The sequence below is a fragment of the Brassica rapa genome, chromosome A01 (genome assembly GCF_000309985.2).
Source record: "Brassica rapa cultivar Chiifu-401-42 chromosome A01, CAAS_Brap_v3.01, whole genome shotgun sequence".
Classification (NCBI taxonomy): Eukaryota; Viridiplantae; Streptophyta; class Magnoliopsida; order Brassicales; family Brassicaceae; genus Brassica; species Brassica rapa.
Genome location: NC_024795.2, coordinates 3,120,407 through 3,250,859, shown reverse-complemented (window position 1 = coordinate 3,250,859; position 130,453 = coordinate 3,120,407). Strand labels below are relative to the sequence as shown.

The 130,453-nt window shown below is 37.6% G+C and overlaps 27 protein-coding genes, 3 long non-coding RNA genes, 1 other non-coding gene and 2 pseudogenes across 44 annotated transcripts in view; 18 read left to right on the top strand and 15 right to left on the bottom strand.

Moving 5' to 3' along the window:
- Positions 1-8,940, bottom strand: part of LOC103852197 (transcription factor bHLH69) — a 14,505-nt gene extending 5,565 nt beyond the window's left edge. Inside the window, exons 1-5 of the mRNA XM_009129118.3 lie at positions 7,307-8,940; positions 7,119-7,184; positions 6,705-6,770; positions 6,370-6,426; positions 1-5,836 (exon numbers count right to left, since the gene is read on the bottom strand). The exon at positions 1-5,836 is cut by the window's left edge and continues 5,565 nt beyond it. Of these exons, the coding sequence (XP_009127366.1) occupies positions 5,516-5,836; positions 6,370-6,426; positions 6,705-6,770; positions 7,119-7,184; positions 7,307-7,780 (984 nt within the window). The 5' untranslated portion in view covers positions 7,781-8,940 and the 3' untranslated portion in view covers positions 1-5,515. The remainder of the gene's footprint in view (positions 5,837-6,369; positions 6,427-6,704; positions 6,771-7,118; positions 7,185-7,306) is intronic.
- A 224-nt stretch (positions 8,941-9,164) lies between these two features.
- Positions 9,165-11,464, top strand: LOC103852187. Its single transcript, XM_009129107.3, has 9 exons — positions 9,165-9,616; positions 9,982-10,065; positions 10,188-10,222; positions 10,303-10,405; positions 10,495-10,580; positions 10,723-10,834; positions 10,941-11,053; positions 11,132-11,180; positions 11,263-11,464. Exons 1-9 carry the CDS (start codon positions 9,419-9,421, stop codon positions 11,338-11,340), a joined length of 858 nt encoding a protein of 285 aa, XP_009127355.1. The 5' UTR covers positions 9,165-9,418; the 3' UTR covers positions 11,341-11,464.
- A 1,109-nt stretch (positions 11,465-12,573) lies between these two features.
- Positions 12,574-15,364, top strand: LOC103852179 (lysosomal Pro-X carboxypeptidase). The gene is made up of 9 exons (XM_009129096.3): positions 12,574-13,505; positions 13,584-13,749; positions 13,834-13,967; positions 14,044-14,156; positions 14,242-14,521; positions 14,611-14,766; positions 14,841-14,920; positions 15,001-15,050; positions 15,130-15,364. The coding sequence occupies exons 1-9, from the start codon at positions 13,113-13,115 to the stop codon at positions 15,270-15,272; spliced, it is 1,515 nt and encodes a 504-aa protein (XP_009127344.1). The 5' UTR covers positions 12,574-13,112; the 3' UTR covers positions 15,273-15,364.
- A 206-nt stretch (positions 15,365-15,570) lies between these two features.
- LOC103852146 lies at positions 15,571-16,985 on the top strand. The gene is made up of 3 exons (XM_009129055.3): positions 15,571-15,937; positions 16,091-16,114; positions 16,478-16,985. Exons 1-3 carry the CDS (start codon positions 15,742-15,744, stop codon positions 16,777-16,779), a joined length of 522 nt encoding a protein of 173 aa, XP_009127303.1. The 5' UTR covers positions 15,571-15,741; the 3' UTR covers positions 16,780-16,985.
- Positions 16,986-17,670: 685 nt separating this feature from the next.
- On the top strand, positions 17,671-20,052 carry LOC103852153 (calmodulin-binding protein 60 F). 2 transcript variants are annotated; one of them, XM_009129067.3, is made up of 7 exons: positions 17,671-17,774; positions 17,944-18,019; positions 18,094-18,152; positions 18,235-18,710; positions 18,784-18,944; positions 19,024-19,230; positions 19,310-20,052. In XM_009129067.3, the coding sequence occupies exons 1-7, from the start codon at positions 17,671-17,673 to the stop codon at positions 19,862-19,864; spliced, it is 1,638 nt and encodes a 545-aa protein (XP_009127315.2). In that variant the 3' UTR covers positions 19,865-20,052. The 2 variants fall into 2 exon arrangements, with proteins under 2 accessions (XP_009127315.2, XP_009127322.2); XM_009129074.3 differs by lacking the exon at positions 17,671-17,774 and having other exon boundaries at positions 17,938-18,019; positions 18,219-18,710; positions 19,310-19,864.
- Positions 20,053-20,059: 7 nt separating this feature from the next.
- On the bottom strand, positions 20,060-21,610 carry LOC103852170 (alpha/beta hydrolase domain-containing protein 17B). The gene is made up of 5 exons (XM_009129083.3): positions 21,309-21,610; positions 21,185-21,221; positions 20,841-21,077; positions 20,702-20,749; positions 20,060-20,614 (listed from the first exon to the last, which is right to left on the bottom strand). Exons 1-5 carry the CDS (start codon positions 21,608-21,610, stop codon positions 20,354-20,356), a joined length of 885 nt encoding a protein of 294 aa, XP_009127331.1. The 3' UTR covers positions 20,060-20,353.
- A 2,223-nt stretch (positions 21,611-23,833) lies between these two features.
- On the bottom strand, positions 23,834-26,238 carry LOC103852137 (chloroplast envelope membrane protein). The gene is made up of 7 exons (XM_009129044.3): positions 25,348-26,238; positions 25,179-25,264; positions 24,928-25,101; positions 24,699-24,813; positions 24,524-24,621; positions 24,300-24,435; positions 23,834-24,204 (listed from the first exon to the last, which is right to left on the bottom strand). The coding sequence occupies exons 1-7, from the start codon at positions 25,978-25,980 to the stop codon at positions 24,136-24,138; spliced, it is 1,311 nt and encodes a 436-aa protein (XP_009127292.1). The 5' UTR covers positions 25,981-26,238; the 3' UTR covers positions 23,834-24,135.
- A 137-nt stretch (positions 26,239-26,375) lies between these two features.
- Positions 26,376-27,613, top strand: LOC103852129 (octanoyltransferase LIP2p, chloroplastic). The gene is made up of 4 exons (XM_009129031.3): positions 26,376-26,491; positions 26,584-26,848; positions 26,922-27,072; positions 27,156-27,613. The coding sequence occupies exons 1-4, from the start codon at positions 26,376-26,378 to the stop codon at positions 27,443-27,445; spliced, it is 822 nt and encodes a 273-aa protein (XP_009127279.1). The 3' UTR covers positions 27,446-27,613.
- Positions 27,614-27,847: 234 nt separating this feature from the next.
- LOC103852120 (ethylene-responsive transcription factor ERF015) lies at positions 27,848-29,471 on the top strand. Its single transcript, XM_033279956.1, has one exon. The coding sequence runs from the start codon at positions 28,717-28,719 to the stop codon at positions 29,257-29,259; it is 543 nt and encodes a 180-aa protein (XP_033135847.1). The 5' UTR covers positions 27,848-28,716; the 3' UTR covers positions 29,260-29,471.
- Positions 29,472-29,533: 62 nt separating this feature from the next.
- LOC103852110 (wall-associated receptor kinase-like 18) lies at positions 29,534-32,881 on the bottom strand. Its single transcript, XM_009129007.3, has 3 exons — positions 31,306-32,881; positions 31,096-31,206; positions 29,534-30,952 (listed from the first exon to the last, which is right to left on the bottom strand). The coding sequence occupies exons 1-3, from the start codon at positions 32,318-32,320 to the stop codon at positions 29,715-29,717; spliced, it is 2,364 nt and encodes a 787-aa protein (XP_009127255.1). The 5' UTR covers positions 32,321-32,881; the 3' UTR covers positions 29,534-29,714.
- Positions 32,882-32,899: 18 nt separating this feature from the next.
- On the top strand, positions 32,900-36,368 carry LOC103852101 (annotated as a pseudogene).
- Positions 33,110-33,182, top strand: TRNAR-UCU. Its single transcript has one exon. It is a non-coding gene; the product is annotated as a tRNA-Arg (tRNA).
- Positions 36,369-51,504: 15,136 nt separating the features above from the next.
- On the bottom strand, positions 51,505-52,912 carry LOC103852081. Of its 2 annotated transcripts, none has more exons than XM_009128975.3 (4): positions 52,672-52,912; positions 52,489-52,592; positions 52,116-52,330; positions 51,505-52,014 (listed from the first exon to the last, which is right to left on the bottom strand). In XM_009128975.3, exons 2-4 carry the CDS (start codon positions 52,576-52,578, stop codon positions 51,732-51,734), a joined length of 588 nt encoding a protein of 195 aa, XP_009127223.1. In that variant the 5' UTR covers positions 52,579-52,592; positions 52,672-52,912; the 3' UTR covers positions 51,505-51,731. The 2 variants fall into 2 exon arrangements, with proteins under 2 accessions (XP_009127223.1, XP_033135838.1); XM_033279947.1 differs by having other exon boundaries at positions 52,489-52,584; positions 52,672-52,853.
- Positions 52,913-55,525: 2,613 nt separating this feature from the next.
- Positions 55,526-58,171, bottom strand: LOC108869461. Its single transcript, XR_001955869.2, has 2 exons — positions 55,981-58,171; positions 55,526-55,723 (listed from the first exon to the last, which is right to left on the bottom strand). It is a non-coding gene; the product is annotated as an uncharacterized LOC108869461 (long non-coding RNA).
- Positions 58,172-58,472: 301 nt separating this feature from the next.
- LOC103852070 (glucan endo-1,3-beta-glucosidase 5) lies at positions 58,473-60,871 on the top strand. Its single transcript, XM_009128964.3, has 2 exons — positions 58,473-59,114; positions 59,649-60,871. Exons 1-2 carry the CDS (start codon positions 58,771-58,773, stop codon positions 60,754-60,756), a joined length of 1,452 nt encoding a protein of 483 aa, XP_009127212.1. The 5' UTR covers positions 58,473-58,770; the 3' UTR covers positions 60,757-60,871.
- A 717-nt stretch (positions 60,872-61,588) lies between these two features.
- Positions 61,589-63,979, bottom strand: LOC103852053 (serine/threonine-protein kinase STY13). Of its 3 annotated transcripts, XM_033279679.1 has the most exons (4): positions 63,690-63,979; positions 63,422-63,460; positions 62,312-63,265; positions 61,589-62,234 (listed from the first exon to the last, which is right to left on the bottom strand). In XM_033279679.1, the coding sequence occupies exons 3-4, from the start codon at positions 63,211-63,213 to the stop codon at positions 61,895-61,897; spliced, it is 1,242 nt and encodes a 413-aa protein (XP_033135570.1). In that variant the 5' UTR covers positions 63,214-63,265; positions 63,422-63,460; positions 63,690-63,979; the 3' UTR covers positions 61,589-61,894. The 3 variants fall into 3 exon arrangements, with proteins under 3 accessions (XP_033135570.1, XP_009127202.1, XP_009127195.1); XM_009128954.3 differs by lacking the exon at positions 63,422-63,460 and having other exon boundaries at positions 63,679-63,976; XM_009128947.3 differs by lacking the exon at positions 63,422-63,460 and having other exon boundaries at positions 63,690-63,957.
- A 240-nt stretch (positions 63,980-64,219) lies between these two features.
- On the top strand, positions 64,220-66,918 carry LOC103852042 (aspartate--tRNA ligase 2, cytoplasmic). Its single transcript, XM_009128937.2, has 9 exons — positions 64,220-64,833; positions 64,904-65,002; positions 65,084-65,191; positions 65,363-65,653; positions 65,737-65,847; positions 65,941-65,994; positions 66,086-66,281; positions 66,405-66,519; positions 66,607-66,918. Exons 1-9 carry the CDS (start codon positions 64,285-64,287, stop codon positions 66,731-66,733), a joined length of 1,650 nt encoding a protein of 549 aa, XP_009127185.1. The 5' UTR covers positions 64,220-64,284; the 3' UTR covers positions 66,734-66,918.
- A 225-nt stretch (positions 66,919-67,143) lies between these two features.
- Positions 67,144-69,827, bottom strand: LOC103852032 (calcium homeostasis endoplasmic reticulum protein). 2 transcript variants are annotated; one of them, XR_004451137.1, is made up of 5 exons: positions 69,698-69,827; positions 68,532-69,493; positions 68,135-68,406; positions 67,213-68,015; positions 67,144-67,176 (listed from the first exon to the last, which is right to left on the bottom strand). XR_004451137.1 is itself a non-coding variant. In XM_009128926.3 (4 exons), the coding sequence occupies exons 2-4, from the start codon at positions 69,491-69,493 to the stop codon at positions 67,351-67,353; spliced, it is 1,899 nt and encodes a 632-aa protein (XP_009127174.1). In that variant the 5' UTR covers positions 69,698-69,827; the 3' UTR covers positions 67,202-67,350. The 2 variants fall into 2 exon arrangements, 1 of the variants encoding a protein (XP_009127174.1); XM_009128926.3 differs by lacking the exon at positions 67,144-67,176 and having other exon boundaries at positions 67,202-68,015.
- Positions 69,828-69,901: 74 nt separating this feature from the next.
- On the top strand, positions 69,902-76,795 carry LOC103851997 (DNA topoisomerase 1). 6 transcript variants are annotated; one of them, XM_009128886.3, is made up of 23 exons: positions 69,902-70,127; positions 70,389-70,991; positions 71,059-71,349; positions 71,423-71,769; positions 71,885-72,524; positions 72,600-72,686; positions 72,799-72,845; positions 72,921-73,030; positions 73,148-73,248; positions 73,380-73,472; positions 73,663-73,749; positions 73,825-73,908; positions 74,401-74,469; positions 74,581-74,640; positions 74,733-74,804; positions 74,913-75,020; positions 75,093-75,169; positions 75,376-75,459; positions 75,599-75,710; positions 75,831-75,920; positions 76,059-76,124; positions 76,207-76,302; positions 76,480-76,795. In XM_009128886.3, the coding sequence occupies exons 1-23, from the start codon at positions 70,047-70,049 to the stop codon at positions 76,627-76,629; spliced, it is 3,555 nt and encodes a 1,184-aa protein (XP_009127134.1). In that variant the 5' UTR covers positions 69,902-70,046; the 3' UTR covers positions 76,630-76,795. The 6 variants fall into 6 exon arrangements, with proteins under 6 accessions (XP_009127134.1, XP_009127126.1, XP_009127141.1 ...); XM_009128878.3 differs by having other exon boundaries at positions 71,420-71,769; XM_009128893.3 differs by having other exon boundaries at positions 71,062-71,349; positions 71,420-71,769; positions 76,480-76,789.
- On the bottom strand, positions 76,766-78,894 carry LOC103852020 (probable nucleoredoxin 3). The gene is made up of 4 exons (XM_009128913.3): positions 78,751-78,894; positions 78,213-78,371; positions 77,644-78,123; positions 76,766-77,440 (listed from the first exon to the last, which is right to left on the bottom strand). The coding sequence occupies exons 2-4, from the start codon at positions 78,315-78,317 to the stop codon at positions 76,853-76,855; spliced, it is 1,173 nt and encodes a 390-aa protein (XP_009127161.1). The 5' UTR covers positions 78,318-78,371; positions 78,751-78,894; the 3' UTR covers positions 76,766-76,852.
- A 217-nt stretch (positions 78,895-79,111) lies between these two features.
- On the bottom strand, positions 79,112-82,533 carry LOC103854932 (probable LRR receptor-like serine/threonine-protein kinase At4g31250). The gene is made up of 3 exons (XM_009131900.3): positions 81,763-82,533; positions 80,523-81,200; positions 79,112-79,981 (listed from the first exon to the last, which is right to left on the bottom strand). The coding sequence occupies exons 1-3, from the start codon at positions 82,442-82,444 to the stop codon at positions 79,305-79,307; spliced, it is 2,037 nt and encodes a 678-aa protein (XP_009130148.1). The 5' UTR covers positions 82,445-82,533; the 3' UTR covers positions 79,112-79,304.
- A 239-nt stretch (positions 82,534-82,772) lies between these two features.
- On the bottom strand, positions 82,773-87,490 carry LOC103854921 (annotated as a pseudogene).
- Positions 87,491-87,764: 274 nt separating this feature from the next.
- On the top strand, positions 87,765-90,119 carry LOC103851987 (gamma-glutamylcyclotransferase 2-2). Of its 2 annotated transcripts, none has more exons than XM_009128868.3 (9): positions 87,765-88,027; positions 88,554-88,678; positions 88,766-88,842; positions 88,943-88,999; positions 89,085-89,141; positions 89,238-89,278; positions 89,386-89,457; positions 89,548-89,627; positions 89,710-90,114. In XM_009128868.3, the coding sequence occupies exons 2-9, from the start codon at positions 88,570-88,572 to the stop codon at positions 89,898-89,900; spliced, it is 684 nt and encodes a 227-aa protein (XP_009127116.1). In that variant the 5' UTR covers positions 87,765-88,027; positions 88,554-88,569; the 3' UTR covers positions 89,901-90,114. The 2 variants fall into 2 exon arrangements, with proteins under 2 accessions (XP_009127116.1, XP_033135806.1); XM_033279915.1 differs by lacking the exon at positions 87,765-88,027 and adding an exon at positions 88,065-88,075 and having other exon boundaries at positions 89,710-90,119.
- A 1,745-nt stretch (positions 90,120-91,864) lies between these two features.
- Positions 91,865-94,281, top strand: LOC103851976 (proteasome subunit beta type-6). Its single transcript, XM_009128856.3, has 8 exons — positions 91,865-92,124; positions 92,261-92,337; positions 92,712-92,767; positions 92,874-92,946; positions 93,421-93,532; positions 93,671-93,744; positions 93,837-93,911; positions 93,999-94,281. Exons 1-8 carry the CDS (start codon positions 92,022-92,024, stop codon positions 94,128-94,130), a joined length of 702 nt encoding a protein of 233 aa, XP_009127104.1. The 5' UTR covers positions 91,865-92,021; the 3' UTR covers positions 94,131-94,281.
- Positions 94,282-95,049: 768 nt separating this feature from the next.
- On the bottom strand, positions 95,050-98,036 carry LOC103851967 (auxin-responsive protein SAUR72). The gene has a single exon (XM_033279949.1). The coding sequence runs from the start codon at positions 97,040-97,042 to the stop codon at positions 96,476-96,478; it is 567 nt and encodes a 188-aa protein (XP_033135840.1). The 5' UTR covers positions 97,043-98,036; the 3' UTR covers positions 95,050-96,475.
- A 302-nt stretch (positions 98,037-98,338) lies between these two features.
- LOC103851956 lies at positions 98,339-104,740 on the top strand. The gene is made up of 3 exons (XM_009128838.3): positions 98,339-103,411; positions 103,489-104,060; positions 104,150-104,740. Exons 1-2 carry the CDS (start codon positions 103,244-103,246, stop codon positions 104,041-104,043), a joined length of 723 nt encoding a protein of 240 aa, XP_009127086.1. The 5' UTR covers positions 98,339-103,243; the 3' UTR covers positions 104,044-104,060; positions 104,150-104,740.
- Positions 104,741-106,003: 1,263 nt separating this feature from the next.
- Positions 106,004-109,913, top strand: LOC103851944. Its single transcript, XM_009128828.1, has 15 exons — positions 106,004-106,387; positions 106,601-106,728; positions 106,836-106,901; positions 107,004-107,117; positions 107,588-107,656; positions 107,734-107,790; positions 107,893-107,946; positions 108,023-108,085; positions 108,158-108,220; positions 108,349-108,504; positions 108,599-108,754; positions 108,844-108,924; positions 109,001-109,062; positions 109,150-109,268; positions 109,612-109,913. Exons 1-14 carry the CDS (start codon positions 106,225-106,227, stop codon positions 109,232-109,234), a joined length of 1,317 nt encoding a protein of 438 aa, XP_009127076.1. The 5' UTR covers positions 106,004-106,224; the 3' UTR covers positions 109,235-109,268; positions 109,612-109,913.
- On the bottom strand, positions 109,679-112,009 carry LOC117128107. The gene is made up of 2 exons (XM_033279788.1): positions 111,351-112,009; positions 109,679-111,203 (listed from the first exon to the last, which is right to left on the bottom strand). The coding sequence occupies exons 1-2, from the start codon at positions 111,454-111,456 to the stop codon at positions 110,308-110,310; spliced, it is 1,002 nt and encodes a 333-aa protein (XP_033135679.1). The 5' UTR covers positions 111,457-112,009; the 3' UTR covers positions 109,679-110,307.
- A 259-nt stretch (positions 112,010-112,268) lies between these two features.
- LOC103851936 (glycosyltransferase BC10) lies at positions 112,269-115,134 on the top strand. 2 transcript variants are annotated; one of them, XM_009128817.3, is made up of 11 exons: positions 112,269-112,501; positions 112,857-113,244; positions 113,312-113,410; positions 113,483-113,583; positions 113,698-113,769; positions 113,853-113,943; positions 114,063-114,143; positions 114,291-114,350; positions 114,438-114,560; positions 114,635-114,673; positions 114,767-115,134. In XM_009128817.3, the coding sequence occupies exons 2-11, from the start codon at positions 112,912-112,914 to the stop codon at positions 114,896-114,898; spliced, it is 1,131 nt and encodes a 376-aa protein (XP_009127065.1). In that variant the 5' UTR covers positions 112,269-112,501; positions 112,857-112,911; the 3' UTR covers positions 114,899-115,134. The 2 variants fall into 2 exon arrangements, with proteins under 2 accessions (XP_009127065.1, XP_033135622.1); XM_033279731.1 differs by having other exon boundaries at positions 112,366-112,637.
- Positions 115,135-115,263: 129 nt separating this feature from the next.
- LOC103851913 (selenoprotein H) lies at positions 115,264-122,742 on the top strand. 2 transcript variants are annotated; one of them, XM_033279961.1, is made up of 4 exons: positions 115,264-115,847; positions 116,072-116,168; positions 122,034-122,093; positions 122,382-122,742. In XM_033279961.1, exons 1-4 carry the CDS (start codon positions 115,555-115,557, stop codon positions 122,460-122,462), a joined length of 531 nt encoding a protein of 176 aa, XP_033135852.1. In that variant the 5' UTR covers positions 115,264-115,554; the 3' UTR covers positions 122,463-122,742. The 2 variants fall into 2 exon arrangements, with proteins under 2 accessions (XP_033135852.1, XP_009127051.2); XM_009128803.3 differs by lacking the exons at positions 122,034-122,093; positions 122,382-122,742 and adding exons at positions 116,300-116,359; positions 116,619-116,978.
- Positions 119,457-120,561, top strand: LOC103851928 (flowering-promoting factor 1-like protein 1). Its single transcript, XM_009128811.2, has one exon. The coding sequence runs from the start codon at positions 119,926-119,928 to the stop codon at positions 120,298-120,300; it is 375 nt and encodes a 124-aa protein (XP_009127059.1). The 5' UTR covers positions 119,457-119,925; the 3' UTR covers positions 120,301-120,561.
- LOC117128195 lies at positions 122,381-125,860 on the bottom strand. The gene is made up of 2 exons (XR_004451418.1): positions 124,655-125,860; positions 122,381-124,507 (listed from the first exon to the last, which is right to left on the bottom strand). It is a non-coding gene; the product is annotated as an uncharacterized LOC117128195 (long non-coding RNA).
- Positions 125,861-129,087: 3,227 nt separating this feature from the next.
- LOC117128203 lies at positions 129,088-130,194 on the bottom strand. The gene is made up of 2 exons (XR_004451424.1): positions 129,728-130,194; positions 129,088-129,629 (listed from the first exon to the last, which is right to left on the bottom strand). It is a non-coding gene; the product is annotated as an uncharacterized LOC117128203 (long non-coding RNA).
- Between the last annotated feature and the right edge of the window lie 259 nt (positions 130,195-130,453).

Here is a 130,453-nt window from a genome sequence, read left to right as displayed (position 1 = left end):
TTTTTTTATTGTTCTGTCATACCTCATACGTAGGGCTTAGTTCCCCGGGAACTCTACTTCTTGAAAGGTTCTCGACAGTCCGCACATGATTGAGATTGCTTTCTGACTTAATGGTTGTTGTAATAAGGAAGCTAAACGATTTTTAGGTTGAATAGCGTTCTGATGAATCGAACAATTAATTAGTTTAACATAATGTGCAAAACATTAGCTTGAACAGTTTCAGTTTTAGAAAGTGTTAACGCTTTCTCATAATGGCCAACACGAATAAAATGAATGTTAAACTCTTAACCAAATATTCACCGAAACAACTTTTAATACTCCCTATGTTATTAAATGTAGTATGTTTCAAAAAAAAAAATTGATGTTACAATATATAAGATGTTTTCAATTTTGTAGGTAACTTTTATTTTATTAAAAATTATGTAACCAATCATATTTAATAATTTATTTTATAATTGGTTGAATACAATTATTTTATAGTTTTAGTGATATTTTTTAAATAAAAAAATAATTTTCTTAATATGTATGTTTTTTTCTAAACATGTTGAGGAAAGAGAGAGAGAGAGTAACAAATTAGGTCTCTTCAATATACAAAGGGTGGCTTATAGAATGAAAGGCTGAATTCATCAAATTAATAGAAACGGGTAAAGTTAGGTCTGACAGAAGAATTCATTGGACAAAATAATCTCACACATGACTTTTTCGCCGGCTGTGTTCCTCACGCGCCACCTTTGGAAAGGCCGGTTTAAATGAAGACCAATCTGTTTAGAGATTTGACCCACCAGGTGGCTCTATTACCCAATCACTTTAGAACACGTGTCTGAAACCCTCTAAAACTCTTTACCAAAGATTGTACCCGAAACAAAACAAAAAAAAAAAAAGTAAAAGAAAAACCACAATCTCCGCTGTCTTGGAACCCTCTCTATCTCTCCTTTCGTCTTCTCTCTTTATATACCGACTGTGTAGCCATTACAGGCAAACATCAATACTCATCTCTGAAAATCAAAATACGATGGGATTCAGGGCTCTTTTGTGTAAATCATAGGGTTTAAAGAGATCTGTGAGAATAGGGAGGGAGAATTAAGAGGGTTTGAGTCCACTTGCACATAAAATCCAAGTGGGTTTATTGAATTAAGTTGTAAAAAGACAGAGAAGGAGGTGATTGTAGAAATGCAACAGAGAAAAACTGACAGAAGAGAGTGAGCACATGCAGGCACTGTTATGTCTCCATAACTTTGCGTGTGCGTGCTCACGGCTCTTTCTGTCAGTTGCCTGACTTCTCGCTTTCTCTCTCTCTCTTTCTTCTCTCTCTGAAATTTGTTGAACCTCCTATCATCTACATACCACTTACCTTCTTATCATCTCTTTTGTTGTGCACTTGGCTAGTGATGTGGATAAGACTGATGCCCTTTCATCATCAATTTATCATTTCGTTATGTGTAGATATAATATGTTTTTCCTATTTCTTTTTGTTTTGGTGTTGAAATGGGTGCTTGCTTACGCTTAAGAATGTTTGTTTTCAAGCAATTTGGTGGAGGAAAGCTCAGAATTTTATATTTTTGGGTTTATCATAGAGATTAAATTTTAAGTGTGCTATATATTACTAGTATGTTTGTTTTCTTTTAGTGGATCTAGGAAATGCGCGAGTTTTGATGATAATGAACCCCCCACCAGTACACATTCTTCTCAAATATTTATTAACTGTTTATTGATTGTCTCTTTTTCTTTAATATTTGGGTTGCAGTCTGTGTTTGTGTTTCCTTTTTGGTTTGTTAAAGTTTCTGCATGTTGAAAGTTTCTAATGATGCAACTGTTTTCTCCTTATATTTATTTCTTTTCAGTTTTTAGAAGCCAGATGTGGCTTTCAGGTTTCACCAAAAGCCACAAATGATGGATATTTAGTGATCTCTTTTCAGTTCTATTTCATGTGTACACACTAGTTCTGTGCCGTTTCAATAGGAATGGGAAATTTTCTAATGAGTAAGTTGGTAATGAAGCACTGAATGTAGCTGTTTGTTCTTAAAAAGTCGTTTCTCTATAATTTCCTTTTTGGTGTTAGGTTTGTACGGATTAATGCTTTTATTAATTAGTGTATTGAAGTCCATCTTGGTATATGATCCAGCAGTAGGTGAAGGAGATTCGCTTAAATTGACTACTCTGCAAGTGCAAGTTGTGATCCAAAATAAAAAGGTTGAACCCTATACCTAAAGCTTCTCTATTATATATCCTTTGTTCTTGAAATTCTTGCTTCTAAATTTGCTAGGAATTCGATTTCTTTGCTTGGTTTTCGGTTTCTTACAAGCCAAAGTGTTGTTTTTATTGAAATTGCTATCTTATGTGGTACAAAGGGAAGTTATATGTTATTCTATACTGAAAATTATTTATCTTCTGCTGCTAAAGGATGGTCAAACTGTTATTTTTTACTTAAATTATTAATCTTATGAAAGTTTCTGAACGTTACTACATTTAATCTTATGTTTATTCTTCTTGATTTCATCTTTTTTTGTGTTGCCATAGCTTATTTTATCTTTTAATGGTATTTTTTAAATCAAAATCAAGTTATCAAGCGCTTAGATATTGGATGCCTAGTTTTGCAGTGATTTTGTGTAGATTGCTTTGATTACTAAGCAAAGGCATGAGATGGTGTTTTTCTTCTTCTCCAAAATATTGGCTTTAGAGGGCATTTTGCTAATTTTGTGTCAACCACTAAAGTAAAAAAGGAATCGGTTTGGTTGGGTTTGATGAAACAAATTGTTAAATTGGTGTACCGATACTGGTTTCTAATGTGCTTCACCTTGAAATCGATAGTTGATTTTTAGATAATTGTGGAGATGACAATGTTACAGCTATGTTTTTATCTTCTGAAATGATTGATCTTATGTTGCTTGATTGACTATGTCTCATCAAATGTTAATGCCCGCTGGTTTGATCTTTAGCTTTGTTGTGCAAGATTGTTCTGTATCGGAAAAGGTTTTTGTATTTGTATGCATAGTTTTGCAATTATTTCGCCTAGTTACAAAATGCACTACAGTAATGGGTTTTAAGAAGCAGTGGTGTGTTTTGTTTCCATGAATATGTAGCCGGGTTTACTGTAATCATATTCACAATTCTTATCAAAATACCTTGTGTTGTATGTGATGAAATCTAATTGTAAATCTGCTTAATAGCCTATTCTAGTGTCTTAAGTGCTTCTCCTTGAGATCAGAAAATAAAGTTGAAAACTGATAACGAGGGAGAGGAATAGCTTTTCCCTGTACATCAAGTGTTATCTCCAGCTTCTTTTTCTGAGCCTTGATAGTCATGCATATATAATATGATCTATATATGGCAGACGTTAGAAATTTCATGTACTTGTGTTGGTTTAGGCTATCGTGTTGACTGTGTTGTTTTTGCTGATCTTCATTGGCTTATTTTCAGATATGTTCCTGAAGTAATTCAATCAATGAGTTCAAATAGTCCTTAAACGTCAGATTCTTTGAATGGGATAGAGAGAAGATTCTGTTCGTAAACCATCTGAATGATTCTATATATATCTTGCTTTGATTTAGAGTATCATGTTTTCATAGTGAGGGACTGAAATGTAGAGGCGAAACTAATCAACCATGTCTCTGGTATGATGTGTGATTCACCATCTGATGTGTAAGGCTACGTTGTTTTCCTTTTGTTGCATCACCAATAAAGCTATAGATTCTGATTATTGTTTGTTGCATATCTGCATATGATATAAATATAGAGAACAATTCTGAGGTATTAGTAGATTTCTTCTCTGCATTTTTCTGTTGAGAACTTGGTTCATGTCGAAAAGTGTGTGATGCTCTTTAAATTAATATCTCCTGTTTTGCTTCAGAAGCATATCAACAAATTGGAAAGAATACGGATAAGATGCTAGAGAATGGAATTGAACTCTGCTAACAACTGACTAATGAACTCAGTTAAATGATCTTATATGGTGAGCTGCAGGACTTAAATAGCCCGTAAGAGATTTTAGCAACTAGTTTTATGTATTGCTACCTTGTTTTATTTGGATTTACCATCGGAGTGGACTCATACAGGATTGAGGAAATGTAGATTATTCGTCTTATCATAGTTTCTTCGTGGTATTTTTGTTTTTTTGCCCTAGGTCCATAAAGCTAAACCATTTCATTTGTTTGCTCTAATTCATTCCTTGAGATAACGAATTCAAAAGGGTAGCTAAATTGTTATCATAAATATGTTCTTGTGTGAGCTACGTTTTGCTTGCATACTAATGATGCTAGATTTGTGGTCTTTTACTTAGAACAAGATATACAATGAATTCTATCAATAAGAATGCTTCATCAGCGGTCCAGTTTTCAGAAACAGCAGAAGTTTCAAACCTGCTCATACTCACAGCAACAGGTGCGAGTTTATTATGATCATTTGCTGATGTTAATGTTCTTTTTGCCCTTTTCCCGGAAATTACTCTTATAGAGAATTATGGATTTGTGGATTCTTTTACGGATCTTCAAATCGAGAGATTAATTGTTGAACTGAACGAATAACAACCAAACTAAATGAATAATCTGTATGCTGGCTTAAAGAACCGACTCATCTTAAACCGGGTAGATACAATGCGGAGTATATAGTCGACCAATATTTAGGCTCGTTGACCAACTTTTAGGATATGTGTTTTGATTGCGTTGCTTATAATATTTGCACCTATTGAAGGTAAGTGACAAAATGGATAATAAACTTCTTTAAGGCCGGAGTAGTTTTATTTTGAAACTCGTTACAATCGAACTGTTATAGCTAGATATTGTTGTTAGAAAATCACAAAGAAATGAATGTGTAGTGTGGAGTTAGTAGCCACCCACTCGTTAGATCAAACTGTGTCCCACATTCCTTTTCTTGTAAGCCTAATACTTCCAAACTTCGCCGTGATATCCTTTTCCCATTTGCTTTAATTAGCTCCATTTTTTTTTAAACACGAAGTCAATGCTCATGCATCATAATATAAAGAAATAAGATACTAATTTGTTTTACATAATACTACATTAGCTAATAGTCTTAGACTCTTAGGTTACTCTATAAATGTTTAATAATGTTTCAAACTTGTGGTTGTGGTCCGAGTTTCGAACAATTTTGGTCTGACATTTTGCTAGATGGAATCAGTATTTTTTGTGTGAAAGACATACCAATGCAATATAGAAGTATACAATGTATCCGCATGATTCGCTTCGATTGGATTAGAGTATATTTCACCCATCATCTCGACTGGATTAGAATGATAAATAACTTTATAAACCAAAAACCATTGCAGATATTAGCTTAATACAAAATAACAAAGAGAAAACATGAGTGTGCCATTGATAGTGGTTTGTAGTAGGTAAAAGACGGAAACAAAGTGAACGCAAATACGGTGTTGTATTCCAAAACGCAACCCCTTATTCTTTCTAGACTTAGACCAAAACCACCTATCCCACTTTGCATTGTCTCTGTTTCCCACTCAGCCTAACTCCCGATAAAAGGAAAGTTAATAAAATTTTAACCGCCGTTATCACGGCTTGGAAACTGATGAAGCGTCTTTAACGGTCACCACCGAGGCACCTTTAACGTTAACGAGTGGTGTAGTAGCTGCGTTAGGAGACAAAGGAACGCCGGCTTCTTTAACGGCTGAGATCAGAGGATTACGGGAAGGACAAGTGGCGGTTGAGATGGTGGTGGCTAAGGATATGGGCATGAGGCATAAACCTTTGCCTTGTAGGTACTGCATGGCGGATCCCATGTCCTCTTCCATTAGCTTCGCCACTTGGTGCTCCGTCATTTTCGCCGCCGTCTGATTCTCCCCGGAGGTGTTTTCGTTGGACCCACCAGCATCCTGAAAAAGTTGATAAAATGAATAAATTTTTCTGGCAATAGTAAAAAGCATGAAAAGCAAAACCCTAAAGCTATGATGTCAAAATCGAAGGCTTAGGTGAAAAATCAGCACGCGTGCTTTGCATTTTTTTAGTTTGTTGTTTTGTTTTTTTACTCTTTTTGGAAAACTTTTATTTGTGTTAGAAAGTCGAAACCAAAACTACTTTGAACTTGTATTCTTCTTTAACCAAGACAAGAACCTTCATCATAATAAAAAAAATTATATGTCTGGTCTAGTAGCTGTAACATAAATGATTAAATCTCATTCTAATGTTTCGAGTGATTTCGTCATCTTCATCATCATGTACGAAAATGATACGAACGTGCGAATAATAAAATGCGATTAAAATGATAACTCACCATAAGAAAAAATACATTAGTATTTGACTTAAATGAAAACCAAATTATATCTAGTCTGTGATTCTTTTTTTTTTTTCCTAATCAGCACTAGTCTATGATTAGAACTAAAAGGAAATAAATAAATAGTTGAATTACCTCAGAGATTTGAGAAGAAACAGAAGCAGCACCTCCCAATCTACTCATGCTTAGTACCTACATATATACATTTAAAAAAAAAGGTTACTAAGTACACCGTTTTACATCTTAACAATGCATATACAATAATATGAGAAGATTACAAGTTATAATCACCCAAAAGATATATAACTACAAAATTAAGGAGGGGAGCATAAGGAATTTTAGTTACAGAGGCCCAGGACCCGATTACATATTGTAATATCAAACTCAGAGGTAACGAAGCTTCCATTATTATATGAACAAAAAAACATTTCATTTATTTTTAAAATTACCAGAGAGAGATAGAGAATCACCTTGACTTGGAGCTGTAAGAATTTGACATAATCGATAATCTCATCGAGCATTGATGCTTTGTCTGTCTGTTAATTATTATTTTTAAACAATAGAAAAAACTTGTTAGCTAGAGATCCTACACCTGTTTATTACTACTTGTTATCTTAATAGTTAAATAGTTAATCAGTGTTTAATCATTTGATTGTATAAAAAGTCCAGAGCTCTGTGTATATATGTAGTAGCATTTGTGGTCCAAGTTATGAACTCCAAGACTAAAACACATCACCAATCTGATTCATATGATTAACACATTATTTAATTTATGATGTACTAAAGAAATGTATATACAAACTGGATTGGAATCCCTTATTAATTAAACTTTATTAACCATGGACATAAAGGATAATTAAAATCATGTATGTAAACTTAATTACCTTGTTGCCATTAGGGACAAGTTCTTGAAGAGATTTCATCCTTTCCGCTATCCTCTCTCTTCGTAACTGGTCCATAATTTCAAAATATTTCAAATAATTACCCAAACATATATTATTGCACAGTTTGCTACATACATTTTTCTTGGTAACTGAACACGAATAATGAGGAAAAATAGGAAAAAACGAACCCGTTCCGCGATACTGTGAGGATCAGTGGCTTGACCTCTTCTAGCTCGGACTTTAGGCTTAGTCTGAGGCGTCGCCGCCGTACCCCCGGTGGTGGTTGACGCCGTTGCCTGAGACTGCGTTTGTGTGTGACTTTGTTTCATAACCCCTCCTCCGGATCCCTGAGGGAAGTGGAAAGGAAGAGATCCAGCGGAGAAGCCACTGTAGAGAACGTTAACATCAACGGCGTCGTTTGGATTGTGGTGAGACAAAGGAATCATCGTGATCTGGTTTCTTGAATCAACGTCGTGATGGTGAAAGCCAGCGAGGGAGGAGTCAGAGGTAGGGGGAGGAGCGTCGTCGTCGAGTGCGGAGGAAGGCCAAGGAGCCGAGGAGAAGAAGTTTTGGAGGAAGTCATCGTGGTCAAACGTTGCAGGAGATTGGAGATGATGAGGAGAAGAAGAAGAAGAGGAAGGAGTTAGAAGAGATGAGTTCATGTCTTTCTGCTTCTTCTTCTTAAACAATGTTCCGATTTGAGTGAGGGTTTGTTGAACATGTAGAGGTGGTTTACGGCTTTTATGGTGTGTTTAAGGAGAGGGATAAGGATGATAATATTTGAAGTTTATAGGGTTATAAGCGTAAAAACATACGTTAACATTTTTTGTTATATCATCTTCGAGATAATAAAGCAGAACAACACTTTTGGGAATGACAACTATATTCAAACATATTAAATTCAGACATGTAACATAAATGCGTAAAGTCATATAATCATGTAGCTCTCTGGTTCATCTCGAGATTCTACTGTTTACCAATTGTCGCCAAGATCACAAACATGCTATCCCCATAGACGATACTTGTGTTTAAGAATAAGTATCAACAAAAAGATCACACTTCTTATAGTAGATGGCTTTATATATCCTTTTTTGTTATAAATCAATACGTTAGTTCATCCGATGAACCTTTTGTTGTCCATCGATCGACCTCGTTAAGTTTGAGAAATTTGAGGTCCTCTTAAAACGAGAATGAAACGGAGTATATATCATAATCATCACGAGTACCATCATATCCTTTGATCAAGTATGTAAATCCTGTAATATTCGTGCTCGACCATAATGATAAATATATAAAATAACCATTTTCTTTTGTTTTCTATAAGTCTTAACATTCTATTGTCATATAAGTATGCCATCTGTTGTCTTGAAATATAAGTTATAATCTAACATGTTGATGATCACTGTTATAGTCCATGTACAATAATATTTCCTAAGGTTGTAAACTCCCTCCACTCCATAAATAATTTGATATTTTTTTGGTCATTTGTTAACTTATGGCATTAATTATCAAAAAGAAAAATCTTTATTTCTGTCACTTCGTATAAAATTTGCAAAGAGGAATGCATCGAACAAGATTACATTAATATTTAGTTGCATAGTATATATAATTACAAGCATGCATGATTATGCACATGGGACATTCTGAGTTTTGCACAAACTCACAAGAGGTAGAGATGGGCTTTAATTTAATACACTCCTCATTTATTAATTCCAATGTTGGTAAGCATTAATGTACTACACAACATGCATACATAAGATAGATCTACCATCTCATACACACAATAATCATTTATGTTTTCTGCTTAATTATTAGTGTATACCAAAAATATTCTATCACATGGATGTGAAATAACTCAATAAGTTCTTTATGAATGAGAATCTAAATGAAAATTTTGAGCCTCGCGAAAAATACATATAGACGCTGGGCCCGAGTTTTATTGGGCTTAACCAAATTTTGCAACATTACTGGGCCTCCGTAATAGAATAATTTTTTGAACAAAAGAGAGATTTAAAAGCGAAAGCAACTGCAAACTTATCGTGTGACAATTCAAAGGGGACTATTACCACTCATGTTCAACCACGAATCTTTCGTGTACGATGCGATCTCATCTTTTATTTAATTTGTATCCCCAAAATTAATAATTGTTAGGCCAAACGAGTCAGCGACATGACATGTTCATCATCATCCTGCCCATTTTCTTACAACCACATAACAAGACAAGAACCTTAAACTGTTCATTTTCTTTTGAATCGCGTCAATTTTTTTTCAGATAAGAAAACTACTGTTTTGTGTAAGGGATGAAGAAGTCTTCATGGGGTTGCACAATCTTTATCCAGTTATCTCTCTGTCTCATCGTCTATGTGTCTCTGCATTTTGGTCACCAATCTTTGTCATCAAGCAACGACGGTGACAATGCCGGAGCTCTAGATCTTCATTTTATCTCTGTTTCCGGTGGTTTCAGGCCTCTTCACCGTCAAACTCGTCTTCTCCGATTGGTGTGTGTGTTTCTTCCCATCTTCTTTCAGTGATGAATCTGTGTGGTTCTGTTTTCGGTTGGATCTATGCAATGCAATCTCTGTAATTATCAAATGCATTAGTTTCAGGATACAAGTTTGGTTCTTTATAGAATTTCTAGCCTCCCCAGATTGAAAAATTGAGTCTTTTTTATTATTAGTAGATCAGTATCACACTTTTGTTTCCTTTCCACCAGAAATGAGAGAAAGGTTGATTTGTTTACTTCTTCTTAGTATTGTTGATTAGGCCTTTACAAGCTAGACATTAGATTTTAAGGACATAAGGTATTAAGATTATATGTTACGATTGTTGTACTGAGTTTGTGTTAGTGTTTTGATGGATGAAGATGGAGAGAGTTGCGGAAACTTACAAGGCTAAATTTGTGGTGAGCACAAGTGAACATGGAGAAGAAGATCTACTCCTGCTGAATGTAAGCTCTCAAGCTTTATCTTTGTGTTTGCTTTCTTCAACTTTAGTGGATCTCAACAAAAAGGTTCTGATCTCTTTTGTTCAGACAGTTTATGAGTAATGAGGGTGTTGGTGTTTTGGCAGGATACTCGAGTCTCATCTACACTGAAACTTCCATGGTAATTTGATCATGACGAACCCTTTTAGCTGACTTATTTCAAGTTCAACTGTAAGACTGGTCACTGTTATGCAAATTTAGGTATACTACGAAGAAAGGATCCGGGAGTTTCAGAGAGCACATCGAGATGCCTTTTGGTGGATCCTTGGATGTTGTTTTTGTAGACACTGGCTCGTTACAAAAGGTATAATCAGTTTGTATCTGTGAATTTGAAGGAAATGCACATTTTTTCTTTTGTCTGATAATAATTCCACCATGTTACTGCAATTCAAGCAAATGATGAGTGGATCATTGAATGGCTCGATGATCAGCCAGTTGAAAGAACTTACAAAGGTTCTAAAAGCAGCAGATGGAGACTGGTAAGTCTGCTACTCAGCTCATAGATTCTCTTGATCTCTCAATAACTTGTGGCAATACCGCAACAAAGCTCCTTTGTTTATTAGTTGCTTACCTAATTTTCTTTATGGATGAAACAACATTCTATAGTCGTTCTTGATACAGGCGCATTGTTATTGGATCAGACCCCTTATTCGCATATACACTAAGTAATGGTCCAGAGGAAGCCAAGGGAGTTGCAAGGACATTTCAGCAAATCACCATCAAATATGGAGTGGTAAGACAGTGAAAACCCCATCACATTCCAGAATATTTTTTTTATCGGTGCATCTAGTCAATTGAAATGGAAAACATCTGAGAGAAAAAATCTTTGATGATTCAAGAACATGTATATAAGCGAAAAGGGCTGTACCAACGGAGCCAACGAAGATAGCTTCACTTGCATTATGGTTCCTAATGCATCAGAGAACCGAGGTTTAACGAATGATAGTAAGAGGTAACAACTAACAACATTATTAATCATAAACATTTTTAATCAATCTCAATATCTCTAATTTAAATGCATAATTGTCAGGGAAATGGAAGATGGGTTTCTTCTTCACAGAGTTAGCTTCTCAGAGTTTGTAAGTGTACTTCTTTCTCTAGTTATGACATGTCTTCTTGACAAAAAGTGAAATAATGTCTTCTTTGTATATCATAAAACAGGTTACATATACTATCAACTTATCAGGACAAGTCATAGACACAAGAATAGTTAAGCAAAAGGGCAAAGAGTCCATCTAAGATTATTTTCATATTTTTTTGTGTGTGTGTGTTACCCACCCCCTCTCCATTGTTGTAAACTCTGTAAAGCACCAACATTTTTTATTCATCTTTTAATGACCAAAATACCCTTTGACCGCTCCAACTTGCTAGCTAGAAAAATGGGAAGTATAAAGTTCCTCAAAAAGGAGTGACCTTTAGTGCTTTGCTGTGGATTTACACACTTATTAGTTTAAGTATGAGGTTTTGCTCCCGGAGGGTCTCGACATGGCGGCCGTCTATGGCCTCGCCGTCGTTATCTTCCGGTGGAAGCGGATGCCAATGATTTAAATCTTTCTTGATGAGCCACTTTTTCAAGTGGTGATGAATCATTTAGAACAATCTTGTCCATGGCCATCACAACTACCAACTCTGTCTTTCTCGCTTTCACATGGATTCCTTTTCTTTTATATATATATATATATATATATATATATATAAGGTTTCACTCTCTTCTTCTTCTTCTTCTTCTTCTTGGGAGACTATGATGATTCTTAAGAAGTCAAATAGACCAGAGGTTGCGGTAAACACTCTCTTACTCTCTTACATGGCGGGGCTTTAATAGCAGCCATGGCGGAAGAGTTTTTGTCCTCTAATCTGTCTGAGAAAAGGCGAATCTGAGTCCTCCTCTGTGACATGCAAAGTTTTTTTTATTTCATATAAAAAAGTAAATTTTTATTAGCTACTGTTAAAGCTTTGATTCATCATCTTTGGTTACAACTTACAACACAAAGAAAATGGACAAAGCTTGCATATGTGTTGTTTTGCCTAATAGTGTGTTCTTCTACATCTACCATAGAAAAATATGCGTATGCATGTGGTTTAGATCAGTGTTGCCAACTAAGGATTTCGGATTATAACCCAAAAGAGAGAACTTAAAAAAGGCCGTAGACAGGAAAGAATGAACTTCATCATCTTTTTATAGATAGTAATTAACAGCTGTGAAAGCTCTCACAGCATTATTGGTTGCTTAAAACGTTAATTGTGGGCCTAAACCCTTTTGTTTTCAACTGAGAGAATGAATGAAACAAGAGGTGAATAATCTGACTCTGTGGGGGCAATTATTCTTTATTAAAACTTGCCAGTTTAGTTTGCCTTGTTGTATTTATTACCGATTATGTTCTCTGTTTTAAAATTATTATTGGTGGGTGAGAGAGAACTTTGCCGTTACTACTTTATTTTCCGTACTAATCAAAGAAAAAGATGGTTTCTAGTTTGGTTTCTAGTTTGGTAATGAACTAGCTTACAGCCATGTATTGCTTAAAAATATATACTGGAAAATCTTGTGGTCCTATTGCCAAGTGTGTTACAGTTCTGAAATGTAGATGTGTTGTTCTTCCTAGTATCATAGCCTCAGTGACACTTTCTCAGTTAAAAGGATTATTTTTCTGGATACTAATGTTCTTGGCAGTCACATGTGACAACTTGTTTCAGAACTCTGTGTATAACTGGATCCTATAAAGAACAAATAGATTGGCAGATTATTGTATAGTAAGGTGTTTGTTAAGATGGGAGTCAGTTCTATGTGGATCATACGTCTACTTGTGTTAGTGATTGTTAGTCTTTTTTTTTGTTTGTCAGCAGCATTGTTGAGAGTGAGAGCATATGAAAAGTTATTGATATACAGACAAAATTTCCCTTGTTTTATATCACTTTTGACCTCCACAAGCTCCAAAAGCTGACGCAGACACAAGACCAAACACACATCCTCTTATTTATTATAGTCTGTTGGTTCGAGTTTTACTTTCTCAGTTATGCAGAGAGAGAGAGATATGGAGAGAATGTCTGCTTGTTTATGTCTTGCGTTCCTGTTATTCTCTGTTGTTGCAGATGCAACGTATATTCCAAGACGTTCTCACCATCTTTTATCTTCGAGACAAAACAGGAAGACCTCCAAGTCAAACACAGAGTTGCCCTCTCACTTTGAGACTCGTTACTTCCCTCAGAATCTTGACCACTTCAGTTTCCAACCAGAGAGTTACCAAGTCTTCCACCAAAAGTACCTCATAAACAGTCGTTTCTGGCGCAAAGGTGGCCCCATCTTCGTCTACACAGGCAATGAAGGAGATATAGAGTGGTTTGCTTCCAACACCGGTTTCATGCTGGACATTGCTCCAAAGTTCAAGGCTCTTCTAGTCTTCATCGAGGTAAAAGCTTTACCAAAATCCCATTATGCATGTCTTGTTTGGAGAATCTAACTTACATACTAATTCTTATCCTTGCAGCATAGGTTCTATGGAGAGTCAAAGCCGCACAAGCTGGCCAATACATTGGGATTCTTGAACTCGCAGCAAGCGTTGGCTGATTACGCTATCTTGATAAGAAGCTTGAAGCAGAATCTAACCTCTGAAGCATCTCCTGTCATAGTCTTCGGTGGCTCTTATGGTGGAAGTAAGCTTAAAAAAAAAGTCAATATTAGTTTCTTATTGCTACATTTTGCTCTTGTAAACGATCTTCTGTTGTACTCTGAGACAGTGCTTGCGGCGTGGTTCAGGCTAAAGTATCCACATATAGCAATTGGCGCATTAGCATCCTCTGCTCCGATTCTGAACTTCGATAATATTGTCCCATCTTCAAGCTTCTACGACACCGTTTCTCAGGACTTCAAGGTCTGTATGTATATATCAAACATGGTTGTTAGTTTTGTAAGCATACTCACATTATGAAGTTTCTCATTATGAGCAGGAGGTGAGTGTTAACTGCTTTGAAGTCATCAAGAGAAGCTGGGGAGAAATGGAAGTTTTCTCCACCATAAAAGATGGCTTACAAGAACTCAGCAAAATGTTCAGAACTTGCAAGTAAATAAAGAAATCTGTTTCCCTTCACTGTTGATTCATTGTTTAGTTCCAAGTAATCTAAGAGAACGTTTTTGATGAATGACAGGACCCTACACTCTGTTGACTCAGCCTCTGGTTGGCTAGAGACAGCTTTTATTGAAACAGCAATGGTTAATTATCCAACACCTGCAAATTTCATGGCTCCACTGCCTGCTTATCCAGTGGGACAGATGTGCAAGATCATGGACGAGTTACCTCTAGAAGCTAGCAATCTAGAGCGTGCGTTTGCCGCTGCGAGTTTATACTACAACTATTCAGGTTCAGTGACTTGTTTCGATATGGAAAACCATACTGATTCTCATGGACTCAACGGTTGGGGATGGCAGGTAATTCATGAGAGTCTATATTTTCTCTGTTTCTTCTTTTATTCACAAGGGAAAAGAAGCTAATGGATCAATGCGAATAAAAAAAAAAGGCATGCACAGAGATGGTGATGCCGATGAGCTGCTCGAACCAGACCATGTTTCGACCATTTGAAAGTGATGATGAGAAAGCAAACCAAGAATATTGTCTGAGGGAATACGGTGTCAAGCCTAGACCAAACTGGATCACCACTGAGTTTGGCGGGCAGGTTAGTATCGTCTCTTCTATTTTCTTTTCCAGATAACATACTTCAACTCTTCAAGCTCGGAGTCTTTTTGGCAGAGAATAGAGATGGTGTTGAAGAGATTTGGTAGCAACATTATATTCTCCAATGGACTGCAGGATCCGTGGAGCGGAGGAGGGTGAGAGTTCCTCATCCATATTCTCGGTCATTCTTTATTTTCTTTAGAAACAAAGAGTTGATGTTAATGGTTTTTGTCAGTGTCCTGAAGAACATATCGAGCAGTATCATTGCGCTTGTGACCAGAAAAGGTTAAAAACTTGTGAAATTAGTGAATTACACAGGTCTATTAGAAACAATGAGATATAAACATTGTTTGTTTAAAAGCAGGAGCTCACCATACTGATCTCAGAGCTGCTACAAAAGACGACCCTGAGTGGCTGAAACAACAGAGGAGGCAAGAAGTTGCTATTATAGAGAAATGGATCAGTGAGTATTACAATGATCTGGAACAAGAAGAGCAAGCTAAGTGAAAAGGACTAGAACACCCATTCATTGTCTAATTGTCATGTGTCTGTAACGAGTAAAAACTATTATCCAATAATAAAAAAGGCGTTACTTCGAATTTGGATTCTGATTACCAACAAAAGCTACAATAAGGGGTAATTTTGAACTAATGAAAGTATAGTCCATTTTGAGAAGATTATAAAATTCAAAGGGTATAATCATAATTAGTAAATAAAAAGTATAGCGCCTTTTCAGAAAGATTAAAGAATTCAAAAGGGTCAAAGAGAAACAGTTACAGTGTTACCGTGAGAAACGCACCACCGACATCTGGACCGAACCCATTGAAACGCTGTCGTTTAGCTCTTTCCCTCTCTATAGTTAGTTTCACACTCATCAGCTCTGTTTCTAAATCTACTTTCACACACTAAATCGCCATTGTTGCTGCACTTCCACCACTCTGATTCATTTCGATTGAGCTTTTCTCTTTTTCTTGCTATGGCTCGTCGTTCTGGAGACTGCATGAAATGTCTGGTGATCTTCGCGGTGGTATCTGCTTTAGTAGTGTGCGGACCTGCTCTTTATTGGAGATTCAACAAAGGCTTCGTTGGATCATCCACTCGTAAGAGCTCTGTTTGTCCTCCTTGCGTCTGTGACTGCCCACCTCCTGTCTCTCTCCTCGAGATCGCTCCTGGTATGATTTCGTTTTTGATTGGATCTGAGTTTAAAGATTGGATCTTTCAATCAAGCTCCCTCTTTTAAATTCATTCTTTTCTTGTATAAGGTGTAAGAACGAATCTCAGCTTGTGTATAGATTAACAAGTTGGTATTTTTTCTTTTTCTGCAGGGCTTGCGAATCTCACTGTTACAGGTTAGATCTTGATTCTGAGCTTGTTTTTGTCTAGCTACTTTGCGAGTGTTGTTGTTATGTTCTGTCAAGTTGTAAACATGGGTTGAGGAGTTTTCTTATCTGTTATCCCAAAGTCTTTACCTTTCTGATGTTTCCTGAGTCTTAGGCTTTTACGAGTTATTTGTAGAACTGAAGTTTTGATAATTTAGTAGCCATTAATCATCTCAATTTAAAGTTTCATTGCAGAACAGGCTAGTCACTTTGTCAGTGTTACTCTAATCGTTATCTTGCTGAATGACGTTTTCTGATAATTTATATAGAGTTATAGCTCTTGTATTCTCCTTTGAAGTAGTACGTTCATTCTCTAACTTGTGTTGTGAACAGATTGTGGAGGTGATGATCCGGAGCTAAAACAAGAAATGGAGAAGCAGTTTGTGGACCTTCTGACCGAGGAGCTGAAGCTGCAAGAAGCAGTTGCTGATGAGCATACCCGTCATATGAACGTTACACTCTTAGAAGCTAAGAGAGTTGCGTCTCAGTACCAAAAGGAAGCTGAGAAATGCAACGCCGCCACTGAGATCTGTGAGTCAGCTAGGGAGAGAGCTGAAGCTTTGTTGATCAAGGAGAGGAAGATCACTGCTTTGTGGGAGAAGAGAGCTCGTCAATCAGGGTGGGAAGGTGAGTAAAAAACTGATTGCCCCCTTCTCATGACAAACCCTGAAGTGTTTTTTTGTCTGAGAAAACGAATTTTTAAGGAAAAGTCCTTTATGTTCCACGTTTCTCCATATATGTAGTCTTTTGTTTTTGCCTTTGGATCGTAATGTAGCTAAAGAATGGCTTGTGGCCTTGTATTGACTTCTCTTTAAATATATAATTGTTCATTTCTCTACCACTAAGTTTCACTTCTCTCATTAGTTAAAGAGGTTGGTTCTGTATCTTAAGTTTCATGTTCAGAAGAGTCTGTGAGTTGATCCGATTGCATTGCAGCTAGATTTGATGCCTGTCTGTGATATACTGTGTTATGCTTTAACCTAAGGTCAAGAGGATAAAGAAACGTTGAAACTGGAGACATTTAATTCCTTAAAGACTCTTTCAAACGTGTCAAGACACGTTGAAAGTTTGTGAAGAGAGACAAAAGTGGAGATGTCAAACGCACTGAGTTTGACATAGTTTATGATCACGCGGTTTCGTGTTTTTTCAAGATTCCTTCCATTCACAAAACAGCTGTCTTTGTTTCTGTTCCTTTAGCGTCGGCCATTAAAGTATACTCTATTTTGCATTATTCTAAATATTCAAAGGGACATGATCCATAAAAGCTTTTAGATCTATACCATTAAAAGAACCAGATTTAGGTTCGTACACTCCATGTGGGTTGTAATAAACGATCCATAAAGAAAAGAAAAGACATCTTTATACGACTTCGGTTCTAGATTCAACTAATCTCTGTGCTCTATTATTCTGTGAGTTTCTCTGAAGCTTCCTTGGTGTAGGACTTGTGCTCTTTTCTCCAACGTAGGGGAATTGCATTAAATTCGTATCTCCCTAGGCACAGAGATTGATAACTTATCTTACCTTAAATGGAAAGTTCGATGAGGAAGAGAGGACACAATCAAGAGTATACAGATAACTTGTCAGAAGGCGCAGAACCAAAGAGACAGAAGAAGCTTCCAGCTTTGGCAAGGTAAGTCAATACTTTACATATGTTTCATGCATCGTAACTTAAATTGTTTTGGCTCTGATTATGAACTCCTTTGGAATTGGATAACCTTTCTGAGAGATGCTCATTAAGTATCTTGCATGTTCATCAAAATTGGTCAGAGGTTTTATTAAAACAAGAACTGTGTTTACAGTGTCATCGTGGAAGCTGTCAAGGTAGATAGTCTACAGAGGCTATGCTCCTCTTTGGAACCATTATTCCGCAGAATTGTGAGTTAATATTCTATTTCAAAGTTGAGTTTTCTCGTTAGACCAAAGCTTGATTATGGTGGGCCAATGGACAGGTTAGTGAAGAGGTGGAACGTGCCTTATCTAAGTTGGAGAGCTCCAAAACAACTCCAAGGTAGTTTCTCTAGTTATGTTACTATCTCGTATCTCCTTCCTTGGACTGGTTCCATGATCTTTACAGCTATTTGAGTTTTCAGCTCTCAAGAACCAAAGAAGATTCAAGGCCTTAATGGAAGAAACTTGCAAATTCGCTTCAGAACACGCATGCCTCCTCATTTATTCACAGGAGGGAAAGTCGAAGGAGAGCAGGGCTCAGCCGTTCACGTGGTCCTTACAGATGCAAACACAGGAAACGTTGTTCAAACGGGAGAAGATTCAACGGCAAAGCTGAACGTTGTCGTGTTAGATGGAGACTTCAACGATGAAGATTGGACGAGAGAACGTTTTGAGAGCTTTGTTGTGAAAGAGCGCCAAGGAAAAAGTCCCATATTGACTGGTCACATTCATGTGGTACTTAAGGAAGGCGTAGGAACTCTAGGAGAACTTTCTTTCACCGACAATTCGAGCTGGATAAGGAGCAGGAAGTTTAGGCTTGGTGTTAAGTCTGCGTCAGGGTTTCACATACGTGAAGCTAAGACTGAGCCTTTTGCTGTTAAAGATCATAGAGGAGAACGTGAGTTCCTTAATACTTTGGATATGAAAGGAGAAAGCCTATTGTTTATCTGAATCTTGGTTCTTTTTTGCAGTATACAAGAAACATTATCCACCGGTTTTACATGATGAAGTCTGGAGATTGGATAGAATAGCGAAAGGTGGAGTCCTACACAAGAAGCTAGTAAAATCTAACGTCATTACTGTTGAAGACTTTCTTAGGATACTTGTGAAGGAACCACAGAAGCTAAGAAGTGTATGTGCATCTCTAATACTTGTACTAAAGAAGTTACTGTGGTCTTGCTTTATAATCTTGGTGTTGTGTGTGTTTGCAGTTACTTGGGAGTGGAATGTCAAATAGAATGTGGGACAACACGGTGGAGCATGCAAAGACTTGTGTATTAGGTGGGAAGCTTTACGTTTATTACACAGAGCAGACACATAATAATACAGGAGTTGTCTTCAATCATATATATGAGTTCCAAGGCTTGATTGCTAATGATCACTTCTTGTCTCTAGAATCTCTTAACCATGACCAAAAGGTAAAGACATTTCTCTGTAAACTTAGCTTCTTACTCCCAGTATACATCTCTCTGAGCTGCTTTTGCAACTCTTTAACAGATATCTGCAGACATTATGGTGAAGGCTGCTTATGAGAACTGGCACAAAGCTGTTGAGTATGACGGTAAGCTGTTGAAATGCTTACCAGAGGCAAAAAGGGCACAACCCCATCAGGAGACTGTGCAGTGTCATCAGAATGTAAATAGCTACTCAGCCATTCCTCAGCAACAGATACAGTATCCATGCAATCAGTTAGGAGACTACACATTAATGGAGGGTTCCTCAGTTTCAGGCTCAGACAATGGAGTAGACCGTGAAGATGTTTTCACAGAGGAAATTAGGGTGAGGAGTTCAGAGATGCTTGAGAGCGATGATATGCAGAAGTTGCTCAAGACATTTGGGATAGCAGGCGGGTTTACTCATATTGATGAGTCGTGTTACGGTTTTAACGATCGGTATGAAGCTCAGGTAGATAAGGGTTATGGGAGAGAACGAGGGAGAGGCTCAGGGAAAGCTGTGGTGGGTTGGCTTAAGCTTAAAGCTGCTTTGAGATGGGGTATCTTTATACGCAAGAAAGCTGCACAGAGGAGGCCTCAAATTGTGGAGATTGACTAAGGAGAGCTGTAAATATTATGGGAGCTCTTTGTGAAAAAAGACCAATCTAGAGTTGTGACATAAAGAGAGTAATGGGACTTTGAAATGTAATGTTTTATTTGTTTGCTTGTTTGTGTTATGTTGTTTAATTGTTCCATCCTGGCATTGAACATTGGACTGGTCTATGTGATTACACACATCTTGTTCTCTATGAACTTCTCCTACAAGTAATGATGTTTTACAAAACCTCAAAGTTGGTGCTACATTACATTTTTCTGTTACATGAGACTGAACATCAAGCAAATAAACATGGCTACATTTTACAGTAACCACCTCCCTAGATTATATCTTTGTTCCACCACTGTATGTGGACCCTGTGTTTAGCATTTGGTTTTGATCTCACTAAGGAAATGACTCTCGTCAAGCTTTCCTTGAGTGTTCTGAGTTCAAAGCACATGGCAATGCACATAAAGGAATCTACCAATTGTCTTCTGATTCTGCTAACACATCCTACCTTTTCCGAAATCTCAAGCACCGGCTGTGCTTAGTCTCGGTGACACTAGGCTCATTGGTTAATTGTTTAGGTGGTGGATTGGTTAGAGATAGTTTCTCCATTGCGTTTATGAACTTTCGCAGGTGTTTAATGTACTCAGGGTACGTCTCCAGGTTGCAATGCCCTCCTCCTTTCACCCATAACGGATCATACTTCTCCTTGGCCAGCTCCCACAATCGCTTTCCGTGAGACAAATCCACTATATCATCCTTTGTTCCCTGAAGTTCAACCACACAATCAATCAGCACGTATCAACATAATGAAATGAAGACAGAATCTACAGTTGATTAATAAAGAGTACATACATGTATGACAAGAACTTTGGAGTTGACATGGCGAATCTTGTCTATGTTCTGCAATATAAATGAGATCATGAGATCTAACCAGAGTATATAATATATATAGACTCCAACAAGACACATCCTTTGTGTGTTTTAGACTTACCTTGAAAATATCGAACCAGAGTGTCATTTTGACAGGATACAAGACTCTAATGCCAGAGAGAATGGCGCTGTGAAGAACAACTCCTCTCAGCCTCTTCAACCTTGAAGCCATGTGCAGCGTTGGCCCACTTCCTACAGACTGTCCATACAGTATCAGCTCCTCTTGCTTGATCCCATAATCGCTTCTCAAGCAGTTGTACACTGCCTCAATGTCGTAATATGTGTTGAACTCAGACGGCTATACCACCAAAAAAAAACAAAATTTAAATCAGAAAAAAGCAAATAAAAATATGAAAATTAAATAAAGCTTTTGAAATTTAACTGATTTCTCTTTTTTTTTTTTACCTTTCCTGTTGAAGCTCCATAGCCTGAATAGTCATAACTGTTTCAAAAAATAATCTAATTAAAAATGTAAGAAACTAATAACAAAAAAGTTTTGAGATTTTTGTGATAATTATTTAGTATTTACCTCATGATGTTGACGCGAAGATGAGCACGCAGCTCGATGAAGAGCTCAACCATTTGGCCAAGATCAGCTGCGTTGCCATGAGAATAGAGAAGAGTGAATCTAGCAAAAGGGTGTCTCCAAAACGTGGCAACAACTTTATTACCGGACTTGGTGGTGAGCTGATGGACTTCCATGTTCATGTCTGGAGAGACTCCGGATAAGACCAGCTTCCCGGTCTCCTCGTCCTTCGATACTCCGTATGTTGCCGGATCAGGCGGGAAGAAGGCGAACTTGGCCGCCACATTTGATGTCACATTACCCATTTAATCAAAATCCCACAAGGAGAAGCTTTCAATGAAGAGAAGGAGAAAAAGCACAAACACAAAGCCTCCTTCTCTCTATGTCTAAAAATAAAATAAAACTTTGTTTTTTGGTTGTTGTTGTTTTTAGTGGGTTTGTTTGTGTTAAAACTTCTAGAGGGAGAGGTAAAATGGAGGGAAGAAAATGGAGAGAAGGTTAGGTGGTGGAGGAGAGAAGGATAGGAACCGATCTTGGCGGGGGAAAGAAGAAGAAGAAGAAGATGATGAGTTGCATATGAAACCTAACTTCTTATAGACACCTCTTCGTTTTCTGTTAAAGTTGTGTTAATTATTAACTATGCATTTAATCTTAGGATTTAACTAATTAGGCTATTATAAATTCAAAGGAGAAATAGTTTTGACGTAAGCATTTTCTAACATATGTTCATCTCTTTAGCCTATTGTAAATCAAATATTTAAGTACAAGTTGCATCTTCTGTTGTGTGTTTGTCATTACCAATTTTGGTCGTAGGCTATAAATCTTGTTTCGTATTAACTAAGAAGTTAGCTTATGTTCATCTGTGATTAGTAAGTATTGTAAACGAAAATGTTTAAAATACCTTGTGTTTTGTTTGAATAATCTGTTCATTTGATTATAATCAAATTTAATGTTGATATATCTGGTCATTTTAGTTAGGCCTCTTTCGCATTGAATTTTTTAGTCAAATACATTGAACTATATATCAACTAAAACTCGACATGTTTATTTCATTGATTCTACTTGTGCTTGGAAATTAGATTTACCCCTTTTTAATGATCATATTTTTGTTTTCTGACGAGTTTTTTTAACAAATGTTACACATGTTTATTTTATTTACACATAAGATTGAAGGGCTATGATTTGGTCAAAGGCTGCAAGTTAAAGGCCTTTAATGGAATTGCTGTCAGAGACTCAGACATTCCTCTATATTTTTTTTGTTTCTTCTCTTCCTAGATCTCTATCTTTAATCACTACTGTTTTTCTCTTTTCATTTTGTCACGTTTTCAGTTTACAATTTCTTTGTCCCAGTATTTTTGTTTTGTTTTAAGTGCAATAAAAACAAAATAACAAAGGAGACATTTCCAGTTTGGACAACTCAATTTCTGACAATATTCTGTGTGCTTTGGAGTTTGTCAGCTTCAGATTTTGACCAACAAATTACGAGAGAAAATGGTGTAATGATACAAATAAATTACACAAAATGATGAGGTTATAACTTATAATTGGGCAATGGCCCTTGAACCCCGCCATATTGAATGGGGAAGTTCGAGGTATATCAGTTAACTCTCTCTTGCATTCCTCATAGATAACTTTTTTACTGCAAAGGAATCTCACTCGTCCGATTAAGAGGTCTAGTGAAGCAATGTAAATATGCTAACCTAGTAAAAAAAGTAGAATGCTAGCTAGTGATAGGTAGTGCATTTAATCATTAGTTTTGAATAACATGTAGTAAGATCTATGAAACATATCTAATAAGTATGGCTTGGTTTAAAAATTACCCCATCCGTTCCCGAAAATAAAATGTTTTAGATTTCTTACTTGTACCACAAATATAGATTTTATATATGTTTAAAGTATTTTTTTATACTTTTAAGAAACATTAAATGAAAATATTTGAATTGATTAAATTTCATTGGTGAAAAATTATTAGAAAGTATGTAATAAAGTAAAAGAAAAAATAAATTATAAACATTTATTGAATTCTTAATAAACGTGAATGTTTTAGAAAATTTTATTTTCGGAAACAGAGTGAATATATTTTTGATGAGATCGCTAGTTTTAGATACATCATACATCATGTTTATAGACTTCTAATAGATTTTGATCTAGAGACGTTGTGTCACTTGTGAGCTGTGTATGACCTTCAAGGCTTCAACCACATGATTAAAACCATCTAATGATTTTAAATAATTTACTTTGGATACTGCTTTAGTTTTTTTTGTCAATCAAAACCTTACACATTCGCATGGTCATCTTTCGAAACATTGTGCTTGGACCAAAAGAGAAAGAAAAAAGTGTTTTGGGTCAACAAAGGCATGAGAGTTTTGTGTGGAAGTTTGAGCTCTTAAAAACTTAATCCTATCATCAAATCAACCATCCAAAAAAGCCAAAGGCAAGTCAAAAGGTGACAAGACTTATAATTCTTTCACAACTTTTGTAATTTGTATCTTAAATCATTGGATATATATGTCCTACCAAAAAGATAATCATAAAATTTGAGAACTTAAGCATATTGAAGATAATATTACAACTTCACAAGTATGCATAAAGCCAAAGCCCAAAGGGATTCTTTTGTAGGTTTGTTTATTGTGTACATGACAACGTACTGTTGGGAGAGCCCACAGACTTCTCTCAATTTTTTCACCGACAATTCAGCAAAAAAAAAGAATCAAGATGACAAAAATAGCCTATCTTATGTGTGTATCTGAAATTTAATGAAGCTGAAGAATGGTTTGTGTCATAGCAACAGAGTACTTAAGAGGAGGGTTTTAATGGTGGATACTACTACTTAATGACGTTTCATCTCCTGGAAAATGTTGGAAACTCTCGGAGACAGTCTTGGAAGGAACTTGAACAGCTGCACAAGAGAAAGAGATAATGAGCAAAGAAGAAGAAACAAAAGGAGATACACAGAATGCAAAATAGAGGACACAAAAGGAGAAGAGAAGATACCCATAGCTTAACACAAGCGTCAATAACAACGGGGACGAGGCAGATGAAAATGGTTATAGTAGATTGCTCAACTTCAAGACCATAATGTTCCATTATTATTTCTAACAATGTCTCCCATCCAGATTCAGAATGGTACCTACACAAAGAAACATTAAGTTAACTGTAACATCTTTAACTTTAACATTTGTTATGATCTTCCTTAATGCAATGATTAAGACAGTTACCCCAAGAATATGTCGGTGATAAGGATGATGAGAAATGCTTTTCCCGTGTCTGAAATGTTGTTTATGATCTTGTATCCCGTAAATTTCAACAAGGCTACCTGAAAACATGTTAACACAATGGTCTTAACAGCTACTAGCTTGAAATGAAACTTAAAATGTCATAACAAAGACTTACTCTACCCTGATTGGCGTACAAAAGAACAAACAGTGAGATCCCAAACACCATATCAGACCATATGTTGGCAAATGCTTTCCGGTTCTCTAATCTCCACTCCTCTCGCAGCTCCAAGCTGTTGAAAGAAACCAAAGGATACTAAATGAACTATCTTTGCATAACATATCAAGATGAGAGTTTTCAACACTCAAACATCAAAACTGTGGCGTAAGTTTGTTGTGTCTCTTACGCTTTACCACGCAACTCCCACCATAAGTCATCATCAGAAAGAGGAGGAGTTTTGCCAATCTCCACTTCAAGACGGTACCTAGCTTTTTCTCTATTCAGTTCCTTTACCATCTCTAGCTTTTGGCTTCGTCTCACATCAAGCGTCTGGGCAGCAAGTGGTACAGTCTTTACATATCTGTAAGTAAATAAGGCACATGCTAAACAATCAAACTAGGAACAAACACAAAGTAAATGAAGAAATAAAGATATCACCTGTCTAAAAAGGGCATGAGTAGATAATCATGAGCTAGAAAGTCTAATGCCCATGGTATGAGGATCAACACAGCCAAAAACTTTGCCTGCAAAGAGTTACAATGAGCATTGACAACACAAGTAACAAGAAGCATATGTTATAATTGCAAGATGTAAGAACATAACTCACAGATTTTGAAGATGCATAACGAAACACACGGTCTTCGTATAGAATATCTTCCTCCTCTACTCCTAAAACCATATCCCTCACCATTTTAACCAACCCTCTCTCCGGAACACTCAACTCATCAAGCTCTGATCTTTCTTCACTTCCCTCGTCTCCTCGGCTCCAAGACTCGACTAAACTGTCATCTGAATCCACAATCCAATCCTCCCACTTCTTGCTCACATCCCCAACGCTATTATCACCAATCTCCTCCTGACCTTCCCGTAGCTCCACGATGGCCTCTGCTCGTCTCTTCCAAGTCTCGAATTTCTCTTCATCAGACATCTCATCATCCTTCTCAAGCTCATCCGTCTCGTCAACGATCTCGTCGTCTCTCAAACCAAGCCAGTTCCCATCATCGTCAAAGAAAAACCTCTGCCACCAGCTTCTTCTCCTCTTGTTATTACCCGTGTGACTATCTTCCTTCTCCGCACTGGGAACGAATCTCCAAAGCTTCTTCCTTCTCTTACCCCGCAACGAAATCGACTGAAAGCGATTATAACCAAGAGAGATTGGAGATGATGAAGCAAGAACTGAGTGTTGGCTAGTGAACGATAAGCAGTTGCATAAGACCAAAGACGAGCTCATCAAGGACATGAATCAAACCCAACATTGTTTGAACTGTAATCTAAGTTAGCAAAACAGAATCTTCAACGAAACCCATCATAGTTCTTTGTGAAAGTCGACAACTTTACAATCCTTAAGCACAGAACTCAGTGAAGAACCTCCGAACAGATAAGAAACAGAGGTTTTCCGAGAAAGTTACCGAAATAGAGAAGCAGATGGCAGGACCAAACGATAGATAAAGCCACTCTCTTTTCTTTGTTATCGTCTTCTTAACACGTAATATATCTCTTATCCACAAGATTGCTCTTTCGTTTCAAATATATAAATAAAAAAATTATTTTTAAGTCAAAATTGTAATTACTCTTTTCTTATTGGCTAGAAACTGAATTTTCAGACAAAAGCAAGTTTCAACTAACATCAGTGTTATGGAGTCACTTCATCGAGTAGAAACACTACTCTCTGGGCTCCATCATTGCCCTCGTACGAGCGCCAACAGAAACAGAGTATTCAGATCCGTGAAGGTCTTCAGCAACCCAAGAAAGTAAAGTCTCGATATTTTTTTCTTTGAGGCATTTTCACGAACACCTTAAGTGCAATCACCATCAATTTTATAAAAACCCTTTTTTCTGTCAGGTGTCAGTGTTTTGATCTACACGACAAGTTGGTTCCGTACAAGAAAGCTTGGACATGGCAGAAACGCATCGTCGAACAGAAAAAGACACTGATTGATAGAAACCAAGACTGTCCTGACACTGTGATTTTATTACAACACGATCCTGTTTACACAATGGGGACTGGCAGCTCAGAGGATTATCTCAATTTCGACGTAAAGGATGCTCCTTTCGATGTGTATCGAACTGAGCGTGGTGGTGAAGTCACTTACCATGGTCCTGGTCAGGTAACTAATGTCAAGTTTCTTTGTTGTCCTATGAGTTCTTCAAGCTAATGAATGTGATTGTTGAACAATGTAGCTAGTTATGTATCCTATAATCAATCTTCGGAATCACGAGATGGATCTTCATTGGTACCTCAGGACACTTGAAGAGGTTGTCATTAATGTTCTTTCCTCTGCTTTCTCTATCAAAGCTTCACGTGTTGATGGTTTAACTGGAGTTTGGGTTGGTATGTCTTGAAACACGCAACATTGTCTTTTAGACTGTTGTTTTGTATTTTGATCTTGTTTTTGGTTTGCTAATGTTGTGTAGGCAACCAAAAAGTGGCGGCCATTGGTATTCGTGTGTCGAAATGGATAACGTACCATGGACTGGCTCTTAATGTTACTACTGATCTAACACCGTTTAGTTCGATAGTTCCGTGTGGGATTAGAGATAGACAAGTTGGGAGCATAAAGGGTTTGCTTGGAGATGAAGAACATGGAGAGGTTGGTGATTTGAGGTTGATAGATATTGCTCATGAGTCTTTGCTTAAGGAGTTCTCTGAAGTTTTCCAGCTTCAAATCGAAAAGGAGACAGTTGCAGATCCTTATATTTTGTAAGCTGAGCCTTTCAAACGTTTGGAGTGAGAAAAGTCTTGCAATCTCTGTAACAATGTTGTAACGTTTTTAACATAAAGATCTTGTCCCGAGAAAAAGGTTTATTGGCAGTTGTGACATCATCTGCTTTTTGTAGATTTTTGTGTGAGATTACTTCTCTTTTGCACTGTTTGTGAGATGGCTTGAAAGGAAGTGTTTGAATGCAGGATTCATGAAATCCCAGGCAATGAAACTGCTCACACAAGTGTTAAAATGAATGATAGAAACTCAGATACATGGAAGATGGCAGTAGTTTAGAAAAGTTATAGTTCAAAATACCTTACTACAAAACCAAGTTTGGTGAATTAAAAGGATAGCCACAATATCTAGAAGCCAGAGATTTTTGGTTGATATTTCTTTTATGCATACCTGTCTTTATGCAGCTTACTGTTTGCTGAAGGAGATCAGTGTGCTATGTATGACGATCAATTATCATCAACGGTCTCATTGTGGAGCCATCCAGGTAATAGTAGAAGATTCTTCAACTGAAATACAAGATTATGCTTTAGTGCCTTGAGCAATGAAGTTCATAACTGCACAATAATGATTATAAGATTCTAGTTAATGTTTCTAACCTTTGAAAATTTGCAGGCTATGTTACCTTTTTTTCTTGGCTCTTTCCTCTTTAACAGTTTGAATAGTTCTTTCCCTTTCAGTGTTGTTAGGCTTGGTTCCTCGGATCACAAGAATACAAGAAGTAGCTCAGGTTCAAGGACTAGCTTCCACTTGAGGTATCTTTTTAACGCTCACAAGACTTGGATCAAATGTCAGTCTGCATTAATGCTTTTACAGATTATCTGGCTGACACATGGAATAAAACTGAAACTCTTATCTAGCCTTTGGACTGATCTCATAATATCTCCAGAAATTGCGGTGGTTCTTACTCGTGTCTCAACTTCTGGAAAGAAACGGACATCTGACTTGTAACAAACCAGTAGGTTCTTCCCCTTCTACTTTCTTTTTTGCGGTGTCTCTCTTTAAAAAAACGTATGCTTGACAGATACCTTGTCAGATACCCGCGGATAAAACTCTCTAAGGACTCTGCTATCCTGTCACAACAGCAGCTTCTTCGATGCCACGTGCTGTTGACAAATATGGCGTGCCTCTTCACTCCATCTCCACCTGCTCCATAGCTCAACACAAATGTTCTTATACTTTACAGTTCCTACAGTCCTTATACTTGTGCATAAAGCTGTTAAACACTAGTCTGAGAAAATCTGCTTCTGTTTAGGGATATGATGCCACCCTCTACTCCTAAATCTCCTTTACTCGAAGAAGCTCATGAAGATGGAAGATTTAAATGCTATAGGGGTGTCAGAAAGAGGTCTTGGGGCAAGTGGGTGTCTGAAATCAGAGTTCCAAGGACTGCAAGACGGATATGGCTAGGTTCATATGATGATCCAGAGAAGGCAGCTCGAGCCTATGATGCTGCTTTGTTCTGCATTAGAGGCGAGAAGGGAGTTTTCAATTTTCCCACTAGTGAAAAGCCTCAGCTTCCTGAAGGTTCTGTCAGGCCTCTCTCCAAGCTTGATATACAGACAATAGCAACAAACCATGCTTCATCAGTTGTGTCTGTGCCTTCCGCTACCACACCAATCCCGGCAACAGATCAGGTTTCTGCATCCCCGGATGTAGCTGTTTCTACTGAGATTATGGAGATGGCTGACGAACATTATCTCCCAGTGGATGCAAGTGTAGAATCAATATTCTCAGTAGAAGACTTGCAGCTGGACAATTTCCTCATGATGGACATTGACTGGATAGACGATCTAGTCTGATGGTTAGTCACTTTTAGCTTTAATATGGTTTAACTATTAGCTACCTCTGTCCCTCTAGCTACTTATTTGTGAGTATATACTTGCATCCTTGTCTTTAAACTTGTTTTGTTTAGCATGCAGATGCAGTTTGTTTTTCTTTTGCCTGTCTGTACTTCTTTTTTTCTCTGTCTTCCAAGATGTTAGCATGAATGAAATGATTAGGAGTTGGCGTCCACGCTTAATCTTCTGTTGTATGTATGCCATCACAGTTAAGTTACATATAAACTCAACTACATGTCAACCGAAAATTATAAATACATAACCTCAAACACACACAAATACAAAGACAATGTCTTAAATTCAAAGCGAAAACTCAGAAGTTACAACTTATAGTCTTACCTTTTTTTACTACTAGTACGTTTTTCACAAGATTGTCAAATTTATTCACCGTTACTAGTTACTACATTCTGTTTGAGTCACCATGTCAAACGAGGAAAAAGTGGTTCAATATCTGAAGAAGAAGGTGAAGCATCAATACCAAAGGCTGGAGCAGTCACGCCAACGCTCCAAGAATCATCTCCCTTGTTTATCATATTTCTAACTTCTTCTTCTTCTTCCTCCTCTTCATCTTCTTCATCAATGTGAATATGCACCTTGGAATCCTCAGGAGTAGTACATATCCTCTCCAACTCCGTAAAAACTTCCCTCATATTTGGACGTTTCTTTCCCTTCGAGCTCAAGCACTTCAGCGCCAGATTTGCAACTGCTGTTACTTGTTCTGGTTTGCAATCATCTTTTATCCGAGCATCCATAATATCAGAAAGTCTCCTCTCTTTCATTGCAACCTTGAAATGCTCTGCCAAGCTTATTATTTCTTGAGTGTTTTGTAACATTACAACAGGTTTATCTCCAGTAATAAGTTCGGCTAGGATGACTCCAAAGCTGTAAACATCGCTCTTATCTGTATACTGGCTGGACCGGTAATACTCTGGATCCACATACCCAACCGTACCTGATACAACCGTTGTCCAATGAGTTTGATCTATGGTTATTGACCTTGATGTTCCGAAATCAGCCACCTTGGCTCGGTACTTCTCGTCTAATAGTATGTTTGCTGACTTGATATCTCGGTGATAAATGGGAGAAGTTGCAAAAGAATGAAGATAAGAAAGAGCTCCTGCAACATCCACAGCAACGCGTAGACGCATTCCCCAAATCATAGCGTAATCATCAGACTCTTCATGAATATGCTTGAAAAGGTTTCCGTTAATGATGAACTCGTAAACCAGCATAGGAACTTCTGTCTCAAGACAACAACCCAAGAGTTTGACTACATGTCTATGGTTGATCTGGGAGAGAATCACCACCTCGTTGATGAACTCTTGTAGTTTATCTTCATCGATAACTTTGGATTTCTTGACTGCAACGGTCCTACCATCTAGGAGCATACCTTTGTACACAGTGCCTTGACCTCCATGTCCAAGAACTCTGTTCTCGCTGAAGTTTTCAGTGGCTTTCTTTAGCTCTCTGGAGCGAAAGATTCTTGTCGTTTCAACATTGCCTTCTCTTGTGTTCAACTTTTGTTGCAACAGTAGTCCCCCATTACGTTTAAAGAACTTCTTCTTCCTCTTTTCCATCCTTTTCTTTATTAGAAACTTTCTCAACCACCAAACTCCACCAACTAAGGCTAAGGCACCAAAAGCTGCACTCACCCCTACGAACCAACCGCACACAAATGTATTTAAAAATATACAATATTTGTTACTAAAAATATATTCTATATCCTTCTATAGTTGATCCATCAATTTGCTTATAAAATCTTTTAAGTTTTGAGACTCAGGCTTGGGGAAAACTCACCTAATACTATTGCTTTGGTTTTATCAGCACTGCATTGAAAGCTCCCAATGGTATTCTCACAAGTGCCTCCTTTTCCACATATTTCGGGTATAGTTTTACATTCGTCAATGTCTGAATCGTGACGTTATAATCAAATGATGACAACAAAGAACAATCTATAAACATCAATAAATGATTTATAAAAACTCAATCCACAAAATATTTACTGACCTTCACATCCTTTCTTATCGTATGGGTTGCCCTTGTAACCTTTGTTACACTCACAATTTGCATAAATTATCCCAGATATGGTGCTCTTTCCGCACGTACAATTTGTCTCAGAGTAAGTGGTTGAATCTTTTCCTAACTGGCAGTTCAAGGACTTGAGGAACGAAGTCTTATTCGTCTGGATCACCCATCCTAGAGTAACCGTGGCATATCTCTTATGAAATAGCTCTTGTGGTTTAGTGCTATTGGACAAATCGTAGACTTCATCCGTCAAGAACGCAACTCTACAACTTGCCGAGTTCTCATCATTACTCGTTATATTGATACCAACAACTTGTTGAGGCTCGCTTAGTCCAACCCGACAACATCCGTTACCATCACATTCTATTTCTTTTGCATCTTCTTCGGTACACTCCCCGTCGTTGTAAATATCCGGAAAAAGGTCGACAAAGCACTCCGTTTTCTTGAGAAAAGGGATGTTGTTGATCATATGAGAGTCTCTTCTCGTGTTGCAGTTCAACTCGCACACCACCGTGTTGGGTTTTATTTGTGTCAACGACACTCTGCTGTTGCAACCAACCGCGACGAGGCTGTTTTGGTCGTCAATAAAAAAAGGGCTACCGGTCAAGTTCATTATTAGTTCTTCTCCGGTCTTGTTTCCATCGTTGGGACATCCTGTTGATATTGTCGGAATTTTGACACGAACTGAACCGTACCGTCTAGAAGTCTCCAACAAACCATTCCTATAATCTGTTCTTGGATTAGGAAGAGTGATACTCACAACATCGAGATCAAATGATGAAAGGACAGGGACGAGCTTTCTTGAAGTAGGGGTCTCTTTGCATTCAATTTTGTAATGTTCGTCCAGATAGCAATCTTTTCCGATTCCGAAAGGGAAAGGGATCGCGATACCTCCACAATCATGCAAGCAATCTGAAGCAGCGAGACATGCGGTATAAAGGATTGTCAGCTTGAAGAGAATCAAGAAGAGAGAATAGTTTGTATTTTTGTAGCTCATCGTATTTTCTCTACTACTTCTTTAGCATATGGCCTTGGTGAATGGAGACCGAGGATAAACTTCATCCCACTAATGGTCTTCTTCATCTTTGAATATTTTATTGCTACATCTCATTGTTTTTCCTTGCTTAAGATCAATAATATGTCGGGAAGCTTTACTTTTGGTTTTAATATGGTGTAAATAGCTTAAAACTTAAAGTGGTGATCACCGCTTTTTGTTTTTCCTTTTGCAAATAATAAAGAATGTTCATGCACCATAAAGGATGAATATTTTGCTTTTATAGTCTCAATGCACCACATGCATTTTCTTTGTTGCAAAAGTCACGTTCATATAAAACCCAAAAGTAAGCTTTCCGACACATTATTGATCTTAAGCAAGAAAAACAATGATCTAGCAATAAAATATTCAAAATATGAAGAAGACCATTAGTGATGATCATTTACTTTTGCATAGAAGGAAATGATCGCTGTGAAGCCATTAGTGCCTAAAGGATGAATATTTTGCTTTTATAGTCTCAATGCTTCATCGTGGAGTTGTTCCGACACCAATAGCTTCAGCTTATTGCCGAGCTCAAAGTTTGGGGGAGAAGAGAATGATTTTGCCATTGTATGAAGGCTAAGAAATCTCATAAAACATACAATATAATGTTCATTAGGCCGTGGGTGCTTGCTGTTATTTCTGTTGATCTCCAAGTTTACGCGGGAAGAGAAAGAACTTGCCATTATAACGAACTTTACTATCGTAGTACATTACGTAGAAAATTTGAACTCATGAAAAGGTAAACAACAAGCACCCATGGCCTAATGGATAAGGCGCTTGACTTCTAATCAAGCGATTGTGGGTTCGAGTCCCACTGGGTGTGTTTGCTAACTTTGTAAAAACAATTTTGGTCCTTTTCTTCTGTCGGTAACTACTTTTCTCTTTAACTTTTTATAAACTGAATTTATGTCGCATACTATCTTTTCAGGAATAGTTGGACCAAATCACAAAGTTGTTATAACAACAGGTACGACAATTTTAGGAACATTACTGTCAAGTGTCAATGCAGAAAAGTTAAAGATTGATGATACTAATTAATCTTTTTTAAAGATAAGGTGGAAGATATTTTCTAGAAATGGGAGAGATTGTGTGTGTATGGATGCGAGTATTCGTTCAGGTAATTCTCCAGCCATGAATTACAGTTTTGATTCTGGTCTTTATACAACAACAAAAAAAAAAGTGTTTTGGTGGGGTAAATATTACGATTCCAATGTCGTAAACGGTGATTGTTATACGCTTTTGGGGTTTAAACTTTTGGATTTGGATCATATTCAATATTAATACTATAAACTGCATGTGCAGGATACTTGTTTTATTAAACTCTATTTCGTAACTAAAGCACTTTAAAGTTAATAAACTTTCCACTAAATGAAGCTTAACGCCAAATTAGTGTTCTGAACGATGAAAAAACAAACAGAGATAACAATAAAAAAATCATCAAGACAGATCACTAGTCGAGGGAACTTTATCCTGTCTCCACTGTCTGCTTTAGCAAGAAGAAGATCAAATTTTCTTTTTGAGTTGAGGAACATGATGAGCTGCAAAAATAAAACTTGCTCTCGTTTCTCGATTGTCTTTAAGCTATTCTTCTTGCTGATCCTTTATTCTGCTGCTTCAAGCTCTTGTCCAACTTAATGTGGAGGAATCCAGATCCCATACCCTTTTGGAATTGGAAGTAATTGCTACCTGGAGAAGTCTTACGAGATCAAATGTCGGAGTACCACTTCTTCAAGAAAACAGGCCCCTTTCCTTTCTCTAAATAGCCAAGAAGTAGAAGTTGTGAAAATCTCTCTTCCGTCTGAAGGAAGTTATTATACTTTTTTTGCTTCTTATGTCTATAGGTTAGATCGGTTAGTTCCGTCTCTATCCTTTGGTTTAGTTCGTGTGAAAATTCCAATAACTTCCGCAAGAGAAGCGAGTCTATAGAATCAATTATAATGAACTTGACCAGTAGCCCTTTTTTTATTGACGATGTAAACAGCCTCATAGCGGTTGGTTGCAACGCCAAAGTGTCGCTGACGCATGTAAAGCCGAACATGGTTGGATGTGATTTGATTTGCAATACGAGCAAAGACCATCCTAGCAAGACCATCCCTTTTCTCGACAAAACCGGGTGCTCAAGCAACAGTCTGTCATATAAGTATGCGGATTGTACAGAAAACAAAATAGAAGAAGAAGAACCAGAATGCGATGGTAATGGATGTTGTCAGGTTAGGCTAACTAACGAGCCTCAACAAACTATTGGCATCATGATAGAGAGAGCAATGGTGGAAACTCGACAACAACAACAACAACAACAACAAGAGAAGAACATTGTAGAGTGGCCTTCATGACGGATGAAGTCTACACTTTGTCCAATGCGACAAGACCAACACAGTTACTTGGTAAGGGATATGCTACCCTTACTCTAGGATGGGTGATACAAACAAAGAATCATTCATTCCTGAGTTCCTTGCCCTGCGACAACAGAAAAGAGTACCGACGTAATACTTCCTCGACTAAATCCCAAATGAAGCGACAAAACCACCATTTCTAATATTAGTTATGCACATTGTGGTTGCACACAGGAAACGCATATACACCGGACGGATGCAAAGGTCAGTGCATATGCTCCTTCCTTAGTCTCTCCTTTTCTTCTTTTTTTTTGTATGTGCAAATGCATCCTTTTGAATTTACAAATCATCTCTTGATTCCAAACTTTCATGATCTTTGATATCCAGACGTTGATGAATGCAAAATCACACCCCCAATATGTGGAGAAGGAGAAGGATACACTTGTGTCAATACTCAAGGAAGATTCCGCTGCGTGGCAGATAAGAAAAAAGCAATACTCATAGGTAAAATAAAATCACTGAGTTTTTCTTCAGATGCAAAATTTAAAGCCTTGATAAGCAAGTATAAATTTATATCATATTGTTGTGCGGTTTTCAGGGGTGGGTGCAGGTTTTGGTGTCTTAGCACTAGTCGGTGGAGTTTGGTGGCTGAGAAAGTTTCTAATAAATAGAAAAATTACAAAGAGAAAGAAAATGTTCTTCCATCGTAATGGGGGCCTACTGTTGCAACAAGAACTAAGCACAAGCGAAGGCAGAGTCGAAAAAACGAGAATCTTCAGCTCCATAGAGTTGGAGAAAGCCACTGAAAACTTTAGCGAAAACAGAGTTCTTGGACAGGGAGGTCAAGGCACTGTGTACAAAGGTATGCTCGTAGATGGTAGAACAGTTGCAGTCAAGAAATCCAAAGTTATAGATGAAGACAAACTACAAGAGTTCATCAACGAGGTTGTGATTCTCTCCCAGATCAACCACAGACACATAGTCAAACTCTTGGGATGCTGTCTTGAGACAGAAGTTCCTATGCTGATTTACGAGTTCATTGTCAACGGAAACCTTTTCCAGCATATTCATGAAGAGTCTGATGACTACGCTATGATTTGGGGAATGCGTCTACGCATTGCTGTGGACGTTGCAGGAGCTCTTTCTTATCTTCATACTTCTGCAAGTTCACCAATTTATCACAGAGATATCAAGTCGACAAACATATTACTAGATGAGAAGTACCGAGCCAAGGTGGCTGATTTTGGAACGTCAAGGTCAATAACCATAGATCAAACTCATTGGACAACGGTTGTTTCAGGTACGGTTGGGTATCTAGATCCAGAGTATTACCAGTCCAGCCAATATACAGAAAAGAGTGATGTTTACAGCTTTGGAGTCGTCCTAGCTGAACTTGTTACTGGAGAAAGGCCTGTCATCAAAATACAAAACACTCAAGAAACAAGAAGCTTGGCTGAGCATTTCAGGGCTGCAATAAAAGAGAAGAGACTTTCTGATATTATGGATGCTCGAATAAAAAAAAACTTTCTGACTCTAGTCCATTATTTTAACACCCTGAAATGCTCAGCCAATGTAAGCATGAGAGAGACGCGAGCACTCCCAGGCACGTTGCTCTAGAAAAGTTCCTATCCGGTTGACTTTTGCACTTGCAACCTTTACCCAGCGGTTACTTTCCTGTTTTGGTCTAAATCTTCTGAAAAGTCCCTCTGTTTTTTCAAATTGTTCCCCGACTTGGCTTTACCCGCCAGGTGCTTGACTCCTCTGGTTCTTTATCCCCCGGGTTCTTCCCCCGACCCGGGTCGGAGGGACCACCTCCGCCTTTCCTTCCCGCCGGAAGCCTCCCCGGAAGTATCATGACGAACCCCGACAATCTCGTAACTCCTCACCGCTTCTCTGCCGCTGCAAGAAGTGAGTCTTAGCTGCTACCGCTGGACTGCAACAAGCTCTTCAACCTTCTGAAACTGTATCCCTTCCATCCTGTGGCTACGGAGGTTTTTCCACATCTCGTCTTAACAACACGCTCCACATCTCGCTCTCTAAACCTTCAGACAGACAGATTTGCAACTTTGCTAATATACCCTCTGGACACCAAAGCCAGCGACTGAATCTTAGAAGAGCACTACCAAAGCTACTTCAAAATGCATCGCCGCTTATCCTCAGCTGAGAAGGGAAAGACGGTGGCCCTTGAGCACCGCCCTGCGCCTAGGGTTGGACGAGTTCGGGTTTCCGAACCTAGCAACCAGGTAGACACTCGAAGACATGCTCTCACTCTGATCGGAAGAGTGACGAACCCTTCGGTTCAAAAAGTCTGGTCCTTAATTCCTTTCTTTACTGACCACTGGAAGGCTGATATCTCCCCTGTTGGATCAGACCTTGGAATGGGTATGTTCCAGTTTCAGTTCGAGAGGGAATCGGATCTGCTTACGGTCCTTGACAAACGACCGTACCATTACGCTCGCTGGATGGTTATCTTGCAAAGATGGGAAGCTACTATCTCCCCTGACTTCCCTTCGATGATTCCATTTTGGATTAAGATCCAAGGAGTTCCGATACACTTGTGGTCGGAGGAAATTGCTCAGAACATTGGTAACGATATTGGGACGTTTGAAGTGGCTGAGATCACGGCGCAAACGTTCCGTATGAGGGTTCACATAAACGGCAGGTTACCACTCATAAAGGCCTCAGTGGTAGAGTACCCAAATGGTGATGAACTTGATGCTACTCTGGTGTATGAAAAGCTGGAAAAACATTGTTTGCATTGTGGAAAACTTGATCACGAAATTCGTGACTGTCTGGAAGCTAAACACCAAAAGAAGGCCATGCTTACAGGGCATGAGGAAGCTCAAAAAAGCCTTGCTTCTGGTACTAATAAGGATCCTCCTACACCTTTGGGTCATAAATCATCTGGTGGTCCTAGAAGACGCTCACCTCAGAGAGAATCCCGCTATAAACCTTACTCTCGCTCCCTACACTCCAACTCCAGAGAGCTACCCTCCCACTCCTATCGTCGGGGGTCATATGATGATGATAGGCAGGGTAACAATAGATATGAAAGGGAGTATTATCGTAGTAGGGAGGAGAGGAATTACCGTCACAGGAAGCAACCTGTTCATCAAGCTCGAGATACTTTCAGTGGGGTTTCCCACACATCGGCCTATCAGTATGGGAATGCAAGAACAAGGACCCCAGTTCGTGATGGAGAAAGGGGGTTTCCCCTTTCCCCGCGAAGTCTGGCTGCGCACTCTCGGGAATCTCCTCATGAGAGAGAGGACTCCCCACTCCCCCTGGCGGCTTTGGAGTCAGCTAGAGGCAAGGTACGAGAAGTTATGCTTCAATACACTAGCTGTGCGGACCCTTCGGAAAGTGCAGCAAGGAGAGAAAGGCTAAGGCGGGCAGAATTACAAGGGCAGCTCGAGGAATCGGCCGCACAAATAGTTAGAGCGTCATTAGCACGTAAAGTTGTCGGAGTTTCTGCTACTGTACCTGGCCCGAGTGCCTCACCAACGCCAACGGCTACAATGCGGATTCCAGCTCCCAAAAGATTAGGACTGAACGCCAGCAAATCTCCTGATTTTATTGCTAGAGCCCCTATAATGGATCGTCTTGGACCACTACTCGATGAAGCTAACTCGACGGATAAAGACTCAACAGGCTCACTGGCGCAGAAGAGAAAGCCAGGAAGGCCACCGGGAAGAAGAACTACTAAGGCTAGCCCTATCCAAGGTGCTGGTTCGAAACGTCGTATTGCTAATGCAAAACCCCCAGTGTGCAGGCGTAAGATCACTGGTGAAGTAGGCAAATCAGGTACATCCAAAGGACGAAAGAACACTAAGGACTCGAGTAGCGACGGGACTCCGCGCGAGCCGGAAGGCTCAGGTTCTGATAACATTCCCATTTGTAACATGATTCCACGGGCGGCTAGGCGCAGGGGGGATTTTCGGGTCCCACCCAATCCCGTTCCTTAGCTGTAGTTAGCTGGAACTGTCAGGGGTTGGGGAATCCCCGGACAGTTCGGAGATTGGGAGAAATATCCAAGAAATTTGATCCGGATATTGTCTTCCTTATGGAAACTAAAAACTCCAATGAAGTCGTTCTCAAGAAGCTTGATCACCTTCAGTTTGAATGTCACCATCTAGTCCCGCCAATAGGCCACGGAGCCGGTGGATTAGCTCTGTTCTGGAAGCCGGAACTCAACCTCCAGATTTTAGATTCCTCTCCTAATGTAATCGAAACTGTTGTTGAGTTTGAAGGGAAAAAATTCTATTCTTCATTTGTGTACGGAAATACAGATAAAAAGCTCAGACGCGAGCTTTGGGATCAACTACTCGGATTAGCCAGGAACCGGGATGATGCATGGTTCGTCACAGGCGACCTTAATGACATAATGTGTGGCGATGAGAAGGATGGGGGAGTCATTAGACCGGAAGGCTCCTTTTCAGACCTAAGAACCTTTTTCTCAGAAGGTGATCTCTATGATCTCCAGCATACGGGTGATCCACTTTCTTGGAGGGGGAAGCGTGGAGACGATGTTGTTCGGTGCAGGCTTGACAGAGCTGCTTCCAACACCCTATGGGCGGAATCCTTTCCAGCTGCGAGATGCGAATATCTGGGCTTTGAGGGGTCAGATCATAAACCTTTAATCTCGCTGTTTGATAGAGGTGATAAGAGACGGAGAGGGATGTTCAGGTATGACCGACGGCTATGCAAGAATGAAGAAGCTAGGAAGGTTATAGCAGAGGCCTGGAGAAAGGACCCTCTCTCTACTGTTGCTGAGAAACTGGCTAGTACAAGAAGTGCCATTTCAGCTTGGAACCGAATTCAGCAGCGAAACAGCATGAAACTAATAGAGCAGAAAAAACTGGAGCTCAATGCTGCCCTTTCTAGCCCAGTTGAAGACACAGCCTTGATCCAAGAGATCTCTACAACGCTAAGTTCGGCCTATGCTGCTGAGGAAGAATTTTGGAGACAGCGCAGCAGGCTTCTTTGGCTCAAGCTTGGAGATAGGAACTCGGGATTTTTCCATGCGGTTACAAAGGCTAGGCGAAGAAGAAACGCGTTCTCGGTGATAGAGAAGGAAGACGGACAGATGGTCTATAAAGAAGCGGAGATAACACAAGCAATTGGTGAGTACTTTGAAAAGCTCTTTGAGTCTACCCCGGGGGAACGAGCGTATGCTGTGAATCGAGGCCTCCACCCAATCATATCTGAAGAAGATAATGCTGCCCTAACAAGCATTCCCACAGCTGAAGAGATAAAGGAGGCTGCTTTCTCTATCCATGCTGATAAAGCCCCTGGACCGGATGGATTTTCTGCGGGATTTTTCCACACGCATTGGGAACACATGGGTCCGGATATAGTTGCAGAGGTTCAGGAATTCTTTCATGGGGCGCCCCTCCCGGCAGAGATTAATGATACTAACATCCGGCTCATTCCTAAGATCATCAACCCACAGAAGGTATCAGACTACCGTCCAATTGCGCTTTGTAATGTCCAGTATAAAATCTACTCTAAGCTGCTTACAAGACGCCTGCAACCTATGATGGACAAGCTTATTGCGGAAAACCAGTCTGCTTTTGTGCCAGGCCGAGCAATTGGCGATAATGTGCTCATAACGCATGAGGTTCTTCACTTCTTGAAGACCTCCAAAGCAGAGCAAAGATGCGCAATGGCGGTTAAAACCGACATGAGCAAGGCCTACGACCGGCTCGAATGGGACTTCATAGCTCTAGTGTTAGCTCGGTTGGGATTCCACCGAAGTCTAATCAGACTGATTATCCAGTGTATCTCTACTGTTTCATACTCCTTCCTCATTAACGGCTCGCCTAGAGGGAAGGTAGTACCGAGCAGAGGTATTCGCCAAGGCGATCCCCTCTCTCCCTACATATTTATTATGTGTAGTGAAGTCCTCTCGGGATTATGCAACAGAGCTCAAGAGGAAGGTTTAATCCAAGGGATAAAAGTCGCTCGTGGCTGCCCCCGGGTGAACCATCTCCTCTTCGCAGATGATACTATGTTCTTTGTCACAGCTAATGAGAGCAATGGTGAGGCGCTTAATGCCATTCTACACTGTTATGGGGAGGCTTCGGGTCAGTCAATTAACTCGGAAAAGTCAGCTATAACCTTCTCCCGGCGAACCCCGACTGCAATTAAAATTGCAGTAAAAAACGTGCTACAAATTCAAAAGGAGGGAGGTGTCGGTAAATATCTCGGACTTCCTGAGCTATTTGGCCGGCGCAAACGTGATCTCTTCTCGGCCATTGTAGATCGAATCAAACAAAAAGCTCGAGGCTGGTCCACAAAGTTTCTTTCGTCGGCAGGGAAGCTGGTCATGTTACAGAGCGTGCTATCTCCAGTCCCTTCCTATTCCATGACGTGCTTCAAGCTCCCGGTGTCTCTTTGCAAGCGAATACAGTCTGTCGTCACGCGGTTCTGGTGGGATAATAATGAAAATGTCAGAAAGATGGCTTGGGTTTCTTGGGACAGCATAGCAACGCCTAAGTCCTCTGGAGGCTTGGGGATGAGAGACTTTCAACACTACAATGACTCTTTACTCGCAAAGATAAGCTGGAGATTACTAAATAGCCCGAACAGCCTTCTGGGTAAGATTTTGCAGGGGAAATACTTCCCTGATAGCAACATTCTGCTGGCTTCGGAATCATCTGCTATGTCGCATGGATGGCGGAGCATCCTCATAGGGCGGGACCTTCTCCTGAAGAATCTGGGCTGGTCAGTAGGTGATGGAAGATCTATTGAGATATGGCGTGATCCGTGGCTTAATGCACACAAGCAGGAAAGACCCATGGGCCCTCCTATGGAACAGAGTGCGGAACTGAGGGTGGCTGATCTAATGATACCTGAAGAAGGGCAATGGGATCGCAGGAAAATTCAACTCCTACTCCCGGAGTACGAAGACAAGATCCTCTTCATCAAACCGAGCTTAACTGGCGCTGCAGATAAGTTAATCTGGCTGGGAACGAAGACGGGTGATTACTCTGTCAAGTCGGGTTACTATGTTGCTATTGGAGCTGAGGGAGATGGACCAGAAGCTGAAGGAGATTTTAAGTGGACAAATCATGTATGGAAGCTGGACTGTGCGCCTAAAGTGAAACTATTCGTCTGGAAGGTTTTGAAAGGTGCGGTTCCGGTAGGAGAGCGATTGCTCGAGAGGCACATTGACATCGACCCTAGGTGTAAACGATGCGGAAGTAACGAATCTATCACTCATCTCCTCTTCCACTGTCAGTTTGCACAGCGGGTGTGGCATCTTGCTCCCCTTGCAACTGCCCCGGATTTTAGAGGAATGATAGATTTAATGGCCGACTGGCCCGCACTGAGCAATCTAAAAGCCTTACCACCAACCGGCATAGCATCGGGTAATCTGGTCCCATGGATCTTTTGGAACATTTGGAAAGCAAGAAACAGATTCGTATTTGAAGGTGTCTCTGCCTCTCCCGAGGATACTCTATCCTCTGCAATCCGTTTGGCTCGAGAATGGAGCATAAGTGGAAAACCGGAGAAGACTGAAGGCAAGAAACATCGACTGATAGAGGTGCCAGTGTTAAGCGGAACGACGAGGATACAGACAGATGCAGCGTGGTGCTCAGCAAGGAAGATTGCAGGTATTGGTGGAATCATTCATCTCCCTCCTCGCAATAGGGAGATCCAGTTGAAGATGGAGTTTATTGCATCGCCCCTAATGGCCGAAGGATTAGCGCTGCGGGAAGTTATGCTTAGATGCCAAGACCTGGAGCTCCATAACCTCAGATTTGAGTCGGACTCTTCCCTTCTAGTTAATTGCCTCAATCAGGTTGTTTCCATTGCAGAGATGCATAGTGTCGTTGCAGACATCATTGAACTGTCTCGTAGATTTGCTTCTGTTGCTTTTGTGTGGATTCCTCGTGAGAGGAATGTTGAAGCCGATATGTTGGCAAAGAGAGCTTTAAATGTAGCTGAACCTTTGTTGGTTGGGAATGCTGTTATTGCTCCCAACTAAATTTCTCTTTCAATTAATATAAGTGTTCCAAAAAAAAAGAAATGCTCAGCCAAGCTTCTTGTTTCAGCACCCATAATAGTGCTAACTCTTTTTCTGACTCTTACAACATTTTCTGACTCTTTTTCATATTCGATATCATTCTAAGAAGCTACAGTTTCTTAGTTTTTGTATATTCTCTTCAGAATTGATTATGCTCTAGTTCATAATGTGAACGTGACTTTTGTAAGAAACAAACTGCATGTGCAAGACTGCAAGTTGTCTCGCCATAATTATAGCTAAGAGCATCTTTATCGGGGGATCTTATGGGGGTTTTTAATAAAATTAGGAATTAAAAAAAAATGAAAAAAGACAATTATCATTGAAGACGTATCTTAATTAGGCCACACAAGCAACGTCTCTTGTATGCCACGTGTAGCTTTGATAGAGTTTTGGGAGGAGAATACGAGGAAGGCAAAATCACTTTGCGAAGAACAAAATCATCGACGACGACGACTCCTCCTCGGGAGCTTCCTCACGATCGTCATCCTCGGCGTGGGACTCAACGCGAAGTCCTGGATGGTTTATCAACCGCAACCGTCACCGTCTTCTGACTCTTCCCCGTCGCCGACTGATCGTTTTCCGGGAATCACATCACCGGAAACGCCATCGAACAATCAGAACCTCGAGATTGAGGACATGTTTGCCAGCTAGAGAGCTTCAAGCCATCGACCGCTCTCCTCATCCTTCTCATCAAAGTTAGTCCCTTTTTTTTTTCTTATCTCTTTTGATCTTCACTTGGAACCATACCCTTCACCATTCTTAAAGTCTCAGACTTTGATAAGTAATTCAAGTTTTAGTATAAGAGTTGACTTGATTTAGTAAAATCAATCCCAGTTCCCCTTCTAGGGGTTGGTTTGTGTGTTTCATAGTATTACTGTAACTCGTTGTTAGTTTGTGAGTCTTCTTGTGTGTTAAAAAGGCAATGGCATCTTGTCTGATGATTGATACTATTATTGTAATTCGTTGTGAGTTTGGAGTCTTCTTGTGTGTAAAAAAAGCAATGGGTTCTTGTCTGGTGATTGATATTTGATAATTTAATAAGTTGTCTGTTTCTTCTTCTTGGTTTGGTCTGTGCTATTGAATACTATTACTGTAACTGTTGTTAGTTCATAGTTTTATTGAGTGCAGGAAAGGCAAGGGCTTCTTGTTTGGTGATTTATAATCTGGAAGTTGTCTGTTTCTTTCTGCTAAAAAATATCATTTTAGTACAATTGCTTATCTTTCTAATTCCCAATTCCATCTCCATCCCCATCGTCTGCCTCTCCGTCATGTCTCTCGGGGCCGTCATCACCACCGCGGAGGCGCAGGAGATTCTGTGGATACGATGAAGGAGAATCGGAGATACGGTGCGGCCGGGATGTTGGCAGGTTTATCTCATTTCCCTCTTGTGAGGTTAGTGTATCTCGTTTTACCATGCTTTGTTTAAGTTGGACTGCTTTACGTTTTAACAGATTCATGATTATCATAATAATCACCGAGAGATTCCTATCGTTAATTCATTCCCTTGAGTTGATGAATAATGAAAGTGTATTCACAAGATCAAATGTTCTTTCTCAGGTTCTTTCTTCTTTCTCAAGTTTTTTCAATTTTTTTTTTAAGAACCTACTTAAAAAACTTGCAATGGAGGACACAAATTTAGGTGTCTCTTAACTAAAGGTTTTAACACAAATTTATTACTAAACAATTGATTAAGAGACCCTAATGGGTTCTAGGGATAAAGATGCTCTAAGAAACTCTACTGTGTAATCTGATGGAGAGAGACATGTCAATAAAAGACGAAGACCATTATTAGAGGGAACTGTATTCTCCGTGACTCCGTCCCACCCACTGTCATAAGCTCATATGCATGTTTTTGTATTTTTGTATTTGAGTGTGTTTGAAACTAAACATGTTTTTATATTTATGTTTGTGTTTGAGATAATGTATTTGTAATTTATGTTGACATTTGATTTTTAAGTATTCGGTTTCTTTATAATAATTAATTGTTATACGTATTTGGTGTTTATATATTTTCATTCTCTTTACTTTAGAGATTATCAGCTGCAGTTTCCTAGTTTTAGTTAACTTTTTTCACTCTGCAAGTTTCAATTCATCACCACGATACAACCACTACATTTTCATCCCCAAGTTTTGTGATTTTTTGAATCTTTTTAATTGTCTTTACTTTTACAAACTATCTCTGTCTTTTGTTAATTTGGATCATTGTTTTCTCTTAATTGTTAATACAATGAGCTGCACTGCATATTCCTAATTTTATATATCATCTTTAATTTTAAATTTTGAATTTATCCACTCGATAATTTTTTTGTATTTTGCTATGAACCTGACTTTTGCAACAAGGAAACTGCATGAGGACACAGGGGCGAAGCCAGACTCTCTCTTCACTGGGTGCAAAATAAATATAGATAATAAGAAGAGGGGAATCCTTGAATAATTGTGGGTGCATAATAACCAAATAAGCCACTTTCACCATATATGTTCAAGGTAAAACACTAAATATCTAAATAACAGTGGGTGCACTTGCACCCATAGTCTTCAAGCTAGATTCGCCACTGTGAGGACATGTACTTTTTTAATTATTAGTAAACAAAAAAAAGTGAGGATCGACACTTTAAACTCTTAAAACTTTTTACACCATATTAAAACCAAAAGATAAGTCATATTATTGATCTTAAGCAAGAAAAGTATCTGGATCTTACCAATGTTTCTCTTCTGCACTATTTCTCAATGTTTCTCTCTGTAAAAAATGTACGGTTGATCGCATAGATCAAAAAACCTTGGAAAAGCTTCGACTGGAAAGGTTGGCTAAAATCAATGAGCTTGAAAAACGGACCAATTATTATACCACACTACAACTTATTCAGGTGAGACCCTAGTCTTCAACTATATATGTGTCTTTTTAAATTCGGTTAGGTTTCTGCTGCCTTGTATTCCAATGTTTTGCTGCCGGTCTTTGTTACTTGTATTACTTTGATCAAGCAAGTACTGATGCTTTCAGTAGCTATCATTTATAGGTTGTGGATAGTAACTGTGTTTGAAGATTTTTCTCAGTATTATTATGAATAGAAAGTTGGAACTTGGAATGTTAGCGTGACAGTTACAATTCATTGTGTTTAACGCCACGCTGACAAGCATCCATGCCTGAATATAGCAAGAGAAAGACATAAACTAATTTTGTGAAAGTACTTCCGTTTGGCATATCCAGTATGTTCGATATCTCGAAAAAAAGGAAGGGACAAGAGCTATGTAAGATCGACTGAGCTAAAGAGAAGAATGCTTTCTTGTGTTTGTGCTACAGAGACACAGATTGAGATTATGTGTGTGTTTGTGGTCATTGTGGATGCTGAGTGCTCGTTCGAGGTACCATGAGTTCCTAATATCAGAAGGTGCTGACAGTTCTGGTTCTGGTTGGTAACTATTCGATTCTGATGTCTCAAACGATGATTGTTAATACGTTTTTGGGGTTTAATTTTTTTTTAAAGAAAATTGTTTGTACCTTGAAAAATTGTCTGTTTTCGTTAAGTGACGAGGACCATTATTATTATTTATTTTTTTGTAACTGGACGAGAACCATTATTGCATGGAACTTTATTCTCTATCCCCCACTGACATATACTGTCATAGAATGGTACTATGGTAGTCGACAAAACAAAACAAAAAAAAGAATGGCAGAAATATACTCCCTTGTTTATAAAAACGTGGGAGATAGAGGGAACCAAACTTCCATGAAACCACTAACGTCAACCTCGCGTGGTAAATGCACAGTTTGATTTAACGAAATTGTAAAAAAAATGATAAAAAATACTAACAGATTATTAATAAAAGATTTTACATTAATTTTTTAGTTAATGATATGAGTGTGACTTTTGCAATAATATTCACGCACAAGACTGTGTTCTTTAACTACATTCCTAATTAAATTACCAAATTTCTTAGCAAAAAATGTGATGATTTAAGTTCTAACCTATATGCCATATTTAAACCAAAAGAAAAGCTTTCCGCCATATATAAAGAAAGAGAGACGAAAAATCAGAAGAGAGAAAACAAAAAAAAAATTCAAAAAATGACTGAAGACCATTAGGGGCGGGAACTTTAACCTCAGTCTCTCCACTTAAATTGTTCTTCCACTTTAGCAAGGAACAAACTCCGGAAGATCAAATATTTCTGAGTAAAGAAACATGAGCGACGAGAATACAAAATGCTCTATCTTATTGATTCTCTTGAAGGTGCTGCTTTTGCTGATCCTTTATTCTGAAGATGTTGCTGCTTCAAGCTCTTGTCAAAGTCAGTGCGGAGGTGTCACGATACAATACCCTTTTGGAATCGGAAAGGGTTGCTACCTAGAGAAGTCTTACGAGATCAAATGTCTTAGTTCCACTACTTCAGGAAAGCTTGCTCCTTTCCTCTATATAACCGACAACAACAGAGAAGTTGTGAATATCTCTCTTCCAGAGATAGAAGCTTATTCTCCTAATGAACCACTTTATTTACTATCATTTGGGTCAGTTCGTGTTAAAATACCGATAACATCATCCGGGTGCGGTGTAAAAGAGTCCCCAGAATCATTACTGAATTTCACTGGTACCCCTTTTTTCATTGACTACCAAAACAGCCTCGTTGCCGTTGGTAGCAATGCCAAAGTGTCGTTGACTCATGTAGAGCCAAACATAGTGGGATGCGAGCTGACTAGCAATACAGGCAAATACCAGTCTAGCAATAGTGTTCCTTTTCTCAAAAACACGCAGTGCTTGGCCAGCAGTCAGAGCTATTTATACGGGGCATGTCCACTGTACAATGAAGATGTAAAGGAATGCAATGGTAGCGGATGTTGCAAGGTTGGACTAAGAGAGCATCAGCAAGCTATTGGTATCAGGATCGAGAGCAACGATTCGACAACAACAAGAGAAGAAAAGTGTAGAGTCGCCTTCTTGACAATTGAATCGTACACTTCCTCAAATGCGACAAACCCACAAGAGTTATTTGATAAGGGATATGCTACGCTTAGTCTAGGGTGGGTAATCCAGACGAAGAATCATTCTTTCGTGAGCTCCTTGTCCTGTGACAACAGAGACGTCTACGAAAATACTACTTATGCGGCTGTATCCCAAAGGAAGTGTATCTGCGGTAAAAGCACCATTGCTAAGATTAGCTATGCACATTGTTCCTGCAAAAGAGGTTACACAGGGAACGCATATGACCCTCACGGATGCCAAGGTCAGTAAATGCTCCTTCCTTTTTTCTCCTCTTTTGTGTGTGTGTGTTCCTTTCATGATCTTTAAAAATGCAGACGTTAATGAATGCAAAACCGAACATATCTCGTGTGAAGGAATGAACACATGTGTGAATACTGAAGGAGGCCATCACTGTGCGGGCGATAAGAAAAAAGCAATACTCATTGGTAATATCACTGATTGTCTTCTTCTACTAATTTAATTTGAAAGTATAAGCCATCGATGATGATAAAACCTACCAAATTCTTGTGCGGTTTGCAGGGCTGGGTTCAGGTCTTGGTGCTTTAGCTCTAGTTAGCGGAGTATGGTGGTTGAGAAAGTTTCTAATAAAGAGACAGATGACAAAGCAGAAGAATAAATTCTTCAAACGTAACGGGGGACTACTGCTGCAGCAACAATTATACACAAGAGACGGCAATGTCGAAACGACAAAAATCTTCAGCTCGGGAGAGTTGGAGAAAGCCACGGAAAACTTCAGCGAAAACAGAGTTCTTGGACAAGGAGGTCAAGGCACTGTGTACAAAGGTATGCTGGTAGATGGTAGCACCGTTGCAGTCAAAAAATCCAAAATCATAGATGAAGACAAACTGCAAGAGTTCATCAATGAGGTTGTGATTCTCTCTCAGATCAACCATAGACATATAGTGAAACTCTTGGGATGTTGTCTTGAGACAGAAGTTCCTATCCTGGTTTATGAGTTTATTCTCAACGGAAACCTTTTCCAGCATATCCATGAAGAGTCTGATGATTACAGTATGATATGGGGAATGCGTCTACGCATTGCTGTGGACGTGGCAGGGGCTCTTTCTTATCTTCATTCTTCAGCAAGCTCTCCAATCTATCACAGAGATATCAAGTCGACGAACATATTACTAGACGAGAAGCACCGAGCCAAGGTGGCTGATTTCGGAACATCAAGGTCAATAACCATAGATCAAACTCATTGGACAACAGTTGTTTCAGGTACCGTCGGTTATGTGGATCCAGAGTATTACCGGTCCAGCCAGTTTACAGAAAAGAGTGATGTTTACAGCTTTGGGGTCGTCCTAGCGGAACTTATTACTGGAGATAAGCCTGTGGTAACAATACAAAACACTAGAGAAACAATAAGCTTATCAGAGCATTTCAAACTCGCCGTGAAAGAGAAGAGGTTGTCTGATGTTATGGATGCTCGAATAAAAGAGGATTGCAAAATGAAACAAGTCATGGCAGTGGCAAACCTGGCGGTGAAGTGCTTGAGCTCGAAAGGGAATAAACGTCCAAATATGAGAGAAGTTTTTACCGAGTTAGAGAGAATTTCCGCGTCTCCAGAGGATTCACATGTACAGGTTATGATTGATGAAGATGAAGATGAAGAAGACGAGGAAGAAGAGGTTACGAATATGGTAAACAGAGGCAATTCTTTGAGAGTTGGTCTGACTGCTCCAGCCTTAGGTATTGTCGCTTCGCCTTCTTCTTCAAATGCTGAATCATTGATTCCTCGTCCCACATGGTGAGTCTATCAGATTTTAGAGTAATGGTGAATAAATGTGATGATCATCATCTTTAAAACGTTTGGTAATAAATTTGCAAATCTGAGTTTCAATTCTGGATTTAAATGATTTTGTTTTGTATTAATGTGTGTGCTTGAAACTACATGTTCTTGTATTTATGTTTGTGTTTGAGACAATGTATTTGTAATTTATGTTGACATTTGTTTTTTATATATTCGGTTTCTTGATAAAAATAATTAAGTGGCCTTCAAGTCTTTAGTTCTCTTTACCTTTACAGATTATCAGCTACAGTTCTTAGTTTTAGTTTACTTTCTCTTGAAACTTGAATTTTTATGATTACGATGTTAAGTGTTCTTGCAAGGTCCATAAGATTTACTGTATTTAAAATGTACTACATATGTACATGACGTCTGCAGAGTCGAGTTCCTCAGTTCATCTCTTCTCTTCTCATTCTATTTCTCCATCTTGTTCTCTCTTCTCTTCCGTGCTTATTTCTCAGCCGCAACTCTAGTGGTCACCAACTCTTCCTCAACTGTCCTCACTCTACTAATCAAGTTTTGCCGGTTTGGAATCATTTTTAATTTCCTTTACTATTACACACTATGTATTTTTGCAATATGGATCATTATTTTATCCAAGTGAATGCACATTTTTATTATTGACAAAAACAAAAAGCCAAAAAATAAATAAAAAGATTCATGCTTAACTTTGCATGCTTTTTACGTAGGGAACACTGCATTCCTTCTCGTGGAAGACGATGATCGTGGAAAAGAAGCGATAAGGTTCTTGTTCTAGGACGAATCAATTCTTAGAAGTAAGGTCAATAGAGAATTGATTCACTTGTAAACTTTTCTCTTTTGTTTAGACTCTTCTTAGTATCCTCTGATCCTAAAGGCCGACCCAGTAAGAACGGCCATTGGTGTTGTGCATCGGAGATAGAGTAGGAGATGACACCGACCATTCATACCAAACCTGAACCCGAACATCAGCGAATCAATAATGGTTCTCAAAGACTTAGAGACTCAACTGCCTACAATACTACAATCATTATGGTTATGACATTTAGTTTTACCTTGGAGGAACCACAACACCTCCAAAAGTGTAGATGTGGAAGGAGAGAAGAGAAGGAACATATATCGTCGGAGAAATCAGTCTCAACGCTGCAGTACCTAGACTCGCTCCTCTCCCATCCTCCTCTCTCTCCGAGCGGCATCTCTTCTCTCTTTTGAGCTAACAAGGAGTGACGGAATCGCAGATAGAAATTGAATCTTTTTGAAGGAGTCAACGACCAAGGCAAAAGGTTTTTGAAGGGTTTGACTTTATTGGGCTTTATGTTATGTCAGGTGTTGATCCATTTAAACGTTTTATACTGTTTTGTTTTCTTTTGCGAAATTTTTTTGTAACTTTTATTATATTTTTATAATTTCAATACATGTTTTAATTTATTTTTTTATTGATTGAAATGAAATATGGTTAGATGTTTTCTTAATTGTATGCCCGTAAAATGACCATTAAAATAAAACAGATAAATATTGGTTAAAACGGATAAATATTGGTTATTGAGATGGCATTAAACATGGCTTAAACGGATAAGTATTGGTTATTGAGACTGCAATCTTAAACAGCTTGAAGGGGTTTGCAGATTGGAGAGTGGAACATGTGGTTCCTGATAACAATAAAGTTGCCTCTCTAATCGCTGCAAGTGTCTCTAAGGAACAACGTTATCAATCCTATGTCGCTTCAGGAGGTCCTTCTTGGTTGCGAGCTATGTTGAGTCATGAAGCTGCTGTGCCTCAACATTAAGGAGCTTCTGATCGTTGTGGAAAGCTCAGTCCTGCTTTACCGCCTATTGGTGGCCTTTCTTTTCTTTTCTTTTTCGATTATCTAGCTTATGGCTTTCTCCCTTTTATTCATTTGAACTCTTGCTTTATTGTTGTGACCGTTTTTGGTTTGAGTCTTTCTCAACCTATTTTGAATGAATCCAGAGTTACAAAAAAAATATGAATTTCTTAAGGGATTTTGACCCAAACTAACAGCTATTATAACAATTGAGAGATAAAACCAAATAAAAAAAGATTATTTGATCAAGAATCTGACTTGAGTAGACATATATATACAACTTTAAGAATCGCAGTGCATTAAGCTGCTTCATAGAATCTTTAAAATCATATGTATTTAAAAACAGGTAGAAGAAACTATTTGTATTTTCCTAATCAAACAAGCAGTAGAATAAAAACACTTTAAGTACACTCCAATACCAGTAAGCAGATGAAGATTATTCACTCAAGCATCAATCTTGAGATTAACATCCCTGGAGGAAGAGTTTCCATCGCCGTTTCTGCTATCAGCTTCATCAAAATGGTCTTCACGGGCGTTATCAGCGAGCATCAAAGCGACCAACCAGAAAAGGCACGAGTCCAGTGACACAAAGGCGCCTCCACCAAGGAGGCCGGTCTTAGCCGTGGGGCAGCTGGTCTCTAAGTTCCGGTGAACGTTACGGGTCAAGTGAAGTTGCTCTGTAATGGTTGGCCATAGCAACAGAGACAATGCTAGTCCAGATGTTATCCTACAAGACAAAAAACAGCTCTGTTAATACAACCACACACCAATGAAATATGCACTGCTGAAAGTAAGATTGAGATTTTAAAAGGAGAGTAGTATGCTTACAAGGCGATGTTGAAGAAGACAGAGAAGGTGGTGCTTTTGAACAAGACAGAGTTGGGAACAGACCTTCCCTTGTAAGAGATGAACAAGGATTTGTAACCAGCTACGGTGCAGGCAAGGAGAAAGGCAGCAGAGAGGTAACCCAAGGCAACAGTTGGATCAGATGGGTATTTGCAGATAACTACTCCCTTTCCATTTATTGGAGTCCCAGACGCAGGCTAAGCAAAAAAAAAAAAAGACTGAATACAATTACGGAATGAGACTAATGTAATACGAACAAATCTAACTTGCGATAATCAGCAGCATTCAATTTTTTTTTCTGAGAAAAGACTGGCGGATAATAATCAAAAGGAGAAGACTGAGAGATATTATATACCTTCTTGTTCTCAGCGATGACTCCAAGAATAAACGACAAGACGCCAAACAAGGAGACGATCAACGACATCTGTTTCATAGTTACCGCCATCTTTTTCTTCTCTCCTAACGGATCACAAAGATATAAAATTCAATTTTCCCCCAAACAGAAAAACACACAGGGAGAATAATTGGAGACACTTACCGATGCGACGAATCTGGAGACTGGAGGATGTGGTTTGGTTTGATTGTGATTTTGGGAGATGATGATGATGATAACTTGTCAAGTTGCACTGAGAATTCGGATGATCCCTCAAAAGTCTCGGCGTTCACGAGTGTCAGAAAGATTCTTGTTGACCTTTTAATATTTCTTTATTCAAGGCAGATTATAGCGAAAAGATTCGATAATTTATCTACATACTATTTCATTATCATCAGTCCAAAAATGCAAAGAAGCCCATTTTCATATATATATAATATCAACAAGTCAGATCGTCAAATTTAGGCCCATTTAGAGACCCAATGGGTCAATCAAGAGGAAGTTGTTAACGCGCTTGAGCAAAAATTCGCGGGAACATCAACGATCGACCTCCGGGATAACTAACGTCTTGAGCGAAGATCTCGGGACGATACGGGATAGTTAGACACAAGTAACCATTGTTGTTTTTGAGATATAACTATGTACTAGGATAAGACCCGCGCCTTGCGCGGGATTAAGTTATTATTTTTATTATATTTTGGAGAATGAAACAATAGTTTGGCTTCATTTGGATTACGGGTGTTCAATCCGGATATCGGGTTGGTTTCGGTTCGGTTCGGTTTTTTCGGTATTTGGTTAGTAAAATATAACTACTATTCTAAATCCATATTTACTTTGACTTTAGTCTTTCACATACTTTTGAAAGATTTCAACTGGACGACTAAATTGATCAGCCAATCTTGTTGCTTTAAATCATTAGTGTTTATATATATATATATATATATATATATATATATATATATATATATATATATATATATATATATATATATATATATTATTTAGTTTGAATATTTATTAAATAAAATTCATAAATCATTTGTAACTTATTATAACAAAAAAATAATCTATTGATCACAAAATTTTCAGAGTGGGAATATTCAAATTTCTAATAATATATAGACGTTTTGAAAAATTCAAATATAACATATAAGAAAAAATATAAATGTTTTTATTATATATTTAATGTGATTTTTAATATCTTTCAATAATATAAAATTAAAAAAAAAGAACTAAGATACCAAAATTGTTATCAAATATTTATTATTCATAATAATTAATTTTCATATATACGTTAATCATATTAGGTAATTTCGTAGCTTCTAATTAAGGAAAGTGCAAAAAAAAATTTGGTAGATTATTTATCAATTCGATAGTTAGTTTAATAAAAAATATAATGTAAGTCAAGATGGACCAACCTATTTTTCTAAGAATAGTATGTTTTATATAGTCATTTATTAAATGAGAATTTATAATCATACAGTTCTATGATCTTTCATATCATTTTATAACTGAATATTTAAATCATCGATAACAAAATTTTCAATGTGAAATCTTTAATAAGTTTATAATTTATAAATGTTTTTGAAAATTCATTGAAAGTTTTAATATTAAAATATTTATGTAATCTTATGGTATATAGTATAATCTATATATATATATATATGTTTTATTATTAAATGATATTTTTTACTCATATGGTTTTAAAATAATGTGTATCTTCTTATAATATTAAATAAAAGTTCATATTAATACAATTTTATGATTATTTGTAACTTATTATGACAAAAAAATAATCTATTGATCACAAAATTTTCAGAGTGGGGATCTTCAAATTTCTAATAATTTATAGACGTTTTGAAAAATTCAAAATATAACATATAAGAAAAATTAAATATGTTTTTATTATATATTTAATGTGATTTTTAAATATATTTTAATAATATAAAATTAAAAAAAGAACTAAGATACAAAAATTGTTATCAAATATTTATTATTCATTATAATTAATTTTCACATATACGTTAATCATATTAGGTAATTTCGTAGCTTTTATTTAAGGAAAGTGCAAAACATTTTTTGGTACGTTATTTATCAATTCGATAGTTAGTTTAATAAAAAGTGTAATATAAGTTAAGATGGACCAACCTATTTTTCTAGAAATAGTATATTTTGTATAGTTATTTATTAAATAAGAATTTATAATCATACGGTTCTATGATCGTTCATATCGTTTTATAACAAAATATTTAAATCATCGATAACAAAATTTTCAATCTGAAATCTTTAATAAGTTTATAATTTATAAATGTTCTTGAAAATTCATTGAAAGTTTTAATATTAAAATATTTATGTAATCTTATGGTATATATTGTTTAATATATATATATATTTATTATTAAATGATATTTTTTACTCATATGGTTTTAAAATCATGTGTATCTTCTTATAATAAAAATGTTAAACCATTGATCATTAATTTTTAACATAATAATTTTAATAGTTTTAGTCATTTATTGTCGTTTTTAAAAATTTAAAATATAACATATACGAAAAAATCTAAATTTTATTTTTATAACTAATTTGATTGTTTAATTTATTTTAATAATATAAAATTAAAAAAAAAATGATGAAGGAGATATACATTGTTATCAAATCTTTATTATTAAACTCATTAATTGTCATATATATATTAGTCATTTATGGTAATTCCGTAGGTTTTATTTAAGGAAAGAAAATATCATATCATATCATTATATCATATAGTTTGACCAACTTATGTATCTAACAACATATACAAATCGAATGTGGACCTACTTATTTTTCAATTGAATGTAATTGACTACCTAATTGAGTGCCATCTATGCATTGGGGCCTCTTTTAATTAATACAAAATTGAGGTTACATCTTTTCAAATGTTCCTCAATTAATATATAAGGGATATCTTTCTTATAATGGATCGTCTGCGTTTGTATTTCTGACATCCAAAAAGAGCAACTTGTGTTTTACATACAAGAAAATATATTTAACATCACTATATATATAAAAAAAAGTAACAATTCACCGACCAGAATTGGCCACCACACGGTTAACGGTCCACACCAGTGGATGCTATCTCTCTCTCTCTCTACACTACCCGATCGACCTTTTTACTCTGTCCCTTATCACTTGCCTTTTTCATCTGAATCATTATTTCGTTTTTAGTGATGCTTTTATCCTGCACAATCAAATCAAATCAAACCAACCGGTCAATTTCTCTTTTCACTCTTGATTACGAGTATGATTATTTTTAAAAATGGGCTTTTGTTGTCCCCCGGAAAAGATGACAGCTTTTTTTCTTTCTCTTGCAAGATTGCGAAAGTTTGTATGACCTACGATTGAGTGGATTAAAATGATTTTGGTTTGACTTAAATTGTTTTTGGCTTGGTTAATACTATAAAGCATATATATATATCGGAGCTTTCTTAATCATACCGTGTGGCGCAGGTTGAATCTCGCTATCCAAAAGTCGAACCGGCTTTTCAGTTTCACACCAGTTTCTCTCACCAATCGACCGACGTTTGATGATGCTTTATATCATTCACTTGTTCCACATCAGACTATCCAAACAAAATAATGCGAACTTATAAATAATATTTGTCTTCTTTACAAGTATTGTGTTGTTTTCGCTTATTGATTAAGTTATGGAAATGAGTAGGGTTTGCCTAGCTCACACGTGTAAGAATTGAAAGCATTACTTTAGCTGAGAGATCAAAGATTTGATGACTGATATTGTGGTTGAGAACGAAGAACGTCGGTGAACATATGTTCACCACTGAACAATCTAAATGCATTGCATAGTTCTTCCATTTATAAAACGTCGAAAAGTATTTATTGCCTTCTTGACTTGTTATAATGGTTCTCTTAAAAACAAAATGGATGTCCAAGTAGTTATAGATTGTTGTTCAATGCTCCAATATTTCACAACACCTGAACAACTAAAAAAAACTTATAAATCTTCTAGACATGTCCTTTATATTGTCTTAGCTTTCATGTCAATTTAGATATGAACTTCCTAACATAACACAATATTATAATATAAAATCGGGCTGCTGGTTTGCGACTTCAAATCAACTTAATTCTAGTTCGGATTGAGGTACCATGTGTTGTTGAACCTAATACCATCATATTAGTTTTTTTATGAGTTTTCAAAATCAATTTAAAGTTAGTGAAATTCTTATTTAGAGTACTTTAGGTTTCATTTATATACATTTGTTTTGCAATATCTTATTTCTCAGAAAGCAAAAGAAAGGTTTGCAACTTCACCTAAAAATATGGAATGGGCCGAGAAATGGGCCCATTCCAGCTACACGATGTTTACTATAATATGGTGAAAACCATCTAGAGTATGAAAATGTGTCTATAACTACACGAAGTATATGATAATACATACCACATGTATGAAGTAAATAAAAATATGATGCCAACATCCCAATTGGTTTTAACTGATTTTAATGAAACATTTTGGGGTCAATTCGTAATTAAGAAACTTTATTCCGATTAAGGCAAAACCCGACCCAGCTCCATACGTTAACCCGACCCAAGTCAATTCCTTTCCCCCCAAATCGATTTCCTTAGGGTTCCAACCCGAAAAAATTAGGAGATTTCGAAGAAGATAGAGATTGAGAGAGATTTCGGAGTCAGAGAGAGGGATTCTAACTGGGTTTTGTGAAATCGAATCCGAATGAGCTAAAAGAAGGAGGGCGACGATGAGGTAAGAACATGTGAACCCTTGCTTGTTTACTTCGATGATTGGAATCAATCGATGTCTTTACCATGTTCTAATGGTATTTTATTGATAACAGTGATACAATTTCGGTCCAAGCTTGAGCTATCTTGGCCGGTAGTCCACAAAAACAAAGCACACTGCCTGCAATTGCCTTGCCCCGTCTCCTGTTGTTGGATCCTCCACCCAATTCCATCTCTCTTTCTCTCTTTGTTTGAAATCGATCCTATTTTCCAGATATGAACCCTAATTTTCAAAATTGGGGATTGAAACAAGAGAAGTAACAAAACACGAGTCGGGTAAAGGAATTGATTTGGATCAAATTAGTTAAATCAGAATAAAGTTTCTTAATTACGAATTGACCCCAAAATGTTTCATTAAAATCAATTAAAACCAATTGGGATGTTGGCACCATATTTTTATTTACTTCATACATGTGGTATGTATTATCATATATTTCGTATAGTTATAGACACATTTTCATACTCTGTATGGTTTTTACCATATTATAGTAAACATCGTGTAGCTGAGAAACTTTTTTCCTCAATAATAATATAAGGAGGAAAAAACGAGAGCCGCTTGAATGAGAAGAATAAATGTTCCTTCACCAACCGTACCTGCCGACCTCTTTCATTTCTCTGTTTCACAAAGAAAATATTTTTTTTTTCCATATACTATCATTCAACTTTAATTCCAGAGAGCATCACGTAACACTGCTCCTCAATCTTTTAAAGATTCTTTTTTCTTCTTTTTTTCGCCTTACACCTCTGCTTGACCTCATCCACATGCCCCTGCCTCACATCAAACAAAATCTTATTTAGCAGTAGCTAAATCTAACAGAGACAAAAAAATACAACCAGTAGTCTTTAAAAATAATACTATTAAAATTTAGTATAAAGCATCAAATTTAACTGTATTATATACTTTCCAGTCTATCAAATTTGGTACTATATAAAAATAAAATCAATTAAAGTAATTAAAATTAATTGATATACTTTAAGCAAACAAAGCAAAACCAACACCTTAGTGGAAACAAAAAACATTAAAATGTTTCTCTTCAAGTTTCTTTTTTTTTTCTTATTTTAAAATTTAACATACTAATAAACTGCTAATTTAAGATTTAGTGTACCAATCAACACACCTTTCAGACATTGGGACAGACTCCAATAAAAAAGGCATTCTCCTAGTTTATGTTCGATTTGCGCAACAACAAAAAGAGAGAGAGAGAGAGAGAAAACAAAATAACATTCTCAAGTATCGTGTACTTCACCGAGTTTCATTTTTAATTTCTTGAAACTTCTGCCTTCTTCTTGTCCAAATCCCACCCTATAGTAGTATTAAAAAGAAAGAAAACAATAATATCTCAGGTGACTGAAACAGCTTCGAACTCAAGCTTCCAACTTCACTGATTCATACATCTTAGAGCTCATCTCAATCCAAAAAATTTCAGATTTTTTTTGCTGTTCTCGAGTGTCTACGTTTTGTCTTTTTACTCCCCGATGTTGTCTAAAAGTGTTGTTGCTGTCTTTTTCTTAATCATTTTACTGTACGGTAACTTGTTCATCGAAGTCGAAGGGATCGGCGTGAACTGGGGCTCACAGGCGAGTCATCCGCTGCCTCCAGCTACAGTAGTCAGGCTTCTCCGCGAGAACGGAATCCAAAAGGTGAAACTTTTCGAAGCCGACTCTCAGATTCTCAGAGCCTTGAGTCGGTCGGGGATTCAGGTTATGGTCGGAATCCCTAACGACTTGCTCGCTCCTATAGCCGGAAGCGTTGCGGTTGCAGAGAGATGGGTCTCTCAGAACGTCTCTGCTCATGTCTCATCCAACGGCGTCGACATCAGGTTCGTGCTTATGACCCTAAAGCTTCACTCTTTTAAGATTTTTATTACAGTTGGATGAGTAAAGCTAGAAACTTTTTATTTCTAAAGATAGAAACTTTTTTAAGATATAAGGCCGTGTTAATGGGACTAAGATTTCTGTTGATTTTGAAAATTGAGATTTGTTAAATTTGTAGAGAATTTTGTTTTTTTTTTTTTTTTTTTTTCACTAATAGAGAATTTTGTATATTGTGAAAATTTATGAAAATTAAGTAATGTAATAATTCTAAGATTAAGGGAAAAATGTAGCATTTTCAAAATCTTGTTTTGTGAGTTAAAATGTTAAAGAATTCAACTTCCAATAACATTTACTTTAATAGATTTGTAGAATCATTAAAATCTAAATTTTCTTAATAACAAATGATTTTGTATAGAATTATCTAAGACTCATTATAAATCCAATTCTCAATAATACTCCCTAAAATTTGAAGATGATTATTGTTAGAAGAAGTTGAAGTAACAAAACCGTGTTGTGTTGATGTTGTGGTTGAAACATAGGTACGTGGCAGTTGGGAACGAGCCTTTCTTGAAGTCATTCAACGGAACATTTGAAAGCATAACACTCCCTGCACTTCAGAACATACAATCAGCTCTCATCAAAGCCGGTTTAGCCTCCCAGGTGAAAGTCACAGTCCCTCTCAACGCTGACGTGTACGAAAGCGCGTCTAACCTACCTTCAGCCGGAGACTTCAGAGCCGAGATACGCGACCTCATGATCAGTATCGTCAAGTTTCTAAGCGACAACCAAGCTCCCTTCACTATCAACATCTACCCTTTCATCAGCCTCTACAACGACCCTCACTTCCCAGTAGAGTTCGCCTTCTTCGACGGAACAGGCTCTCCTATTAATGACAACGGGAGAATCTACGACAACGTTCTTGATGCGAACTACGATACATTGGTCTGGTCTTTACAGAAGAACGGGTTTGGTAACATGTCCATCATCGTTGGGGAAGTCGGGTGGCCGACGGATGGAGACAAGAACGCGAACATGCAGTACGCGAGGCGGTATAACCAAGGGTTCATGAACCGTCAGAAGGCGGGGAGAGGGACGCCTATGAGACCAGGTCCTATGGATGCTTACTTGTTTAGTCTTATAGATGAAGATGCTAAAAGCATTCAGCCGGGGAACTTTGAGAGGCATTGGGGGATTTTTTATATTGACGGGCAGCCTAAGTATCAGCTGAGTCTTGGTAACGGTAACGGTTTGGTTCCGGCGAAAGGTGTGCGTCATATGGCGAAGAAATGGTGTGTTCTCGCGGCTTCGGCTAATCTGCAAGATCCTCAGCTTGGACCGAGTGTGAGTTACGCTTGTGATCATGCTGATTGCACTAGTCTTGGGTATGGTTCGTCTTGTGGTAGCTTGAATCTAGCGCAGAATGTTTCGTATGCGTTTAATAGTTATTACCAGGTGAGTGATCAGCTGGATAGTGCGTGTAAGTTCCCGGGTTTGTCTGTGATTACTACGAATGATCCTTCTGTTGGGAGTTGTAAGTTTAAGATAATGATCAAGTCTGATTCTTCGGGTGGTGAAGCAAGTGCTCCTTTTAAAAGATCAGTGGCAGTGTTGCTACTCTTGTGGATGTGTGTGTATATTGTTCTGTGAATACAGTTTGATGGGTTTGATTATTTCCTTTTCTTGTTTTTTTGGATAACTTTGGTGTTTATTGATAAACATTAAAAAATAATAATTGAGATTTATGTATTGCTTACTTGTTTGATCTCTTATTCCCTGAGAGCTGTTTTTGGTGCTCATCATCTTTACTTTGCTTCTCCTGTGTTCACAGCCTTCTTCGTTTCTTTTAATGAATAGTGTTCAGTCTGCTAGACAAAAGAAAGTAAAAGAGTAGCAAATGGACATGTTATTTGCTAAAAGACTTATAAGAATGAAGGAAACATCAAAAGTTACCTATTCAGAGTGGTCCCGAATCTTCAAAAAAACGAAGTTGATGCTTTTCGAGATATGCTCTTGATCTTATAATTGCCTACAGATAGTAGATGGTATAGATATTTCGTTTTTTTTTGGCATATTAAAGTGCTGCAGTTTACCTGTCTAATAGATTCCGGAACATGATGCTTGCTGGTCATCTTACAAACGTTAACCGCTGAGTCAAGTGATATGAGATGGCCAACTGGAACGTATATGGGCTCAGGAATTTGTGAACCTTGACCATGAATTCACTTTCACATAAGATTATGGAAACCACACCTAGGGAACTTTGTATTCTTACATCAGATCAAGAAGACATGTTCTCCTTAGCCAGGTTGTATTGTATGAGATTGGCAGACGGAAACCAACAGATGATGGTGTGATAGAGGATGCTAAGTAACTTTGTATTTAGTTTATTTGATGATCAGTATAATCATGATTTCTCCTGTCATACTTAGTGAGATGCTAGATACACGAATTTAAAAGAGAGCGAGATAGAATAAGGCATGCATGCATCATCAGATTCACCACACATCAAATGCTCTTCTGTCCACAGTAGAAGACAATGAATTCAAGGAAAACTAAACCAAACACTTCAGACAGTCGTCGCAGTACATCTTTTTTCTTACTTCATACAAAAGTATTAGTGGTCTAAAATGGTTGGGTTACTTCTCCTATCATTTGGAAAAGAGATACAAACAGGATATTAAATATCAATACACACACAAACTTACATATATATCTAAATCCATTTCTTGCTTCCTCTGTTTTCTTCTTTTTATGCCCTCTCTCTCTCTTACTTTCACACAACAGATCAGTCGATTGTCATTGGTTGCGTCATGCAGCACCTGAAACGAGCTTTCCTCACAGTCGTCATTACCTCGGTTTCAGCCCCCTCAAGAAGATTGACAACCTCTGCGAAACAAGGACGCACTTCAGGGTCCGCATCCCAGCAACGTGTCATGATCTCTCCAAGCACAGGGAGACAATCCGCTGGAACCGTTGGACGCACTCCTCGGTTCACCACCGCGAAAGCAGCTTGAACAGCCGTCATGTTCTGAAACGGTAAAAGGCCCGTTATCAACTCCCACAGCACGATTCCAAAACTATAGACGTCTACTTTCTGAGTGTAGGGTCTATGCTGAATCATCTCTCTGCATAGATCCACAAACAAGACTTTAGTCACTTGCAGAGACTTAAAGGTTATAAAGGACAATAATATTCAACTTACGGGGCCATCCATCTGTAAGTTCCTGTCTCTGGAGTCATCCCTTCGGTTTGAACTTCGATTCTCGCAACGCCAAAATCAGCAATCTTGATGGAGCGATCAGCTGATATGAGGAGGTTATCCGACTTCAGATCACGGTGTATAAAGTTCCGCTCATGTACATACGCCATGCCTCTAGCAACATCCAACGCTTGCTTAACAGCCAACTTCAACGGCACAGCTCGGTTCTGTCTCTTAGTCAAAAACTGTCTTACAGAACCTCCTTTTGCATATTCAGTCACTATGCACCACACCATCGGTTTAATACACGCGCCTATAAACCTGACGATGTTGGGGTGTTTCAGATACGAGAGCATAGAGACCTCCTGCTGAAACTGCTGTTCGAGAGCTTGTGCCTTCTCCGGACTATTCTCTGGCCTCTCGAGTATCTTGATGGCTACGTCCTCTCCATTGTAAGTCCCTCTGTACAGCTTACCAAACGCTCCTTGAGCGAAAGCGGGGCCCATGTGAAGCTTCCTCAGATCTATCGTCCACTCTTCGTAGTTTGCGAGTCCTTGAGTCGGGTAGCTACTGTCCATCAACGCTTGTGCTAAGGCATCGTCGTTGAGCGCGTGTGTGACTCTTCCGGGGCGGAACACGCTTTGTCCAACGGAGAGAGAGTAGGGGTGGCGCATAGGCTTTAAACCGGGATGGCCGATGAGAGCATCGCTTGAACCGACGCTACTGTTGTCCACAGACATTGAGACGGACCCTCCGGCGTTACTTGTCTGCATACTGTCCGTGGACATGTTTGTACCTTCTTCTTCACCGAGCTTTTGGTAAAAGTCCTGCGTGAATGGGTAGTAGTTGTGGTCGTTGTTGTGATGGCCAGCAGCGAGGACATCGAACCTTGGTCCCTCAAGCATCGTTTCTAATCTTGTGTTACTTGTTATGTCTTTCAATCACTCCAATATACACCTGAAACAAATAAACAAAACCATAGTAAAGGAGACAAAAAGAAAAGACATGAGGAACACACAAAGGTCTTTTTCTTTCGTTACAGTAAATAACATAACGTTGTTACAGCAGAGCAAGAAGAAGCTAGAGTAAATGAAAGATCATGCTGTCCTAAACCTGTATCGAGACTAAGGTTGCTCTAACACCTTATTCTCCCTAAAATAGAAACATACAAGTTATGTTACTTACTAAAAAAAGAAACTTTTCGTGAACTAAGATGAAACCAGATCCTTGATTCTCTCAGCTTTGTAATAAAAAGTATCAAACTTTCAATTCAAAGAAAACACAGAGTCGTGAACAAACGAGGTCCACAATCCACAAACTCAAAACACAGATCCAATGATAACATGAGGGGATAAGCTGGAGGAAGGTACCATGGTTTTACCTAGAGCTTCATAGACCTCAAAACCAGTAGATTTGAGCTGGAAGAAACACAAACACGAATCCCCTGACTTCGGATAAGTATTGAGCTGATCAAGAGATATCAGAATCTAACCCGGAGGAATCAAATCCGATCAATTTCAAAGCTAACGAGGTGGAGGAGGAGAGATGAGTCAGTCGTCGTTGCTTCCCATTTACTTTAGTCTCCGTCGTTCTTTGCTGTCAAAATTCGTTTCTTTATTTATTGAGACAGCTTCCCCGACCCACAGACTCTCTTAGAGAAGCTGCTTCCCACGCGCTTTAGCGTATCGACACGTGTCCCACTCACCAAGTCATTTCGCAGTTCGTATGAGGCGGCGCGTAAGTAGCTTTAAAGTTACGAGCAACAGTCTTTTCTCTCCTTCACGCTTTGTCTTCTTCTGTAACTTTCACTTTTCCTTTTGTCAGGCTTTTTATATCAAAACCCCAAATGGGCCTAATTTAGCCAGGCCCAACCCAACATTAAATTAAACTAAACAACTTGTATCGCGTAGGGTTTTCCACATTTCCACATTTCTCGTTCCATCGCGTGAAAAAGCTTATCGATTTGAGTTGCAATCATGTCGTCGGAGCCGGAGATTCAACCGCCAACCACCGAGACACCGGACGAATCCGGAGAGAAGATCAGCAAGAAAGCCGCCAAGAAGGAAGCCGCGAAGCTCGAGAAGATGCGCCGCCGCCAGGAGCAAGAAGAAGCCGCGCGCAAGACCGCTTCTCTCTCTCTCGAGGATGAATCGTCTTCCAGAAACTACGGTGACGTCACTCTTACCGAGCTACAGTCCACGGCGGATCCCAAAGCGGGGAAGTGGAGAGAGGCTGTTGAGGGGAAGAAGTGGACTAACGTGAGCGAGCTGGTGGAGGAGATCGCTGGATCGGAGGTTCTGATCAGAGGCCGTGTGCACACGAATCGTCCGGTTTCTAATAAGTTGGGGTTTGTGATCTTGCGGCAGAGTGGATTCACGGTTCAGTGTGTGGTTACTGAGTCCAAGGAGAGGAATGTGAGTGTTAACATGGTTAAGTTCCTTAAGCAGCTGAGTGGCGAATCCTTTGTTGATGTCATTGGTGTTGTCGTTCTCCCCAAGGAACCTCTGACGGGAACTACTCAGCAGGTACCTTTTTGTTTGATTTGATTAGTTCATTGTGACATCAAAAGACGTTGACTTTAAATTTTATTTGTAGGTTGAGATACAAGTAAGGAGAGTGTATTGCGTCAACAGTGCTTTGCAGAAGTTGCCACTTAATGTTGAGGACGCTGCTCGGAGTGAAGCAGACATTCAGGTAGCGTAATGATGTTGTGGAGATTAGTTGTGTTATTCTGAATGCTTTAAGAGTTGTTGTTTGTTTCTATGATTGTTGCAGGCAGGGAAACCTGGTGCCAATCAGGATACGCGTTTGAACAATAGAGTGATCGACCTCAGGACACCGGCTAATCAAGCTATCTTCCGCATTCAGTGTCATGTCCAAATTGTAAGACATCTTCTATAAGGATTTGTTTGATATGCAACAAGATGGAGGATAAGGGTTTTATCATTTGTATTGTTAGTGTATGCATCAGAACTGTGCTAATCCTGATCCTTCCATGATTTAATTGCTTTCTTCTATGTTGCTTTTGTTGAACATGTGCGATAATTTTTGCAGGCATTCAGAGAATTCTTACTATCTAAGGGTTTTCTTGAAATCCACACACCGAAATTGATTGCTGGTAGTAGTGAAGGTGGTGCTGCTGTATTTAGGTTGGAGTACAAAGGGCAGCCTGCTTGTCTGGCTCAGTCTCCTCAGCTTCATAAGCAGATGGCAATATGTGGTGACTTGGAACGTGTCTTTGAGGTTGGTGCTGTTTACAGAGCAGAAGATTCGTTCACTCATAGACATCTGTGTGAATTTATTGGTCTTGATGTGGAGATGGCGATTCACAAGCACTATTCTGAGGTAAGTTTGTGCTGTTTGTAATATGATTTTCTCTCAAGTATATATGTTCTGCTACGGGTGCTTAATACTTGTTGTTTGTGCAGGTAATGGATATTGTGGGCGAGTTGTTTCCGTTCATATTCACTAAATTAGAAGAGAGGTGCTCAAAGGAACTTGAAGCTATTAGAAAGCAATACCCTTTTCAGCCGTTGAAGGTAACCGTACAATAGAAGCAAGTAATATACTTGGAAGCTGAGTTTTTATTTTTGTGTATTACTGTATTCTGATGACTTGCACTAAACTTGCAGTTTCTTCCGAAAACATTGACTATACCCTTTGCAGAAGGGATTCAAATGCTGAAGGTAAGACTTGTCTTTTTGCATTTGACTTGATGAGTTATTTGAATGGAATGTTAGTAACAATTGGTTATCTTGAATTTTAATGTGTTTACAGGAAGCTGGTGTCGAGGCTGATCCTCTTGGAGATCTAAATACAGAAGTTGAGAGAAAGCTTGGCCAGCTCGTTCTGGAGAAGTACAATACGGAGTTCTACATCCTGCATCGCTATCCTTCGGCGGTTAGGCCATTCTACACTATGCCCTGTGCGGACGATTCTAACTACAGCAACTCATTCGATGTCTTCATAAGAGGTGCATCTTTGAGTTTTCTGTTTCTATCTTATGTACTTTCCTCGCCGATTAAGTAGTCTTCTTAGTTCTCACCAACTAAGTTACCACACATTCTAATACTTATGTTTGTGGTTTCTGTCCTAGGTGAGGAGATCATATCAGGAGCTCAACGTGTCCATGACCCAGAACTCTTGAAGGAACAGGCAATACGATTTGGGATTGATGTCGATACAATAAAAACATACATCGATTCATTCAGGTAATAAATAAACCACAAACTGAGCCAGTTTGGTTTCTAGCATTGGTTATCAGAGTTGACGGTGGCTACAAATAATAATGTTTACAGGTACGGTGCACCACCGCACGGTGGATTCGGTGTGGGGCTGGAGCGAGTGGTTATGCTCTTCTGTGGCCTCAACAACATCCGCAAAACATCTCTCTTCCCTCGTGACCCTCTAAGGCTCGCTCCTTAATATCTTTCCATCACAAAGCTAAAGCGTGGACAATTTGCCAGACTCTGCAGATTTTTCTCATATGAATACTTGCCCTTTTACTATCATTCTTGCCCTTTTGTGCAAGTGAATCTTGGTTTAGTTCTGTGATACTTGTGTTTCTGTCACATTACCGAGTAATCTAAACCCCTTTTCTTTTTTATCAAGGCTTTGCATTAATTACCATAGCAGATGTTCAAGAGCACTAGTATATTTTCAAACCTGAGTAATATTACATGTCATTACATAAGAATGCTGTATATGAGGAAAAAGGATAATAATATGATGTTTTCTTAACTTTTCTTTATTTATCAAGGTTTTGTTTTACCAGTAACAAAAATTCAAAGTATCTGATGTCCTGATGAAAAGATGAAATGTGTTGACCAAGTTTGGTTTAGTGCAAAAAATTAACTGAATAAATGGATGTGCTGATATGTTACAAAAAAAAAAAAAAAATGGATGTGCTGATAAGTCTTTTCCAAAGCTGAGAAAATCATATTTTTGTCACAGTAATAAGAAGACAAGAAGGTTTACTTTCGCAACTCTAAACAGACTGAAGTAGAGAGTAGCCATTAGAAGATGAGAAGTTGAACTGAATCTCATCTGGCTGTAGATCTTGCACTCATGGTTGTGTGATAATTCGTACTTCTGTGTTTCCTGTAAGATGTATAAACATCATCATACTGAGTTGGTTCGTTGGGATCAGCTGTTGCTCCAAGTCCCAATCTCCCGGACGTGCTCTTTTTATCAGTGCTTCCATCCGCATACGTTCCTGTCTCAGGGTCCACCTGTAGATTAGCAGGTGGAGGAATGCATGCACCTCCTTTGCGCACCGGACTATCCCGCTCGTAATCATCATAGTCATCTTGCGATTCAGATCCCATGGGACCTTCACTCGGGTTGACCTCACCTATCTCTTTGAAGAACTTTGATACTCTCTCGAGTACTTGAGATTGAGGTGTAACAGACGGTGGTATGACGGTGGGGATGTCAAGGGGGCTCAGTGGGGAGTAAGGCACACCACTTCCGACCTGCATCTTCCTGACCATCCCAGGGATTAGACCAGGAGGGAAAAGAGGATAAGGAGCCTGCTTCTCACCAGCAGGTGGTTGTGTTGGAGGTGGAACAGAGGGCATGGAACCGGGAAAGGCACCAGGAGTAATCGCATTTGGGATAAACTGTTGGCCTGCGACTGGATTACTAGCCAGATGCTCTAAGTTCATTGTGCTAGGAACATGGCTGCTTTGTGGCTGTTGCATCATTCCTGCAAGTGGATAAAGATAGAAGAGAACTTGTTGGTGTGTGGTCGAAATCTACAACCGAATTCAACTTTACATAGGTTGAGTTATGTTTAATGTTTCTCTCAAGGAAGAACAGGAGTACCTGTATGCTGCAATGAGTTTGCTGCTATAATAGGTGAACGAGAAAAGGTATTTGGAGGAGGTCCACTTCTCATCTCTTTATCAAGGGAGGAGATGGTATCTTGATCAAAAACCTCCTTAGAAGCCCAGAACTGCAACAGGTTCTCCAGACGTGACTGGTTTGCTTCCTTGTTATGTGGACAGTGGTAAATCTTTCCCAGCATGGAACCCAAAACAGGTCTGAATGCAAGCGCTTCGTTGTCAAACTCGTGCAAGTTTGTCCTCCGTTGCAAACTGTGTTAAAAGAATCATAATGTCGCAAACACTCATATATCAAATGAACCAGAATATGAAAGCATAGACTATACAATAAGCCTCTTGAATTGTATAAAAAGCAACCAGTGATTTCATTTAGGTACCTGTCAAAGAGAATGTCATTAGCGAGATAAACAATGTGCATCTGCTTCTCAGAATCATCCGTCGCAAAAACCCTGTCTCTAAGCGCCTCTGCCAAAGCCGGAGCAAAGGGAGATCTTTGCATGAACCAAATCTTAGCACTTTTGATAGAATCTTTAGTACCATTAAGGTTGGCCAACACACTATTCAGTTCCACAGCAACATCAGCAGGGAGTGGACCAGAAAGACCTCTGAACGCATGAACTGACTGATCAAAATCAGGACGAGCATGATGAGGCGGTGGCGGCGCAAACGGATGAGGCTGCGGAAGATGATGCTGCTGCTGGTGGTCATGGAACGGTGGGAAAGGAGGCTGGCGAATCGGCTGAACTCCCAAAGCACCAGGACTCATCATGGGATTCGGCGGGGGGTGATGCATCATAGGCATAGAAGGTGAGGGAAACTGAGGATCAAAAGGTCCTCCAGGGGGATGATGCATAGAGATAAACTGCTTATAACGGTAATAACCATGCCCTTCACCGCCAAAGAGAAACGCGTAATCAGGGTTATCCTTCTGTCTATCACGCATCATAGCCTCAAACTCAGGACCGTTCTTAACGGAATACTCAACAAGCTTATCGATACGCTTCTGCAGCTCAGGGTCAGCTGGAGGAGGAGGAGGAGGAGCTGAGTCATAAGGTCCAGGGAATGGGGGAGGAAGGTGGTGGTGATGTGGAGGGTGCTGTTGATTAAACATCTGTGGGTGAGGAGGGTGGTGAAGCTGCTGCTGGTAAGGGAACTGCTGCTGCATAGAAGGATGAGGTGGCATGAAATTAGAAGCGTTCATTGGTGGTGGTGGATACTGTTGATGCTGAGGATGGAATCCAAATTGCTGCTGTTGTTGTTGTTGTTGAAAGTTGGGGACTTGTTGCTGAGCATAAGGCAGCCCAGAAGGTGCTGCGTAATCGTGCTGTCTTCGATCCATCTATAATGCACAAAAAAAAAACAAAAAGCATCGAAATTTATTTATCATATGAATCAACAAAAACAGCTTCTTCTACACTAGCGAATCAGTATCTAAGAGTGAATCGAGGAATCTAACAACAACAAAAAAGCAACATCGAGTAACGAAAGCTGAGATCACGAACAAGAAAACAAAAGTCGAATTGGAGAGAGCGAGAAACAATACCTAGTTCTTCTATCGCTTGGGGGAAGATTGAGCAGAAGCTAAACTTAGCTGAAGACGAAGAAGAAGAACGAAGAAGGCGAAAGAAAGAAAAGACAGAGGGGAGAGACCTTATTGGGCCACGAAGCCCATGTACAAGACCCGTACCGGGCTTTATATAGATCCGACCCGGATTTATAAACAGATAAACCCCCCCAGAGAGGTAAAGTAAACCCTTGTTAGTCTCTCTCTCTCCTTGTTACTCCGCCATTAGGCAAAATCATTCTTCTTCTTCTTCTGGTTTATATGAGAAGCATCAAAATCACACTCGTGGGACGATTTGAAACCTTCTGAATCAATCAGACTGTTCCCAATGCAGAGAACGCTCTCCCTTGCGGCTGCTAAGTCTTCTTCTTCGACTTCACCTCTGTCTCTTCGTCCCCTCATGGCTAAGGTTTGTGTGTTTCACTCTTTCCTCTCTTGGGCTTATCAGTTTTTCCATTTTCGATTCAAATTTGTGATCTTTATGCCTAAAAGTGTAGACTTTTGGCTAAAATCATCACTAAGGTTTGTGTTTTTGACTCTTTCCTCTTGTGGACTACTCAATTGCTCCATTTCTAGATTCAAAGTTTTTTTCTTTATGGCTAAATGTTTAGACTTCTGACTAAATTCATCACTAGAACTCAATGGAGACTCTGTTGATTACTTGTTGCAGTTGCAGTTCAGGGCGATTCAGAGTCTCCCATCTTCATCTTCTTCCTCCTCATTAGTTAGAGTCTGTAGAAACGTATGCCAGCTTCAGTTCAAAAGAGAGAACGCAAGTTGTTTTAAATTAGCTTGCGCACTTCCTTCGTTCGGTTCAGTTAGTTATGCAGCTCGTTTGAGCGGTTCAAGTTTAAGTTCTTTTGGGAACAGTTTCAGACTGTTTCGTGGGAGGTATTTTTCTCAAGTCCCTAATACTGGGAATAAGGATAAGGTTGTCAAGAAGTTTAGTAAGAACTGGAATCAGAAGAAGAATAAGAAGAAGAATGAGGTTTTGGCTTCCTCAGAAGCTGAAGTGGTGACTGCTACTGAACCGGCTATTGGAGATGTTAGCAGTGGAATCAAAGTGGATTTAGCAGCTGCACCTGTTGGTAATGTTAAGCAAGCCTCTACTGTCAAACCAAAACGGCGCCCAAAGAAAAAGAAAGTTGAAGATAAGGATAAATCTTCTTCAACTGTATCGGCTTTGGAGGAGGTCTCTGTAGAGGAGAGTTTGAAAACCGTTCCCAGGACTAAACATTCTGGTTCTGGAAATCGGAAGTCTTCATCTGCTAAGGTATTTTAAAATTTTGGGACTTAATAGTTTCACCGTTGCGTATTTTACCTAACAGTATGGTTCTCAGAAGGAGGTGGCAAAAGATCCCAAAAGTTCTGCTCCAACAGAAGCAAGCAATGCACCGAAACAGGAGAAGGTCTTAGCTTCTTCAGAACTATCAACTGAAGCTTCACCGGCCAGCAATGGCAAGCAAGCCTCTACTGTCAAAACAAAACGGCGGCCAAAGAGCAAGAAAGCCGATGATAAATCATCTTTAGCAGTACCAGTTCTGGAAGCGATCTCTGTAGAAGAGAGTTCAAATAGCGTTACCAAGCCAAAACATTCTAGTTCTAAAAATCGGAAGCCTTCGTCCGCTAAGGTATTTTTAATTTTTTGCGAGATAATAGTTTTGGCTTTGCTTACTTTTTACCTAACATCACACTTCTCAGAAGGAGGTGGCAAAGTCTCCCATTGTGGAGGCGCCCAAAAGTGGAAAACAGAAGCAGGTTCCTCAAGCTCAGCCCATGAAAAACAGCATAGAGCATCGAGGTCAAAATGCTTCTAAACCGCTTTTTCCACCAAGTGGAAAATCTGTTATTGTGGTCGAGTCAATCACAAAGGCAAAGGTTATTCAGGGCTATCTTGGTGACATGTATGAGGTTTTGCCAAGTTATGGTCATATCAGGGACCTGGCCTCAAGGTCTGGTTCAGTGAGGCCGGATGATGATTTTAGCATGGTTTGGGAGGTTCCATCTTCCGCCTGGACTCATATTAAGAGCATAAAGATGGCATTAAATGGGTACGGTCTCTCGCCTGTTAAGCTACTTTTAAAAATCCACAGTTACTATATTTAGAATAGTATCCGGATGTGTCATTATGCTTCTCTATCTCATTATGTTCACCTTATTCCTCAGAGCTGAAAATCTGATTCTTGCATCGGATCCAGATCGTGAAGGAGAGGCAATCGCCTGGCACATCATTGAGATGTTGCAGCAGCAGGGTGCCTTACACGAGAGTATGACAGTAGCAAGGGTTGTTTTTCATGAGATCACTGAGTCAGCCATAAAAACTGCACTTCAGTCCCCACGAGAAATCGACGGGGACTTGGTACACGCATATCTCGCACGGCGTGCTCTTGACTATCTAATCGGATTCAATATTTCACCGCTTCTTTGGAGGAAACTTCCAGGTTGCCCATCAGCCGGACGAGTCCAGTCTGCTGCTTTGGCTCTTATATGTGATAGAGAAACTGAAATCGACGGGTTTAAGCCTCAGGAGTACTGGACTGTAGGGATCAAAGTGCAAAGGAAGGATAGTTCATCCGCTGTTTCAGCTCACTTGACCAGTTTAAATTCAAAGAAGTTAAATCAGCTTTCTATCAGCTCTGAAGCAAAGGCTCAGGACATTGAGCAAAGGATAAGATCAGACAGTTTTCTAGTGAAGGGCATTAAAAAGAGCACTACACGGAAAAATCCACCAACTCCATATATAACTTCAACCCTCCAGCAGGACGCTGCTAACAAATTGCATTTCTCATCAGCATATACCATGAAGGTTGAGAAACTGAAACTGTATTTTTTTTTCATTTTTATCATTGAGTGCATATTTCTCATAGTAAGTACATTTCAGCTTGCTCAAAAACTATACGAGGGTGTCCAACTGTCCGATGGTCAATCAACTGGTCTTATAACATACATGCGGACAGATGGTTTACATGTGGGTGACCTCTTGATTTTCAATATCATTACTGACTCATTCATCTTGCTATCTGTTACAACTTCATTTATAATTTTCCTGGATTTATTTATTTTGTTTCTGTTCCCGTCAGATTGCTGATGAAGCTATCAAAGATATACAGTCCTTGGTGGCAGAAAGGTAAGACATATAAATGCATCTGGAATTCCATTTGACTCGAGAAAATTTTAGCAACCATTAACCTACTATCTGCAGGTTTGGGAAGAACTTTACAGCAGACGGTCCTCGTAAATATTTTAAAAAGGTTAAGAACGCTCAGGAGGCCCACGAAGCTATTAGACCTACCAATATACGTAGATTACCGTGTAAGTAAAATCATTTACCAGTGTTTCTTCAGATCATAGGAATTATTTTATTCATCATCAGTTTGTATCATAGAATTTACTGTCATAACTCCCAACATCTTTTGTATGCATTTCCAGCAACGATTGCTAGCCTGCTTGATGCGGATGCTCTAAAATTATATACCTTAATATGGTCGCGAGCTGTGGCATGTCAGATGGAGCCTGCTTCTGTTGTTCAGGTACTATATGTGTTAATTTGCCCTTTAATTCATGCATACAGTGTCTGATCGGCTAATATTGAGTTATTCAAGGTTAAATTTTGTAAACTAAACATATTTTTCCATTGTATTCTGACTCTTTTCTTTCTCAGATACAACTTGATATTGGAAATGCATCTGAATCCATTATCTTCAGATCGTCATGCTCAAAAGTCGATTTCCTTGGATATCAGGCAGTTTACGAGGTGCGGCCTTTTTTCATATTTTCGATGATTCACTAAAGTTTGGCGTTGGAGCAGCTTTTCATATTTTTTTTCCTTCTTTTCTCTAGCTGTCATCTGCAAGTTAAATTTTAGTTCTGTTTGTTATAAGCTAATGAGGGATCCTTCTTCTGTTTGGTGCTAAAGAAGTTATTTGTTGTTTTTTGTGTTGTAGGACCCTGAAGCTAAGGCAATCAGAACCAAAGACGATGATAAGTGTCGTGAGCGGGAGGAAACTTTTGAGAGACTCAGTTTGTTGAAGGTAGCATTCCTAATATCACGAGTTTTTTTACCTCTGCTTTGTACTGTGGTGGTCATTTCTTTCTCATCTTTTCAGGATGGGGATCTGCTACAAATTGGTGAAGTGGAACTCAAGCAGCACCATACTCAGCCCCCACCACGCTATTCCGAGGGGTCACTGGTATAGTATTCCCATTTCCCTATTGTCAGAAGTTGTCTAAGATCCAGTTCCACACTATGTTTTCCATCAGTGTAGGCTCTTTTTTGGAATAGTAGTGACGGTCAATTAGGACTGACACATGATTAGAAAAATTGGGACTGACACAGTTTTGTTTACCAGAAAAGATCCGTTCGTTTTTTTTTTTTGCCTTCTTGATTTAAGTTACTGTTCTTAAGTCAAAACTGAATTATTCTGGAAAATGGGTACGCCAGACGGGATAATGAAATTTTAATACTACACATCTTAGTCTCCAGTAGCTCATTTTGGTTCTCGTTACATTAATCTCTGTGTCAGTAAGATGGTAGCTAAACATGAACTTATAAAGGGGTTTCTTCTTTGTGTGATTGCTGAATCTGGTGGTTACGCAGAAGTATTAGGCATGAAACTTTTTTATTGTACTGTTGCCAAGTGTTACAATACATAATTTGTTAAACATGTTTTAATGTGATTCAGATCAAAAAGCTCGAGGAGCTCGGGATAGGTAGACCATCGACATATGCATCCATATTTAAAGTTTTACAGGTATGTGCTTGTGTTAAGAAAGTTGTGGGGTTTTTTCTAGTGCTTCTGTTGTTGGAGATTAAGAGACTCTAAAGTCACCTGAAATTAGGAATTTCTTGTATATTTTCACAGGACAGAAAGTACCTAACAATTAAGAGCCGAGTACTGTATCCGGAATTCCGTGGGAGGATGGTATATTCCTCATTTATTAAGCTCACTAATTGATGATTTTGTAAACCAACCATAGCAAGGTTATCTTGCTAACCTCTGTACTATGTTTCCAGGTTTCAGCCTTTCTTACCAACTACTTCACGGAGGTCACAGACTACAGTTTTACTGCTGATATGGAGACTGAGGTGGGTTTTTAGTTTCTTCTTTACTCGGCTCTGTATTCGCTATAGCAATTTCAACGTATCCCATAGATATTTTACAATATTGCAAGATGAGATAGATTTTCATTTCAGCTTGACAACGTTTCTGGTGGTGTAACTGAATGGAAAGGTCTCCTAAGAGACTACTGGACACGATTCAGCGCGTACTGTAAACGTGTCGAAAATGTCCAAATCCAACAGGTACTTTCTTTGACTCTACTTTCTGCAACAACAAAAAAATGTCTTAAGACTTTTACATTCATACATTTTCAGGTGGAAAAAATGTTGGAAAAAAGATACGAGGACTTCCTGTTTTCTTCCCTTCCCGATCCCACACGGACTTGCCCGAGGTCTGTATACCTTCTTACCTTTCACATAATCTATGTTAGAAATCCTAATCAATTTCAGGATAGAGCATCTGCTTTATAAACTCCCCTCATACATGGCAACCCATGCTATCACTTTCACGTGTAGTAATGGCACACACTTCTGCAAGATTGTGCAGTGATTCATAGTTCGAAAGAGTGTATGATTGGGTTTCCTGTCTACATTTCAGTTGTTCGGAAGGCACCTTAGTTTTCAAAGTTAGCAAGTTTGGTTCAGGGTATTTCATCGGTTGTGATGGCTACCCTTCGTGCAAGTAAGTTGCTGCCTTTTGAATCTCTTAACCGTTAACCTTTGCTCGCTTATTCATGTATTCTCGCCAACACATTTTACGAATTTACGTTTTTGCGTTTGTTTATCACCTATATAATTTGAGCTATGTGGTTCATATGCAGGTTCGTTGCCAAAACGCTTTATGGAGAGGATGAAGATGAAGATGAGACTCCAAAGAATACCTGCGTAGAAGAGCCCAAATTACTAGGTGTTCATCCCAATACCAATGAGAAGGTATCGCTGCTCTGACCCTCTTCTTTTTTCTTTTTCTTTTTTGAACACCAACTGTCTGACCCTCTTCTGTTGACAATTTATCTTAAAACTTCAATTTGCTGAATCAATTTCCTTGTTCAGGTTATTTTAAAGTGCGGCCCCTATGGGCATTATGTACAGCTTGGTGAGGACAAAAAAGGACACGTACCACAACGAGCAAATGCGTCCCATGTATGTTTGGAGTTTTATCAAATTAAACATTCCCTATGTTTCTCTTACTGAGTAAACGTTCAAGTGTGTATACGTGCGCCAGTAGTATCTTGGTAATGTAATGCTTGCCTTCTCTTACTGAGAACCTTATTTTTTCAGATAAAGGATGTGAACTCTATTACGCTTGAAGGTGCTCTCGAATTATTACGCTATCCTCTGACACTGGTAAGACTGATATTTAAGGTTACAGCTATTGCGTTTCAACATTTTCGAGTGTTGACGACTCTGTTTACTCATTTCTGATCAGGGGAACCACCCTGAAGATGGGCAGCCTGTGTTCTTGAAGCTTAGCAAATCTGGATTTACTGTTCGACATCGCCGCACTATGGCTACTGTTCCCAAGGTACTATGTTATCTACTGTTATATGAATATTATATAGTTAGAATAAGAGGAGCATTTGTTAGGAGATGTTGGTCTTGTATTTGATAAGGAAATGAGATGTGGATCTGCATCCATAGTATGATAGGATTTACTATTGTTTAAAGGAGTTTTCATTGAAGATAACTTTGTACTTGGCAGAACGTTGAACCAAGTGAGGTGACTTTTGAGAAAGCAATGAAGCTCTTGTCTGGCAAAAATGTGAGACTGTGCGGCAGACCTAAGAGGGTCAAGCCAACAGTAGTTGATGAGGAAGAAGAAGGAGATGAAGAAGCTGCGGAGGCTATTTGAATATTCTCAGCTTTCATAAAAAAAAGAAGAGCATTAGCTTTGATGGAAGACTATTTGAATATTCTTTTTGGTAATCAGAGTAATAATCGTCATAGAAAAAAATATTGGATACTGTTGTAAAACTATAACACATTTGTTAATGATATGAAAGTTCCATTAACTGAGTCTTAATTTCAGAACATAACAGATCTTGATTGTTTACTTACAAAATCTTTAAGACAAATCACTGTTCTTCTTGTTCTTCCACACAAGTAGGATGAAGATCATAATCACAAGCATCACAAGAAAACGCCCAAAACTTACCTTGCTTCTTACAAAAATCACACACATAACCTTTTGCCATATCCAGCTTTAGCTCATGCTCATGTTTCTTATCTTTCACTTTCCTCGGAAACGAGTCACCTTCTTTCTTCAAACAAGCTTCTAACTCAGCAACCCTGGACTCCGTGAATGGATAACTCCTAGATCCATACAGCGACACCATTTCTCTCGCGTTTGTGCACACTGTTTTCTCCTCAGGTCCTATGATGACCAATGCAGGTATGAGTTTGATGTTGAAGATTCTACAGAGATCTTGTCTTGTTCTGTCCTCGTAAGGGATTGCAAGCCATGGCATGTTAGTCATGTTGATGTTGAACTCTCTTGCGTCTCTGTCTGTTGAGACTAAGATGACTTCAAAGGAGCCTTTTGTTGAGATTGTAAGCTCATTGTAGACATCTATGAGCTGAGAAGTGAATGATCGAAAAGGCGGACACCAGTGTGCACCAAAGTATAAACCTATGGTCTTCCCCACAAGGTCAGAAACTAGTACCTGCATATCGTTCATAGACATAATCATCATAAAGGATCATTTGATCAGAGACCATGTAGAGATGAAGTTATAACTCGGGGTCTGAATGGTATTATGCTGAACAACTGCGGTGTGGTTTTAATAGTAACAAAAACATATAGATATATATATATGTAGAAATTTTTGTTATTAATTGCGGTGCGGTTCTATCTGGTTTTTCTTACCTTACTTCCATTTCTAGAAACAACATAACTCCGAGTTTCATGTGTAAGGAGTTTCTCCAACTGTCCTCCAACGCGCTTGGATTCATCGATGGCTTTGAGTTCTTCTTTTCTCTTCTTAGTGAAAGGAAATGCTTCAGGACCATAGTCTTCAATCAGACCAATGACGTCATCAGCGACCGAGATTTCATCTGGATATAGAGGCACGAGTGATGGGATACGGGCAACCCTATACTTGTCAGTTAATTTGTTGCGTAGGCTTAAACTGAAGGGAACTGCGAGCCATGGCATGGACCAGAAGTGTTCATAGAACAAAGTCATATCATGATCAAATGAGACGAAGATGATCTCGAGTTCTTCTCCTCGTTTCTGGAGACTCTCGTAGAGCTTTACCAGCTCTGGAGTGAAGTCCTTGCATGGCCTGCACCAGTTTGCAGAGAAGAAGAGACAGATCGTTTTCCCGTGAATATATTCCAATGGTACCTGATAGATGTGAGCTTATCGTTTAATAAAAAGTTCCTTAGTATAGAAAAGTCTGAGAGGGTATAAAGCACAGAGAGAATGACTGGTACCTCTCCACTATGTGACAAAAGGAACTCAATCCCTTCAGCTGCTAGTATAGAGTAAATATCATCATTTTCCGGAAACTGGACTTGATAATCTGCTGTTACTGCCATCTCAACTGCAACACCACTGTGCTCTTTATGCTTCTTCTATTCAGAAAGAGAAACCTAAACCAATATGAGAATAGACATGCTTCTGCCTTAGTCTTATGGTATGAGTATGCTATATTATTTCTTTTCCAACCCAAAGGGTTCTAAAGCAAAGATCACATGCTTTGTGACTGAGAGACACATGAAGACTGAGTCTAGAATTAGACTAAGTATTTGTTTCAGGTGATTAAAACCCCCAAAGTTCCATCTTAGATGATCAAACATACAAAAATATCAAGAAAAGTTTCAAAACATCAGAAACCCAAAATAGAACTTCAAGGATATACAACTGAAAAAAAAAACTGTAACACAGACCATCTATAACAGGTTATAAAGACGATGAACTGTATCAGAAGACCTGTTCAGAGAAAAAGTAGCAAGCAAAAACTCAACATACCTGAACCAGAGAGAGATAGAGTGATATAACCTTTGGTACGAGGAAGATATACAGAAACAAAATTCAGTACAGAGTAGATTTTAACAAGATTTCACCAGAGGTTTAATTCTTGTTGCTCAGAGCTTGTAAATTCCAAGAAAAAGGGATAAAGGAAAGTCACATGGGGACAAGAAATATATATAAAAAGATATAAATTTTATTAAGGTCTCTATCAAACAAACTTGTAAAAGTAAAATCAAAATATCCTCAAAGAATATACTACCAGCTGGAACGTTACCCAGAGTAGCTAAAGCAACAAAGCTTGTGAATGAAACCATAAATTAATATTCTTGCTTATCTCAACAGTATACAAGTTGAAGAAGAAATCATAAAAAGACAAATTCTTTTTTTGCGTCTAGATGATACCAAACAAAAGGGCACGCGTATTCACAAAGAGAAACAAAAGCTTACTCATCAACCATAACTAAGAAAATAAAAAAATGCAAATAAAAAAGGTGATCAGTCTTTTACCTACAAACATAGACACAACAAACATCAATGAGACAGAGAAGCTATTACACGAGGGAGAACTCTCCAGTCATGGCTCTTGAAAAACGATTTTCACCATCACTAGCAGTCACGTACGAAGATCGAAAACTCTCTTGACTTCCACCTGCCTCTCTGTGATCAACTTCTTCTATCCGATCAACAGCCTCGTGAAGCTCCATTCTCCTCTCTACGTCCCAGTCACAACACCTCAACCCAATCTTGAGCAGCTTCAGCATCTGCCCTTCTTGTTCTTTCCCTGCTCTCATCTCCTTGTCAAACACGTCAGCATTCCACTCAGTTCTCGCTACTGACTCGACCCATGCAGCTAGCTCGTCATCAGCTCCCTTCCCTTGGCGGAGATAGTTCGCCGGAAACTTCCCCGTCAGTATCTCGAGGATTAAGATTCCTAAGCTCCAGACGTCAGACTTTCTTGATGTTCGGTCTTGCTGAGTGAACTCTGGTGACTTGTACGCCACCATGAACTGGTGAGATTGATCCTTGTTGACCACTGGCACGAGGGCGTAGTCTGTTAGTAGCGGCTCGAAGTCGTGGTCGAGCAACACGTTGGATGATTTGAGATGGCCGTGAGGGAGGTTCAGATCAGGGAATGTTCTGTAGAGATAAGCTAAGCCTCTTGTGACTCCTCTTGCAATCTTTAACCGGATTGGCCAATCCAAAACCACTTGACCGGGTGTCCGGTTTGCTGTAAAAAGAAACAAATATAATTATAGGCATGGGCAAAATAACTGAATACGGATAACTAAACCGAATTCGAACCAAAAATAACTAATCCATATCCAAAGAGAAAATTTACAAGAATGATCTTGTAAGTTAAACTATAAAAGATATCTAAATCTGAAATGTTATTAACACCAAACAGATGTCTAATTAATTACTTAAAATTTTAAATTAAAATTTTGAATAATCTAAAAAAAAATTGAAGAAGATTTAATCAAATAGTATGCAAAATAGATAGGGAATAAATATTCAAAGTATAAATAAATATTTTTAATATTCAACTCAATTGTTATTTTAATACACTATCAAACATAAATATTTGAAATCTAAAGATGGATTTTAGTTATATCTTGAATGAAGCAAATCTGAAATGTTATCAACCAAAACCAAATATAATAGAAAGTTGAACCAGAAAAGGCAAAAAACCGAACAGAACCAACCCAAACCAGCAAAATTTAATCAGAATAGTTGGGGAAAAAAAAACATCAGAGAGGAAGAACACTAACCATGGAGGAGATTGGCGAGGCTGCCATTGGGAATGTAATTGGTGACGAGAAGCTTCTCATCTTTTCTGTAGTAGAATGCTATCAACGGAAGTAGATTAGGGTGCGATAACCGTCCGATCTTCTTCATATGATCGTAAAACTCCTCTCTCCTGATATTATTCATAAACCTAAACCGTTTCACAACCACCGCGCGGCTTCCCGTCAGAGCCGCCTTGTACGACGATCCGAACCCCCCGCTGCCGAGAACCTCCGCGGACGCACGGAGCATATCCTGGAGCGTGAACTTCTCCTGATCATTCCGAACGAAATGCAGCTTCCGCTGATCTTCCTCTCGAGGCAGAGCTCTCTGGGATAATGCTGATGATGTTGCCGTTGACTCTCGCTGCACAGCTTCGCTGGCTAGCTTCCTGTAGACCTTGGAGTCCTGCGAGCTCTTCTCGCTGTTTTGTTGCTGTTGCTCGCTTGGTCGGTAGACTGTGCCGAGGCCGAGGCTGGGGCTGTGGCCGTGATCGTGTTCGGGACCTTTGCGTTGACGACGGCTGAGGATGCAAACGGAACAGAAAACGGTAATGAGGACTATGACGGCGAGGATGGTGAGGGCAAGTAGGAACACTGCAACCAACGGTGGACGAGGGTGTCTGCAGGGAAGCAAAGGCGGTCCACACAGTCCCTTGTTACCTAGGTAAATGGGAGAATACAGTTGATGGAAAAGTTACTATTTAGAGAAAGATTACCATATGAGTATTACGTTAATGTAACAATAATATATTCTGATATCTTAATTATGTAGTTAATTTAAAAAATAAAATAAAATATAAAAACAAATGAAATGAAGTCATATGTTTTAAGAATCTAATATTTTTTTTTAAAAAAAACTTAATTTACTATTTTCGTACATGTTTATTATTTTAGTTTTAATAATGAAAAAAACTTATTGAGATATCATTTTATTTATGCTATAAATTATTTTTCACATATGATTCTTAGAAGAAAACTAATTATATCGCACATTGTGTCAAACTATAAACGTGCTGCTCACTACTTGCAAAGAATCCAAATCCATGACCAAAAAGTTCAATGTTTCTGCATGGATGGTAATAATCAGATGTTCATATAATTCCATGACTTTCAAGTTTTCAAGGACTAAATGAATTAATATAGACATGCATTACTGATCGATATTTTGTAAACTAAATTCACAGCCGTAAACGTGGAATACAAGTAACTATATTATGATTACCTAAGAAAAAGGTGATGTTCATGAGGCCGAGAGCTAACGGAATACGACCCTCTAAACGATTATTAGCGACGTTAACGGTAACGAGATTCTTCTGATTAAACGGCGGTATCTTCCCGGTGAACAAATTATCCTCAAGATTCAGTTCAGTCAGCTTCGGTAACTTCCCCAACGACTTGGGAATCTCACCGGAAAATCTGTTTCCTTCAAGATGAACCTTCACCAAATCCTTCATTCCATCAAACAAACCACCGTCAATCTCGCCGGAAAACCGGTTATGCGCCAAGTAAAGATGCACAAGAGATCCAAGCCCGTCGAGTCCACGTGGTATTGGACCTTCGAAACCGTTGCGCATGAAGCTAACGCTCTTGAGACCGCGCAAGGAGCCTAGCGCTTGCACGTCAAGCATCCCCGCGAGGCTCATGTTCTCTAGACGGATAGCGTAAACGACGCCGGCGGAACACATGACTCCTTTCCATTTCGAGTTGCTTCCTTTTTTCCCCGTGCATGGAGGATCACCGGAGTCCCCCCATCCGGTGAGGACGGTGGCGTTCACCAGAGATGACTTGAACTTCAAAAGCGCATCGGCGTCACCGTCCCCGGAGATAGGAACGACGAATCTGGCAGCGAGGAGTAATAATAAGAGATAGTATACCACCCCAGGTTTGTTGTCATGAAGAATCATCTTGAAGAAACAAAAACAAAAATGTAATGTTTCAAAGGAAGAAAGAAACTATATGGTGAAAGCTTTTTGTCGGAAGGATAATGAAAGGACGGCTGATGGCGAGATGACAGCAAAGGTCACCGCAACAAATCGTTCTCGCTTGCTAATGTGTGAGTTTTCTGTTGGAAAAAGCTTCAAGAACGTGGAGCCAAGTAAGTCTAAGTTTGGATGTGGCTTAATTACAATCTTGATTACGTGTATCGATGTTTCGTTTTATAAGATTTTTAAATGAGTCTTATTCAGTATTTGACATTTTTTTTGTAAGAGTAAATCTTTTGAAGATTACATGAAAGTCAACGATCTCCATCAACGTGGAGGCAACCAAGTAAGTCTTGGAGGGCATAATCGAATGCCAATAAAAGTGGTACGTCTTTACCTACAAACAGAGACAAGAAACTTAATCAACAAACATCAATGAGAGATTTAGAGGGACACGAGCGAGAACTCCCCAGTCGTGGTTCTTGAAAAACGATACTCATAATCAGCAGTCACGTATGAAGATCGAAAACTCTCTTGAAAACTTTCACCAACGTCTCCGTGATCAACTTCCTCTATCCGATCAGCAGCCTCGTGAAGCTCCATTCTCCTCTCTACGTCCCAGTCACAGCACCTCAACCCAATCTTGAGCAGCTTCAGCATCTGCCCTTCCTGTTCTCTCCCTGCTTGCATCTCCTTATCAAACACATCATGTGTCCACTCGGTTCTCGCTACTGACTCAACCCAAGCAGCTAGCTCGTCGTCAGATCCCTTCCCATGCCGGAGATAGTTCGCCGGAAACTTCCCAGTGAGTAACTCGAGGATCAAGATTCCCAAGCTCCACACATCGGACTTTCTTGATGTCCGGTTTTCCAGAGTGAACTCTGGTGACTTGTAAGCCACCATGAAGTGAGACTGATCTTTGTTAACCACAGGGACGAGAGCGTAGTCCGTTAGTAGCGGCTCGAAGTCGTGGTCGAGCAAAACGTTGGATGATTTGAGATGGCCGTGAGGGAGATTCAGATCAGGGAATATTTTGTAGAGATAGTCCAAAGCTCTAGTGACTCCTCTTGCAATCTTTAACCGGATCGGCCAATCCAAAACCACCGGGCCGGGTGTCCGGTTTGCTGCAAAAATTAACAAAATAAAGTATCAACAAATCAGTGTTTTCAAAACCCAACAGAACCGAAGGTTGAACCAGGTTAAACTGTGAACCATTCGAATTTATTTATAATTCATTATCAAAAATTAATTTTATTTTAAAATCATTAAAATTATTTTTATTTTATTCGATTATTTTACTTTTCATAACTCACAATCATTATTAAATATCAAAATATCTAATTTTCATTTAGTTTATATTTTAATTTTATTAAATAATTTATTTTTATAAAAAAACTTTACTAACTAAACTTAATTATGTTTATAAAAAACTTACCTGAAAACTAAAAACCCCACTTGTAATTCTGTTTTTATTTTTTGACTGAATTTAATTGATTGTAGATGAAGCCATATTGATTCATAATCCAAAACTTTTTATGTTATGACAGTCCGGTTTTAAAATATTGCAACAAATTGTTCAAAGAACACTAACCATGGAGGAGATTGGCGAGGCTCCCAAGGGGAATATAATCAGTGACGAAAAGCTTCTCATCTTTTCTGTAGTGGAAGGCAATCAACGGAAGGAGATTAGGGTGAGATAACCGTCCGATCCTCTTCATATAATCATACAACTCTTCCCTTCCAATATTACTCATAAACCTAAACCGCTTTATAACCACCGCACGTCCGCTAGGTAAAGCCGCCTTGTAGGATGACCCAAACCCCCCGCTTCCGAGAACCTCCGCAGATGCACAGAGCATTTCCTGGAGCGTGAATTTCTCACGATCATTCCGGACGAAATGGAGCTTCTTTTGATCTACTCGCTTGTCGGCTTCCTCTCGAGGCAGCTCTAATATTGATGATGTTGCTACTGAGTCTCGTTGCGAAACTTCGTTGGCTAGTTTCCTGTAGACTTTAGAGTCCATCGAGCTCTTCTCGCTGAATTGTTGCTCCGATGGTATGGAGAGTGTACCGAGGCTGCTGCTGTAGCCGTGTTCATGTACTTCGCTTGCTTTATTTTTACGGCGGCCGAAGATGAAAATGGAGCAGAAGAAGACAACGAGTACTACGACGGCGAGGATGGTGATGGCAAGGAGAAACACCGGAAGCAAGGGGGGAGTGTTTTTGCAGGGAAGCAAAGGCGGTCCACACAGCCCCTTGTTGCCTGTTTTAAACCCAAACAAATTATTTGAAAGTTACAAATCTTACTTACGTGGCACATTTAGTCATAGGCAAGGAGAGATTACAGCAAATACTATTTACCAGTTCGGTTTATTAGGAAATTACTCTGGCAAAAGAGAAATGTTCACATATGATTTCTACAAGAAATCTATTCATTCTGCGCATTATGTCAATTTTTGAAAAACAATTTTGTAAGTTCGCATGGAAAAACTCAGCATGCTTCTCAGTACTTACGAAGAGTGCATGGACCAATAAATTCAAAGTTCCCCATGGTTGGTAATAATCAGATGGAGTTTATTTTTTTTCATTTGTTTTTTTTTTGTTAAAGTAAAGGATTAAACCCATATAGACACAGATCTAACCTCCGGGTGGGAGGTGCAACCCACGACAAACCATTTCTCGAGTTTTTATACGGACGTATCCGCAGCTGAAGTAAACAGAACAATGTGAATTAGTTTCCGCAGTAGGAATGTTTACAACCAAGGTCCATCTACTGCCACTGGACCACAAGGTCCGCTCAAATTTAAAATTTGACATGAAAACTAACAAGGATCAATCCTTTTACAACGAGAAGCCGACAAAATTTGAAATTCGTAGTCATAAACTGATAAAGATTCTAATAGTGTACGAACACAAAATTAGATTATTTTTGTATCATAAAACCTTAGAAGAACTAGTGTTGGTGATATATAAACCATGTTAAATTTGATTAAAAAATATGTTAAATTAATTTTTTAGAGTAGATTCTTGTTCTTTCCACCGAAAATAAAATATATATAACTTATTAGTCTTTTTACAAAATGATATAAGAGTTTTTAACCATTGAACTAATTCATTGTTGATAAGTGATTGCACTACTGATTGATATTCGTGTAAACTAGAATAAGTAACAATGTTATGGTAATTAATTAATTAAAGGAACAAGACATGATATGATTATGAGGATGATGATGATTACCTTGGAAGAAAGTGGTGTTCATGAGGCTGAGAGCAACCGGAATACGACCCTCTAACTGATTGTTAGTAGTGACAAAAAAAAAAAAAAAAAAAAAAAACTGATTGTTAGTAACGTTAACACTAACGATACTCTTATGTTTAAACGGCGGTATTGTCCCGGTGAACATATTATCCTCAAGATTCAGCTCCGTCAGCTTCGGCAGTCTCCCCAACGACTCCGGAACCTCACCGGAAAACATGTTTCCTTCGAGATGAACCTTCACAAGATCATTCATGCCGTCAAACAAATCACCGTCGATCTCACCCGAAAACTTGTTATGCGCCAAGTAAAGATACACAAGAGTTACAATCCCATCGACTCCACGTGGCATCGGCCCTTCGAAGCTGTTATACATGAAGCTCACGCTCTCGAGACTGGGCATTGAAACGAGCGGTTGCAAGTCAAGCGTCCCCGTGAGGCTCATGTTCTCTAAGCGGAGAGCGTAAACGACGCCGTTGTCGCACATCACTCCTTTCCATGTCGAGTGGCTTCCTCTATCCCCGGTGCAAGGAGGGACACCAGAGTCCCATCCTTCGGCTTCGAGGACAGTGGCGTTCACGAGAGATGACTTGAACTTCAAAAGAGCATCAGCGCACCGTCGCCGGAGATAGGAAGGGCGAAGCTGGCAGCGAGGAGTAATAGTAAGAGAGAGTATACGAAATGACAGGTCATTTCGATGGTTGGAGCAAAGTTCTTGAAACAAATACAAAGATGTGTGTTTGAGAGGAAGAAGGGAGATATATTAGAGGAGGAGGTGAAGCTTTTGGCCGGAAGAAGAATGTAAGGACGGCTGATAGCGAAAGAACAGCAATTGTCATGCACAAATCATTTTCGTTTCTGCTGATATGTGAAGTTTTCTTGCTTCAAGAACGTGGAACCAAGTAAGTCTTCTCTATGCTTGGATGGCTTAATCACAGTTCTGACCTTGGATTGATTTATGTATTTCTATTTTTTGGGAAGTCTTATCCAAGTACATTACGTATTAAAAGTCTTATCCCAAGTACATGGAAGTCATCATGTTGTCAAAATATATGAGTTGTGAGATTTACGCCCCTAGGCGTTCGATGTGCCTTTAGTTTCTCTTCTGTTGACTTGAATTTTTTGGTTTTTCAATACTATCTTCATAAATCTCATTCAAGTTTTACTAGTTTTCGGATAACATTTAGTTTGATTTTTTCCAGGTTTAGTTTATATCGGATTATAACAATACTTAAAATCGTTCAAAAATATTTTACAAACTAACCAAAAATACTTAAAATATATAAATTATTTAAAAATCTAATTAAAATTAATTAAACTATATAGAGACCAACTAAAACAAAATATTTGAAGTAACGAATAAAACTCTATCAGAATAATAAATAAATTAAAATATCTAAATTACTGTAACATATTTAACTAATTTCAGATATTATCAAATCCTAATTTAAATTTCAGTTCGGTTTGAGTTATATTTGAACTTAGAAATATTTAGCTTTTAAGTTTCGTTTAGAAACAATTATTTTACAACAATTCGGATTGGGTTAAGGTTTAGACTTCGGTTTAAGGTAAAAACGCTCAAATCTAGTAAGATCACCACAAATTCAGATTTTGTTACATCATAATCCCTACATTTGATCTACCGTTTAATTGTAGTGAGTAAAGAGAACTGTTGTAGTAAGGCCAAAGCCCAAAAAAACTATGAGCTGTATAAGTCCGCCCCATAGATAAAACATTTTATAAATATTGTTTCAAAAGTTTTATCAGGACATTTTTGTGTTAGGATTTCAGGATAGATAAATTCTCCAAACTTTTATCATTTGGTAACATTTGGAAATGAGTTCTAAAATGTATCTCTCTATGTATCTCTATTTTCGTTAGGAAATTATTATTTTTTAATAGATTTTGAAGAAAGGGCAGAGACAAGCGTCTTCACCGGCCCGTCACGTGACGAAAGGACCATGGGACAGACAAAATAACCAGACGAAACTTGAAACAACATGCCTACCATGAACACGCGGCTCTATAAATGCTCTCCTTTCTCCACATCGCCTCCTCCTCATTTTATTACACCTCGAAAGCAGAGAGAGAAAAATAAGAGAGAGAGAGAGAGAGATTCAGAGAAAAGGAGGGAGAAAGGAGCTGAGACCATTACCAGCTCCATACGAACATAAACGACGTCGTTCCCTCGACCATTCTCTGCAATCTCTCTTCCCACGAGTTTTCTCAGCTTTTCTCGGGCTGTAATCTAATCTAAATACCAGTGGAGATCTTGTCTCGCGGTGGGATTACGTTTATCGTGCTCGACGGTAAAGTTCTGATTTTTATTTCTTTTCTCCTTCCCCGTTTCGGTTTAGGTAGCTCTAATGTTCTATCTGGTGAAGATTTAATGTTTCTCATAATAGGAGGAAATGTTATTACTGTTTGATTATCGTTATTGCACCAAGCTTCTATAGAAAAAGTTAGGCCCTTTTTGGTAGATTTTGTTAGCACATGTCCACTAGGTTTGGTGATTCATGTCTTTTACCTGCATCACTGCTAGGTAAACCCATGAGTTCCTAGTTTTTTTGCTCTTTTTTTTCTGAAACTGAAACCAAGAAGATTTTGTTTGGGGTTAATCTTGTCTGAGCTGTCTTGAAGAGAACCCTGAAACTGGGTTATCTGCTGACGTTTAAAGCTCAACAATTGGAACGGTGGTCTACTTGTGATTTGTCTTAATTGTACATTGCACATGTTCCTTTTGTTTCTTGCCTTGTCTTTGTTTTATACATGTTGTAGCTTTTTCTCCTGCATTTACCCTCCACTAAATAGTTTTGTCTTTTGGTGGTTATACAGCATATAACTGCAGAAGATGGTGATGTGGGTCTTTGGCTATGGGTCTCTTGTGTGGAACCCAGGATTTCACTACGATGAGAAAGTGTTGGGTTTCATCAAGGGTTATAAACGTGTCTTTGATCTTGGTAATTAACGCTTTTTTCTATTTTGTTTAAGTAAAAACAATTTGATTGATTGAAATTGATTCTTTTGTGTTTGATGTGGCTTGTTAGCTTGCATTGATCACAGAGGTACACCAGAACACCCTGCAAGAACTTGCACACTCGAGAAAGATGAAGAAGCCATATGCGTAAGTTGAAACTCTTGGCTGTCTATATGATTCAGGAATCTTAGAGCATGTTCATGAGGTCTGCTTAGTTACTCATACATTCTCAATTCTTTCTTGACAGTGGGGTGCTGCATTCTGTGTCCGTGGAGGACCAGAAGAAGAACGTCTGGCTATGGAGGTATATGTCTCTGCATCTAAAAGACTAGTTCGCGTGATCTTCCATGTTCATATGTCTTTGTGTTGATCGTTCTTTCTATGTATAGTACTTGGAACGTAGAGAGTGTGAATATGATCTCAAGACATGTGTAGACTTTTACAAGGTTAGTCCACAACATGCCTGATTCTATTGAATTAGCATATTCTCTTTTGCTCCTAATAATTCAACCTCAAAACGTTTCTCTTCTTGACTTGCACAGGAGGATGATCCCCTGAAGCCATCTGTAACTGGAGTGATAGTGTAAGTTGCTTTCTCTTCCGTTTTCTGTGGCAATGTGTCTTTTGATTTTCTTCTAAAAGTCTGTGTTATAATTTGTCATGGATGCATTTTTTTTTTACAATCTTCAGATTCACTTCTACTCCAGACAAGGTCTCCAACAAGTATTACCTTGGACCTGCGCCATTAGAAGACATGGCAAGGTAATCACTTGAGTCTCCACATCAACTTCTTCGATTTATATGTCAGATTCTTGTCCTCACAGTAGCTAGTTGTTTTGTAAATGTATAAAGACAAATTGCAACAGCCAATGGACCATGTGGTAACAACAGAGATTACCTCTTCCTGCTAGAGAAGGCAATGCACGACATCGGTTAGTCTTGATTACCACTCTTCAAAATCAACATAAACGTTGTTTTTGACGTGTTGAGCTTTTTTGTTGTTGTTTTACACAGGGCATGAGGAGGATTATGTAATAGAGCTGGCCAACGAAGTGAGGAAAGTTCTCGCTGAGTACTCGACGAAGAAAGTGACACCGGTGAAGGAACCAAGAGCGAGCCGTGTAGCTAACAAGTCAAAGAGCAATGTACCTACGGCTCATCAGATACTTCCTCACCAACCTGAAGCTGTTGCCACTACGATATAGCTATTGCATTCGTCTTTTAATTGGCTTTAAAGACGAGTGAAAACAGATTGTTTTGTTTCTATTTTAACAAAATTCGGTTGACTAGAGACACGTGATCCAATCGTTGTGCGTTTGGAACTTTGTTGTCTTCATTTAGGAAACGAGTGCTAGCTTTGCAACCTTTTCAAGAACCATAAAATATATTTCAAAGTAATTTAATAAATTTAATATGCTACCATCTAGTACATGAGAAAGTTTTCAGTAATCAAGAATACTTGTGTTGTATTTGTACAATTGTTATATTATGAACAAATGATTATCTAGATGGCTAAATCCTTCACACCAAAAACCACTTGAAATCTTCTGTTATTAAATCAACAGTTTTCAAAACCTAAATCAAATCTATGGTTATTCAAAACAAATCATTTTTTCGAAAGTTTGTTAAAAAAAAAGTTTCAGAAGACTTTCCACCAATCTTTTACGTAAAAATAGGCGTAGTGAAATCTCACATCTACATATGTTATTTGATGAAAATTGTTTTGGAAAAATTTGTTCATTTAGGAAAACTGCAAAAAGATTCAGATTTAATTATGATTAAATCTGATTCAAATTTTCTTTTTTTCTCTATTATCATCTGTTCTCATTTTCATATTCTCCCTCGGTCTTTCAATAGGTGGTCTAACTAAATTTTAGGATACATTTAGATGTATATATTGCATTTGTGTGTTCATTTGCATTTGATAGAGGCTAAAGTGCACACGAATTGTAAGTTTAAATTAAAAATATAATTTAGGAGATATTCTATGGGTTTGAATGATTTATTCAAGTAAAAAATGTGAAATGTAGAACCGGATTGCTATTGATGCTGGCTGCAAAAACTATATGAGAAGACAATTTCGATGATTCAAATTTTAATACTCGTGGCCAGTGTCTTTATGTCTGATGAGAGGATTCTATGATTCACTTCTGCATTTGAATTTTATCATTTAAGTATATAAATCTTGAGAGGAAGTAAAGATCTAAAGATTTGTATATTATATAAGCGTAATTTGTATCATCGAAATTGTATATTTTTAAGCGTAATTTGTATATTTTTATTGGAGATTGTGGAGAAATTCAGTTTCAATTTCCTAGAATAACAAATTTTTAATCAGCCCGCCTTCAAAAGTTCGATTCCATTTCTCTATCATTTTGAAATTTACCTCTTCTTCAGATCTTACCCGTTAAATTTTTCTCTCTGATGAGCATTTGTTTGGTTTGGTAACTCAGGGTATCTTATCCCCATGTTCCTCAACTAAACCCCAACAATCTTATCCCATCTGAAGATCGTTATTCCGTCTTGTTAACCCTTTCACTAGTTATTGGACATTCATTTGCCTGAACCCAAGTGAAGCTTTTGCTATTAAAGTTGAGTCTGTAACCATTGATGGAGATGTTAAACCGGTGTTGGGCTTACCACATTCTCTCTACTTTCCCAATAGTGGCCATGTGTCTTGACAATTTTGTTTTACTCTTTTTTGTTTGTTTTTGACTTTTTGAATTAAATCTAGAAGTTATGGATTTAAAGCTTATGTAAAAAAATGAAGGTTTGCATTGATTCATAACTCCGACAACTATGCCTGAATTTCACATTGAAGAATATGTGAAGAATATAGTTGTGTTACTAAATTACCCAAAACACTCTAAAATTGAAATGAGATATCTTATTTTTAAATATCCAAACAAATGTACTAAACTATCTCCTGATTTCACTTTAATCCCCAAAATTGTAAAATTCACCAAAACATTCCAAATCATTTGTTCAACACACCCCTTTATTTTATTCAATAAAATTATAAAATATTTATTTAGTTACTTTTTATAAAATATAAAATAAGTATTTCATTTAACATTATTTAAGTGTTGGGCTTGTAATTGAAAGGTCCACCAGGACAGTTAGAGCTTGAACTTTTGCGTAAATAACGTTTCTGTCACGGCCCAATAAACAGCACCCAAAACAGAAAGAGAGAATCCGACCCGACTTGGGGATTAAGTCAGTTCTCCTTCCTTTTCTCATCAGTGTTCATCACCGTAATCTGAGATTTTTACTCTCCTTAACTTAGGGATTCTTTTCGTCTCACAGAAGTTTCGAATTCGACAGCGATGGATCTCAATCTCGATGCGCCACACTCTATGGGGACGACCATTATCGGCGTCACTTACAATGGAGGCGTCGTTCTCGGAGCCGACTCACGTACCAGCACCGGTGAGATTCCTTCTAGTGTTTATTCTGTTAATTGAGCCTGTGTTGAAGTGAGCTTTCGTTCGATTGTTTTATTTGGGGAAAGTATTTTGAGAAAAGCTGATTAAATTGGGATCTGTTATTATTATTACTCGCGCAGGGATGTACGTGGCTAACCGGGCTTCAGACAAGATCACGCAACTAACAGACAATGTCTACGTCTGCCGTTCTGGTTCGGTAATGTCTCTGCTTGCTAAGACTTCTTACTCAGATGTTTGTTACTCACGAATAACTTGCAATTTGGGTTTCATTGATTTCCACATGCTCTTATCGAAAGTTCTTTTTTTTTTTGAATGAATGTTAAATTATATTCAAATTAAAAAAAAAAAAAAACTTTTTTACAAGAACTGCAAATGTCTGTCATGTAGCTAAGATAATAAACAAAAAAAAAACATGAAATTTGAGTAGAGATTGTATCAGCGTGATGCAAGCCAAATGGTCAGTGCATCCTTGAAGCGGTTCCCTTCACAGTGGGGGGCACTGTGGAGAGTCTATTTCTGATTTGTTTATCGAAAGCTTTTTGCTTACTAGGTTTCTTGTTTCTTTTGCAGGCTGCTGATTCTCAGGTTGTATCGGACTATGTCCGCTACTTCCTTCACCAGCATACGTGAGTGTTTCCTTCTTCCCTTTATTCGAAGTAATTAAATTACTTGATTTTTTATGTTGTCATATGTACTTGGAGATAAGATCAATCGTTTGCTTATGGCTTTCAGAATCCAGCTCGGACAGCCTGCCACTGTAAAGGTTTCGGCCAACCTTATCAGGATGCTCGCATATAATAACAAGGTATACTAGCTTTTCTAAAGCTTGCAGCTTCTTTAGTAGGGAAATGTGTGTGTTGTTTCTACGAGGGTCGTTTCTTGTAGAGAAAGCATGCTGTACATAAGTCTGACCTTGTAATAATGGCAACTTGCTTACGTTTCATTGCTTTATGACTTTGGGGGCCATAGAAAGTTTGATATTGATGTTACATGTCCTAGCTAGGTTGCTAGTATATATGAAGAATGAATGATTGTTCTTTAGTCTGGAGAAAGAATATTTTTAAATGGAAATGCAGAAAGTTTATGTTCTAAATGCCACATTATCCAGTGGTCAAGATGTATGTATATGTATATCCTACGATTTAGTTCTCTGTACTAAGTCATATCTATCTTTGTCTTTTTTAACAGAAATGCACATCCAGTGCGTTATTGTATGGTTATTCCCTGTTTTGATTATTTGGATTTGTTGACTGAAGCATTGTATGTCTTTGGCTGGCAGAACATGCTGCAAACTGGCCTCATAGTTGGTGGCTGGGATAAGTATGAAGGCGGAAAGATCTACGGGATTCCTCTCGGTGGAACTGTAGTTGAGCAACCGTTTGCTATTGGAGGTAAAAACTAACTTTTCTGCGTCTTATGACGTTTGGGCTTTGGCATAGATTTATGTGTTTAAGTTCTTTTTGCTATTTGCTTATATGGTACTTAGCTTTCCTGCTAATAACTAGTGAAATCGTGTGTGTTTGTGTTAGGCTCTGGCTCTAGTTACCTTTACGGGTTCTTTGATCAGGCGTGGAAAGAAAACATGACCAAAGAAGAAGCCGAGGTAAGGCGGTTCAGATCATTATATATGCACAAACAAAAATCTCACGAACCCCTATTTGTGCTGTAACTGATCCTTGCTATTGTATTTTGCAGCAACTTGTTGTGAAGGCGGTTTCACTTGCCATAGCCCGTGATGGAGCCAGTGGAGGTGTTGTACGGACTGTCATAGTAAGATCTCTCGCTGACCATAAACTCTCTCAAGCTTAACTTATATAACCTAGTTAATAAAACTTTGTTTGATTTATTTTTGAACAGATAAACTCAGAGGGAGTGACAAGAAACTTCTACCCTGGGGATAAGCTGCAGCTTTGGCACGAGGAGTTGGAGCCCCAAAACTCCTTGTTAGACATCCTGAACGCTGCTAGTCCTGAACCAATGGCCATGTGATGCAAACAAACAATCATTCTATTACTCTGTTCAAAAACATTTTAAATGTTTCGTTACATTTACCAGTGTCCTACTCTAAACGATGTTTACTTATGGTTTTAATTCCTCTGTGCTCAAACTCGGTTAGTAGAAATTTTCCATCTTTCAGCTTCTTGTGCATATATCTTAGATCGTTTTGTCATTTGTGGGTTCAGTTGACTAATGATTTGTGGCCCATAATAGTCCATAATAGACCCAATCTAGGCCCATTGTGGCCGGGTTGTAAAGAAAAACGCAAATGGCCACGTAAATAGTAATAACTGCTTTGTGTACGAAGCCAATAACAGTAACTACCATCATTTTACTACACGTAATGTTCAAGTATCAAAACCGGTTATGAAAAAACTTATAAAGCTCTTATTTAGAAGGTCAGATTAGGGTTTGGAGATAGATTCTATATGATGCCAAAGCTTCAATCACAAACCTAGATCGGTTTCATTACCTAATTGTGCACAAATCAATTTGGTTTAGCTTAAATTCGATAAGGCAGCGCTTTGGTCGCCATAGAGGTTAATAAGAAAGCGCACAAAGCGAGCTCAAAGCGAGCGCTTTGTGTATGTTGCCTTGCCTTGAGGTGTCAAGTCGATGAGGACATCGCAAGACCTCGCTTTGCGCCATGGCGACCAAAGCGAGCGCTATTTTAAACCAAGCTGATGTACATGTTCTTTTTTGCGCAACGATGTACTTGTTCATGTGATCTGTTTAGCTGGCTTTTGCTCAAATAAGTATCTTTACTGTCTGTAATGATTAGTGCCTTGAGTGAACAACCAAGACTTTCTTTTGTTTCTCTTATTGTCTTTTAGTTCATAACTTTTGATACCAATCTTCATAAAGCAGTAAACTATATGAGTCACGGACGTACGATCACCACGATCTTTTTAAAGATTTTCTAGGATAATGGTTTTGTTCATGTTAAATTTCTTGCTGGATCCTGCTGTCTAGTGTCGTATATGGAACCTGCTCATATAGTCAATATTACAATTAGTATCCTCGAGATCAGGTGCAGGAGATCATGACACATGTGTTATTATGTGATTGCGTATGATGATGGGTGTTAAGTCTCAGGGTACATATGTCATGTGACCTTTCCGTTTTATCAGATCTCACTGCTTTAAGCATTGACTTTGACCATGAGAGAGAACATATCATTCCCTAAATACTCATCCTTTTTTTGTGAATCTTGATTGATTTTGGGAGGATACCAAGATCATTCCTTTGGATTTTGCCGTACTCTGTTAGGGATAAATCGCTTAATTGCATGTGGTTTCAATAATGAAGGGTGCTTAATTTAGAGAAAATGTTGCATGTGCTGCTGTGAGACTGTTATTCTATTCACTAATTAAGATACTTATTATAGCATTAGGTTTGGTTGTAAAAAGCATAGGATACTGTACATTTTCTAATCTAGATAATTTTAACAAGTCTCCACTTGATGATTAAAAAGTACAATGGCGTAGGTACTCTTTTATCTTCTTTTCACACTAATATAACTGATGTTAGTTACTCCATTAGTTTATGTTAAACCTCTGATTACTTGGCATAACTGCAACATCAATACACATGGGGTAGTTTCCGGTAAAATGAACAGATGATGCGTAGTTAGAAACATTTTGTCTTTTTGTATCAAGGTCTCCTAAGCCTAACCATGTGACCAAAAACTGCCATATGAATAACACGGTGTTGGAGTGTAACTTAAGCGGATATGGACTTTTGGGATGCCCAAATATGCTCTAGTCACTGGAGCATGCTTACTATTGCACCACCACTTCCTGTGCTGATGTGAGTTTGATTTCTACTTAGAGTTAAAGGACAAATACAGATGTTGAGAAAGAAACTAAACCATGTATATGTTTGTGATTATTCATTCACTCTTACACTACCTATGTGATACATTCTCCTTCACGTTCATTTGTACGGTGTTGTCCTCTTAGATGAAGGATTAACTTTTATGATATATCAAAATAACATAGATCTAGAATTTGCATAGAATGGAAGATACATGAACATGATGAAAGAAGGAGGTCGTATTGTGAAATTGCTTTGAATGCATCTACTGATGAACAAGAAGGTTTAACCTTTACTTTCTTGATTCACTTTATGAAAAAAAAAGAAAAGAGAACATTTCATGTTTTAAAAATTTTCAATCATCCGTTTATACATTTCATTATTCAAAAATCTCGTCTCTCATTCTTTGAAGTTGCAGAGTACACAAGTTCAAATCCCCAAGTGAAAAAGTTGGAACATGGGGAAGAGGAAGAAGAATGGTTCAAAGCAATCAACAAGCAAATCAAAACATACAAAAAAAGTTATCTGCACATTGGACTGTGAGGTTGGTGAGATGGAGTCCTAGGGATATCCGAAGGATGACGGTAACTTATCACTTCCTCAGTCGTTGCATTGAACCTACACTCCTGTGTAGTAAGGTACACATCAGCCTTGTTGTCCTCCATAATCTTCAAAATGCTCTCGAACACAGCAACTTCACAAGGAATCTTCAACACGCCAGCTTGTTGAAACCCAAACTCTTCTTCTGCTTCACGCAACAGCGCGTGGAAAGCTTGGTGGCTAAGGTAGTCCATTGGTATCTTGTATCTCTTCTCCTCCTTCCCCACCGAGACAGCTAAGTAGCCTTTAGGAACAGCTGTTACATCAGTGAAGGATAGTGTCCTCTTCAGAAACTTGATGCCCTTACTTGCACTTCCACTTCCTGTTCTGTTGAGTTTATTGTTGTTTTCTTCATCGTCGATCTTGCTGCTGGCTTGTTTTGATGCATGAGCTGCTTTACGCCATTTCTTGAGAATCTGTTGGAGCTTTACGATCTCTCTGATTTTGTTTGACTTCTTGGCTTCCATTGCGGAATCAGAAGAAGACATTGTTCTGTTTTTTTTTTTTTTTTGTGTTTGATTATCTATGTGTTGTGTAATGATGGAGACATGGTGGGTTTAGGAGGTTAGGGGAGATATATAGAGGTGGTGATGACATTTGGGAATCTTGTTTGATTATTTTATAAAATTCATTTTAAAATTAAATGTTTAAATTATTTGGCTAATCATATGCTTTTAGGTTTCTTAATACACCCAACTTGGAAAACCTCGAGTTGGGTTATCACTCTTGTAGTTTGACTTTCTCTAACTTAAATTGTAATTAAAACCATGTTTGTTTATGCTTTTAGAATGAGAATTCTCAAATCCACAATTAGTAAACACTTTTGTAATTGATACACCATGAAATGTAATTTTCAAAAATTAGATTTATGTGAGTGTTGTAATTTATAAAGTTAGTATAAAATAGATATCAAAAGCCATGATATAATATTCCTTTTTAAACAACTAAAGAAATAAATTTATTTTTACCAAACAATGCCCCGGTAAAATATTAAAATGTATTTTTCCATTAATATGCGAAAGGCCTGAATGATTTCAAACTCAGGTTTTAAAAATAAATGTAAATTGTGATATCCAAGAGCTTTATACTATACTGTTGGTATTAAGTATTAACTACGTATTATTGTGATGGGCTGGTATTGGCAATGTTGTGGGGTGAGAGAAAAAAGAACATGAAACATGGGGAGGGCTTCAGTTTCCAAAGCAGATGACTTCACACTTTAACGACGGATCAGTTCAGTTAGTTGTTCAAAAAAGAAAACAACAGATCAGTTCATGTGAATCTAACAATTGGATCTCTTCCTCTTCCTCATTATTTTCCTTTGAGTCATTCTTGGGTTCACCCCATAGAGTGAACCTCTAGGTTCACCAACCAATAAGATTTTATTATTTCAAATTTGATATCTTTTAAAAAAGGAAACAAAATATTCTCAAACTATATTATGTTTTTAAATTAAAAAAATAAAAATAAATAATAGTTACAAAAAAAAGAATTAAAAATATATATATTTTTAATATTCTCAACAAAACACTAAACCCTAAATCCTAATCCCTAAACCCTAAATCCTAAATCCTAAACCCTTGGATAAATCCTAAACTCTAAATAAAAACACTAAAATCCTAAACTCTAAACGCTTGAATGTTTTAGTGTATAGTGATTTTGATTTAGAGTTTAGAATTTATCCTAGAGTTTAGGATTTATCCTAAAGTTTAGGATTTATCCAAGGGTTTAGGGTTTAAGATTAAGGGTTTAGGGATTAGAATTTAGGGTTTAGGGTTTAATGTTATGCTGACGACGTAAAATATTTTTTTTTGTAATTATTACTATTTTTTTTACCTTTTAAATTTAAAAACATAATATAATTTGATAATATTTTGTTTTTTTTTTAAATATCGAATATAAAATAAAACAATTCTATTGGTTGGTGAATCTAGAGGTTCATCCTAGGGAGTGCACCTAAGAATAAGTCTTTACTAATTACAAGCTTTATCATATATATTACTCAAATGTACTTTTACTTTTTTTTACTAATTACAAGCTTTATCACTAACGACAAACAGAAAAGGAGTTTACAGAATTTATTGTCCTTACAGATGCATCCTCAGAAGTCCAATTCGAACATGGAGGAGAGTGTCGGTAAAAGACTTCTATTTCCACGTCACTGTTCATGCGGTTTCGGGTTTCAACTCCACTTCCTCATGTGAGCTTCTTTTTTACTTTTCTTATTTTATTTATCCAGATCTGATCATTTCTAACTCTAGTGACCCAAGTAAAATTTATAAGTATATACAAAATATCAAATAAATAACATTTTAAAATATATACAAATGCAAATAATGATTGGTTTCAACGACTAAATCATATGTTCCAAATGGTACAATTATTTAATTTATTATCATACCAACAACAAAAGGTCGGTTTAATAGTACGTGAAATACATAATAAAATGTTAACGCCGATTTAATAAAATAAGATACTTATCTTTAATGCATTATTCAATATTATAGCCTTCAAATTTTCAGACTGGCGATGGTTTGCATGTGCTGGTGATGAACTAGCGGGCAAGCAATGAATCTATCAGCATCGATTACGCAAAAAGCATAATAATTTTTTTTATAAAGTTTTAATAATATTGGTTTATCAGAATTTTAGAGCGGACTTTTTAATAATGAATTTAAATAATTGGAAATAACGCTAAAACTTATAATTCGTCTAACTTTATAATACACATAAAATATATGATTTTTCCATCCGGTCTCACATTCGTTTAAATGAACTATTATTCTAGCATTTTAAACCAGGAAAAATAACTTACAAACAAAAAATCTCCACTTTTGCCAATAATGCAAAATTTCGAAGTTCTCAAAACCACGAGCACCCATAGCTTACAAACTAACTAGAAGAGATATGGTAAGTGTGGAAACAAGTTGAAACATATAGTAAGCATAAATAGTTGATGAATAATTCAACTCACTATAGTTTCTGACAATTCAAGCCTAAAACTTGTTATATATATTTGTTATCTGTTGCATATGAGACTATCATAAAAAATCATGTATGTATCAGATAAAAAACAATCGGTGGGTCAACTACTAGAGAAAGCCGTGTCCACCGGTTTTGTCTACCAATTTGATCCCCGTCGTAACTGCTATCCACGAGACCAATCAGAGGCCACCAACCCACCATTTACTTTTATATTATTAAACAATCAATCTCTCTAATGATTCATTTACGTAGTAGCCCGTACAACATGGCCTTTATAACACAATTCACGTTAATTCATTTAGCACGTATTAGTAGATGTACTCTTGATTATCTATACAAACAGTTTAGTTTGCTCTAAATTCAAATGGTTGATTACTTTTTTGTCTTTATAGGAAAACATTCACAATGTTTTGTTTGAGGTTAGTAGGTTTTATACATTTCCCTCCGTGCATTCTTCATTAGTTAGTTCTTTATATATATTTAATGGAAATTTTGAGTTTAAGTTGTAAAGGTGGTATACTAACCACCATGCATGAAGAAACAAACATGTATGATTGAGCCCCTATGATGATTAAGAAAATGTAATTTAAACAAGCTGGCTTTATTCCCTGATCTTTCTACGTGCCATGAAGCAATAATGATTTTCATGATTGTAATTTTGTGTTAGATGATTAATAGAAAATAGTATATAAAATCTATTTATTATATGATACAGATTCCAATTTCCGATCTGTGTTAATCTGATCCTGCATTTGCTTTTGCTTGATCTGATTGCCAATGTCCACAAGATTTGATTTGCTGTTTTACAAAATGGATATGTGTGAGTGGCTAGAATTTTTAGAAATCATTTTTAGTTTACTATGTTTTTTTTAGATTCTACCAATTCTGTTATTGTCTACTAGATATGTCAATTTTTTTTTTTTTTGATATGATAATATTCATTACCAGGTGAAATATAAAGTTTGATACAAAAACTGGTGGATAACATGAAATCACCAAGAACAAGAACCGAAAGACATGCCAACTAAAACCCATAACGGGAAACTTACGACCATAACATAAGCAAGACATAGAACCTGAAATCAGCAACTAAAAGTTTAAAACACAACAGACTAAACCGTCTACACAAACCATAAGATAATTCAGTCGATAGATTTCCTAAATAACAGAAAGCAGTGAACTAGATAAGACAGTATATTGAATGGCTAAAAACTAAGATTCTTTTATAGAAAATCTAGAAGGTATTTTTTTTGTCACATCAAGATTATTCACCTTTCAATAAAAATAAAAATAAAACTAGAAGTCTTCAAAAAAGAAAAAAGAAAAAAGCCAAACACTAAAAATCCAACCAAGTGAATATGGTCGGATGATACGGCAGACTTGGAAATGTGTTAAGCACTCCGAGTTTAAACCTACAATCTAGATTATTTATTTATGTGGCCAGGGCGGGTTTACGCCATTTGATAGTATTACCGAGTGCTGTGCCCGGTTTATGGGAAATAGTCAGGCCCATGGATCTTGAACACCTCCTCGTTGTTTAGAGAAAAAAAATCTAAAAATCTAAAAATCCAAAAACTCATATTTATCAATTATCAATTATCAATTCAGTGCTCGAGAATTTATTTGGTGGTCAATAGTCGATCAGATGTGCCGATACCAATAATCCACTCTAAACAATAAGGCCTTGAAGGTTAAATCAAGCAAATCATAATATCTCATTGATATTGAAAAAGCATGTACGCCTAATGTCACAATTCTCAAGCCCAAAATCATCTTGTAGTTTATATTGGGCTAAGAGTATTTTGAGACCAAGACACATATTTCTAGTAAAAATTGTTGAAGTATATAGCTCAAATCAAATGGTACTAAATCAAGCTTCCAAAAGAAATGATCAAATATGTCATTGTGATAGCACACGAAGTATGAATCCACCACTAAGTAGTCGACCTTAACACCGTAACAGAATTATCTTTTATCAGCAAACGTCTTTCATCTTTCTTAAGAGTGACGTTGTTTGTCTTCGCAGGTGAACCAAGTTTCTAAATTAAAAATGGTAGAACGATATCAAATTGTCTTTTGTTTTATTGTCCTTTATCTTCTTTTTTTTGGTTCAAATATCCTATTTCTTATGATAAGTAAAAGATAATAATCACTTTCTAAATATTAGTTGCCCAATAAATTACATTGTTACTCATTACTCGACAGCATTACTTTAAAATATGGGTTCCAGAAATGGACAGCATATTTGTTTCTTCCATATGTGGGAAACATGATTCGAACATCAACGCATACACATATTGTCGGATCTATGGCGGATGACTAATAAGCTAAATAACACTGACATTGAAATTTGAAAGTCATAATACTCATTATCATTGAGTCGATCTCCAAGCCTCACAAAAAAAAACTATATACTAGTAAACTAAAGTTACTAGCTTGTATTTGTCTAAAGTGTATGGAAATTTAAGGGCCGATATCAAAATTCTATGTATGATAATATAATGCTCGATATTTAACAATTTCTAAATTATTAAAGAACTCAAGATACTGGTCAATGACTGATCATTCTACTTTTTGAGTTTCCTTTGGTGCTAACTAATAAGAATCTTAAGAAGGAGCACTATAAATTAAGTCCGAATCAGAGGACTGAAAATACGAACCAAGCCGCACTTCCCGTCCAAGAACGTTGGACCAGAGCTTAATTATATTTTTGACATTTTAAAGATTGTGGAAGTTTTGGTTACTGGTATGCATGACATATTTTACATAGTCAAACGTCCGACCCAAAATATTTAAATTCTTAAACACTTTGGGTTACATGTCTTGATATCCAACATATATGCTCCAATAATCCACACATCGTATCTGAAATATATATTCAGCATACAACCAGTATTATAAGTCGGACTAAACTACATGCATGATAATGCCCGATTATGGATGTATATCATATGTCACCAAGAGCCAATGTGGTTTTAAATTGGTCTTAATGGGTGTTCTTACTATGCATATCCCTCCACTCTCCATAATGAGCTTTCAAAAAAGATTGATATGAGAATTCTGAATGTATAGTTAGTTCAACGTGTTGGAAGATAAAAGGAGTAGGTAAAATTATCACACAAAGACCAAAGAAATAAGTCATGAAAAAGTTTGAAATGGTTAAAGGTCGGCCTCATGTCTTATCTTATCTCATATGATATGGTCCTCGTCAGATTTCACTCATTTTTATCTTTGAGAAACCATTATGTATACTAGTTATCGGGTTGCCAATGTTCTCAATTTATAAATAAAAACTTTGATGGTCTTAATGTACAATTAAATAGATAATACAGGCCTTATTCAAAAACTATGACTAAAAAGAAGAGTGGAAAAGAGATTTAAAAGATATAAATCAAAAGCGTGAAGAATTATAAAACATTATGATGGCCTCCAACTAGATATCTTGACAAAAAAAAAAAAAAAGAGAGAGATCACTATGGAAACTATAACAATGGCGAACAAAAGGACAAACATGCGACGTGCACCATTTTTTTTGACGTGCTCAATTTTATTTTGGTATTCATTCTTCATTTTTTTTCTTATAAAATAGGGTCTTTTCTACTTCAAAGTACCTTCCAATAAGGCAATAAGTCGTCACACATAGAGAGGCGTTACAAAACACACACAACAGAAATATTGGGCTTTGATAAGTTTTTGAACTAGTAATGGAGTGGAAAGAAGGTTACTTAGATGTGATCTTAGTGCCGCTAGGGCTAATGGCATATGCAGCTTACCATGTTTACTTATGGCACAAGTTACGTACACAGCCTCTCACCACCGTCATCGGCACTAACGCTAGAGCTCGCCGTTTTTGGGTCGCTTCCATCATCAAGGTAATCCTCGACCTCTTTAATACATATACACACATATATAAACTCATAAGTATGTTGTATGTATTTGAACTAATCAGGACAACGAAAAAAAGAACATATTGGCCGTTCAAACGCTAAGAAACTGTATAATGGGATCGACTTTAATGGCCACAACATCAATCCTCCTATGCGCGGGTCTAGCTGCGGTTATAAGCAGCACGTATGCGGTAAAGAAGCCTCTAAGCGACCCCATTTACGGAGCTCACGGGGAGTTCATGGTGGCTCTTAAGTATGTCACAATCCTCATCTTCTTCCTCTTCTCTTTCTTTTCTCACTCTCTCTCGATCCGATTCATCAACCAAGTCAATATCCTCATCAACACTCCCTTTCCTCCGGAGGATTTGGAGGAGATGATGATGATGATAACGCCGGAGGAGTACGTGGCGGAGTTGCTAGAGAGAGGGTTTGTTTTGAATACGGTGGGGAATCGGTTGTTCTATGCGGCGTTGCCTTTGATGCTTTGGATATTTGGACCGGTGCTTGTGTTCTTGTGTTCGGTCATGATGGTTCCTCTTCTTTATAATCTTGATTTTTTCTTCTTCGGCAAAGAAAGAAGCAAAATCGATAGAAAATCTAGTTTTGGATCCGTGTAGAATCATGTTGATAAGCAATATACGTTATACTCTTCTTTAGCCTTGTGAATGTACAAACAGCTTCATTTTTATGATAATTCAAATACTTATCAAAAAAATAATATATATATACGTTATACTTGCATGCAGATTTCGAAAATTTATTTAGGTTTCGGTCTAATATCTTTTGGTTCAAGTAAATTTCTAATTATATAATGCGTGATAGTATAGTTATCATATAGTATTGATTTGATGGAAGAGTATACAGAGTATGTACATCCCTACATGAGAACTTAAAGATTAAGTTGGAGTAGGTGTCTTGTGTAATGTGTCACGTTTCGGTTTGTTGAGATTTGACGCTATAATTGGCATTTCCATGTGGGTAGCTTTATAACTTATACGCGTATGAAGATATCTGTGTGCGTTATTTATTTTTATAAATCATGTGACATACGTCGACCAAGAAATGGGCTAAATAGGTGAAGTACATCTTTTATTCCGTGCACTAGTATCTCACTTAGTTTGTTGTTATGCGTCAGAACTAGTCGTGACGATCGAGCCTATATAAATCCTCCCAGTTGTTAAAAAAAAAAAAATCCTCCCAGTCTGCACAGCTGTTTTCCTATGCGTACGTAGTATGGAACTTAAGGATTTTTTGGAACACCAATTTCAGTAAAACTTAAAATCTCCGGTTGCAAGAAAAGCTTGTAAGCTACAAGCATAAAAAGATACAACATAAATGATACGAATAGAAAAACTTCTAAGATAAAAAAAATAGTGAATTCAGAACAAGCTTCGAGTGCGTCAAAACCAGATTTACTGTGGATCTTGACGTTAGTATCCGATCCGAGGTTTATCGGAATAAAATCCGTTCCATCTTCTGATCCCGAACGAACCGCTACACAAAATAACATAAATTGTGAATCTCACGAGTGATGAGACCTCAACTTGCGAGTTAATGTCATTGCTTCTACCGAGCTACCATTGTCAGTTTATCCAACTGTTTATTGCTTTTTGTTAATTAAGGCTGTTTACTAATTGTTGGCAAAGTACTTCTCCATTAAGAAAGTGGTTAATTATTGGTTTGATAGATCAGAGACCACACACATCCGTGAAGATCCACCCATACTGTCGTATTTCTGCAATCTTAATGAATATATTAATCTACTTGTGATTGTGAGTCGTGTTGGATCAAGCGTAAGTATATAAAGTATTAACATGAGGTGTTGCTTAGAGAGAGAAACAAAGATTCTTCGCTCTTAGGCAAATGTTTGTTTATACATCGAGATTTCGTTGAAGAATAAAAAATGAGTATTGAAAATTTAGAATACAAGTTGCTTGATTCAACTAGAAATTAAATGAAATGGCCACGGAGCATGGTGCGCATTGATTATAGATGGTAATACACATTTCATAAATACAGGCTAGCATGGATCATCATCATGTTTTGTTATATTAGTGTAAATTGTACGCCTAGATTCAGTATCTGTCATTTGCCAATGTTCATTTGGTAGCTTATTATATAACCGATAAAGTAAATGGCAAAACTGGACTTTTTCTACGAAAGAGATGAGCTAAGTCCTAGATCCATGTTTTGCCAGTTGTGAAGATTATTCACCAAGACATACTGCCATGTTCTGGATCTAATTCTTCTATTTGCCAGATTAATAATACGTTGCTTTGCTTTGCTAAGTTGATTTATGTAATTTTAGATGAATATTATTCTTCTGATGACTAAATTTATTTTTGAAAATAACACCGGTAGGTAGTTGAACCAAAAAAAAAAAAAAAGTTAGACCGGTCAAAATGTTTTTCACGTTTTAAAATAAAAATAAAAATAAGAAATAATCTTCAGCCTTTGGATGGTTGCCACGTGATTAATATAAAAGCAAAGAAGTAGATCCGATGATCACCACGTGTCGGTCACGACACACCCACGAAGACATTAACCTCACGATGTCTCAAAAACACGAACCTTTCTTCATCTCTCGTCGGTCTTTTTGTCCTCTTTGCACGCTCTTCTTGTTTTTTTTTCAAACACGGTGAAAAGGAAAAATTCTACGGTCCCGTGGTCAAAAAAGAAGCTCCATAAATATAAAATAACACATAACGAGAGAGAGGAAACGTTTCTTTCTTCATTGTCTTTTATTGGAATCTCCGTCCCTTTTCTTTGTTGATCGGTTCGGTGGTGTGAATCTAGACATGGCTGCCGCCAAGCTCGTGGCTTTGTTACTTCTCGCCTTGGTTTTCACCACCACTGTCTTCGCCGATGCCGGTGAGAAGCCGGAGGTTGTTGACGCGGCTGGATCCGACGGCTCTTCTAAGATCCAGCTGGATCAGCTTAACTCCAAGATCCGAGCTTTAGGTTAGTTCAACGAGTTGCATTCTTTAGACTCTTCCTTCTAATAGAAACATTGCAAGTTTTGATTTTGATGTCTGGACGCTGATAGATAGACTGTTCAGCTTGTTTTGATCATTGACTTTAAATTGTCAAATTGCTTGCTATTTTTTGTGTGATTGTTTATTTTGGGAATGGAAGACTTTGGTTAATGAGATTTATTTATGTGTTGTTGTGAAGAAACCCAAATCGATGAGAAGACCCGTGAAGTTAAGGGCAAAGATGAGTTGGTAGCGGAGAAGGAGAAGCTTCTCAAACAGAAGGAAGACAAGATTGCTTCTTTGCAAACTGAAGTCTCATCACTACAAGTATGCATCTCTTGGTTTATTTTATTTTATCCACTTGTTATAGATTGTTCTGATTTTTTGATATGTTGTGGCTTACTACACCTTTTTTCAACCCTTTCCATAAAAAGGGATCATCTGATTCTGCAAAAGAGTTGGGGAAGGCTCAAGAACGTGTTGTTGAATTAGGGAAGCAGGTGAGTGAGACATTTAAGTTTGACAAATCAAATCTTTTTAAATGGGTAGAGTACGCAAACAGTAGTCTGATTTTTTTTTTTAATGCTGCTTCTGCCATTTAGGTAGAGGTACTCAGAAACTTCCTGGAGCAAAAAAACAAGGAGAAAGCTTCCAAAGAAGCTCGGACCAAGGAAGCTGAGAAAAAACTAAGTGAAGTAAACTCAAGCCTAGGAAAAGTATGTTTACGTTACTTTCCCTTGTTTTCACTTTCCTTTTACACATGATCCATTTGGATTATTCTGAATTGCTTAGCGACTAGTGCCAAGGAGCGTGGTGAATGATTCTTTACGTTCTTTATTTCAACTCTGGCCTCTAGCTAGACTTTGTTTAGGTTGAGGTCAAGTATCTTCATGCTCTAGCCTTGGCATATACGTTAAGGTCTTTCTTTAGTTTCCATTCTCAGATATACTAGATCAGTATCAGCTCCTTGCATGATTTGATACTTTATTTGATCTAAATCCAGCCTGGAGTTGAATGTAAATTCTCTAGAACATGTTTCGTGATGTAGTCTAGTTATACCATCACAATTTTTTTCTCCTTCCCTGCTTTATACGTGCTTGTATGGATATGTACTTTGGATTGAGCTGACTTTTATTACCAGTAATGTCTTGAAGATGTTATAATCATAGTTAATGATGTCTTGCAGCTTCAGAAGACAAATGAAGAGCAGAAGAACAAAATAGGCAAACTTGAACGTGCTATTAAGATGGCTGAGGTATAAGTATCCTCTTCTTAAGTTATACTCCCTACGCTTTTAGTTTCCGCCTCACGTTTCACTTTTTACCATGTCAGGAAGAAATGTTGAGAACAAAGCTTGAAGCAACCTCAAAGGCTAAGGCACTCCTGGAGGTATTGGTTTGACATAGTTTTGCATTTGGTTATCTCTACAACAAGATAGGCAAACTTGAACGTGCTATTAAGAGATCTAACGCCAATTATTTGTTCGGTCAGGCTCATGGTTCGTGGCTTCCCCCTTGGCTTGCTGTTCACTGGAGTAGTTTCCAGGTATGGTTAATGCAGGTATCTTTTTTTACTGTTTTGTAACATAGCCAGTTAACTTTGCCTATTTCATTTACCATAGAGTTATACCGAGACACACTGGGAGGCCCATGGGAAGCCTGTTGTGGAGACAGTCATTCTAAAGGTGCTGTTTTAACCTGTGCCTCTAAACAGCATTGGAGCATCTGACTGATGAATTTTACTTATTATCTATTAGGTCACGGAAGCAAAAGCTCAAGCTGATAAGTGGGCTGAACCACATGTGGAAACCATTAAAACTGTAAGCATCTTATTAGCAATTTAATTTATTTTCTGGGATTAGTTAAATGGATCCATCTTCAATGAACCACCAGTACTGAGTTATAATTGGCTTTCATATTATGTGTGTTGATGACGCCCCACTCGCAGAAATATATTCCAGCCGTGAAAGAAACTGTTGCGACGCATGTTCAGCCACACGTCCGAACACTATCCATCAAAGCCAAAGAGGCTTACCATGCATCCAAGAGTGCTGTTTCCCCTCACATTGTCACGGTTCAAGAAATTGTAGACCCTTATTATCAGGTATAGTGTGTGTTTTATCAGTTTATTCTTTAAACCGATAATTCAAATACACGTTATTTCAGCTACTAACTTAATGTGTATTTACCCTTTCCAGGAGGCTAAAAAGTTTAGCAAGCCATATGTTGAGCAAGTGGCAACGGCTACGAAACCACATGTTGATAAAATCAAGGTTGCCGTGAAACCTTACACAACCAAGGTGGTCATTGTTTACACAGAGTTCCTTGAATCCGCCACGACTTATCATAATCAGGTCTGTAACAATGAGTATTTTTACAAATATGAATCAAGTTATTTCCACTTGTTGATTTAAAAGCTAAATTTCACATCATGTCTGCGAAGGTCCAAGCCCATGTTGAACAAAAACTGAAGAGCCATGAGCTCACAGAGGCTTTTGCTACCAGTGAATTTGTTTGGTTTGCGGTATGTATCAACACTTTCTTGTACATTTGATTTGCTTCCTCTCTTAGCAACTTCATATAAAACCTTTTCACTGCAGGCCTCTGCGTTGTTGGCGTTACCTATCTTCTTTGCATACAGAATACTTGTTTCCCTCTTCTGGTGAGTCTCCTAATTAACTCTTATAATTTTTATAGAAATTCTTGATCTCCAAACCATGGAGAGATCTCATGTTATTGTTTATTGCAGCACAAAGGCAAAGACGCCTGTTAAGCACCCTCATCACCATGGTCGTCGTAAGACCAAAAAGGGTCACAGTCACGTTGAGAAGTGAAAATTCATTGTTCCACGTGCTCAAAATAGTTGAGGTACACTCACGTTCTTCTGACTAAGAATGAACATATTTGTTTCTTTTTTTCCGCTTAATACATGTCATGCTTAGTAAGCCATTCGAGGGACATCTTCTCTCTTTGGAGGTAGTTATTGTTATTTTAGTTTCTAGCCACAGAAGGAATCGTTTAGTCTAGTTAGTGTCAAGATGAGCAAAGCGTATATAGTGTTAGTAACAGAACCAAACTCGGATTATGGTTTGTCCTTCTCCGGCTGATATGTGTAGTAAAGAGCTGTGTGTGATACTATATAACATTATGAGATTATGTGTGTTTGTCCATGTTTATTGCTTCTAAATCTATTGGTTATTTACTGTGCCAGGTAAGAGATTAAAACGCCTTTGTCGCGGACTCTTCTAAGATGATGTGGTCACCGATCTGGTTGCTTGTTACCTTGTTGGACTCTGCTCTTTGTGCAAATGTGTTGGCTTCTTTCTTTTATTATTTTGTGCTGTTTTGGACAAACATTCAGTCTTTTTACACAGAATATTACTATTAGACAATACTAGAGAAAATCTAGCAAAGCTTGGTGTAATTTTAGTGTATTTTTACATTTCACGTGGATATTTATATTGGGATTTGTTTCACGTTGTTTCTTTCTTCTATTCAAATGATAGTTTAACATTTTCTCTTTCTTGTGAAAACTACACACCTTTTTTTTTGTAAAAGAATTAAACTCTTGTTATCTTGGCTGAAACATCCGTTGTCTTTTCTTCGAATTTGTTCTTTGGGAAAGGTTGGGAACAGACAGTGGAAATAGAAACACAGACTGTCAAGGATTTAGTAGTTAAGTTGCTTAGCATGTTCTCTTAAATGTTATACTGTTACTTGGTCTGATCAAGAAAACAGACTACATTAAACCATAAAACGAAACAACACAAAACATGGATAACAAAAGACTTGCCCTAAAAACATCCTCATAAAGACTGAACCAAATGAAAAAAAAAGTAAAACCATGGACATTGTAAGATCCTTATTACTTCTGATCACCAGACACACTAACTCAACCTTCATCACCCTAACGACGGTCGTTCACGAATTGCAACTCATGCGCCTTAACCGCATCCACAAACTGGTTCCTATGCATAGCGACAAGAAAGTCTTCATCAGACAACCTGGAACCACCGGCAGTCCTCATAATCTGCTCGGAAACAGCAACGAGCGTAGGGAACATTCTTCTGTCAACCAAATGGTATTTAGAACCATCCACCAAGATCCTAAAAAAACGAGGCATCTCAGAGCCAGAAACTGCTTTAACCGCCCTATGCAGATTTTCAATTTCATGCGCTAATCCATGAAACTTAAGAACAGGGGAATCAGAAAGCACAAGGGTCTTGTAGACATTATAAAACCCTGTCATATATTTCCAAGAGAGGGCTTTGGAAACATAAGAGCACACGTCACCAAAAGAACCACCGTCTTTCTTATGGTTGAGAATACCCTTCAGGACTGATTCTTTGATACGTCCTAGCTGAGCATGGCCCAAGTAGCAAGGGAGTTTCAAATAATCGAAGAGTGACAGAACATATGCTGCCTCACCTCTCAGAGGAACATAACCAGCTACGTCAAAAGGCGCTTTGAAATCAGGATCAGTAATCACGTTGGCGAGGCCTTCGTTTGTATTCTTGTAAAGCATGGTCACCAGCCAACCAAAGTACGCGTTCGCCTTCTTCTGGCGTGAGATGGCCACGTCATCTGATTCAGGAACTCTTACGATACGAACTCTCCAACCTTTTTGACGAAACCCTTCAAGGACATCATCCGTTACTTCGGGCATTAAGCAACAGATCCCTCCGATGTAATAAATAGCTGCTTGGTCTGCACTCGCCACGTCAGCATTCTTTCCACGCTCGAGACTCAACTCAAAGGCAGTGTAGTTACGGTTGGTGGACACTGTAGAAGAAGAGGGTTCACCTAGAATCATATCAACATCTTTGATTACGGATGATAGGCGGCTTTGATTTCTGTTCTCAGCACTCGCCTCGTCAGCATTCTTTGCACGAACAAGATTCAACAGAAAGGCAGCGTAGTTACTGTTAGGGGACACTGTAGTCAGTTCACCTAGAATCATATCAACATCTTTGATTCCAGGTGTTGGATTCTTGACGTATGATGGGAGGTTTTGATTTCTGTTCTCAGCGTCTTGTTTGTCACCAGAGTTCGACATTCTTTCTCAAACCAAAAGGTTTTTAGAGGTGATATGGGAAAATGGAGTTGGAATGGGTTTATAAATAGGAGAGATGGAAGTGGAAACGTTATCGATTAATAATGCCGCCCGAGTGGCTTAAGACACGTGGCACTGTGTTATAACTGTTGGTGCTAGTCCCAAAATCGAACTCATTGTCCTTTCCAAGTTTAAACAACTACTTTGAGACTGCCAAAGAAAGAATAACAATGTCGCGCCATTTGCGAGGAGGGAGGCAACGCTGCTTCATACTTCAAAGTAACCACATGTGTGAACTGGACCAACTATAGCTTTTGTCTGGCCCGTAACCTATAAAGCCCGAAATGGTCCAAATTCAGATAAAAAAGTAATTTCAACTTTTTATTCAAGTCTTTATTTTAATTTTAATAACAATAGGAACTTGAAAATTTGATACTGGTGAGTCTTTTATGGAAGAGTGGCTGGCACATGTATAAATAATGTTATCAAATGAAGGATAAAGCATCAGAAAAGACGAATACACCTTTGTGAATGTTTCACCTTTCATTAAAGAGAAAATAAAATTAAAATCTCGTTGGTAAAATTATAAGTATACAATTAAGTTGGATATATTATTTTATACTTAACAAGAAAATCTAATTTATTGATGACAAAATAATAAAATCTAATTTATTTGATTTGTTTGCGATTTGATGGACATATTATCATAAATAAATTGATAATTATACGAATTAATTAGCAAATAAACAAAATCTAATTAATATGGATAATGAGTGTAATTAATTGAAAAAAAACGCTTTAATTGAAAAACGAGAAAAGAGAAGGGACGTTCGTTCGTTCCTCATTTGGAGCTACAGTGACCGTTTCTAGTGCTTATAGAGAGAGTACGAGAGAGACATATTATCTCGCTAACTAAGCCCTCTCTGTGAGCGAATCTTTCTTCGATCATCAGATTCTCATCCAGGGGTTATCTCAATCGCTCTCCTGCCTCCACTTGTTCGTATCCTCCGCTTCTTAAGTGGCTCTGCGCCACCAGCGATTTTTTATGGTTCGATCTTTTGATGCTCTGTTACGCTTTGAATCCTGTGTCTGTCTCCTTTCCTTGATGAAAGTGATGATCTTTGCTACGCATCTGAAACTGAATTTTCATTTCCGATTAAAAAGACTGCATCTTTGATCTTATAGTATGTTGAATCTCTCGATTGGCCTTGAATGATTTGGTTGTCTTTACATTTGCTTGATCTCCTGTTTAAACAAAAATTGAATTTTGAGTTATGGGTTTTGTGGAGTTAAGTTGTATCCACATTATTCAATGAATAATAATCTATTAGACAACCATCTGTATATTATTAAAAAACACTTTATGAGCTCTTAATGATGTAAAGGTTGTTACTTTTGATCAGGGAATGAAGACTAAGCTGAGTTCAAGGTTAGCTTAAAGAGAAAATTTTTGCAGCTATGTCAGAGTCTCGCCAAAGGCCTCCTTTTAAGGGCCCGAGATGGATCATCACTTTGGTTGCTCTTGTTACACTCGTTGTCATCACTGCACTCATTTATCCTCCCCGGAACTCTGTGACTTGCTACATGTTTTCTGGCCCTGGATGTCAGTTATACCAACAGTTCTTGTTCGTGCCTTCGAGGGAACTCACTGATACCGAAGCTGCAGCTCAGGTTGTGACGAATGAGATCATGAATCTACCTGAATCCAAGACAGCGAACCCCAAGATTGCTTTCATGTTCTTAACGCCAGGGGCTTTGCCTTTTGAGCCTCTCTGGGAAATGTTCCTCCGTGTAAGATTCTCATTCCATTACCTCGTTTTGAGCCTCTGTGGGTTCATTCTCCTTTTGTTTGTTTCAGGGACATGAGAACAAGTTTTCTATTTATGTCCACGCGTCAAAGAAGAGTCCTGCACATACTAGCAACTACTTTGTTGGTCGAGATATTCACAGTCACAAGGTGGATCTTTCAGTTAGTTTCATGTAAAAAGTTTTGACTAGTTGTGACGATATATGATGATATATGGTGCAGGTTGCTTGGGGTCAGATATCGATGGTTGATGCTGAAAGAAGGCTTTTAGCTCATGCTCTCATTGACCCTGATAACCAACACTTTGTGTTGCTTTCAGATAGGTAGGTGATTGAATTAAATCATTTTCTTATAATATTGTGTAGGTTTAAGGTCATCATGATGTGATTAACTAAATCATACTTTTACCATCTTCTTTGTTTGTTTTTTACTGGCAGTTGTGTACCGCTGTTTGACTTTAACTATATCTATAATCACTTGATCTACGCGAACCTTAGCTTCATTGATTGGTAAGTTTAACTATATCTATGTCTCGCTATCACTTAAGGCCTCTGGTGGTATGTGTTCTCATCTTTCATGTTTTTTTTATCAGTTTTGAGGATCCTGGACCACATGGAAATGGTCGGTATTCTCAACATATGTTGCCTGAGGTTGAGAAGAAGGATTTTAGGAAGGGCTCACAGGTATGCGTTATGTAATAAGTTTGCTTCTCATTCCTGATAATGATTATTGCATTTATTTTCAAGTTGATTCTAATTAAGCTTGATGTTTTCTTCTGCGTCTCTGCAATCATGTTTTCCAGTGGTTTTCAATGAAGAGGAGACATGCTATAGTCGTCATGGCTGACAGTCTTTACTACACAAAATTTAAGCTTTACTGTAGGGTAAGCAAGCTTTTTGTTTTCAATGGTTTCTCATACTGTGTGATAATAGCTTACTATACGATATTGTGTAGCATGTGCTAATATTCTATCTGATCATAGTTCTTTCTTCCAGCGACTTTGTACCTAACTGCTTACGTTTTCTCACAGCCGAAGATGGAAGGACGCAACTGCTATGCGGACGAACATTATTTCCCAACTCTCTTCAATGTAAAGTGTACTCTTTACTTGCATCTTTCTTTTTACTACACTTTCCATCATAAAATCTATATGCTTAAAAGATCTCTTTTCTTTCAGATGATTGATCCAAATGGAATAGCAAACTGGTCGGTGACACATGTTGACTGGTCAGAAGGAAAATGGCATCCGAGATTATACAATGCAAGAGACATCACTCCTTACCTCCTCAGGAAAATCAAGGTCCCTCTTGCTCTTTCTCTATGCTCGGTTAAATATTCAGCGACCTAAGTTTGCTGTTTTGATCTGATGTGCAGTCCATCCAACTTGCTTACCATGTAACAAGTGATTTAAAGGTAAAGTATCAGAGTCTTCTTCTTCTTGTTAGTTGTTACACATGGTTCTTGGAGATGTCTTTTCACTGATCCATTAACCATTCTGTAAAGCAGAAAGTGACGACAGTAAGGCCGTGTCTATGGAAAGGAGATCAACGTCCATGTTATCTATTTGCTCGGAAGTTCAATCCCGAGACTCTGGACCGGTTGATGTATCTCTTCCCTAACTACACCTCGCTGGTTTGAAAGGGATACATTGTCCTGTTATGGTCCTTTGTCTAAGCTCTTACCAAAGCATCCATCCGCCTTGTGATTGATAAATACTCGTAAACCATTCATATTGCTGTGATTCAAAGTTGGGTCTTGAGCCTGGCACAGACACAAACAAGAATAGCTTGAGTGTTTTTGATTTTGTTTATGATAACAAACATTAGCGTTGAGAAGTTGCTAGCTTATTTATTAAAACTTTGAATTTCGATTCATAAAGTAATGTTTCTTTAGATCTTTTAGCATATCTATACTTATACAACCGCTAACATATTTGATGGTTATATCCACAGAACTACAAAAAGCTTTTAAAAAAAAAAGTGTGAATCAAAAACGGCAAGTAGTCATATCCTTTAGTAAGCAAAAAACGGCAAGGCGTTTGGAAACCCAACTGTACCGCACTATATAGAGATCATAATCAAACGTCGCTCCTGGTCCCTTAAGTCAAATCGAACGGTCAGAAGTTCTCAACCCTTCCAGAACAAGTGGGACTACATCTTAACCGTCCGTTTAAATCAATCTACCAAAAAAAAAAAAACTAAAAGAGTCAGAGAGACAGAACATCTTCACTTCAGGTCTCAAGAGTTGTCTTTCAACGAAAGCTTGTCTCTTTGTTGTGTTTCGTTTTCCTTACAATGGCGCCGAGGAAGAGTAAGGGAGATGGAGAAGAAAAGGCGAAACCTTTGACGCAGACTTCGACGAGAGTGACTCGGAGCATGGATCGCCAAACTCGAAGTGCTACTAAACCAGACGGTGCTAAAGCTGCTGGATCCATCACCAAGCAAGTGAAGCTTGCGTCGCCGAAGAGGAAGAAGCCAGCGACTGAGACTGGGAGAGGAGCTAAGAAGGCGAAGAAGGATGAGGAAAAGGAAGAAGAAGCTGCGGAGGTTGAAGACCCGACGAAGCCCAAGATTGTTATAGAGCACTGGTAAGAGCTTAAGTTTAGGGCTTTTCATTTCTGATTGCTATGGTTTCGTCTTGATTTTCTGCATAATGTTTCTTATAAAGTATGCTGAGGAAATGAAGTGAGCTTGCTTCTCTGTCTTTTATGTAATGATAAGATGGTCTTATGGGAAAGAGATAGGATTTGCATCTGGTTGTTATGTTTTGTTTTCTCATCGAAGATTTTTTTTTTTTGTGATGTTATTGAAGTAAACAATGCAATGCTTTCAAGACAAGGGCCATTCAGGTGAAGGAAGGTCTGGAGGGAGCTGTTCCTGGCGTCACTGTGACTCTTAACCCTGAAAAGGTATTTATTTTACTGCAGTTGTTGAATGTATTGTCATGAATGTCACCATTCTCGATTATGTTAAAGCATGTTTGTCACTTATGGTTGCTAACAAATCTTGTCCTTGGCTTTTCTTTGATGTGCTTAAACAGCCAAGGCGTGGTTGCTTTGAGATCCGGGAGGAAGGTGGCCAAACATTCATCAGTCTTTTGGTAAAAATTCCAATCTATTAATAACAACAACAAATCTCAATTTATATGCATATGAGAATGAAAATCAACTATTCATCAGTATTTCATGATGCTATATCTACTGAAACAACATAAGTTGGCTTTTCATGATTTTACATTCATCAGGGGCGTGTTTAGTATGTTAGTTAATAGTTATTGTGAGTATACACTAATAATATGTTTGCCTTTCGATCTTAGTTTAGAAATGTATAATTAACATCATTTTTATCTCACTATGTAGGCGATGAAACGCCCATTTGCTCCAATGAAGGCTCTTGATATGGAAGAAGTCATCGAGGACATCATTAAGAAGATTAAATGAGAGAGACATCTACAGACCTGCAAAGAGCCTCTTCTTGTGCCGAATCTGTCCTTTGTTTCTACCAATCAGGATTATGTAGTAGAAGACTTTCTAGAGCAACTTCGGATTTGTTAGGTTCACTTTTATTTTTTCGGTACTGTAAGTGCTGCTGTCTGGTTTTTTTTTTTTTGCAATGCATGATTGGCTTAGTTTGATCTGTTTTGTTCTGTGAGATTAACCTCGTATGTGTAAGGCTACTTTGATTCATCTCGTTGCTTAAAGCAAACCGATTCGTGTTTTCTTTGCTGGGATCAGGCATGGTTTTAACATTTTGTGCATTAGAAATTTAGAACTATGTTACAAGTTGAGCAAGACAAACAGAAGCTAACAAAACAAACTTCGGTTAGGATGGTCGTTTTGAAACTATATAAATATGAATTAACAAGTAAAGTGTAAGTTATAAACATAACATGATTAAAACATTAAAACTCTAAAAACGAAAAACACTTTCAAGTAAAAGTAAGAACCACGAAAACTTGCTAAAAACCATGGAAAAGGCCTAGTGAAACTGATATGTCCACAATATACCTTGTTTTCACATCACTAATCAACGGATTACGTCAAAGAGGTTACTCAGCTTATCATTCAAACGCGTAGTATATATTTTATTCTTAGTATTATTTTTAATTTTTACCTAACATTGATGAGCACGTTTTTTATTTGTCGAACCTATGTTCTAATTAAGTATATATTGTTCTTTTCAACATACTAAATATACATAAACACGAATATTAAAAAGTTTCGGCTTTTTACCAATTATTCGAATTGGCAACTAGGAGTTCGTATTCTCTTTGCTTACTTACGGTATACGACATCTCATAATTGAGGCGTTAATGATATACGTATATATTTTTAACGTGTGCCCCAAAGTATATAAATTTTAATAATTAATTAGCGTGTACTCTTTCGGTTTAATATGCTTAAGCCTAATATGAATTCATAAATGGCTACACGCCCAGTAGATAGTTGATACAATTATCAATAAAGAGAAATTTAGATCATGATCATATCTTGATTCACTACTTTCGAGTCAAATGCGATATCTATTCTTGACAGAATTATTCTAATAAGTTGTATAATTGATTTGGCACCAGTCGATCTTTCATTGGCTACTCGAGTATATCTTCCATAACGAGAATACCACTAGAGCTACATAACCTTTATATATATGTGCGTCTGTGAACATGATTCTGTTAAAGTTATTTCAATGTATTAATTTTTAGTTTAATAGTGCAGTGTATATTGGCTTATCTTTTCCACGTGAAAAAAGATTGTTTTTAATTTTCTTTAAAAACATAAACCATTAGAATGATGACACATCTAGAGTATTTGTTAGAACATGTTCTTGGTATAGAACACTTCTACATTCTCTCTCTTAATTTATAATTAATTATATTTATTTTAATTAAGAGAGCTTGTGTGAAATTTTTTACAGTATATCAGAACACTTTCACATTTAGAACTAAATTAGGTTATATATTATATCACTAGAATAGTTAGAGGAATAGTATAAACTTGTTTAGTAGTAATGCAATAACAATAAAAAAATAGAAACTATTATCGGTCGCAGAATGCTAGCCTGATTACCACAAAGTAAATTATCAGCAACATGTTCAATAAAAAAAATAGATTAAACGTTGCACGATCAAGCATAATATAGATCTGTCAACTTAGGATGGACCTTATAAAACGGTAAATGAAAAGAGGAACAAAAGGACTAAAAGTTTGTGGTTGTGTTGAGTGGTGAGTGCTGAAGAGAATGAGGGCTGAGTGAGTGTGGCTTCGCATCATCTCCCACGAGGGCCTTCGCTCCCACTTCCCTTATTTCCCCATCAATGTCTCTCTTTTCTCTTTCATTTTTCTTTTTGTGTATACTTTTTGTCCATCTTTTTACAATTTTATTAAAAAAAAAAGAATAGTATATAGAATATACATTGCATTATTATGATTTATTGCTATATACTAGACCCATCTAAAAACAGAATATAATATTGATGTTGAACCTAGTCATTATCACATGCATATGTGAGCGAGGACCAAAGTATCTATTACCTACTATACAAAGATCGATAGAGGAAATAATAGACCGAGGGGAAATATACATAATATATAGGGAAAACAAATTACCCACCCTGACAAATCATTTGATGGTTTAAGAATTACTCTTATCCGCCCAAGCTCTAGAAAAGAAGAATTTCGCAAGACGAGACCTTAATTGTCTAAGACTAAAGGACAGTAAGGATCATTAGAAATTCACGTGAGACCACGCCTTCTGGCTTCTGCTGCTATGTTACATGACTACAGAACAAACATAGAATTTTATACTTTACAAGAGAAAAAAAGGGAATAATAAAAACTTAAAAATCATAAAAGAGAGTTTCTAAAGTAATTTTCTTAAAAAAATAAAAGGATAACTGAATTAAGATGAAGAAAAAAGTTAATTTGTTATGTAAGAAACTTTGGTCTATAAGTATGAAGCACATATACAAAGTTTAATTAAGGCCACATTATTTTTCTATAAAATGAAGCATTAAATTGGTTATATGTCTTAGACTCTCATTTAATCAATATCAACTTATTTGTGTATTATTCGCAAACAGCAATTATAGAAATAATATATTAATTATTAATTAAAATAACAAACCATTTAATTTCGTTAATATGTGAAATAATATTTTCACTATATAGAATTATACAAAAGTCGATTGGATCCAAACCGTCTTTAAATTTAGTTATCTATATTGGATATCGTAAACCTCAAGTATTTTTTTGAGTTGGATCAGATTGAATTTATGATCAGACAATGGATTTTGGATATTTTTCCCATCCCCTTGTGGAAGTATAAGTTACCTACATCTGGTTTGGAAAAAATAGCTTTAATTTTATGGAATTAACTATAGTTATTCTTTTGCGCCCAAATGTGATATATAAAATGGTGGAAGATTGATAGATAAGATTCCGTCCCTTTCGAGAATTCTGGAATTCTAAATTTAACATATAAATATATTAATATAAAATATATCAGCATCTAGACATGGCCCCTTTACTAACATATATATAACCCTCTACACAGTTTCCTTGTCCTCATCAAAAATCAACAAGCTCATTGTGAAGAGCAGGCATACAAACAAATTTACACACACACAAAAAAAAACTAAAACCTAGTTCATAAACAATCATCATCACAATGTCTGGTGTGTGGGTGTTCAACAAGAACGGAGTGATGAGGCTGGTTGAGAATCCTTACAACCAATCCTCCGGAGATTCGTCGGACTCTACCTCCTCCGGTGGTAGCCAGCAGCAAAGGATGAGGAGGAAGATCCTTGTCCATCTTCCGACCAGTGAGGTTGTCTCTTCGTACGGATCTCTTGAGAGGATCTTGAAGGGTCTTGGATGGGAGAGGTACTACTATGGAGACAACGCCGATCATCTCCTCCAGTTCCACAAGAAAACATCCATCGATCTTATCTCTCTCCCACGAGACTTCTCAAAGTTTAACTCTATTCATATGTATGATATCGTTGTCAAGAACCCTAACGTCTTCCATGTCCGAGACATGTAGTAGCCGATCATCAAAACTGAACTGGGTCAGTTTGAGTCTTGATACTCTCCAATCATTCTCGCTGATATATCTATATGTATCATGTATAAATTTGTTCGTGGTTTGTTTTATTTTGTATGTGTTTTGTGTTAGGTCAATTTATAGTGGTCTCAAGCTAGAGCCCTTCTAATGACTCGTATCATTTTATGATTTTAATGTATTTGAATGGTTGATTTCAAAGTTGACTGTTATATAATGCGAAACATATTAGTTTTGGTCCAATATTAGCATTCAAATAATATGATGTGCGGAATATAAGTAATTAAATTAAATATACATATGAGAAATTTGATATCTCAAGAGATTTGATATACAATAATTTTATACATTAATTCAGTGTTTTGTAATTAAAAATTGTATACGTAATTAAAGGATTAAATCATATTCCATGATAACATATTGTCATAAAAAGTGACTGTTAAATGTAATTAACAATATGTTCTAAAAAAAGTGAAAGACCAATAGATGCATGATTAAATGCATAAGTATTATGATAATATAGATACATCAATAATGAAATACAATGATAATTTCAAGCAGGACGAAATCTAAAGAGGGAAAGTAAAAAAGATATGCAATTAGAGAAGGTCCCCAATAGTTTGGGAAAGACAATGGATAAAATGATGGGCGCACGTGTTCTCTCATACTTTTCTACCGACTTTGGACAGCTGTCAGTTACTGATTGCTCGTTTCTCTACTTCATCACATATTAGAATGATGGGCGCACGTGATACCTAGCCTTTTCACTTGGAATCAGGGCACGTGTCAATTCCCCACTGCCCATTTCCCCCACATTGTCACTTCCTTATCCATATCGAACAAACTTTCTTTCTTCTCCCAAATAATTTAGCACGAATCCTTCTCGCCTGAGAGCATCTCCAATGGTGATAACACCATTGGAGTTCTTAGCATTATTTTAATAATTTTTTTTTAATAGTTAAGAATTCTAATAAAAAATGTTTGTCCAATGGTATATCTAATTAGGAGTCCTTCGATATAATTTTGTCCCATGTTTCCTTCACCTGAAAGAGATTTACAAGATAAAAATTAGACATCAAAAGTAATCAACTTGTTCTCCTATACAATCGAACTTGTTCTCCTATACATTCACAACATTAAAGAATCTGACTTATAAACAATCTGAAAAGAATCTGAAACCGTAAAGAATTCACAACATTAAAGAATTCACAGAGCACACAGTAGTAATACTAATCTATGAGAAGAAGATAGTACTTCTGGGTAAACAATCTGAAGAACACAACACTCCAATCGTAATGAATCACAGAGTCGAAATCTTAACAACACAACACAACACAACCCTCTTTGAACTACAAACAAAAATCGTTTTCAAACACTAACTACAAACGAAGACTTTCCCAAATCAATTCAAACACAAATCGTTTTGAAACCTTAATAGATTCAGGTGAAGGAAGGTCTGGAGGGAGCTGTTACTGAAGTAAACAATGCAATGCTTTCAAGACAAGGGCCATTCAGGTGAAGGAAGGTCTGGAGGGAGCTGTTCCTGGCGTCACTGTGACTCTTAACCCTGAAAAGGTATTTATTTTACTGCAGTTGTTGAATGTATTGTCATGAATGTCACCATTCTCGATTATGTTGAAGCATGTTTGGAACGTTATGGTTGCTAACAAATCTTGACCTTGGCTAAAAAAATTTCTTCTGATGTGATTGAACAGCCAAGGCGCGGTTGCTTTGAGATCCGGAAGGAAGGTGGCGAAACATTCATCAGTCTTTTGGTAAAACTTCCATTCTATTTATAACAAATCTCAACTCGTCTCACTTATCTGATTTGTTATGTTTGGGTGAGGTTTATTAGTTGTACTAATTTGCATAACACATCTTGTTTTATATGGATATGAGAATGAAAATCTACTGAAACAATATAAATTGGCTTTTCGTCATTTTACATTCAGCAGGGTCATGTTTAGTATGTTAGTTATTGTGAATGTACACTATTATTATGTTTACCTTTCGATCTTAGTTTAGAATGAAAAATTAACATCATTTTTTATCTCACTATGTAGGAGATGAAACGTCCATTTGCACCAATGAAGGCTCTTGATATGGAAGAAGTCATCGAGGACATCATTAAGAAGATTAAATGAGAGAGACATCTACAGACCTGCAAAGAGACTCTTCTTGTGCCGAATCTGTTCTTTGTTTCTGCCAATCAGGATTATGTAGTAGAAGACTTTCTAGAGCAACTTCGGATTTGTTAGGTTCACTTTATTTATTTTTTTCGGTATGAGCACTGTAAGTGCTGTCTGGTTGTTTTTTGCAATGCATGATTGGCTTAGCTTGATCTGTTTTGTTTGTGGGATTAACCTCGTATGTGTAAGGCTACTTTGATTCATCTCGTTGCTTGAAGCAAACCGATTCGTGTTTTGTTTGCTGGGATCAGGCATGTTTTTAACATTTTGTGCATTAGAAATTTAGAACTATGTTACAAGTTGAGCAAGACAAACAGAAGCTAACAAAACAAACTTCGGTTAGGATGGTCGTTTTGAAACTATATAAATATGAATTAACAAGTAAAGTGTAAGTTATAAACATAACACTAGCCTTTGACCCGTGCACCCGCACGGGTTTATTCATGTTTTTAACTTTTAACAATGTCATAAACAATTATTTTTATTTTCTTGTTATAAATTCATAAGTTTTGTCAATGATGTGTTATGTTCAATGTGTTTTGCATCTATTTATGAACTATGAGATTATGTCGATTTTGGTAAAATAAAAATTAAATTGTAAGATATTAACGTTTTTTATAGTTTTACGAAATTATACTATTAACATTGGGATTTATAGTTAAATATAAGTTCAAATTTTATATTGATTTTTTAAAACAAATAAATTATTTAGACAGAAACATAAAAAATAATGAAAGCAAGTAACCGAAAAAAAACAATTGTACCACAATTTTTGAGAAAAAAACTTCAGTATAGTTTTGTAAAGAACAAAAACACAGTGGCTATTTGGAAAAGAATGACTCAGAGTCCATCATGTGTTTTTTTTTTTAACTTGTACCACAGTCCACAAGCAATACAATTACCGTCTGCTCTAGAACTTTGAAGATCACATACGGCTACTTGAGCCAGGCTTAGAGCTTGGTCAAGATCATATAAAGGAGCAAGCTTTATAACAAACCCGTCAAAGTTACTTGTTTTCTCCAAGATTGAATGTTTTAGAGCTTCCTCACGTTTACAAAAATATATATGTGGTTCATATATATTAGGAAGGTATACCCATGGGTCAAAGTCTATGCTTAGCCGGCATAGTTACTTGTTTTCTCCAATAAGTCCGTGATATAATATTCCCTCTGGTGGAAGCTGGATACTCTCTGCTGGTTATAGTTGTTTGGAACATGCTAAAAGAAGGAGAGCAAAGGGAGCACAAAAAGGTCTTTCTCATCCTCTAAAACGAAGTTGTCCAGATTCTTTCCTACCACCAAGTCCATCTCCTTTTCCAGAGAAGAATAACAAAGATTAATCTAAGGGATGATGAAGACCTAACTCTTAGGGGATAGTAAGAGAATGGCACTCACCTGATCATCCATCAAGGCATCAATTGTTGCCTCTTATAATCAACAATAATCTCTCGACTATCAATAAATGAATGATGAGCATCCTACAAGAAACCATCACAAAAGAACATTTCTTTCCGACAACTAAACTCCACTGTTGATACAGAAAATGTACATTTCAAACAGCTTTAAAGAACAAAAAAAAAGTAAGCATCACCTAGTACCTCGTAAGCACGACACATCTCCTTCTCAGGCTCATACTCCACAAAAGCATATCCTCGTGAAGCACCCTCACTAATCGAAATGTAACAACATAATGTATAATCAACACAGTTATGCTAAGACAATATGTGTACAAACCAACAGAAGTAAGATCATAAAGCAGAGCAATTGCAAAGCCTTTACCAATGTGTTTAACCAGCAGAAAGCTCTTAACTTTATCGTATTTATGCATAGCCTGTAAAGAAGAGCCTTTATCCTCACTCCTACAACAAAAGTGTAATTCCACGTATAAAACACATACTCTTACCTCACGAAGAGTCTCCTCCGACGTAAGATGAGAGGAGATTCGACCCACGAAGAAAGTACAGTAAGGATCTCCAGCTGCTTTGGATCACCAGGGATCATCTTCAAAACCCCAAATCACATATCAAATAAATCAACTTTGCGACTTCAGAGACAAAAAAGAGAGAGAGAGAGAGAGAGAGAGAGAGAGAGAGAGAGAGAGAGAGAGAGAGAGAGAGAGAGAGAGAGAGAGAGAGAGAGAGAGAGTACATAGGCTGGTGTTATAGCTGAGGAGAGCTCGACGAAAGCCGCCGTTATTATGTGGGGCAATGTCGTAGGTTTAATCACGTTTAGTAAGGAGATAAAACTACTGTGTTTTAATTCCAGTGGCATTAGAATGTAATTTTTGTGCAACTTTAAGGAGTAAGTATTATTTGTACTTCTGCCTTAATAGTTTAGATGATTAAAACATTAAAATTCTAAAAACGAAAAACACTTTCAAGTAAAACTAAGAACCATGAAAACTTGCTAAAAACCATGGAAAAGGCCTAGTGAAACTAATATGTCCACAATATACCTTGTTTTCAAATCACTAATCAACGGATTACGTCAAAGAGGTTACTCAGGTTATCATTCAAACGCGTAGTATATATTTTATTCTTAGTATTATTTTTAATTTTTATCTAACATTGATGAGCACGTTTTTTATTTGTCGAACCTATGTTCTAATTAAGTATATATTGTTTTTTTCAACATACTAAATATACATAAACACGAATATTAAAAAGTTTCGACTTTTTACCAATTATTCGAATTGGCAACTAGGAGTTCGTATTCTCTTTGCTTACTTACGGTATACGACATCTCATAATTGAGGCGTTAATGATATACGTATATATTTTTAACGTGTGCCTCAAAGTATATAAATTTTAATAATTAATTAGCGTGTACTCTTTCGGTTTAATATGCTTAAGCCTAATATGAATTCATAAATGGCTACACGCCCAGTAGATAGTTGATACAATTATCAATAAAGAGAAATTTAGATCATGATCATATCTTGATTCACTACTTTCGAGTCAAATGCGATATCTATTCTTGACAGAATTATTCTAATAAGTTGTATAAGTGATTTGGCACCAGTCGATCTTTCATTGGCTACTCGAGTATATCTTCCATAATGAGAATACCACTAGAGCTACATAACCTTTATATGTATATATGTGCGTCTATGAACATGATTCTGTTAAGTTATTTCTGTGATATAACAAACTAGGGGTGGGCGTTCGGGTACCCGTTCGGATTCGGGTCGGATATTTCGGATTTTCGGGTATTTCGGTATAGAGGTCTAGAACCCGTTCGGGTATTTCTGTACTTCGGGTCGGGTTCGGGTATTTTTAGATCGGATTCGGTTATTTCGGATCGGGTTCGGATATTTAGATTTTGAAAAAAATATTAAAATTTTTATTTCTCAAGTTTGTTGTATTTAAAAATATAACTTTTAGTTAACTAATTTTCTATTTTTAATAGATTGAATGGTTAATAGATTTGGACATAACATTTTAAAACTAAAAAGGCACTAATTTAAATTTTTTTATGTAAGTTTTTGTTAATTTTTGAAATAAAAAACTTGACATGCATTTTAAGTGATTAACAAATTATTTTTTCTGTAATTGTATGTATATCATATGAACTTAAAGTATGTGTAGTATCAATATAAATATTTTATATAAAATGAGAGATATAAACTAGAAATATAAGGTTAATTATACATATGTTCGGTTATCTTCGGATATCCATTCGGGTTCGGGTATTATCCGTTCGGGTTCGGGTATCCAATCTCTCCTTATTCAATACTCGTTCGGGTATTTTGCTACTTCGGTTCGGATTTCGGTTCGGGTTCGGATGCCACTTCGGATATCGGGTAAAGTGCCCACCCCTATAACAAACTAAGTCCCACATAGGAGAATTAGACAAGAAATGTCTAATATATAAAGAGATGTCCAACTCTAATAGTACGAGGCCTTTTGAGATGGAAACCAAAAGTAAATCCATGCGGGCTTGCCAATTAGGCCCAAAGTGGACAATATCGTACTAATCAGAGAATATAGAGTTGGACATGGGATTTCGCAATCCCAACAATTGGTATCAGAATAACTCTCTTATTATCTTAAGGAAAAATAACTCAAAAACCTTAAGCTCACAATCTCTCAATCTCTAAACCATAAGTTATGCAAGACTCTTGCATCTTCTTATATAGAGATTAATAACTCCTAATCCTATTAGGTAATATATCTAGATAACTCCTAAACATATTAATATTCCTAATTTTCATAACTCGGTAGGATTAGGTCTTTAACTTATTTCTCAAGTTTCCTTTTCTTTCAAGCTTAATCCAACATTCTCCCCCTTAAGCTTGAGATCCATTTTCGACAAGTCTTCATCAATACCTCTAATTTCTTTGAGCTTCAGTTTCCCAAATGCTTTCATCACAATATCGCTTCTCTGTTCACTCTCAGCTGTATGCCAATATATCTCTTGAAGCCATATAGCTTGTTCCATAGCTTCAGTCCCTGCTATGCCTTCGGCTGCACATGACGGTAACACAAGAATCTCTTATTTGCTTGAACTCCACATAATTGATTTTTCATTATCATAAAATATATGTTCTGCCACGTTCTTTCCATCATCCAAGTCAGTTCTATGACCTCTACCAATGTCTCCAACAATTGGTATCAGAGCCGGTTGACGAGAAATCTGCAAGAAAGACCGAAATACCCTTTGAGTGATGAATGAGTGATGAATGGGTATCCTATGAGTTAGGAATGAGAGGTGTGTGGCAGAAATCAAGTCAGAAGATTCTGGAAGTCAGTTGTGGAACACGAGATGAATGTGATCCTTAGTTTGAAGGGGAGAATGTGATATAACAAACTAAGTCCTACATTGGAGAATTAGACAAGGAATGTCTAATATATAAAGAGATGTCCAACTCTAATAGTACGAGGCCTTTTGGGATGAAAACCAAAAGTAAATCCATGCGGCTTGCCAATTAGGCTCAAAGTGGACAATATCGTACTAATCAGAGAATATAGAGTTGGACATGGAATTTCGCAATCCCAACAATTTCACTGTATTACAGTTTAGTTTAATAGTGCAGCGTATATTGGCTTATCTTTTCCACGTGAAAAAAAAAATAAGAATTGGGAGTATGAGAATTAATATGATATTTTCAATAAAAAATAATTTGCAAAGAGCTTCGAATCGTGATCTGATATTCTGATGATGACTAGTTTTTCTGGTTCCTATTAAACGATTGAAAGTCTGGTTGGTTTAAACTAAAGAGAACATCACGTTAATTTGTATATTAAGGCTGGTTATCTTTGACAAAAAACATAACACTTTCGCATTTATTAAATGCTATACGAAAAAAGTTATATCTTATCGGTCTATAATTTAACATTTAGTAAATGCTAAACGAAAAATTGATATCATAAGAGCATCAACAATGGTTTGCTCTAACACATAGACCTGGGACAGATCGGATATCCGGATCCGGATCTGGATTCATTTTATCCGTAAAATTGCTATCCGGATTCGGGTTTTCTGGATATTTTCGAATATCCACGGATATCCGGATCCGTATTTTTTTTTTAAATAAATTAAATTAAAAACTAGCTAATTAAAATGATTTATTTAATTTATTTAGTCTATTAATTTTTTAAAATAAAAAAATTATTAAAATTGAATAAAATTTTAATAAAATCATTATTTTATAAAAAAAATTATATACAGTATACATATATAAATATAAACAAAATTTAAATATTTTAAATAAATAGTAAGTTCGGATCCGGATATCCAGACCTAAATTTTCATTATCCGGATCCGCCGAATCCATAAAATCAAGATGCGGATCCGGACGCCTTGGATATCCATTTTTCGGATAGGATCGAAGCAAATCCCAGATTGGATAACGGATCTCGGATATAAGTCTCATGCACATATTCTTAAATAATATTGTTTAATTAATTATTTGTTTTTAATTTTCTTTAAAAACATAAACTAGGCATGGGCGTTCGGTGGACCGTTCGGTTTCGGTCCGGATAATTCGGATTTTCAGATTTTCGGTGTTATACTCAGAAGTACCATTCAGATTTTACTAATTATCAGATCGGTTTCGGTTCGGTTTCTTTCGGGTTCGGTTCGGATCGGATGTAACCAATGTTTAAAATCGTCCAAAAATATTTTTTTAAAACCTTAAAAATTGACAATTTTTTTTCTAAATATATAAATTATTTACAAATCTAATTAAAAATTAGTTAAATTATCTAAATTAACTAAAAAGTATTCAAAATAACAATTAAAACAAACTAAAAAAATATTTTGAATATCTTAAAATATCTAAATCATCTTAAATATATACAAACTTTAACATATTTAACTAATTTCGGATATCTTCGGATCCTAGTTCGGATGCCGGTTCGGTTCGGATTATAACCAAACACCAAAGTACTAAGCTCATAAGTCCCGTTCGGATATTTTTGTATAACAGTTCGAATTCGGTTTTGGTTTTTCTGATTCGGATCTAGGTAGATACTTCGGATTAAGTTAAAAACGCCCAGGCCTAACATAGACCATTAGAATGATGACACATCTAGAATATTTGTTAGAACATGTTCTTGGTATAGAACGCTTCTACATTCTTTTTTTTTTTTCCGTCAAATATATTATTATTCCAACATAAAATACAAGAGTTCATACATAATACATCGGCGACAAAACGAGATAGTCCCAGAAACCGAAAGCCCATAAGAAGCGGCGACTTGAGTCCACATCGGGACAACTAAAGCCCACACCGGAGCAACTTACTGAAACAAAGCTGAAAAATAGTCCGAAACTCATATAAACTACCACAAAAGAATTTTAAACAACAATTTCACAAACTTTCGAACCGAGTAAAGACCAATGATCGGGGAAATATCGTTGCTGCCCATAGCACGCCATACGATAACCTCCACTTCTAACACCCACACCACACGACTATCGCTGCTGCCTACGCCCGTCAAGCGATAACGTCCAACAAAACAAATACCTGAAACTTCATAACCCAACAGGGGGAACACTCACTCGGTTCACCTCCTTCGGATACGGATGTGCCGCATTCATACGACCACTCACCCTCGATAGAAGCTTTACTCTAATACCACAGAATGAAGTCTTGCCAATCAATCTCTCCTGACACGCTCTAAACACACGGCAAGCAATCACTGAACTCAACACCATATATGAAAGTCTGCTAAATAAGTTTAAAATTCTGTATTTTCAAGAACCAAAACATGATACCAAGTTTCAACAACCAGGAAATCGAACGCTCCACTCCACAACAACCCAATCCGCAACAAAACCACTTGGAAAATAAAGAAGAGAGGCAACCAACCCGTCACGCGCCGTCACCGCTATGACTCCGAATAGATCTAGAAATGGAAAATCAGATCTGTCGAAAGTTAAACCCATAAACACCGACTCAACCTGCTTTAGAACCTGCGATGCCTCGTAGTTACACCAGTGAAAAATCTCAAGACACCGGAACAAGCTCTCCCCGTAGCAGTACTAGGGAGCCGGCGGCGAGACCTTAACCAGTGCTTCCAACATATCAGCACCAACAGAAAAAGAAAGAGATGAGCAAATAAAAATGAGATAGGGAAGAAGGAGGATGGCCGGCAACGGACGCGCAGGTCACGCGCCGGCGGACTTGAAACTCTGAAAAAGTCGCCTTTGGAGAGAAGAAGGTGAGAGGATATTACGGTTTTTTTTTCAACGCTTCTACATTCTCTCTCTTAATTTATAATTAATTGTATTTATATTTAATAAAGAGAGCTTGTGTGAGAGCACACCATTGCTGATGCTCTAACACTTTCACATTTATTAAACGTTATGAAATTTTTTACAGTATATAGAACACTTTCACATTTAGAACTAAATTAGGTTATATATTATATCACTAAAATAGTCAGAGGAATAGTATAAACTTGTTTAGTAGTATTTAGTAATGCCATAACAATAAAAAAA

Excerpts from the sequence above, each read along its gene's own strand:
- LOC103851976 (XM_009128856.3), top strand. The coding sequence starts at position 92,022 with ATGGATCTCAATCTCGATGCGCCACACTCTATGGGGACGACCATTATC. Across the intron at positions 92,947-93,420 it reads TGCTCGCATATAATAACAAG|AACATGCTGCAAACTGGCCT; the intron begins GTATACTAGCTT and ends TTTGGCTGGCAG. Across the intron at positions 93,745-93,836 it reads TGACCAAAGAAGAAGCCGAG|CAACTTGTTGTGAAGGCGGT; the intron begins GTAAGGCGGTTC and ends TGTATTTTGCAG.
- LOC103851936 (XM_009128817.3), top strand. The coding sequence starts at position 112,912 with ATGTCAGAGTCTCGCCAAAGGCCTCCTTTTAAGGGCCCGAGATGGATC. Across the intron at positions 113,584-113,697 it reads TTTGTGTTGCTTTCAGATAG|TTGTGTACCGCTGTTTGACT; the intron begins GTAGGTGATTGA and ends TTTTACTGGCAG. Across the intron at positions 114,561-114,634 it reads ACCTCCTCAGGAAAATCAAG|TCCATCCAACTTGCTTACCA; the intron begins GTCCCTCTTGCT and ends TCTGATGTGCAG.
- LOC103852129 (XM_009129031.3), top strand. The coding sequence starts at position 26,376 with ATGGAGTCACTTCATCGAGTAGAAACACTACTCTCTGGGCTCCATCAT. Across the intron at positions 26,492-26,583 it reads GTCTTCAGCAACCCAAGAAA|GTGTCAGTGTTTTGATCTAC; the intron begins GTAAAGTCTCGA and ends TTTTTCTGTCAG. Across the intron at positions 27,073-27,155 it reads TTTAACTGGAGTTTGGGTTG|GCAACCAAAAAGTGGCGGCC; the intron begins GTATGTCTTGAA and ends AATGTTGTGTAG.
- LOC103852179 (XM_009129096.3), top strand. The coding sequence starts at position 13,113 with ATGCAGAGAGAGAGAGATATGGAGAGAATGTCTGCTTGTTTATGTCTT. Across the intron at positions 13,506-13,583 it reads CTCTTCTAGTCTTCATCGAG|CATAGGTTCTATGGAGAGTC; the intron begins GTAAAAGCTTTA and ends TTATCCTTGCAG. Across the intron at positions 13,968-14,043 it reads CCGTTTCTCAGGACTTCAAG|GAGGTGAGTGTTAACTGCTT; the intron begins GTCTGTATGTAT and ends CATTATGAGCAG.
- LOC103852170 (XM_009129083.3), bottom strand. The coding sequence starts at position 21,610 with ATGGGTAATGTGACATCAAATGTGGCGGCCAAGTTCGCCTTCTTCCCG. Across the intron at positions 21,078-21,184 it reads ATGGAGCTTCAACAGGAAAG|CCGTCTGAGTTCAACACATA; the intron begins GTAAAAAAAAAA and ends TTGGTGGTATAG. Across the intron at positions 20,750-20,840 it reads TCTGGTTCGATATTTTCAAG|AACATAGACAAGATTCGCCA; the intron begins GTAAGTCTAAAA and ends TTTATATTGCAG.
- LOC103851928 (XM_009128811.2), top strand. The coding sequence starts at position 119,926 with ATGTCTGGTGTGTGGGTGTTCAACAAGAACGGAGTGATGAGGCTGGTT.
- LOC103852110 (XM_009129007.3), bottom strand. The coding sequence starts at position 32,320 with ATGAGCTACAAAAATACAAACTATTCTCTCTTCTTGATTCTCTTCAAG. Across the intron at positions 31,207-31,305 it reads CGATAAGAAAGGATGTGAAG|ACATTGACGAATGTAAAACT; the intron begins GTCAGTAAATAT and ends GTCACGATTCAG. Across the intron at positions 30,953-31,095 it reads AACCAAAGCAATAGTATTAG|GGGTGAGTGCAGCTTTTGGT; the intron begins GTGAGTTTTCCC and ends GTTGGTTCGTAG.
- LOC103852053 (XM_033279679.1), bottom strand. The coding sequence starts at position 63,213 with ATGCTTGAGGGACCAAGGTTCGATGTCCTCGCTGCTGGCCATCACAAC. Across the intron at positions 62,235-62,311 it reads ACTTACAGATGGATGGCCCC|AGAGATGATTCAGCATAGAC; the intron begins GTAAGTTGAATA and ends GGATCTATGCAG.
- LOC103852153 (XM_009129067.3), top strand. The coding sequence starts at position 17,671 with ATGGAAAGTTCGATGAGGAAGAGAGGACACAATCAAGAGTATACAGAT. Across the intron at positions 18,020-18,093 it reads AACCATTATTCCGCAGAATT|GTTAGTGAAGAGGTGGAACG; the intron begins GTGAGTTAATAT and ends GCCAATGGACAG. Across the intron at positions 19,231-19,309 it reads CTCTTAACCATGACCAAAAG|ATATCTGCAGACATTATGGT; the intron begins GTAAAGACATTT and ends ACTCTTTAACAG.
- LOC103852146 (XM_009129055.3), top strand. The coding sequence starts at position 15,742 with ATGGCTCGTCGTTCTGGAGACTGCATGAAATGTCTGGTGATCTTCGCG. Across the intron at positions 15,938-16,090 it reads TCTCCTCGAGATCGCTCCTG|GGCTTGCGAATCTCACTGTT; the intron begins GTATGATTTCGT and ends CTTTTTCTGCAG. Across the intron at positions 16,115-16,477 it reads TGCGAATCTCACTGTTACAG|ATTGTGGAGGTGATGATCCG; the intron begins GTTAGATCTTGA and ends TGTTGTGAACAG.
- LOC103851967 (XM_033279949.1), bottom strand. The coding sequence starts at position 97,042 with ATGTCTTCTTCTGATTCCGCAATGGAAGCCAAGAAGTCAAACAAAATC.
- LOC117128107 (XM_033279788.1), bottom strand. The coding sequence starts at position 111,456 with ATGTCGAACTCTGGTGACAAACAAGACGCTGAGAACAGAAATCAAAAC. Across the intron at positions 111,204-111,350 it reads AGATGTTGATATGATTCTAG|GTGAACCCTCTTCTTCTACA; the intron begins GTGAACTGACTA and ends ATATGATTCTAG.
- LOC103852187 (XM_009129107.3), top strand. The coding sequence starts at position 9,419 with ATGAAGAAGTCTTCATGGGGTTGCACAATCTTTATCCAGTTATCTCTC. Across the intron at positions 10,406-10,494 it reads ACACTGGCTCGTTACAAAAG|CAAATGATGAGTGGATCATT; the intron begins GTATAATCAGTT and ends CTGCAATTCAAG. Across the intron at positions 10,581-10,722 it reads AAAGCAGCAGATGGAGACTG|GCGCATTGTTATTGGATCAG; the intron begins GTAAGTCTGCTA and ends TTCTTGATACAG.
- LOC103852042 (XM_009128937.2), top strand. The coding sequence starts at position 64,285 with ATGTCGTCGGAGCCGGAGATTCAACCGCCAACCACCGAGACACCGGAC. Across the intron at positions 65,003-65,083 it reads GGAGTGAAGCAGACATTCAG|GCAGGGAAACCTGGTGCCAA; the intron begins GTAGCGTAATGA and ends TGATTGTTGCAG. Across the intron at positions 65,848-65,940 it reads ACCCTTTTCAGCCGTTGAAG|TTTCTTCCGAAAACATTGAC; the intron begins GTAACCGTACAA and ends CTAAACTTGCAG.
- LOC103852081 (XM_009128975.3), bottom strand. The coding sequence starts at position 52,578 with ATGGCGGTAACTATGAAACAGATGTCGTTGATCGTCTCCTTGTTTGGC. Across the intron at positions 52,331-52,488 it reads TCATCGCTGAGAACAAGAAG|CCTGCGTCTGGGACTCCAAT; the intron begins GTATATAATATC and ends TTTTTTGCTTAG. Across the intron at positions 52,015-52,115 it reads GTCTTCTTCAACATCGCCTT|GATAACATCTGGACTAGCAT; the intron begins GTAAGCATACTA and ends TTTGTCTTGTAG.
- LOC103851956 (XM_009128838.3), top strand. The coding sequence starts at position 103,244 with ATGGAGTGGAAAGAAGGTTACTTAGATGTGATCTTAGTGCCGCTAGGG. Across the intron at positions 103,412-103,488 it reads GGGTCGCTTCCATCATCAAG|GACAACGAAAAAAAGAACAT; the intron begins GTAATCCTCGAC and ends TGAACTAATCAG.
- LOC103852032 (XM_009128926.3), bottom strand. The coding sequence starts at position 69,493 with ATGGATCGAAGACAGCACGATTACGCAGCACCTTCTGGGCTGCCTTAT. Across the intron at positions 68,407-68,531 it reads AATGACATTCTCTTTGACAG|TTTGCAACGGAGGACAAACT; the intron begins GTACCTAAATGA and ends CTTTTAACACAG. Across the intron at positions 68,016-68,134 it reads AAACTCATTGCAGCATACAG|GAATGATGCAACAGCCACAA; the intron begins GTACTCCTGTTC and ends ATCCACTTGCAG.
- LOC103852020 (XM_009128913.3), bottom strand. The coding sequence starts at position 78,317 with ATGGCAGTAACAGCAGATTATCAAGTCCAGTTTCCGGAAAATGATGAT. Across the intron at positions 78,124-78,212 it reads TTTTGTCACATAGTGGAGAG|GTACCATTGGAATATATTCA; the intron begins GTACCAGTCATT and ends CACATCTATCAG. Across the intron at positions 77,441-77,643 it reads TTTCTAGAAATGGAAGTAAG|GTACTAGTTTCTGACCTTGT; the intron begins GTAAGAAAAACC and ends AACGATATGCAG.
- LOC103851913 (XM_033279961.1), top strand. The coding sequence starts at position 115,555 with ATGGCGCCGAGGAAGAGTAAGGGAGATGGAGAAGAAAAGGCGAAACCT. Across the intron at positions 116,169-122,033 it reads TGACTCTTAACCCTGAAAAG|CCAAGGCGCGGTTGCTTTGA; the intron begins GTATTTATTTTA and ends GTGATTGAACAG. Across the intron at positions 122,094-122,381 it reads AAACATTCATCAGTCTTTTG|GAGATGAAACGTCCATTTGC; the intron begins GTAAAACTTCCA and ends CTCACTATGTAG.
- LOC103851944 (XM_009128828.1), top strand. The coding sequence starts at position 106,225 with ATGGCTGCCGCCAAGCTCGTGGCTTTGTTACTTCTCGCCTTGGTTTTC. Across the intron at positions 107,657-107,733 it reads GTGCTATTAAGATGGCTGAG|GAAGAAATGTTGAGAACAAA; the intron begins GTATAAGTATCC and ends TTACCATGTCAG. Across the intron at positions 107,947-108,022 it reads TTCACTGGAGTAGTTTCCAG|AGTTATACCGAGACACACTG; the intron begins GTATGGTTAATG and ends CATTTACCATAG.
- LOC103851997 (XM_009128878.3), top strand. The coding sequence starts at position 70,047 with ATGCAGAGAACGCTCTCCCTTGCGGCTGCTAAGTCTTCTTCTTCGACT. Across the intron at positions 72,687-72,798 it reads TGCGGACAGATGGTTTACAT|ATTGCTGATGAAGCTATCAA; the intron begins GTGGGTGACCTC and ends TGTTCCCGTCAG. Across the intron at positions 74,470-74,580 it reads CCATATTTAAAGTTTTACAG|GACAGAAAGTACCTAACAAT; the intron begins GTATGTGCTTGT and ends ATATTTTCACAG.
- LOC103852120 (XM_033279956.1), top strand. The coding sequence starts at position 28,717 with ATGATGCCACCCTCTACTCCTAAATCTCCTTTACTCGAAGAAGCTCAT.
- LOC103852137 (XM_009129044.3), bottom strand. The coding sequence starts at position 25,980 with ATGTCCTTGATGAGCTCGTCTTTGGTCTTATGCAACTGCTTATCGTTC. Across the intron at positions 25,265-25,347 it reads GTTATGCATCTTCAAAATCT|GCAAAGTTTTTGGCTGTGTT; the intron begins GTGAGTTATGTT and ends AACTCTTTGCAG. Across the intron at positions 24,436-24,523 it reads ATCACCGACATATTCTTGGG|GTACCATTCTGAATCTGGAT; the intron begins GTAACTGTCTTA and ends TTCTTTGTGTAG.
- LOC103854932 (XM_009131900.3), bottom strand. The coding sequence starts at position 82,444 with ATGATTCTTCATGACAACAAACCTGGGGTGGTATACTATCTCTTATTA. Across the intron at positions 81,201-81,762 it reads GAACATCACCTTTTTCTTAG|GTAACAAGGGACTGTGTGGA; the intron begins GTAATCATAATA and ends CCATTTACCTAG. Across the intron at positions 79,982-80,522 it reads CCTCGCCAATCTCCTCCATG|CAAACCGGACACCCGGTCAA; the intron begins GTTAGTGTTCTT and ends TTCTTTTTACAG.
- LOC103852070 (XM_009128964.3), top strand. The coding sequence starts at position 58,771 with ATGTTGTCTAAAAGTGTTGTTGCTGTCTTTTTCTTAATCATTTTACTG. Across the intron at positions 59,115-59,648 it reads TCCAACGGCGTCGACATCAG|GTACGTGGCAGTTGGGAACG; the intron begins GTTCGTGCTTAT and ends GTTGAAACATAG.
- LOC103851987 (XM_033279915.1), top strand. The coding sequence starts at position 88,570 with ATGGTGATGTGGGTCTTTGGCTATGGGTCTCTTGTGTGGAACCCAGGA. Across the intron at positions 88,679-88,765 it reads TAAACGTGTCTTTGATCTTG|CTTGCATTGATCACAGAGGT; the intron begins GTAATTAACGCT and ends GTGGCTTGTTAG. Across the intron at positions 89,458-89,547 it reads CCATTAGAAGACATGGCAAG|ACAAATTGCAACAGCCAATG; the intron begins GTAATCACTTGA and ends AAATGTATAAAG.